The sequence below is a fragment of the Siphateles boraxobius genome, unplaced genomic scaffold, assembly GCF_051911475.1.
Source record: "Siphateles boraxobius isolate OS27281-9 unplaced genomic scaffold, OSU_SipBor_1 11, whole genome shotgun sequence".
In the NCBI taxonomy this organism is placed as follows: Eukaryota; Metazoa; Chordata; class Actinopteri; order Cypriniformes; family Leuciscidae; genus Siphateles; species Siphateles boraxobius.
Window position 1 is genome coordinate 8,943,417 of NW_027508711.1, and position 121,896 is coordinate 9,065,312.

At 41.3% G+C, this 121,896-nt stretch overlaps 1 protein-coding gene and 3 long non-coding RNA genes across 4 annotated transcripts; 1 reads left to right on the plus strand and 3 right to left on the minus strand.

The window, feature by feature from the left end:
* Positions 1–4,233: 4,233 nt before the first annotated feature.
* LOC143701915 (uncharacterized) lies at positions 4,234–4,851 on the plus strand. The gene is made up of 4 exons (XR_013190200.1): positions 4,234–4,389; positions 4,473–4,526; positions 4,611–4,679; positions 4,808–4,851. It is a non-coding gene; the product is annotated as an uncharacterized LOC143701915 (long non-coding RNA).
* Positions 4,852–41,517: 36,666 nt separating this feature from the next.
* LOC143701946 (uncharacterized) lies at positions 41,518–42,086 on the minus strand. Its single transcript, XR_013190214.1, has 2 exons — positions 42,003–42,086; positions 41,518–41,597 (listed from the first exon to the last, which is right to left on the minus strand). It is a non-coding gene; the product is annotated as an uncharacterized LOC143701946 (long non-coding RNA).
* Positions 42,087–42,286: 200 nt separating this feature from the next.
* Positions 42,287–92,631, minus strand: slc47a1 (solute carrier family 47 member 1). The gene is made up of 17 exons (XM_077195309.1): positions 92,271–92,631; positions 90,037–90,138; positions 89,447–89,515; positions 89,004–89,152; positions 84,446–84,488; positions 84,128–84,172; positions 83,931–84,028; positions 83,719–83,816; positions 77,796–77,909; positions 54,167–54,234; positions 53,898–54,006; positions 45,460–45,535; positions 45,177–45,246; positions 44,773–44,905; positions 43,566–43,660; positions 43,291–43,467; positions 42,287–43,188 (listed from the first exon to the last, which is right to left on the minus strand). Exons 1-17 carry the CDS (start codon positions 92,439–92,441, stop codon positions 42,877–42,879), a joined length of 1,929 nt encoding a protein of 642 aa, XP_077051424.1. The 5' UTR covers positions 92,442–92,631; the 3' UTR covers positions 42,287–42,876.
* Positions 92,632–95,129: 2,498 nt separating this feature from the next.
* Positions 95,130–98,959, minus strand: LOC143757346 (uncharacterized). The gene is made up of 3 exons (XR_013210482.1): positions 98,870–98,959; positions 97,359–97,422; positions 95,130–97,255 (listed from the first exon to the last, which is right to left on the minus strand). It is a non-coding gene; the product is annotated as an uncharacterized LOC143757346 (long non-coding RNA).
* Positions 98,960–121,896: the final 22,937 nt, after the last annotated feature.

Genomic DNA, 121,896 nt, shown 5'->3' on the forward strand with positions numbered 1-121,896 from the left:
GAGTACCTCTCCAAAACTAAGAAAGAGATACTCAGCCCGTGGGCGAGACTACTCTCTTCCAGTTGACCTGACGACCCAACGGGCTCTGGAGCACTCGAGGGGAAGGACACTGTACTGATACTCCACCCTTAGACGCAACACACAGGATGGCCTGCGGTGCGGGAGGTAGAGATCTGAAGCACCTGTCTTTCAGGTCAAAGCTGCAGACCAATCTTGGGCCAAGATGGTCACGACCCACCCCCTAGTAGCACGAAGAACGAGTTTACAACTGGCCTTCGTACCGGCTGGAGGAGCGGCTATATCAAATCCTTCGCCAGCAGGATAAGATAAGCACGCACAAGTCAGGAGCACTGCTCAACACTCGGTGTGATGAATATCACTGAATTTTCAGGAGCACGTCTGCTCAACACCTAATGTGATGACTATCACTGACTTGAGCGGGGTAGCCGAGCCTGAGGTGGGGCAGCAAAGTAGAGAGAGTGGTGTTAGTGTGCTGTGCAACACTTACCTGTCTCCACAAGCGGAAGGGGGCGCGTGAGAAGGCGGATGACCGGGTCCTCGAACGCACCAAGCTGCCTGCTGGCGACCAAGGGGGAGCTGAGGGGTGTAAGGCTATACAGGGTCACACCCGCCAGACTGGCCCACTTGGGACCCAGGAACAGATGAAATTGCTCTCTCTTTGAAGTGTGGGTACCGCTTGCTCCGCTTTTTTTTTTTTTTTTTTTAGGGAGCCAGCGGCGGAACAGACACACACACAAACAAAGGCTCCACCCGGCCCTCACCCGGGGGGAGGGAGTGATCGTGCCACTCCAAGAGCATCTCATCCATTCCTGGGCGGCCCGCTCCGGAATGCTTTCGCTGTCGCTTGCCACCTGGCTTGGCAGCGCCTGGAGCGGGCTGGGCGTCTCTACTGCGGCCGGCTCCATGCTGAGGCCTGGGTGGAGGCTGCTGCGGAGGGCCAGCAGGAGCGGCGGCCGGAGAACGCCCACGGCGACGAGCAGGCGGAGGAGCTGCCACCGGCGGCGGGTGGAGGCAGCAGCTGGCCACCGGGGCAGGATGTGCCGGATGACCTCCGTCTGCGCTTGAGCGGCAGAGAACTGTTTGATGCAGTTCTCCACCGCGTCGCCGACCAGCCCAACCTGGGAAATTGGGGAGACCAGGAACCGAACCTTGTCCGCATCCGCCCTACCAACCAGGCTGAGCCAACGAAGGCGCTACTGGACCACCAAGGTGGACATCGCCAGACCGATCACGCACGCTACGACACCCGTACCCCGGAGGGTGAGGTCGGATGCAGTGCGGTGCTCACCTATGAGCGCACGGTCTGGATTACCCTCGTGCATGCCATGGGTGCCCTAGCCTGCAGCAACGCCATGGCACGCAAGAGGAAGGGGCTTGCCCACAGGCTTTGTAAGCTCTGCCCGTCGGAACAGACGAAACTCACAGGCCTTAGGGGGGAGACGAGGATCCCCCCAAAAGGCAGCGGCCGCCGGACACAGGTGCACCTGTGTCGACAGACCGCTCCAATGGAGGGACACCTCGCAACCCTTCACCGTTCCTCCATCAAGGGTAATGAGGGGGAAAAGCTAGTCAGGCAGTTTCTGGCAGAGAAAGATGCTGTTCACCACCTGATAAGCTCTCCATGCATTTCGGGAAAGAAAGGCACTGGGGCGGCGAGCTGAGAACCAGCGCGGCCCGCTCCAAGATACCAAACTCCAGATTCCAACCGAGACTGAACGGGACACGGTGGAGGTTCCACTCGAGCCCGGCAGCCTCGGCGGCCCGTTTCAGCATAGCTGATAATTCTGGATCCGGCTCGGGCAACATTGAACTCCCGGAGGGAGACAATGCAGCCGAGTCATCATCTCTAGAAGTCAGCTCACCCTCCGATGCTGCGATCGGCGTCCTGTCCTCCAGGGGAGCCCCGAGTGAAACCGCTGGCCCACCCATTACAGATGGACCAGCAGACAACACAGGAGGCTCCAGTGGTTGCAGTGGAAGGGAGGAGTGAGGAGCCCACAGGGAATGGTTACCGGGCGGGACATCCAACACTATCCTCCGGTCACCCATCCCACACAGCACCCGAGGGTGGGGCATGGTAATGGGGACTCGCTCTCCGCGAACGAAGGCGAGTCTCGCCCTCAACACTGCGACAGTCATGTTCCCACAGAGAAAACATGAGCTGTCCACAAAAGCTGTCTCAGCGTGCTGGAAGCCAAACACGTGACACAACAGTTGTGACCATCAGAGAGAGACAGGGAACGACCGCACCCAGAAACGCACGGGCGGAATGACATCTTGAAAAAGACGCAAACGCACCCGTGTTGCTCTTTCAGAAAATAGGACCGTCACCAGTGCCGGAGCACACAGGGGAATGACCGCGGCAACACTGAACAGAGAACTGAAACAGTGAAGCACTCACTTTTCCGCCCTCTAACCAGCCATCAACACACACAAACATTTAGAAATTTGTTGCTGTTAAAACAGCAGTTGAGAGCTCAAAGCTCGCGATCACCGCTGCACTCGCGCTGTAGAACACCAGCACTGGGAGAGTCTTCCTGAAGAACACCGACACACTCGCTCGTTGTAGACAACAGCACTCTCAGAGACATCAAACGATCGGCTCCGAAGCGAAAGGCAACTAGTGCGTGCATCCACTTCCGTATTTATACCCGCGCCGCGGGGGCGGAGTGTGTGATGCGAATCACGCACGCCAATTACATTGGCTCGTTCAATAGTACTCGAAGAAGACAGGCTCTCTAGCGAGATCCCATTTCAGTCGGCGTCGACTACGTCCGACGTTATCGACTGAAAGGGAACTACTCTTGTGCTTTGAATAACTAATAAACTTTTAAACCACAACCCGGTATACTTACTTGTGTGTAACTGACTTAAACCCTATTCACATAAAATATCATTTACATATTCGATCTATTATCCAATGATATCGCACACTAAATAAATACTCGGGACTCAGTTATTGAAATGTTAAATAAAAATAGAGTTTACTAAATAAATAAAATATTAAATTCACCGAAATAATTAATTCTCAATATAAACAAAACAACAACAAAAATGAGATACAAAATGTATCAATGAAGAAAATATTCAGTATATTCAACAGATACTTAATTTGCTTATTGAATAAAATTAAATCACCTCAAACCTCAAGTTTGAATTAGCCACAAAATGTAAAAGAAATCAAAAAGTTACAAATGCTCAAAATGTAGTAAGCTTAGAAACGTGTAGGCTAAAATACAGCACATAACACATCATGAAACACACACGCGGGCCCACGCGTGCACACACACACACACACACTACACGTGATTCACCCCAGTCCTAGCCGGCAAATGAGCTAAAACCTAACAGGTAACCGTTGCAGGCCTGGGGCCTGTACCATGAAGGTAGCTGAACAAACTCGGGGTTACAGGATTAGTTTTGAGTTGACAAAACCGAACCGATGCAATCAGGCTTTATTGGTACCATGACGCAGCTCATCAACTTTCTCTGTCAACTCAGGCTTTGATCTTAACTTATGATTAATCCACGAGCGCGTGCACATAAAAGAGTGACGTCGGCACTGAACAACCAATCGCGTTCGAAATGGATAGAGCGAGAGCTATATATTTTTCCGCGCCGGAGCAAGAGATAATTATTCAAAAATATGAAGAATATAAAAGTGTTTTTCAAGCACGCAGTAACACTGTATCTGCTGCCAAAGCAAGAGAAGATTCTTGGAGGAAGATTGCTGATTGCGTTAGTCCGTAAGTTAAACAATTAATGTCAAATGATGTAATCATATTAAAAATGTATTAAATGCTAAAATAAACATGTGTGTATTCGTGTTGATATACATGCATGCATGCATATTGTACATACGTGTGTGTAGATGCATGTAAAATGTGAATGTATAGGCTATTCCTAAGAAAGATTGATATTCATATATTTTTAGATGCAACCCCAACTCCAAACGTTCTTGGCAGCAGATCAAGACAAAATATAAAAATATAATTCAAAGTGGTGAGTATTTACCACAACCTTTTATTATTTTTGTGAACATTTATTCATAAAAACTTGTTTGCAGCAAACAGAAAAAAATGTGAAATCAGGAAAACTGGGGGAGGGCTACCACCTCAAAATTACACTGTGGCCGAGGAGTTGGCGCTGAGTAATAATAAGGGACGGCCGATTATGGATGGCATTGCAAGTGCTGTACAGTCTGAACCTGGTGCTGGCTCCTCGAAGCAAGTGACACTGGGTATGTGTGTGCAATGCATTACTAATGTTTTAAAAAGGGTTAAATTTGGCTGACTCTGTTCTGCAGTAGAGGGAAATACAGTGTCCCTGTTGAAGCCAGCACACATGCACACAGTCTCCCACACAGAGGTCAGTATATGCAGCAGACAGAACACCATGAACATAGCCTGCTTTATAACAGTTATGCTTTATATTTGCCTTTTATTTATTAGGGTGAACCAAATGATGAAGACACTCTGTCTGTGTGTTCTGAGACAGTTGCTGAGGTGAATGCACTGGGCTTTTTATTACGGCACACATTTGAATGTCATAATTAAGTGACTGGCCCTTACACATCTCTTTTATTGTAGGATTTTTCACAACCTGCCCCAGAAACTGAAGCCTCTACCTCAATGGGCTACAGAAGGAATGTGAACAAGGTAATGCTTTAAACCCTTGACATAAATTACAGTCAGTCCTATGTTTGTAGATAGTCATGCCACTTTTTGTGATTTGATCAACCTCCAGAAAACTTGTAATGATCATGTTTGTGGTGGAATTGTTTCAGGTGGAAACAGACTCAGTCAGGGCCCTTTATAAAAGGAGCCTAGATAGACTGTGAGCTAAAGGAGCTAGACTGTGAGCTGAGGAGGCTCCAAATTAAAAAAAATAAATTGGAGATCAAACAGCTGGAAAAAACAGATCTCCGTTTGTGAACTTTTTTTTAAACAAGTAACGCTTTAGTATGAACACTATGAATGTCTATTAATGTAATTTTCTTGCTCTCTTTCTTCCTCCCTAGCCACATGACCAATAAAACAGTTTGAGTCCTATCTGCAGTGTCAGTGTGCTTTTATTAAGTAAAATATTGTGTTGTGTAAGCATCTCTGACAGCTGCCCCAGCTGGGTGGTCAAGTGTGATGGGGTCAATTTCATCAGGGAGAAGCTGGTTTTGTGGTGGTTCTCGCTCCTTTCTGATAGTGGCTATATTATGCAGAATGGCACATGCAGCCACTATCTGTGATGCCCGCTCTGGTGACACTCTTAAACGCCTAAGACAGTTGAAACGTGCCTTTAGGATGCCAAAGGTCATCTCGAAATTGACCCTGGTTTTACTGAGGGCCACATCGAAGCGGTTTTGTGGCCCTGTCTGGGGGTCAGGATAGGGCGTTAGCAAAAACCTCTGGCATGCATAACCTCTATCTCCTACCAACAGGCCATCAAAAAGCCCTGTCATAGAACAGAAAAGGGGAAAAATTTGTAAGTTTTTCCATTAAAATAAAAAATGTAAAGTGTACTGTACCAAATTTAACTTGCCTTCCTCAAAGCGCTGACACAAAATAGACTCACGGAAAATGCGTGAGTCATGCACTGAGCCAGGCCATTTGGAATCCAAGCTTGTGATCATGCATTCATGATCACAAGTCATCTGCAGATGAAATGTACAGTAAATCATTGTCCTATCTGTTAGTTACTATTTATTTAAAGATTGATCTCAATGCAAATAAAAATAATTTCACATAGGGTATAGTAGCCCTACCTGAACATTAAGGCTGTGAAAGGACTTTCTGTTCACATAATCTGCCTCATGTTCTCCTAGAGCTGTGGAGATTGCAACATGTGTGCGGTCTATTGCTCCTATGACTCTAGGGAATCCTATCAACATTTGGAATATTTAAAACATTTCTTAACAGGTAGCTACTGCAGACTATTGTATAATAGATAGAAGTGTGAATTTTTTTTTTTTGAAGAAAAAAAAAATTTGTGTGAAAGGCTACATTTGTTCATGTGTGGTCACCCTATCAATATATCTTACCGGCAATTTTATAAAAGCCCTCTTTTATGGACATGGTGGATAAATGTCCAGGGAACACAATGAAGCTATTTATGTACCCCTGCAGAGCGAGGACCACCTTGCGAATTGTTCGACAGACCGTGTTTTTCCCTAGATTCTCTGCATCACCGACCGCATACAAGTATGTAGGCTACCACTTGCAAAAAACCGCAACGCAATACATACCATTTGCGGTACAGTAAGTGCATGGCTTCGACGAGTCACATTTGTTATGTGCGGCTCAAGAAGTTCGCAAAGATAAGACATTCCTTCCGCGGAAAATCTGTATCTTTCATACAAGTAAATTTCAGGAAAGTCAAAGGGATTTTGTCTGTCCCTAAAAACTCTTTCTCTACGAAGTGCTCGTCTAACAATTTGCGCGGAGATGTCCACGGGATTTGGGAGAAAAGGTGAAGCCATTGCAACAGAGAACAGACGCTGGGAATCAGTTACGTCACCTATATGTTTCTTTGCTCACAGCTGATTGGTCAAACTTCAGTCTGAGCTCTCGAATCCAGAACTTAACCTGCCCCGGAGCAGGCTAGCCGTGCAGCGTAAGATACCATGGCAACGAACACCGATTAAAGCCGAGCTGCTTTCATAGTACCTAAAACCCAGAGTTGGCGGAAACTAAGCTGAAACATAGCTGGCTAGCCACCTAAACCGGCTTCATGGTACAGGCCCCTGGAGCGTCGCTTGTGTTCGGTGTGGCCAAACAAAATGACTCCTTCACTCCCTTTGGAGCAAAGGAAACAATTTAAAGATACCTTAATCCCAAGTGGTGGTTCTTCCATTGAATTACCACACCGTCACAGGCAGTCTCTCACACACGATCATGACCAGGGGCTGGCAATCACTCACGCGACATGCATCCTCTCAATGGCGAGATGTTAACTTCAGCAAACCGTCAACAACTACAAAGTCTTCGGCTTCCAAGTTCACAATTCAATCCAATTTGTGTGCACAAAACCTAAACAAGGTCCAACTGGCAGATATATAACGTTTGTCACGTTCTATTTTACAATTTAACCACTAAAACATGGAGCAAGTCCTCGACGCAACTTCTCCTCAGCTATTCCGTTTTCCCCCCTCTTCCAGGTTGCGATCTTTAACCTCACATGTCACTCCATGCATACAAAAATAAATAGTAAAATATTTTTTAACACCAAGCATCAAAATTTTACATGTTACATTATATATTTCACTTCACCAATGAAATCCTTTAAAGGTGCAGTGTGTGACTTTTAGCGACATCTAGCGGTTCGGTTGCGAGTTTACACTAAGGGCTCAGCCCACTGCTCACCCCTCCCTTTCGAAGAAGCTACCGTGTCTCAAACGGGACAAACATCCTCGTCTGAGACGGCAGAGAATAGCCAGAGTAAACCAAGTTTCTGTACCACAGTCCATTATAAACCACATCATGGATAAAGTTTACAAAGCCATAGTCAGGTGAGGATCAAGGGTCTTAATACGTAATATAATAATAGTAATTAGTTGATTGTCTCACGAACGTAACCAGCACATTTCTCCCCACATAGCAAACCCATAATACAGCGAGGGAGAAGAACCACATGAAACTATGCAACTATATATCTTTTCTAACAGGGTAATAAAAGTTTAGATGGCTAATATGAGCTGTTACTGTGGCTGAGCTGGTTAAAGCGTTAAGCCTTGTTTAAACTCGACGCGTCCGCATGAGCCCAAAGGTGCGTGCGGCAAAAATGACGTGATTGTAACAGCGCGCGCGCCTCGAATCCCCTAGACACCATTTACTACACACAATAGGCTTTTTTTCTCTGATTTTGAAAACTCGATCGACTTAAAATGCTTCCAAGATCGACGGGTTGGTGATTCCTGTAACTGTTTTACGGTCAATGACAAGAGTACTAATCAGCTGTCTCACGAACGTAACCAGCACATTTATCCCCACATAGCAAAGCCATAACACAGCGAGGGAGAAGAATTAAGTTACATGAAACAATCCAACTACATATTTTACACCACTGACAAGGGAAAAGTCACTACTCACGGTGTTTATGGCTAGCTTCTAGCTTTCTGCTGCTTCTCTTTCAAGGTAGTGACGAAACACGCTCTGTAGCGCTGTTTGTTCGCTGTCGGCTACGATAGAAACATGACGTCACAATATGTCGACCTTCATAGAAGGGGATTCCCCCACCTATGTAGATATAAATGCCTCATTCTAAGGTAATAAAAACATTACGGTTTATTAGGTAAGTTCTTTATACACCACTGAACACATAGTTATGGATGTCATATTGCATTTCTGTTAATAGATACTCAAAATTTTTACACATTGCACCTTTAAACAAAAACTCTTAGAATAAATTAAACCCATACTTGAAACAAACACAATTGTATATCAAACAACAACTCCCATAACCCCTTTTATTTACCTAAAATGAATAGAATGGATATGAACTACAATAAATTTGTTTCTTGAGCCTACTTCTAAATTCTAATATTGTATAACTTTAAAATAATTCCTTTAGTTCTAATGTGCAATTATGAACTTCAATCTAAGTTATTTAGCACTTAGTTAACTTAGTTAACTTGCTTTTTTAGCACTGTGTTACAATGGTATAGGTAGTTAACTTTTATTTCTTTTGTTCAGGCATAGAGAAAATCATAAAGTAGCTTAAGTGCCATCTGACTTTTAACGCATGGCTCTTTTACAAACAAAATATTTGGTTTTCACAAAACCAAAAGATTAAATAAAAACAGACATTCTTTTAAATTTTAACACCTCACACATTTAACAGTGAAAAAAATGTAAGGATGCTCAGGGATAAACAATGAATAAATGTTATAACTTGCCAGCAGGTTAATGTTATTTCAGCAGGTAGGCGTGAGCAGGAAGCAGGTGCTGTTTTAACATAAACAATAATAAATAAATAAAATACTTTTCACAAACAGCTCTTTCATAACTGTATGAAAAAAATACTGTATGAAATGTAATATATATATATATATATATATATATATATATATATATGAAAAACATTTACATTTATTAATTCAGACATCCCAAGTCTCCCGGAAGTTCCGCATATTGATAGCGGCTCCCTGATGCTCGCAAATTAGTGAAAATCTCCGGAATCTAGAGCGAGCGAGCAAGAGCGCGCATGTGAGACACATACTGTGCTCCAAACCGTGTAGCGCGCGCACGGCAGAGAGGGAGAGAGCGAGAGACCCTGCGCGTGTGCCTCATGGAGCGCATGTAAGCCAGAGAGCATCCTGATTGGCCTGTTTCGGCAAGTCAACCAATCAACCAACAATTTATAATTATTTGGTGGAAGATAGAGCTCTGCCATGTTGATCTGTTCTAGGTAGGTGACTCTCAGGCAGTGTTGCCAGATTGGAAATATCCAAGTATCGTACCAGAAGCTCAAAAGGATCGTATTTGGAAGAAAATTATCGTACAAGAGTCAAACCCCACAACGGGGGGTTGGAGAGTTGACTGAATTGTTGACGGGGGAGGGGGGGTTGATGGTGGGGGGGGTTACTGAATTGTTGATGGGGGACGGGAGGTTGACTGAATTGTTGAGGTTTGGGGGGAGTGAGAGACTAGCTTTCATGAGGCACACATGCAAGGTCTCTCGCTCTCTCCCTCTCTGCCATGCTCTCCCACCTTCACTTTCTCCTCACAATCATGACGTAGATCCACAGCTAAATCAATGAGTACAGAAGCACTATGATTACAATTACCTCCGATTGAAGTGTCACAAAATTATCGTACATTATGGGATTTTTTTCATTATTGATCGTACAGAGGTCAAAATTATCGTACAAATACGATAATTATTGTACGTCTGGCAACACTGCTCTCAGGACACGCCTCGGTCTCCGCAGTGTTGTGAAACGTCATATTCACGTAGCAGCAGCAGCAGTGGTGTTGAGAGAACACACTTGAGCAACAGTTCAGAAAGGAAAAAATCAATCTAACAGTTACATAATAAAATATTGGTCACTTTCTAAATAGTAAAAGTAGCCTATAGCGCATCTACTAATAATTATATATGAATAAATCTTTTTTTACCGATGCAGATATGTTAAAACCGATGCATCGCGATAAAAATGCCAACTTGTATCCAATGCACACGTATTTAAATCGATGCATAGCATCGTTAGCTTTTATGCCGATGCACCGATGCGAATCGGTGAATCTTACCATCCCTACTCTATATCAATTACAGTTCCATACAAGCACTTTAGGTCTCCATCTGTGACATCTCTCTTTGTCTCACATTAGGCTGGTCTTGTGACTGTCTGCAGGAAAGGGGTCCATTCATTCGTTTGGCTCTTCCCAGCATGTTCATGCTTTGTGTACAGAGGTGGGCATATGAGATTGGTGGATTCCTGGCAGGTTTGCAATTTGAGTTTTTATTTAATTCAATTTTGTTTGTATCATGACTACATTATATTTGTTGTGGTGTTTTTTGTCATTGTAGGCCTCATCAGTGAGGCTGAGCTGGGAGCCCAGTCTATTGTGTATGAGCTGGCCACTATTGCGTTTATGCTATGTTTTTCAAAGGTTCCTTGGTTAAATGAATATATACACCTGTACTGGTTTGAGGATCTTCCATCAACAGCTGTTTGCTGGTCAATGGGTCAAGATATTAGCATTACATTTATATGAAAGATAAACTGAAATTGGAACCTGTTGACAGAGCTGTGTAACTAATATGTGTTACATTTCTGTTATCCCATATTCAGCCAAGACTTCAAAGAGTCCTTTTAGATGTTTTTCTTTCTTTCTTTCTTTCTTTCTTTCTTTTGTTTTAATTTTTTTTTGTACCATTAATAAATATATATCTTCTACCTGGGTGTTAAAATGTCTCAGGTTATGACTGTAACTCTTGTTCCCTGAAATAAGGGAATGAGACACAGTGTCCCAAGATACTTATGGGGAACGCCTCAGCGTTGACTGGTGTCTGAAGCAACTGTCCAATCACGGCAATCGTATTGGCCAGCGAGAGTCTATGATACATACTAGTGTGACCAGGAAGTATATAATGGGCGCCTAGAGAACATGACATCAAATTCTCGTCTGAAGGGACTGTGCAGGCAGCCCGAAGGCATAGCAACGAGACACAGTGTCTCATTCCCTGTTCTCAGAGGGTTGCAGTTCCTTTACGCCTGCCTGTTTTCCCCTGCTGGCTCTGCTACACAGTGCAGACGTTAGTTGGGTAACAGGTGCATTCAATCCCTAATTAACTTATAATACGGTGTCAGTATAAAGACCTGGGTTACTTCAAGTGAGGGCTCTCACTTCTCTCCCATTCTTCTTATTTGTACATATGTTGCTCTTAAATCTTTTCTTTCCCATATTTATTTTTAGTGCCAGAGATTGTTTATTTAGTAACCATACGCGCATGTTTTTTTCCCTAGAAGTCGGTTTTTGATTGTTTAATAATTGTTTGCTTGGTTGGTAAATAAATTGGCTTATTGTTAAAGCATTTGTTGTTTGCCTCTTTTATATTGCGGTATATGTGCCAGCCATAACATTCGTAACCCGAGCTGTTGAGGGAACTCGCACTGCGTCCTGAGACGCTTATGGGGAACGAAATACCCGCGAAATAGGGGAGTGCATGCCAAAACAATGGCTGAGATTAAAGTTTCACAATAATGTCAGCTTCCAGTAGAAGTGCCAAAACCACTCACCCCTTCGGGTCACACATTAGACTGTCAGTGGCAATACTCCCTTTGTCCACTGCCCGAGCTATCATGCCACAAAGAGCTCAGTAGAATGGTGGCTTCAACTTAGAGAGACTCTCTAGAGAGAGGAAGCCAACCTCACCCAACACACTGATTATCAAGGCGGCCACCAGAGGGCCGAACTAATGACATATCAAAATCTGGCTCAGATAAGCGGAGGTCTTATCAAGCTTCAAAGGCCCGCTCAAGGACTTGGAATCCAACATCTTCACTGGGAAGGGATTCCTTTAAGGAGTACGGCCAGGGGCCTACAGGAACCCTGGTAAGGCACTTTTAGGGGGACAATGTCAACCCCCATAGCCACCAGGCAGGCTGACCCGGTCTGCCCTGAGACCTAGTCTAGCATGTCTGTTTTCTAAAGAGAGCCTCTTATCATTACTTGCCTCATGAGAGATAGCCAATAGAAAGGAACTGAAAAAGGCAGTAACCAGCTCACACTGGATAAAGAGACGGGAATCCTGGGGAACAGGACTCAACATAGCGCCTTCCATCCTTTACAAGGGGAAATTACTCTAGGGGAATTACTCTGCTCAACCCTGGACCTACAGAGTGCTCTCTACCTAGGGCCCCTACTACACTAAGGGATGACCTTCTTAGAACGAGGGAGTACCTAACAGCCTAATCAAATTGATCTACCAGGGAGGTCTCATGAGAGTCCTTCTCCTTCTGACCAGACTTTGGGTGCGGAGTACTCTACAGAAAGACCCTCTCAAATGAGGGGAAAACATATCTCAAAGCATCGACCAAGCTCTATGCAATAACAGAGAGGCTCCGTAAGAGCCTGCAACATGATCTAGCTTTAGGGAGCTAGGACACAGATTTACCTGAAAGTGCTAAACAACCTAGCTCGACCCGGAGAATCGCCTTCAAGGTGGCCTGCTTGAGTGCCAACTACTTGGTAACGAGTCTAGAACTCCAGGGCTAATCTCAGGGAGGCTCATATGAGGCCTACAACCCAACCTCAATCTGCGCCATAACAGGGAATCAGGCTACTCATTAGTTAGCACGCTAAGAGCCTTGGGAAACTCGCTCACACTGCCAACACAAGCAATATACTCAGCTTAGCACCTTTTACCCTTAAAGCAAGGGGAGCAAATGCAGGGCCTACTACTCCAGAATCACACGGGCATGCACTCGGGGCAAGTGTTTGAGCTCTAAGGGAGCGTACTCAACACCATCCTAAATAGGAGGGAGTACCAAATCGGCTCAACCTGAGCATCATTGGTGCAGGGCACAAGGGGACATCAGAGCTCTGGGTGTGAAGTGTTCTCAAAAAACCCTCACCCTTATTCAAGGGGGGTTTAATATTAGCCTAACCCAAGACAAGCACTCAAGGGTAGAGACCTGAACAATTACCTGACTCTAGCTCCAAGAAAGGTTTCTGTCTGAGCTAAGCTCTGGAGGAGCAGAGGCCTCAGCAGGAAGAAATTCCACATAAGAGGCCTAACTACTCAACCCCAATGGTTAAAAATAAGGAGCTTTCACAGGAGAGTCTGCTCTAAGGACCACAGGCTAGATAATGCTACTGTCAAAGCTCTAGAGAGCGGCGGCTTCGAAATAGCGCTTGTCACTCTCTAGCGAGAGGATGCCTGGCAATGCTCAGGTGACAACCACAGGGGGAGGCCTACAAAGGAACTGGCCTGCAACACCTGGCTATTTGTCTGTGCCGAACACCGCATGTACTCTAGGATCAAGAGGAGTCAGCTCAACGTTGGGAGTTTGGGGAGGGCATAGGGCCTACGACTCACATTATTAGCCTAATGCAGAAGGCGGACCCCGACCGGGCTACTCTTACAATGAGAGGATGCTTATCAGGATCATTAGCTGCCGGTCTTGAGCTGGAGAGGCTCTACTTCAGGAGCAGCCTACTCTGAGCTACTGCAAACTAGGAGGCGTAGATGCTGCAGCAAACAACCGCCCTTTAAGAGACGCAATCCTAAGTACTAAGCCTAGGCCGGGTATTGGGACTGATGCTATGAGAAGATGTAGGAGGAGGAAGGGCACAGGGGGCATAACAACAGGACCCTTTTACTGGCGCTGGGAGTGCCTGTGCTGAAATACTTCCCTCAAATCCTGCTTCCTTTTCCCCATTCAAATCACAGCCCCCATTCAAATCACAGCATCTTCCGTACTCTTGAGTCTAAAAGAAAATTTTGGTTTCGTCTATACTACTAGACTATATTGACTGGGTTAAATAGAATGGCATTACTAAAAAGAGACTAAAATACAATTTTCATTGAATAAAATTAGACTAAATCACATCAGTTTTCGTTGACTAAAACTAGACGAAAATAGTCATGGATAATTCTGACTAAAATAAGACTAAAATGGTCAGACTTTTAGTCGACTAAACCTTGACTAGACTAAAAAGCGTATGAACGAGACTAAAACTAATAAAAACTAAAATGACAGCTTTACACAAAGACTAAACTAAAACCTAAACAGGGTGCCAAAAACAACACTAGCTGGCACATCCGAATTCTGCAGCACAGCCTAATCTCAGGAAGACTCCAGCCCACCTTGTGATGCGGCGATTGACATCATCTCATCATCTGGAGCGCCGAATAAGATGCGGGGCGGGTCCGAAGACCGGCTGGCAATCTCAACTTGCATGCTCGCGGGTTGCAGTGCACAAGAGGGGGGCATGGCCCAAGGAGGAATCATCAGGGCTTTGTTCCACACCGTAACACTCAGGTCACCCTGGCCACCAGCCAAAGTATCCCCTCTCATGGAGGGGATAGAATAGGGTGTGGCAGAGACCTCCACGGAGGTCATTGAGTCTAGACCGAATCATCGCGATGGTCATGTTCCCGCAATGAGAAAATGAGTCATCCACAAACGCTGCCTTAGCGTGATCTAAGCCCAAACACGCTAAGCAGCGATTGTGCCCAACAGATGAGAAAACAAATCGACCGCCCCCAGAAGTGCACAGGCGAGACATCTTGAAAAAGGCGTGCCACGTGCAAGCTCTTTTGCTAGAGGAAGAAAGCTCAGCAGAGTTATGAAGTGCCCAGGGAGAAGCACACACACTGTTGGCAGATCCCTGCAGAGACCAGCAGCAGGCAATGTGATCTCGCTGGAACGCGCAGTTGCACCAACACATTGGAGAGCCGCTTGTCTAGTAGTATGGAAGATCTCAGACACAGGCTTGCAGAGGAATGAAGAGAAACTCTTGGCTCCGAAGCAAAAACATAATGCGAGATTGCCAGCGTCCCTCCTTTTATACCCATGCAGTGGGGCGGAGTTACGCTATGTAAATTCCGCAGACCCATGGCCTTTCCTTGCCATTGGCTCGTTTTGTAGAACTCGAAGGTGATATGCTTCTAAGCGAAACCCCCATTTAGTCAGTCACTGACGTAACTCTGACTGACTGAACGAAAGGGAACGTATTTACCTTGATAAACACAGAATAAAACTTGCATGAATAGCGTCTTCAATTCAGATTGAATTAGAGAGCCATTACGCATTCCTCAGGGTGCTTGCGTTTCTCAAAATTAGGATTTGTGATTTGCAAAACAAATTATTTACACCTTTTCGCGAAACCAGTTTGACAAATTCAAATGAACTGAACTGATCAAAAGATGAATTTGTGAACTGGATATCACTATGACCTTAGGCCCTGTGTGTGTGTCTGCCCAGGTGTACTGCTGCTTCTTTATCCTCTGCAGGTCCTGTGTGCACACCTGTCTCCAGTTGGCAATTAGCTAGTGTGCACACCTGTCTCCAGTTGGTAATCAGCAGGAGCTGGTATAAAGAGCTGAGAACGGGCAGACTGTTGGTGAAGAGTGTGGAGAGCAGACGGCTTACCAGAGCTGGGTGACGCTGTAGTGGCGTTCGTGGAGTCCCTACAGTAGAACGTATCAAGTCTGAACCTCGTGGTGGGGTTTACTCTCTCAGTGGAGGGAGGGTGATAAATTATCTGGTATTTGTATCTGGACTTTCCCTTTTTGTTATTTACTTTTTGTTCTCTTGTGAGCTACCTTTTAAGTTGTTGGTGTATGATCGCATCTGTTACCTTAACTGGGCGCTTCCTCTTTGTTTTGGGAAGTTATTTTCTGTTGTACCTTTTTGAGACTACCTTGGTTAATTAATATTGTAAATAAACGCCAGACTTGCTGATAACCCTGTCTCATTTGTTCCGTCAACCTGAAATGTTATTATTATTGTCACAACCTCCTCCTTCCCTAGACTTTCCACTGGAGGTTCGTAACAATTTGGGGGCTCGTCCAGGATATGTTTTTCCCAAACATTTCGGGTTGAATGGAAGAAAGCGGTAAGCACTTATCGTCTTTATTAGTGTTGAACGAAAAAGGTTTTCATTGACCGTTGTGTGTGGGTGTTTCATTGACTGTTGTGAGTAGGTTTTCACTGTCCACTCTTTCCAGAGAAGACCTTTTCCCCAGCTAGTTAGAAGTGTCCAGCCAGGCTGTTCTGCAGTCTTTCCATCGGGCACTTGGTTGTTATTTTTCCTTTATTATTTTCGGGGCGAATCCTGGGTGGGGACGATATCCCTATCGGGGGTAGGCTTTCGGGCCCTGGCCGCCGAAGTTCGCCTTTAAAGTCGCCTCGAGCCCGGCAAGCCCCAGAAGACAGCTTAGGACAAGCTTTGGGTAGGCAGGCCCTAGGGAAGTGGTTATTCTTTTGAGGAAGCTGGTGTGTGGCTATTCTATTGTGTAACCTAGGCGATCGTTGGTGTTAGCCAGTTAGCTATTGTGGTGAGGATGGCTGGGTTTTATTTAGAAGAGTTTGTTGCAAACCCTACTCTAGAGCAGCTGGATAGTTGTAAGAAAGCTGACCTGTTTGCTATCGCTAAACATTATGGTTTTCCTGCGTCTAGTTCTCTGGTTAAAGCAGAGTTGCGCGCAGCTGTGACTTACGGGTTAGTGAAAAGAAAAGATTGCTTTCCATTATTTTTTGCACTTTGTAGCTGCAAATGTAATGAAAGTGTCTGGCCGAATGTATCAGAGTAAAAGTATCGATTTTCTCTTTAATGTGTAGTAAAGTTAAAAGGGCTTTAGAAAATTAGAAAATTACGTCCTCACATCACTAGAGGTGTTTCACAAACATGGTTGAGCACCGAGCCGACTGCCGAGAATTCTGAGGTTGGAATGGTTTGTAATTGTGCTGAGCAAAACTCTTCTTTACTGTGCTTGGAATGGTTCTCTCGGGAGTGGTTTGTAAACACAATGAACCATGCTGAAGTGGAGATGTAAATGAAATGTAACTGAACCATTTGGCCTGATGATGGAAAAGCGCTTTTAACTAATGCTTAAATTCCTAATTGTGTCCTGAGAATATTTGAAATCTAAAATATTAATTAAAAAAAAAAAATGTTACAACTAAGAATTTAATACCTATTTGTTTAGGTTTCTCTATTGTTTTTTCTAGTACTTGCATCCTGTGTAGTCGCAACCTTTATTGGAACTACCAGTGATAATTGTTGGATACAGCTTTACTCGCCTTATTTTCTGCCTGCACTCTGAGAGAACGATCTGACCAGAATGGATTCAGCGAGAGCAGCGGAGCTTCAGGATTTTCTTTCCAGCAATGCCGTTCGGATGTATCGTCAGGAGAAACAGATTGCTGCCTCTGGTCGAGCCATACAGGCACTGGTAACGCAGGTGTCTGAGCTCACCACTCAAATACAAAAACTGAGATTGCCCACTGCGCCACCCCCGCCGCCTGTTCCCCGGGATACATCTAACAACATCAATCAACATGAGCCGCGCATTCCTACCCCCGAGAGATACTCTGGTGAGCCAAATCTTTGTAGAGCATTTTTGACTAAATGTTCCATCTTTTTCTCTCTTCAGCCCTTGACTTTCGCCACTGAACAACCCAGGGTGGCCTTGGTATTGACCATATTGTCAGGGCGCATGGCTCTGTGGGGAACGGCAGTGTGGGAGAATCAACATACCTGCTGTTCCTCGTTCCAGGCACTCGGTGAAGAATTGCGACGGGTTTTCGATCGCGCGGTTGCTGGCCGTGAGGCGGCTCGCAAACTCGCCGACCTCCGCCAGAACAACAACACAGTCTCAGACTATTCCATCGAGTTCCAGACCCTGGCCGCCGAGTGCAAATGGAACGAGGAGGCGCAGTGGGACATGTTCCTGCATGGGTTGGCTGACCGTGTTCAAAGAGAGATATATACGCTTGAGTTACCTAGAAGTCTCGATGAGCTTATCGGATTGGCGTTGCGCGTGGATGTGCGTCTTCAGCAACGAGAGAGTCGTTAACGCCATACCCTGGTTCCGGAATTCCAGGAGCTCTCCAGTTCCAGAGTGGGGAACATGGTCAGCCCCTCGTTCGATCAGGAACCCATGCAGGTTGATCGAGCTCGGCTTTCCCGGCAGGAGAAGGAACGTCGGAGAGCTAGAGGACTTTGCCTTTACTGTGGCTCAGCTGGGCACTTTCTCGTCAACTGCCAAGTAAAAGACCCAGCCCGACAGTAGAAGGGAGGTTACTGTCGGGTGGACTCTCGGTAGCGAAATCCTCATCAGCCACTCTCCTCCCGGTAAGACTGCAATGGGCAGATCAGGCCCACATCTGTCAGGCCTTGGTGGACTCAGGGGCAGAGGGCAACCTTTTGGACTATTCCCTGGATAAGCATCTTCAGATACCCATCACAGCACTCGATAATCACATTTACCGTCAACGCCCTTAATGGGCAGACACTCCCGAGCATCACTCAGTCCACCTGTACTCTCACCCTGGTCATGTCCGGTAACCATACCGAGATGACTTCCTTCCTCCTCACCAACTCACCATTTGCACCTGTGGTGTTGGGACACCCTTGGCTGATTCAGCATCAACCCAAGGTCTCCCGCTGGGACAGGGGTTTTTTTTTCGTGGGGAAGAAGGATAGTTCTCTGCGACCGTGTTTTGACTATCGAGGGCTGAACAACATCACGGTAAAGAATACTTATTCTTTACCGTTGATGTCTTCAACATTCGAGCGGCTGCAGGGAGCGTCTCTTTTCATGAAATTGGGCTTGCGTAACGCTTACCATTTGGTCCGCATAAGAAGGGGGGATGAGTGGAATAATGGCGTTTAATACCCCCAGGGGGCACTTCGAATATTTAGTTATGCCATTCGGCCTGTCTAACTCCCCCGCCGTTTTCCAAGCACTTGACAATGATTTGTTGAGAGACATGGTCGATCAGTTCATTTATGTTTACCTGGATGACACATTGATATTCTCTTTGTCTCTCCAGGAACATGTTCAACACGTCAGACGAGTGCTCCAGAGGCTGTTAGAGAATGGGCTTTTTGTCAAGGTGGAGAAATGCGCATTTCATGCACAGTCAGTTTCGTTTTTGGGGTACATCGTCTCGTCCGAGGGAGTGCGCATGGATCCTGACAAGGTTAAGGCTGTGGTAGATTGGCCAATTCCAGATTCCCGTAAGGCCCTGCAGAGGTTCCTGGGATTTGCCAATTTTTACCGACGTTTTACTCGTAATTTTAGCCAACTAGCCACTCCTCTGACCGCCTTGACCTCCACCAGAACGACGTTCAGGTGGTCTAATGCTGCGGAAGTGGCATTTACCAACCTCAAGAGCCACTTCGTTTCAGCTCCCATTCTTGTTGCCCCTGATCCTTCACGTCAGTTCGTTGTGGAGGTTGACGCATCAGAGGTGGGGGTAGGTGCAGTTCTCTCTCAGTGGGCTTCTGCGGACGACAAGATGCACCCATGCACGTTTTTTTCTCATCGTTTGTCGACTGCCGAAAGTAACTATGATATTGGTAACAGAGAGTTGTTGGCAGTCAAGTTAGCATTGGCGTAATGGCGCCACTGGTTAGAGGGAGTGGGGCAACCCTTTATCGTCTGGACCGATCACAAGAACCTCGAATACATCAGGTCCGCTAAACGACTGAACTCCAGGCAGGCTCGTTCGTTTTGATTTTTTGCTTTCGTACCGCCCGGGTTCCAAGAACATCAAACCCGATGCGTTGTCTCGCATTTTTTACTTCTCCGAGCGCCCGTCTACTCCCGAGTGCATTTTACCTGAGAAACTCGCTGTCTCCACACTCACATTTTTTGTTTCTCAGGTAAAATGCACTCGGGAGTAGACGGGCGCTCGGAGAAGTAAAAAATGCGAGACAACGCATCGGGTTTGATGTTCTTGGAACCCGGGCGGTACGAAAGCAAAAAATCAAAACGAACGAGCCTGCCTGGAGTTCAGTCGTTTAGTGGACCTGATGTATTCGAGGTTCTTGTGATCGGTCCAGACGATAAAGGGTTGCCCCACTCCCTCTAACCAGTGGCGCCATTACGCCAATGCTAACTTGACTGCCAACAACTCTCTGTTACCAATATCATAGTTACTTTCGGCAGTCGACAAACGATGAGAAAAAAACGTGCATGGGTGCATCTTGTCGTCCGCAGAAGCCCACTGAGAGAGAACTGCACCTACCCCCACCTCTGATGCGTCAACCTCCACAACGAACTGACGTGAAGGATCAGGGGCAACAAGAATGGGAGCTGAAACGAAGTGGCTCTTGAGGTTGGTAAATGCCACTTCCGCAGCATTAGACCACCTGAACGTCGTTCTGGTGGAGGTCAAGGCGGTCAGAGGAGTGGCTAGTTGGCTAAAATTACGAGTAAAACGTCGGTAAAAATTGGCAAATCCCAGGAACCTCTGCAGGGCCTTACGGGAATCTGGGCCTTACGGGTCGAGTCGAAGGTACGCATGGCCTTAGAAGGGGTAACACCTCCGCCCGATTGCCCACCGGGTCGGTTATTCATGCTGGAGGGAGTCCGGTCCGACGTGATTCGGTGGGGTCATGGTTCCAATAAGGCTTGCGATCCAGGAGTTAGTCGTACCAGTTTTTTGGTTAAGCAACGATTCTGGTGGCCCGTTATGGCTCATGATATTCTGGAGTTTGTTTTGGCTTGTTCCATTTGCGCTCGTGGCAAGACTTCCAATCGGCCCCCGGATGGGTTGCTCCAACCACTGCCTGTCCCTTCGAGACCCTGGTCCCACATCGCACTAGATTTCGTTACGGGTCTTCCTCCTTCCCAGGGTAATACTGTCATTTAGACGGTAGTGGACCGGTTCTTGAAGGAGGCACATTTTATTCCCTTACCCAAATTACCTTGAGCTAAGGAGACAGCGGTTACTGTGGCAAATCACGTCTTTCGCATTCATGGCCTCCTGACAGACATGGTTTCCGACCCCCAATTTATATCCAAATTTTGGAGAGAGTTTTGTCGTTTGCTGGGGGCGAGTGTTAGTTTGTCGTCCGGCTTTCATCCCCAGACCAACGGTCAAGCGGAGCGAGCAAACCAAGATCTTGAAAGAGTATGTTTGGTGTCTCAGAATCCTTCCTCCTGGAGCCAACAGATCTCTTGGGTTGAGTACGCTCATAACTCGTTACCAGTTACATCCACGGACCTCTCTCCTTTTAAGTGTAGTCTAGGTTACCAGCCACCCATTTTTCCTAGTCTGGAATATGAAGTCGCGGTTCCCTCTGCTCACGCCTTCGTCCAGAGGTGTCGCCGCACATAGAGAAGAGCCCATGAGACTCTTCTCCAGGTGGGAACACGCACTAAGGCTCAGGCCGATCTAAACCGGCTGAAGCCTCCCGTATACGTCGTTGGTCAAAAAGTGTGGCTTTCTTCGAAGAACATTCCTCTCCGCTCCATTAGTAATAAACTGGCTCCCAAATTTATCGTCCCGTTCCCTGTCACAAAGATTCTTAGTCCTGTGGCAGTTCGCCTCAAACTCTCTCCTGCGTACAGGAGGGTTCATTCCATTTTCCACATTTCCAAATTGAAACCCGTATTTCATTCCCATATTAACCCACCTGCCCCGATCAAACCCGCCGCAGTGTCCTACCTGCTTCAGTCCTTCGCTTCTGACCATTGATACTTCTCTCATTGTCAAATAAACTGCTATTCTTTGCAATTGTATTCTACTCGCCTTATTTTCTGCACGCACTGTGACAGGAGGCCAGCTAGTGAGAACTATGCGAGTAAACTTCACTTCTCTGCATGGCCTCAAGAGGTGCGTTAGCAGATGATGCTAGGGGCTGTGGTCTTTAGCATCATTGTTAGTGTGCCCGCTCATGCTGGAATAGCCTGTTTGAATCCTGCTCGCAGCGGGGCGAGTAGAACCGGAGAGGTTAAAATCTATTGTTTTATTAGAAGGTCAGATAAAGTTTTTTTTTATTGTGTGTTTCTGACCAACATTGTAACTTTTAATTGTGACATTGAGATCAAATCTTTGTACTGACTGTGGCCTCTCTCTCTCTCTCTCTCTCTCTCTCTCTCTCTCTCTCTCTCTCTCTCTCTCTCTCTCTCTCTCTCTCTCTCAAAGGGAAATAGTGCTCAGTGTATCAGAGGTCATGATCATGTACAGCTTCTTTCATATATTTGATGTCATTGTGGTAGGCTTGTGATTTTATTCTTTGTTTTGATTCTGAGCTGTCTGAATGTTTGTGAAAGTTTTAGAGAGAATTACATTTTTAAAAACCAAATCACATCCTATTTACAATGGTCTTTCTCCCTTTCTTAAAATTACTTTTATTTCATTCTGGTTACCAGTATTTATATCTAAACATCTGTAATACAGTATACACTTACTTTCAGAAGGAAAAATATGATTTTCCAGTTTCAGTTTCTTTCTATTTCTTTTTATTTCTCAAATATTCACTTTACATATTGTGAATGTCTGACAATGTCCTCTAGATAATAGTCAAACTAATGTTTGTATTTCTGTCTGAAGGGCATTACAGGTGGCATTATCAGAGGTGCAGGAAAGCAGCTGCTTGGTGCTCTTTCTAACATTGTGGGATATTATATTGTGGGATTCCCAATTGGAGAGTGTCATTGATTTTTGCTGTCAGCATGGGCATAGTTGGTAAATTATTTAAAAGAGTTGAAACATTTCAAATATTAAACTCAAGTGCCACGCTTAACACCGCATTAATAAACCTATTTAATCTAATAAATAATCTTGTTCTCTCCTGCTAGGTTTGTGGACTGGATTTTTTGTATCTGCTTTCACACAATCTTTGTTCTTCATCATCCTTATTTGCAAACTGGACTAGAAAAAGGCAACTCAAGAGGTTGGCCATTTTTCCTCATCCATAGTTTCCACTATTTGCACAGATGATTATTTTAGTCTTTATCTTCTTTTTTGCAGGCCTTGATCAGAGCAGGTGTTCAAACCCCTGAGACCAAAGATGAATCTTATGCTATGGAAACTAAGGGCTACACAGAAGGTACTTTCTGTCTGTGGTATATACTGACCTTAATGATGAACAAAAAACATGTTTCTTTCATCATGAATTTTCCCTTATATGACCAATTATTTAACAGATGTGCCAGAAGAGTCCCAGCACACTGAAGAAGGCCAGACAGATGCAAGCACAGACCTGGAAGGACTCAGTCAAGGAGAAGGAGGAATAACAGACACTGCCACAAAAGTCACAGTTGGGGTGGTTTTGACCATCAAACAGCTGGTTGTTCGTCGAGGACTAGCGGTTTTCTTCATGCTGCTTATACTAGCCAGAGGGATTGTGTTAAATGAAGTGCTCAGTACATTTCTCAGATGAGCACAATAAATATTTCTTCATTCCAAAATATTCACATTAGTTTATTATTGTGTGTTGCTACATTAGGTACTTGAGTTACGAAAGAAAGAAAATAATTGTTGGCTTCCTAAACTTTAGCAATCGTACATTTGCATTATACTTCTTAAAACAAGTCAGGCAAACAATTAGTTTTATTTACTGTAGTTTAGTTTTATTTTTTCATATTTTGCACTTATTAAGAGTTAATTTGTGGGTTTATTTAAGATGCTTGTTAGTTGTATTTATAGAATAGTTTGTGATGTTTGATAAATGTTTCTTAGAATTGTTTGCAAATGTCAGCTATTTCCAGAAAAGAAGAAAGGTAAAGGCTGTCTCAAGTTTTAAATATTTTTTTTTTTAAATGTGTCATGTCTATTTGTTTATTTATTTATTTGTAATGCAAATAAACATGATCCTGTAGCGATTACTCTTTTCTCACACTTTTCTGCAGTAAAATGACACCTGAAAGTCATCACAATCTTTCAAAAGGACTTGTTTAAGGGATTTTTTACACAGCACCGTTTTCAACTAAAAACAGAAAACTTAAGCATTTACACGAAGGCTTTTGGGGGACTGAAAAACTTTTGAAAACGAGTTTTAATGTGCAAGTTTTTGAAAAAGATATAGTTATTGTCTCGTTGTAAACTACAAAAATGTGAATTTGTGGAAACGGTAGTGCACACGTGTATGACATGTTCAGTCTATAGGTGCATAGTGTTTCTTTACAAAGTGACATCGCCAAATACTGGCCTGGCAGGAGAATACAGTGTGTTTAGCCGTTTTCGTGGATCCGTGTGAACAGGGATCATTTTGAGAATGTTGACGCCTTCATCTTAAATCTGATGACGCATCTGTAATATGGTTTGTTGAAAAGAGACAGACAGAGTTCGGCTAATGTATGTTTCTGTCGATGGATACACATTCTGGCTTCCAATATGTTACAACACCAATGATCAAAAAAACTTGGACAAAATAATCACTTTTTGTAAACTTTGTTGAATAGGAGTGCCGTATGCTCTGTAGCAAATTAACTCAAAATAAGTATTAATAATCAATTATAACTTGTTATTATTTGGATCAGTTAATAGAATTAACTTAATGTAGTAAAATTAATATTACAATCAATCAAACTGTTCGTGTCACGTTCTTGAATTCACTGGCTCCTTCTCGTCTCGTGTGATTGTTATTGTGTGTGTGCGTTATCTGATCACCACCGCTGATCAGCGGCACCAGCTGAATCTGCTCAGCGGCGCCAGGTGCATCTGATCAGCGGTGGTGATCAGACCATGCCCACACACACAATAACAATCACACAAGGCGAGAAGGAGTGAATTCAAGAACCGTGGAAGTTCATCCCGTGAAGTGTTAATTGTTTATTAATTCTAAGAAATGTTCATTTCCGGGGAAGGGAAATGTCTTTCTTACTGTACAGTACTACAAAGAGCCTGTAGTCAAAATCTTAATCGTAAAATAAACTTTGTTGCAACCAGAGAATCAGAACTAAATACATATTGTGCACAAGTTTTATTAAATAAATCACGAAAGCATAACCAACATACAAACAATTACACATACATTGGTAGATGGTAAATGACAGAATGAAACCGGAAATGACTTGAATCTACAGAAAAGATTAATTAAACATGAAAAGAACCATCAGCTTATTATTTTCATAGCACCTCATTAAATGTATACGTGCATGGCCTTTGCAGTGAAAGCATTCCTTGAAGTTCCAGAAAAAGAGTCTTGATGGTTCCGTGAGTGTCAAACGTTGAAGTTGCAATAGTTTTCTTTTCCGTTGGATGAAGAAGATATGATGAACTTGCATGATTAGTTCGACTCTGTTCTGGTTGAAAGTTCTCTCACTCCATGAGCACATGGCTGGTTGTGAGTAAAGGCCTGCTGCCCTGGGGCATGCTGAGGCCACGCAGGACAGCACAGCACCCCGAATGTACAGAGAAGGCCAAGAGGGAGAAGGGCTTGTGTGGATGCAATTTAAAGCCTGAGAAATGTCCCACCTCTCAGGGTTGGCTCAACCAATAATAAAGGGGGAATTTCTAAGTGGGAGATTCCTCTGTTGAGAGGATTTATGATGCTATCTCAAGTGTGGTTAGTAGTGGTGGGCCATTATCGGCGTTAACGAGCTGCATTAACGTGAGACTCTTATCGGGCGATAAAAAAATTATTGCCGTTAATCTATTCTCAAAGTTGGGTTGGGAGCTGGGTCTATACTACGCAAGCTATGATGACTTTCACCTTGATAGTTTAGCGCGGATGTATACCTAGCCGAATTGCACTGTAGGGGGTAGGGATGGGAATTGAAAACCGGTTCCACTCGAGAACCGTTTACAAGTTTTACGAACCATCGATATTGTATGCCCTCGACATTAACGATTCCTCTTATCGATGCTCCTACTCCGAGACCCAGCCATAATATACAGACCGCGAACTCACAACTCTCCTTTTGTCCTTTATCGGGCACCATAGCGCGACGTCCTATACGCATCTGTGCGTCATTCATGATGTCAAAGCGATTTGAGCAGAGGAGGTAAACATGGAGGAGTGGAAAAGACGATCTAAAGCTTGGCTTTATTTTACTAAACGAGACAAATTATGCTGTTTCCTGTTTGCAAAAACAGGGGTTTTCCTGCATTGAATTGTTTTTAGCGCCCGCCAAAGCTAATTTTTGTCCCGCCAAAGTCTTATTTGATCGGTGAGTAATGTAGATGAACTGCTGCTCTTGTAACACTTGTAACTGAAATAACGAGCAGAGAGAGAGAGAGAGAGAGAGACCCGGTCGAGTGCGCGCACTCTCTCACTTCGGAGCCAGGCGACAGTATAAACAAGACTTCACCATCTCCACACTAAGCGCTGTCTTGCTCTCTCTCCCTCACACATATTAACCAAAATAAATCGACACGATGTTACAAGGTCGGAAGACCAAAGTTTCATGTGGAGCATTCGGAGATTTTGTTTTCCTGAATTACCGCTGGGTGTGAATTGTGAACTGAAAAAATCAGTTACCTTATCTTCTCTGAAAAGCTTTCCACACATTCACGCAAAGCATACCTTAGCTAGTAAACCCAAGTACATCTGATTGAACATGATTTATTTTCATCACCAATTATCATAGTAGAACAGCTTTCTCAAGCAGTTTGTGATGCATTTTGGAAACAGGTGATGAGCCCCTGGTCTAATGCGCCACCTGGCTTGAGAAACCCGTTCTCAAAGACTTACTTTTAGTCATTATTTGGGTAGCGCACATATTCTGAATGCCAAGATTACAGTGAGATTAATCTAGATTAAAAAAATTTTATCTATACCCACCACTAGTGGTTAGACATATGCCTTACCTTTAAGTCAGATAGATATAACAAACACACACTGCATTCTACGAGAAGGTCATGTACACTAAAGTTTGAGTCATTAAATGAGGATTAATTAGATAGGAGACACAATACAGGTTACATTGACCGTTGGTTGTATAATAAAATACATACTGTAGTATCAAAGACATAACAGTACACAAGACAGTAAATCATTCACGCAGTGTCCTGGGGTGCATGTTTATTGCTTTTTCCATGGGACCACATTTCTAACAGCAATAAAACCAACTTATCTGATCGTAGTCATGGTAACCAAGACCCTTCTTGCCCTTGTTGGGGAGATGGGACAATAGATCCCAGAGTTTTAAAGATTTGTTAAATATAACAAATAATTGTGTCTGATTTGTCTGTCACTACAGCTCTAATATGACCAGTAATTTATGCCGTCATTACCCGGGTGTTGATAGCGCGCGAGCGCAGGTGAGACCTGAACAGCACACGTTGCTACCTGTGTTTAAACTAAAATAATTTAAGCATTACCAGTTTAAACATTGAAGCGCAAGAAGATGCGAAATAGAACTTGAGGAAAGCTGTGTCTCAGACGGCGTGCAATCATTGAGTTCTCTTTTAAGTCTTGTGCTTGAATGGACAAATTCACACAAAAATTATGTCAACATGCCCGTCTTGGCAAGTATCCTAGCGAACATAGAAGTTTATTTCTTAAATGAACGTAAACAGTCGAGAAAGACAACACATGTGTAACCGGTGTATCACTACATCCGGATCCCTGCATTATATCTGTGTTTTTAATTTTAATCAAACAACCAAAGACAAAGAAATCCCTCTTGCTCATCAATGCTCTTGACTGAATAGCTTTTGTAACTTTAATAATGATTAATCTTTATTTAATTTAAACAGCAATGATTATATGCAATGTTATTTTACATTAGATTACTTTAATCCATTTCTGTATCTGAAAACGTCTCGGTTACGTATGTAACCCTCGTTCCCTGAGTAAGGAACGGAGACGTTACGTCGGATGACGACGAATGGGGTTTCGCTTAGAACACCTATCGACTTCGAGTACTACAAAACGAGCCAATGGCAAAGAAATGCCATGGGTCTGCGGAATTTGCATAGCGTAACTCCGCCCCACCTCGTGGGTATAAAAGGAGGAAGCCGGCAACATGCAGATATGTTTCTTCGCTGAGGAGCCAAGACTGAGCTCAGGCGATCCCCGCGGTACAGCGGGAAGTGGCAGGCAGACGTAACGTCTCCGTTCCCTACTCAGGGAACGAGGGTTACATACGTAACCGAGACGTTCCCTTTCGTTGTCACTCCGAGTTACGTCGGATGACGACGAATGGGGTTACCAGTCTAATCACGCCACCTTCTCGGCTGTCTTCCAGTGCCCTGCGTAAATCTCAGATCCTTGTCGTGAGACTGGCACAGACGAAGGACTCCTATTTAGCACAGGAATACCAAGGTACACTGAGGAGCATATCCCATAGCATAGTGGAAATATGCAATTGAGCTTTCGGAGAAGCTCACCTGAGGAGAATATCGCACGTATCCAGTCCGTGGAGTGGAATGGCGAGCAAGCGAAGACACCTGAGCGGATCCAGTACTAGCTGGTTGAAGCGAGTACATGAGAGGACACTGGCTCCACTTGGAGATTGTAGAATCTGGCGAATGTGTTAGGTGTCGCCCAGCCTGCAGCTCTGCAGATGTCTGTTAGCGAGGCGCCATGCGCTAGAGCCCAAGAGGACGCCACACTCCGGGGAGTGGGCAGTCAAACCAAGGGGGCACGGTTGACCTTGCTGCTGGTATGCCAAAGCAATGGCGTCCACTATCCAGTGAGACAACCTTTGCTTGGAGAGAGCCTTTCCCTTCAGCTTCCCACCATAACAGACAAAGAGCTGGTCTGAGGTCCTGAAACACTGCGTTCTGTCACATAGGTGCGGAGAGCGCGTACTGGACAGAGAAATGCCAAGGCTGGGTCTGCCTCCTCCAGGGGAGGAGTCTTCATAGACAGGAATTTAATCTCGACTGATTGCAGGTGCTCAAATGGAGCACTCTTCAGGGCAGTTAGAACCACTGAGATGTCCCAAGAGGTAACGAGAGGAGGGCGAGGCGGATTTAGTCTCCTCGCTCCTCTCAGGAACCCGATGACCAGGTCGTGCTTCCCCACGGACTTACCTTCGATGAGGTCATGGTGTGCGGCAATGGCGGCAACATAGACCTTCAGGGTGGAGGGAGACAGCCTTCGCTCCAACCCCTGTTGAAGGAAGGAAAGCACAACGCTGATCGAGTATCTCCGGGGGTCTTCTCAGTGAGAAGAGCACCAGCTGACGAAGAGGTTCCACTTCAACGCATAGACGTGTCTCGTGGACGACGCCCTAGTGGAAGTGATGGTAGCCACCACCGCTGGTGGTAGGGTACTCAAACCTGCCTCGTCCCATCCAGGAACCACACTTGGAGGTTCCCGAGATCGGGACGAGGGTGCCATAGGGTGCCCCGCCCCGAGGAAGAAGGTTCTTCCTCAGAGGGATCGGCCAGGGAGGTGCTGTCGTGAGGAGTACTAGTTCGAAGAACCAGGTCCAGGCGGGCCAGTACGGCGCGACCAGAATGACCTGCTCCTCGTCCTCCCTGACCTTGCGCAAGGTCTGCGCAAGAAGGCTCACTGGGGAAAACGCATACTTGCGGCCCTGCGGCCAGCTGTGCACCAGAGCATCCGTGCCGAGCGTGCCCTCTGTCAGGGAATAAAACTGGGCGCAATGGGTCGAGTCGTGAGAGGCAAACAGATCTATCTGTACGTCCACGAACTGGTCCCAAATCAGCTGAACCGACTGGGGATGGAGTCGCCATTCTCCAGGGAGGGGCTGAAGCCGAGAGAGCTCGTCGGCTGCACAGTTCAGGACTCCGGGAAGAAAATGGCTCGAAGTGACCTCAGATGCTTCTGACTCCATAAGAGGAGGTGGCGGGCGAGTTGCGACATACGGCGCGAGCGTAGACCACCTTGACGGTTGATGTACACTACTGTGGCGGTATTGTCTGATCGGACTAGTACGTCTTGACCCCTGAGCAACGCCCGGAAGCAGTGCAGGGCAAGGCGTACTGCCAGCAACTCGAGGCAATATACATGCCATTCTGCTCAACACTACATGCGAGAATCAATGAGCTTCAGGAGCAACCTTGCTCAACACCTAAGTGTGAAGAAATTCACTGAACTTCAGGAGCATTTCTGCTCAACACCTGGTGTGATAAATCTCACTGAATTTTTCAGGAGCATTTCTGCTCAACATGAGAGTGTGACAGCATGTCCATTGCGCATGGCGCCCCAGCCCGTGGAGGCATCTTTTGAGACAACAACATGCCGGGAAGCTCGCTCCAGGGGCACTCGGACCCGTAGAAAACTGAGGTTCGACCACGGGGTGAGTACTGACGGCAGGTCGGAGTAACTGGTACTCGGAGGGTGCCGTGTTGCCATGCCCACCTCGGGACTCGGTCGCGAAGCCAAAGCTGAAGCGGTCTCATATGAAGCAATCTGAGCGGCGTACCGCGGCTGCAGATGCCATATGCCCCAGGAGCCTCTGAAAAAACTTCAGTGGAACCGCACTCTTGCGCTTGATAGTCTCAGGCAAGTCAGCAATGGCTGAGTGGAGAAGCCAACCAAGTCCATACCAAGAAAAGAGCTCCTCTGCACGGGGCAAAGTTACTCCTTTCCCAGTTGACCCGAAGGCCCAGACGAGCTAGGTGCCGGAGCACTGGGTCGCTGTATTCGCAAACCTGGTCTCAGGAGTGAGCTTAAGACAGCCAGTCACCGAGATAGTTCAGGATGCGAACCCCGTGTTCCCATGGAGGAACAAGGGCACCCTCAACAACCTTGGCGCGAGGAGACATGGCTAGCCCGAATGGGAGAACAGTGTACTGATATGTGCGCGCCCTGACAGCAAACTGTAGGTATGGTATGGAGTCGAAGGAGAATGGAGACATAAAAGTAGGCGTCCTACAGGTCGATCGCTGCAAACCAATCCTGTGGCCGCACACATCCAAAAATGCTTTTGGCCAGGAGCATCTTGAACGGCAGCCTGTGAAGGGAGCAGTTCAGATGCGTAGGTCCAGAATTGGTCGTAACCCACCAGACTTCTCCGGGACAATGAGGTAGGGGCTGTAAACCCGGACCTCATTTCGGCTGGAGGGACAGTCTCAATCGCACCCTTCGCAAGTAAGGTAGCAACCTCCGCTCTCATGATAGGGGCATAGCCATCGACCAAAGTGGAGCGGACTCCCCTGAAGCGGGGAGGAGACCGTGCAAACTGAATCGCATAGCCGAGCCAACAGATAGGGAAGCTCTAGGCAGGCTCCGAACTGTGCCAGCGGCGTCAAGAACCACAGGCGTCCCCCCGGTGGTGCAGCGAAGCAGAATGACCGGCCCAGACGTGGACGGCATAGCGGCCCGGTGTGGGGGCAAGGTCAAAACCGCACCCTGACAGAGGAGGCCAGGGAAGGACCAGCGTTCAACGGGGGCCTGCTCTGTCAGGGGTCTGTCGACAGAGGGGGACAGGGGCGAAGCGGTCCGTGGACGGCACACCGTGTCAACCGCCTCTGGGACAGAGGGGGACGAGGAGAGCATGGTTTGTGGGCGGCACTCTGTGTCGTCCGAGAACTCTGTATGCTCAGAGACGAGAGAGTCAGCTCTTTCTGAATAAGGATTCTTCCCCAGCCCTCCACCGGGGAAAGGAGTGGCCCTGCTACCAACTCCTGGAGAGAACTGAGTCTCATCTCTGAGCAGCCCATCTCAAAAGTGCCGCTTAACCCGGCATTTAGCGGGGGGCGGGGCTGGAGAGGGCTGTGGCAGCCCCCCTACGGTCTTCTGGAGCCAGGCCCCGGGTGAACGGGCGGGGTTGGAACCGTGGGAGGGTGCCTTCGGCGGTGGGCAGACTGAGGGATCTGAGCGGACGGCGGGGCCGTCGGGCAAAATAACCTCAATCTGCTCACGGGCGGTTGAGAACTGTTGGGCAGAAGCCGAAGAGGCCGACCTGGGAGATGGGGGAGATTTCCGGCCCCTGAGGGGAGGAAAGGCGGATGAGACCAACGAGCGGACCCGTGATCTCATCATGCACGTCCGGGAGGAAAGATATTGGGGTTTGCCGTAGACGCGGGTCGGCGGCCTCACCCAAAAAACAATCGTCCCGGGAAAGCATGGCCGTCATCTCCGGATCAGACTCAGGCACAGCCGTATGCACACCAGAGGCTGGCAGCTGTGACGAGTCGTCATTTCCAGAAGAATCAAGCCTACCTAGTGATGCTGCTACAGACACAGCATCATCCTCTGTAGCTTCAAATGAAAACACACGGGCCACCCGAGGGTAGACTCGTGGAATCATCAGTTCGCTAGCGGGCACCGTCATTAAAGAGGGGGGCTGGGGTCACAGACACAGAGTCGGCGCCTTGTTCCAGACCAACACCCTAAGGTCACCCTGGCCACCAGCCGAAGATCGGGGGGTGGATGAGGGGACTCTCACTCTTGCGAGTTCACTGAGTTTCGACCTATATGTGACGCGATGATCATGTTCCCAGCGAGAACATGAGTCACCCACGAGCGCTGTTCAAGCATGATCAAAGCCCAAACACACTAGACAGCGCTTGTGCCCATCAGAGTCCGATACCAGTCCGCTGCAACTAGAAATGCACGGGCGAGTCGTCTTGAAAAAGACGTGCTGCGTGCGAGCTCTTTTATGAGAGGAGAAAAAAAACTCTGCAATTTTGAAGCGCACAGGGAGACACATACACACTGGCAGATCACTGCACAGATCAGCAGGCACTGTGAGCTCGCTGCAGTTCGCCGTCACACCAACACCGGAGAGAGAAGCTCGTCTCGTAGAGCGAAGTCAGAGATGACTGTGGAGTGAAGATATACTCTTGGCTCCGAGGCGAAAACAAATCTGCATGTTGCCGGCTTCCTCCTTACCCACGAGGTGGGGCGGAGTTACGCTATGCAAATTCCGCAGACCCATGGCATTTCTTTGCCATTGGCTCGTTTTGTAATACTCGAAGTCGATAGGTGTTCTAAGCGAAACCCCATTCGTCGTCATCCGACGTAACTCGGAGTGACAACGAAAGGGAACTGCTGTTATAACTTACCTGAAAAGCACTGGTAATTTTATGTGTATCTTCGCTCTATTGCATTTATTTGTGCTGTTGCTTGTTGTTTGATTATTTTTGATTATTTTTATTTGACAGTGGTCCCTTGGACAGTGATCCTAAAACCGTTATTTAAAAACAAACCGTGAGAAATTTTAACTGTTACACCCCTAATAAGTGCATGCATAAATGCATGTATGCACGTATCTATTTACACTACGGGGCTGCTGAATGCTTGAATTTGACTGGTTGACGAACATTCTAAGGTTCTAAGGTGTGCAGTTATTATTATTATTAAATAATAATAAAATAAATAATAAATAAAATAAGTTTTAAGAGAAGATTTAAAAACACTAAAAGATTCAGAAGGTCTAATCTCAGTGGGAAGAGAATTCCTATGTTTTGGAGCCAAAAAGGAAAAGGCATGATCACCCATAGAGCATAAACAAGGTGAAGGAACCGTTAAAAAGACAGAATCGGAGAAGCACAGATCACTTCTTGGGGTGTAGACCGTTAAACGTTCAGACAGATATTGTGGCGCTAAACCATGCAAGGCAAGCATTAGGATTTTTAAATCTATGCGAAACCTGACAGGGAGCCAGTGCAAGGACTAAGATTGGAACGATGTGCTTACTTGTCCTGTTCCTTGTCAGGATTCTTTTGAGGAGTTTTGTACGTATTGCAATTTGTTTAGGGAAGATTTAGAGACCGCAGTTCCATCCACATTTAGGGTTCAAGAACCAGTTTTCTGCATTTGGTGGGGTGAACCAATCAGCATAACCTAAGTCTTATCAGTGTTGAGACGGAGAACATTTTAAGACATCCAAAACATTTTTTATCTCAGAAGTGTTCAAGAATGGCAACAGCGGTGTTATCACCAGGTTTTAAATGAATATAAATTCAACTGAAGAACCTTATCCTAGAGAAAGATTACAAAACACTCAGACAGAAACCAAAATTACACACAGTCAAAATACAGGTAGTAAGCAAAGAGGTGCAGCCAATTTTGTGCTTTAAAACATGTGTGCAATTGAATCTATAGTCAAGAAGGTTGTTGTGGTTAATGTGCATAAGGATGCAAACAATGATACACTCCTCAATGAATTCAGAGACATTTTTGAGGGCATGGGATGCCTCCCAGGTGAACATAAAATCCACATTGTCCACCAGGTGGCTCAAGTCATACATGCATGTTGGAAGATTCCCTTTGCTTTAAGAGGTAAGCTTAAAGGAGAACTGAAAAAACTTGGAGTAATATGCATGGGGCTTTAAGGGGTGTGTCCTGGGTGGAGGGCAGAGGTTAAAATAAAGATGGTGACACAGCTAAAGAATGACTGTGTTCCGGTCTGTCTGCAAAAAAAATGTAAAAAAAAATAAAAGCCTAGTAAAACAAGTGATAAATTATTTCCATGTTTTTGCCACAAAATTAAGTTTTATTAGGTACGAAAAGCACATACTCTTTCTCCCGCTCTCTCTCCAACTCAAACGCACACACATACAGTACGGATACACACTCACACAGAATTGACGATGTCATTGTTATCAAAGTTGTTAAACGTCTCAGGTTACGTATGTAACCCTGGTTCCCTGATAGGGAACGAGACGCTGCGTTTGAGACGCGGCGGGAACGCTCTGCGTGATTACGTCGTGAAGCACGTGTAAAATCAGTCCAATGGAAGCCCGCTACGACATAGGTGACGTCATAGACCAGGAAACTATAAAGCAACCCTGAAATCAGACCGCGATAGCTTCTGCACCTTCAGCAAGCGCTCTCTGTATATCTGTCCTTGTCTATTTATTGTTGTCTGTCAAGCCCCTTATATATATATATATATATATATATATATATATATATATATATATCACTATGGCGAGCAAGCAAAGTTATAAACCTTGTGTTGTGCCCTGGCCTCGTTATATCACGGGTGGGGACACACATCCTATGTGTATTGCTTGTTTGGGAGTGGAGCATGCCCAGTCAGTCCTCGAGGGGGCTGACTGTGAGCATTGCTTGAGTTTGTCTATGAAAACTCTCCGCTCTCGCCGGGCGTTCTTTGAGAAGGATGGTTCGGTTCGCGCTCCCCGAGGTGCGGGTCCCGCTGCTGCCAAGGCACAGCGTCGACTTTCATCTTGGGGTTCACAGATGGATCTAGACGGGCCCCGCCCTTTCTCAGCCCTTACCTGCTGGATTCGGTGTCTTTGCCCAGGCTGAGGCACCAATATTACGGCTATCCAGTTCTGAGGATCTGGATGTCGGTAGTATGGGGGATATTGAGTGTTCGCCAGCTCATACCCCTGCTGATGAGGAGCTTATGGAGGTTTTATCTCGTGCTGTTACTAAATTAAATATTGAGTGGCCAGCCGATGATTTCGATGTTGAATCTAGAAAGAGTCTTTTAGATGAACGTTATTTACCATCTAGATCACGACCTCATCGTCGGGAACTCCCTTTTTTTCCCGATCTCCACACCGAGGTTTCGAGATCGTGGATTAAACCGGCGTCTTTCAGAGTGCATAACCCACAAACTAAGAATTATAGTAAAGTTCAAGGGATTTATCATTATGGTTATTTGACTTTGCCTCGTGCTGAAGACACACTAGCGAGCTATCTCTCCCCTGAGTCTTCTTCTTCTCTGAAAGCCCCGACGTTACCCACCAAACCATTAAAAAGTACATCTTTGTTGGTGGATAAAGCGTATTCGGCAGCAGGTCAGGCCGCAGCATGTTTGCACACTATGTCGATTCTCCAAGCGTACCAGGCTGACCTGCTGAAGGACATAGACGATAGTGAGGAAGTTAGTGCTGACGCAATTCGAGAATTGCGTCGCACGACAGATTTATCTCTCCGAGCCACCAAGGAGACGGCCAAGTATGTGGGCCGCTCTATGGCAGCCTTGGTGGCCACGGAACGCCATTTATGGTTAAATTTATCAGATATAAAGGATAAAGATAGATCTGTTCTTCTGGACGCACCGCTGTCACCTACAAGTCTGTTCGGCGACGCTATAAATTGTGTCGTCGATAGGTTTCAAGAAAATAAGAAACAAGCGGCTGCGTTTCAGAGGTTTCTTCCTCGCCGGTCTATTGTCCCCGAGGCTGCTCGTAGTATAAAGTCTGAGCAGCCTAGTCCGTCTACGAGCTCCGCTCACAGAGTTCAACAAAAACAGAGCGTCGCCGCTCGGGCACCTCCTCAATCTACGGTTCCTGAGTGGCGCTCGCAGCCAAGACCTGTTAGGGGTAGACAAGATCTGAGGACTGTTATCTCTAGGAGAGCTTGGGCTAAGAAGAAGTCCTGACGCCAAGGCTATCAGGCTTCTGAGGGTGGTCCCCTCCAGGGAGGAACGGTTCCGAGGAACCGTCCCTCCTTGGCACCCTCCGGGGGGCGACTCTCCGAGGAGAGCCGCAGCGCTGCCACTTCGGTTGTTCCCTGCCGGTTTCAGCGTCCCCGTGCAATCCTCTGAGGAGGGTTGTAGAATGGTCAGTTCGGTTGTTCCCTGCCGGTTCGCCGCTTCAGGGCGCCGAAATGATTGTTCAATCAAATCCAGAGGCCAGTCTCGAGAGACTGGTTCCCTTATCGGAATTTCTGGCAGCGTGGAAACTTCTGCCAAATATTTCTCTATGGGTCCTGCACATAATAGAAAAGGGTTACAGAATTCAGTTCGGTTCTCGTCCGCCCAGATTTCAAGGAGTCCTCCCCACGGTGGTGGACTCACAGCAGGCTCTGGTAATGGAGCAAGAAGTACTGACACTTCTTCGAAAGGGAGCTATAGAAAGGGTTTCTCCTCCCAGCAGAGAGTCAGGGTTTTACAGCTGTTACTTCATTGTTCCAAAGATGGATGGAGGGCTGCGTCCTATTCTAGACCTGCGCCAGTTAAACAGCAGGGTTCAGAAACTCAAGTTCAGAATGCTTACACTCAAACAGATTGTATCACAGATTCAGTCCGAGGACTGGTTTGTCACAATAGACTTGAAGGACGCGTACTTCCATGTATCTATCCATCCTCATCACAGGAGGTTCCTGAGGTTCGCTTTCGGGGGCGAAGCATACCAATATCGGGTTCTTCCATTTGGCCTAGGTTTATCTCCCCGCACTTTTACAAAATGCGTGGATGCAGCTCTGGCTCCGTTGAGACTCCAGGGCATCCGCGTATTAAATTACATCGACGATTGGTTGATTTTAGCTCAGTCAGAGCAGGTGGCAGTTCAGCATCGAGATGCTGTTCTGTCCCACATAAAGAGTTTGGGGTTGCGGCTAAACACCAAAAAGAGTGTGCTCCTCCCTGCTCAGAGGACCACTTTTCTAGGTGTAATTTGGGATTCGACCACAATGCAGGCACGCCTGTCTCCTGCTCGTATTTCTGCGATTCTCACAGCCGCAAAGAATGTGAAACTAGGCCAGTCACTCAATGTGAAACAGTTTCAGGGACTGTTGGGTGTCATGGCAGCTGCGTCCAACGTTATTACTTTTGGCCTTCTGTACATGAGACCCCTGCAGGGTGGCTCAGGACCAAGGGGTTTTCTCCGAGGGGAAATCCGTTCCGCAAGATCAAGGTCACGCGGCTATGCCTTCGTGCCTTGGCCTTGTGGAAGAAACCTTGGTTCCTCGCCCAGGGCCCAGTGTTGGGGGCTCCTTGTCGACGCGTCACGCTTTCGACGGATGCTTCCATCACTGGATGGGGGGCGGTCATGAGTGGCCGCTCGGCGCAAGGTCTGTGGCAGGACCATCAATGTTCCTGGCACATAAATCGTTTAGAGTTGATGGCGGTATTTCGAGCACTCAAATATTTCCTGCCAGACCTGAGAGGCCATCACGTGTTGGTCCGCACAGACAACACTTCGGTGGTCTCCTATATCAACCATCAGGGGGGTCTGAGGTCACGTCACCTTTGCAAATTGGCCCATCAGATCCTCCTATGGGCCCAGGGGAAGTTACTGTCGCTCAAGGCGGTATATATTCCAGGGCGTCAGAATGTGGGAGCAGATATTCTGTCGAGACAGGGGCTGAGGCCCGGGGAGTGGAGACTTCACCCAGAAGTGGTGGAGTTCCTGTGGGAAAAGTTCGGTCGTGCTCAGGTAGACCTTTTCGCATCATCAGATTCAACCCATTGTCCCATGTGGTTCTCTCTAACGCACCCAGCTCCTCTCGGTCTGGATGCTATGGTGCAGGTGTGGCCGAGGCTGCACCTGTACGCCTTTCCCCTGATATCTTTGCTTCCGGGGGTTCTGGAGAGGGTTCGCCGAGAAGGGGCTCGTCTGCTACTAGTAGCCCCTTATTGGCCGACCCGAGTTTGGTTCTCGGACTTGGTGTCTCTTCTGGACGGCTCCCCCTTGGAGATCCCAATCAGGGTGGACCTCCTGTCTCAGGCCGGGGGCACGATATTTCACCCTCGGCCGGAGTTGTGGAAACTGTGGGCCTGGCCTCTGAGGGGGCCAGGCTCAGGGAGACCGGTCTTTCGACCGATGTTGTAGAAACCATTCTTCAATCCAGAGCTCCTTCCACGAGAAGGCTGTATGCGCTAAAATGGAAACTTTTCACAACGTGGTGTGTTGAACGTCAGTTAGATCCTGTTAACTGCCCTGTTGGTTCAGTTCTTGATTTTCTGCAAGACCATTTCTCGGCCAGGTTATCTCCTTCCACCCTAAAGGTTTACGTGGCGGCTATATCTGCCTACCACACCCCTCTGGGGGGTACTTCTATTGGGAGAAACCCTTTAATTACTCGCTTTCTCCGTGGTACATTGAGGTTGAGACCTGCACTGCACTCTAGAGCACCGGCTTGGGACTTGGCCATTGTACTCGAGGGTCTGGCTTTAGCTCCCTTCGAGCCCATCGAGGAGGTTTCTGAAAAGTTCCTCACTCTAAAGACTTTATTTCTCCTTGCTATCTCATCTATCAAGAGGATTGGTGATTTACATGCTTTGTCGGTTGCTCCTTCATGTCTGGAATTTGCACCTGGTATGGTGAAGGCATTTCTCTACCCCAGGCCGGGTTATATTCCTAAGGTCCCACTGAATGTTGGGGGCCCAGTAGTGCTGCAGGCCTTTTATCCTCCACCCTTTAATACCCCTGACCAGGAACAGCTTAACCTGTTATGTCCAGTCCGGGCTTTAGATGCCTACGTTCACAGAGCTGCCCTGTGGCGTAAATCTGAGCAACTATTTGTTTGTTTTGGGTCACTCAAGAGAGGATGCCCTGCATCTAAGCAGGTTATGAGTAAATGGATAGTCGAGGCTATTTCATTGGCTTATGAAGCGGCCGGACAGCCTTCACCTATGGCTGTGCGGGCCCATTCTCCTCGGAGTATGGCGGCCTCTATGGCCTTAATTTCGGGAGTTTCCCTTCTTGACGTGTGTAATGCGGCAGGATGGTCCTCTCCGCATACATTTGTCATGTTTTATGACCTTGACCTCTCCACTCCTGGGGCGAGGTTGCTTGCTTCTTAGTGTGCGCAGGACCTCACACAGAACGGGCATTTGTCACTATGGCGTAGTGGGTATAGGGTTCCCACCGCGTCTCAAACGCAGCTCGAGTTCCCTTGAAAGGGACATCTCAGGTTACGTATGTAACCCTGGTTCCCTGATAGGGAACGAGACGCTGCGTTTGCCTGCAATACTTCCTGCATGCCCTGATCGACTTGCTTCAGGTTTTTCAGAAGCTATCGCGGTCTGATTTCAGGGTTGCTTTATAGTTTCCTGGTCTATGACGTCACCTATGTCGTAGCGGGCTTCCATTGGACTGATTTTACACGTGCTTCACGACGTAATCACGCAGAGCGTTCCCACCGCGTCTCAAACGCAGCGTCTCGTTCCCTATCAGGGAACCAGGGTTACATACGTAACCTGAGACGTTTAACAACTTTGATAACAATGACATTTTTACTAGCGAGGTAATAACGCCTCTGTTCTTGGAGCAGATAAACTTACAGTTTCACTATTAGTTGTGACGAACTTCTAAGAGACACACAGACTGAGGTAATTCACACATGCTTTAACTCTCTCTCTCTCTCTCTCTCTCTCTCTTTCTCATAACTGCATTAATAACTGCATTTATCTACTATCAGTGGCTCAAGTCTGCGTAACTACTTCTGAAATGACGTTTTGGAATTAGCAAATGTAGGGTCTGGACCAATCAGACACACACTAATTATTCATATTCACTATATTTAATGAATATAAAGGTCTATGAAACTCTCCCCCAAAACTAACCTCACAAATGAAGTTACTTTGTCAGCCGGGTGTCCGGTTACAGAACACTTTAAGACTGATAACAGACTTTACGACCTCAAAGGAATGTGGCCACATGCGCCACATGCTTAAGAGAGAGAGACCATCTTTAATTAAATAAACTTTGCGGTGTTACTCTGATCTATGAAGGAACATGCCTCACAGAAACTGTGATGATTTACTGTCTCGTGTACTATTAGGTATAACAACATGGTATGTTTGATTGGGGTGTATGTGGTTGAACAACCACCCAACGGTCAATATAACCTCACCTGTATCATGCTTCCTAGCAAATTAATCCTCATTTAATGACACACACTTTGATGTACATCACCTTCTCTTAGAATGCAATGTGAATTTGTTATGTCTATTTGAGCTTGAATGAACAGTCTAAGCATGCTGGGGACGAAGACCATAAATCAACTAAGAGCCGCTTCCCCTCTCGGACATGTCACCTTACTCATAGGTCCATTCAAACCTTAGGGGTTGGTTCTTTTCTCAGGGTATATCAGAGGCAGGCAACAGTGACCGCCCTCTCTTAGTTTTTTCATCCAGCCGCAACACTGTTCTGGTGAGACTGGGGAGCCCCCTCCCCCTCCACGGGGGCCCCAGGGCCCAGCAGGCCTCGATTCCAACCAGATCCGGCCTCATGGAAAAGAGAGAAGACTCTCTCACAAAGAACCAAGGACAATCTCAGGAGTTTTGGAACAAAGACTCCAACCAAATAAGACTCCAACCAACAACGACTCCAATCACCCATCCTTCCGACTTCCTCACTTCTCCTGGGTGCTCGGCGGGGCCTCAACAGAGTCCCAGGCCTTCACCAAACCAGTCATGCGTTCCTGGAGAAAGAGAACGCTCAACCAACTTCCACTTGACACTGCCGGAACCATCAACGACTCCAATTTTCAACAACTTCAAGAATTGTTCCCATTACAAATGCAAGTATTCAATTCAATGAAATGTGAAAATGAAATTCTGATGGTTCTTCTCATAGACCCTCTTCCGGTTTCCAATTTTATCCTATCACTAACATATTTATGTATTCATGTGTGTATGTTGTTTAGTTTATTTATATTCATATAAATATCTATATTTAGTTAATAAAACTTGTACATAATATGTATTTGGTTCTGTTTTGTTTGCAATACAAGTCACTTTACGATCACGGTTTTTGCTACTGGCTCAAAGTACTGTACAGGCGAAGAAATAATTATTCTTCGGTGGCCATGGAAGATACCCTTTATTAGAATAAATTAATAATCAAAATAGTTCGTTGGAAGAACTGATTAATTTATTGTAATATTAATTCAGCCACATCAAGTTAATCCAATTAACTGACCCAAATATTTATGTAAAATCTATCTAGCTTTGGTTCACAGGAGTTTGAGCATCACCATGGTACATCGATAAGAATGAAGAAGGGACAAAGGATTCCGTTTAAGCCATTTATTGCCACTGTTCACACATGAGGAGCAACGTGAGATGATGAGGCTTGACGGTTATGGTTTTTTCTACAAAAATGATAAACAAGGAAACACAAGAATTACAATACAATAAAACAATATATAACATGACACTAAACATTTGTACACGAACCAAAGAGGGTGAAGGGTAGGCCTACCACTACAGAAATAAAGAAATACTACATACCAAAGACATTCATTTAACAATTACATATAGTAATTCCATCATGGTCTCAGTTAGGTTATACTGTTTTGTGCCTTTCCTATAGAACTACAATTAACAAACTATGTGCACTGCGCACTTACACACAATGTGATATCCGTAGTCTAAAGCAAACAATCAGTATGAGAGGAATATAGGATCTACTAGTATGTATACTAGTCAAGCATTCAATCCCATCAAATTTACAGATAACCATTAAGATACAGCAAATATGGAAAGCAATAACTCACTTTATCACGCACAACCATGGATAGTATCTGAATCACAGAGACTGAGGGTCCTCACATGTGGTTTGTGTTGCTGCCAGGCAGAACAAAGGAATGGGTGGGGCTTATAAAGTGAACCATTGATTAGGAGGAAGTGAGATCAGGTGAGATTGGGTGGGTCCTTGCCATGGAAACAAGCAGAGGGCTACTGAATAGTATGACTCTATTCTACATTTATAATTAATAATAACAAGATATTATTGATTATTAATATTTCCAAAAAGCTGAGTTCCTTACACAAAGGAGGATAGGAATTAAATGTTCAAGAAATTATTTCAACACACAAGAACGTTTTAAGGACAAAAACCTGACAAATGTCTTGAAGTACATCATCTAAACAATGTTTTGAGGTGTGGTAACCGTAGCATAAGCAGAATAATTGATTTTGGGCCGTTGAATTATTGAAAATTTATTCACACTCGATGTGTAACAATCTATCCGCTTTGCGTTGTGGCTGCATTACCCGCTCGGGTATGCATTATTTTTCTAATAATTCAACGGCCCGTTGTCAATTATTTATTTACCTCCTCTGCATGAATGAATGTAGTTCAAGGACATCCACTCAGAGCGATTGGACAAATTAATATATACACACCAACTGTATTTTGGCCCAGAAAATTTGTCCATATTGTACGTTCAGAGAAATCCCCTTCTGTAAGCCTACGGGCTGGCAGAGATGTAATATTTTTTTCTCTTAAATAATACTGACAAATGCAATTTTGCCTGTATTGGCTGATTCGCTGATGTCCTCCTTTTATAGATTGGATGGATTGACCCAACCATGGTCGCGTTTTTTTCTTTTTCTTTTTTAATTGGGGCCATGGTAAGATGGATCAAGTTAGAGTGAGCTTGCTGTGGTGTTGAGGAAGGTGTTATGGGTGGAAAAAATGTTTGAATCCATTGTCAGGTTGCTCTGATGTCGAATAAAACTTTCGGGAAGAGGACAAGCTACACGCACAGCAATTCCAGCTATCAGGATCAGGATGGTGGTCAATAGTGTGAGTCCTCGTCTAAGCACAAGCTGGTTCGTAGAGAGCAAGACTTTAGGTGGAGCTTCTCCGGATTCACTCTCCATCACTAGTTTACCCTGCTCCTGGGTACTAACTTGTTCATAGCCGGCCGCTTCAGAGCTATTACTTGTTAGCTGGGCCTAAAGTAGCAAAAAAAATATATAAATAAAGTTATCACCACAGGGATTTGTGTTTAGTATAGTTTTATATTTCAGGACAGACGTCATCAATGTAGCAATTACTTTGTTTCCATTTATGTCATCCCAAGGTTCAGGTATACTTGCTGAAGCTCCAAAATCAGGTGTTTGCTCTGCGCTGTCCTGCCCTTCAGAAACTAGCGTATCAATGACTGACTGTCCTATTGCCGGCGCCTTTTGGACACACACTACTTTTGCATGTTTGCCTGCACGTTTCACGGCCTAAGGAAGATATTAGTCAACATTATCAAACATATTTCAACAGCCTTCCAGGATGGCAGCTTGGCTTGACCATGTGAGTTTGATTTGTCATGTCCCACCTGCTCTGTCGCTTTCTTCCAGTCGAGCTTGAAGGTGAGAGTGGTGAAGAAACATGTTTGAATAATGACACAAATCAAGAGACCAAGCCACAGACCTGAATGAGTGGGAAATGAAAATGAGATGTGTTTCAGGCTTAGAACAGGTAACAGATAAACAAATGCAACCTGCATTTTATTACATCGCTGGATTTAAGAGAAAATATACTATGTGACCAGAGATCTGAATCTACATTAAATAGTTAATTCACCCAAAAATAAAAAAACAAATCTGTCAGCAATTACTTACCTAATAATTAAAAATATCTTCATTTCTTTTTAGAAGATGAACAAAAGTCTTATGGATTTGTAACAACATGAGGGTGAGCAATTTATATCAAAATGTTTATTTAAAAATCTTTAAAAATCACAAGTTTAGATGCACTTAATGTATTGAAATTAGTTTTAGAAAAACATAAATTGATGACTTTATTATAATTATTACAAAATGTGTTTTAATGGGTTTGTTAGATTAATATCTCAAGTGCATATACAGTATAGTGTTTAGAAGTCTGGGGTCAGTAAGATCTTTTTAATGTTTTTGAAAGAAGTCTCTTATGTTTACCAAAGCTGCATTTATTTGACCTAAAATACATTAAAACAATATTATTACAATTTAAAATAACTGCTTTCTATTTAAATATATTTTAAAATTGTAATTTATGCCTGTGATGGCAAAAGCTGAATTTAGTCTTCAGTACCACATGATCCTTTAGAAATCATTCTAATTTGCTGATTTGGTGCTAAAAAAAATTTTTTTTGAACAGTGACACAAATCACAAGAATGCTGAAATTGATCATAATAATGTTGTATTACTATCAAAATTGGGGTTATCACATATATCAATTAAATTAAAGATCTTTATTGGCCTGACATTAGTTTTTTCATTAATTTTTTCAACATCTTTGTTGATCCTGGAACAACATTCCAATCAGCCAATCAGATTTGAGGGATTAGTTTACGGTTTATGTCAAGTTTAGACGATGAGGGTTATATGCTTCAAAATCTTTGTTATTCACCTATAATTTCCCTCTGATTTTTGGGATAGTTTATGGGTAGGTTTAGGGGTAGGGATATGGTTAGGACTAAATGTTGTTCCTGGATCAACAAAATATGTTGATCAAGGAACGCGTCTAACTATGCAAAATCAGGACATGCGAAAAGGTGTACCAAGTATCCTGAGCTCGGCCAGAAACATCAGTGATATTCCCACTGGTAACCCAATGCAGTAGTAACAGATCAAGTTGGAAAGTGCTGCTATCTTCTGCTTCCCAGCACCCAGAAGAATCCCTGAACACACACACTAAAACACAACACAATCAGTCTGTCTTACAAATATGAACCAGACACTTCACAGTAATCAGTGAATTATGTCATTTCACAGAACCAGGTTTCATTCCCTAGTAAACTTATAGTCTAATTGTGACATTATCACTACAGTATAATCCCACCTAGAGTCATATAATGATGAAAATCATCATTAGGCATTACAAGAGATCGCATAATGCCACCAATGATTCATTAATGTTGCCTTCCTTTAAACGAATACACATGTTAAAACATTTCAAACCTACCACAAGAGCATCAAAAAACTGCAGGAAGACGTAAAGGGTGAGATTTTCCGAGACAATCTTCACTATGCTCCTGTTAGATTAAATCAAGAAGTGAGAACTGCAAAACAATAGAAGAAAAGCTTCACTCTTATTGCTCTTATTCAGTGTTTTTATTTGTTATTTCTTATGCAGAAAATTAGGTCATAATACTATATAATATCACATGATAAATCCATAATAATCTCTGTTTTATCAAAATCCAATACATGTGTATACAGTATGCTATAATGGGAAAAAAACCTACTCGTCAGAGGTAAAGATGTAGCCCACTACTGACTTTGAGCAACCCATCACAATTCCCTGTAAAACAGCCAAAACTCCTGCAATGAAAAGGTTTAAATTATATTTTCTTCTAGATACCTATATGTTCACCATGAAATCAAACATAACAATTCTTTTTTTATGGAATATTGCAGTATTTATTTTGATTTATCCTTGCACGCTTTATTTTTGTAAAAGTTCATGTGTCCTCGTAATCTCCCTCCCTTTTCATCGACATCTGTATGACACCCAGTTTTGGGAAAGTTACTTTGGAAATGTAATAGGTTACAGATTACAAGTTACCCTATTTATAATGCAATAAGTAATGTAATTACTTAACCCCTTACTTTTGATAATTGACATTAAAATGCACTATACAAACTTAAATGGTTGTAATTCAAGAATGCTTTGGAATACAGACCTAAGTTTGGTCTTGTTTTAAAGAAAACAATCAGCAGATTATTACTGAAGTGAAAGCACTTCAATAAATTAAAGTATGAAAAAGTTATGGAAGTTATAATTTACATAAAATCAAATATACTTTATTAATATATTTTTTAATATAAAATAAATATTTTACAAATTATTTACGCCTCGGGCGTGACAGGTGTCTGAAATCACTATCATATCACGACAATCACATTGACCGGTGACAGCCGTGAATCATTAGCGTGAAGGATTAACGTGCGACCTGGAAGTATATAAGGGCCTAACAGGAAGGCCTGGCCCGGCCTACAAGCTGATACCAAGTCACATTCTGCTATAACATACACTGTTGGGAACCATACTACACAAGCATATTTTACTAATGGGCTTCCAGTAGCGCTATAAGGTATGTCCTACAATGTTGGGACTCACCCCCGAGGAGGCCTGTTTAAGGCCTACTACCCATCAGTGAGTCAACTGCCCGAACCACCAAGGCCAACCACGTAAAGTGAGCTGGCCTACAGCGCCCTCTTGGGGGCTGTCCAATCAAGGAGGCCTGCTGAGGCCTACTACCTAATGGCGCAGCCTTCGTTGGCAGATAAGCTATTTACACAGCGGGTACAGCATCCTGGTGCTTAATCACATTGCCCATGGCAGTGTACACCGAAAGAATGCTAGCACCCTTAAAACAAGGGGAGTACAAAATACGCCACTCTGCCTCAACGTAGGCCCCAGTTAGTAAGGGGCCTACCATCTATGCATGGGCGTCCGCTCAGGACAATGCTCTGGCTTCAGGGGAGCGTACTTCGACCAAAGAAGAAGTGAAGGCTTGCTTCATACTCAACCCGAGCCATAGTGGTGCGAGGTAGGATAAAAACAGAACTGGGAGTGAAGTGCTCAGACCTACCCTGTATCACAGGGAAATACTCACACCTCACCCTGAGGTTACCAGGGTGCGGGCCTGCCAGCGGTTCTAGGGGTGACAGAAATGTATCTGTGCCCAACCTAGGGGAGTGGGGCTTGAATGAAAGCCAACCACCTACAACCCAGCGCTCGAGCAGTAGCTCAGCGAGGTGAGTGAAGCCTATACTAGCAGCCTAAATCCGTAGGCCAGTTCTGCACGGCAGGGTCGGGCAGGAGACCTAGTCTTCTTCGTGAAGCAAAAGAAACCCTGCTCAATAAAGACATATATACCACGGAGGCCTGTTTGCGGCCTACCATGTCCTTATAAACCATCCTCTGCACCACGCTGCATTACTCTAGTCACCCCAGAATGCAGAGAAGGGGGCGGGCCTTGGCCTAACGACTCCCATGGGAGGAGGCTTTTTATACAGGGATGCTAGAAACCTACATTCACAAAGTGAAGGTTCAGAGGAGCCTTTATACCCGCACGCCTTTATACCCACACAGCCTAGGCCAGCTACAGAGACGGCCCTGGTGAGGGTCAGCCTGCAAGCATAGATCTATCTGAGGGCTCAGAGCCACAGCCTACTAAGGAATATAGTCTGTATTATTCCATACAAAGGGCTGCAGAATCACTCAGCCTAATGAAAACCCAAACAGAGCTCAAGGGGCGAAATACCCAGGAAGAAGTCAAACGGTCCCATGGGCTGGACATAAGATCTATCTGAAGCTCTAGCGGCAGTCAACACTCTAAGTAAAAAATTCTAAGAGAGAGAGACCAACTACTCTACCCTGAGGTGGCTAACAGCCCGAAGGCTAACATAGTTATCGTTCTGGCCACCTAAAGGGGAACTTCAGGGCCCTAATAATCCAGGAAACTTCTCTTACCTTATTAACTTGACATGACCCCATAGCTCTATACAGGGAACGAGGTCTGTAGAGAGATAAATTTCGGAATTTTAATTCACAAAAAATTACTCTTAAAAAGACCAGTCAGCTCACCTGCGCGTGCGGAATGAAGACTTGCCAGATAGTTCTTTATGAACCTGGGGTCCACCACTTTACATTACTGAAAGAGGCGTTTCTACTAACCAAGCCTAGGCGGGCCATTGGAACATCTTTCTTATCATAGGCCCAGCCCCAGGCCTGATGTAATGAATGTCTGGGGAGTCAGAAGAGAAGAGAGGGCTGTGATGTAATGAAGCCCTCCTGGGATATTATCCATCAGCGGCGCTGTGTGCGCTTGCGCTGGATAACCTCCCTCGGATCCCTCTTCTTGCGGGAGTCACGCCTCTTCTGCGCCCTGTTCCTCCACAGAGGGGGCGCACGAGAGGCGACACTGGCCTTCTGGCCATGTCTACGGTCATCGGACCGTGAAGGGCCAGGCCCTCCTGCCTCCCTGGGCGTGGAACTGTATCTCAGCGGTATGCAGGTCCTAAAAGCAGCTGAGCGCGCCTTCGCCTCCCTTAACTTCCCAAGCACCGCCTCCATGGAGGTGCCAAAGAGTTCAGAGGGCGAAACCGGCGAATCGAGGAGAAAGGCCTTCTCTTTCTCCCCGACGTCGGCCAGGTTTTAACTACAGATGTCTCTCCGTGGCCACCATCGCCACCAATCGACCGACCGATTGCGGCAGCAGTTTGTTTGGTGGCTTGGAGCCCAAGATCCGTGGTTCGGCGCGGCTCAGTAACCGCCTCAGGGGACATCCCTGCCCCCTGGTCGAGATCCTGCAGCAGGTTGGCCTGGTATGCCTGCAGCACCGCCATGTTGTGCAGGGAAGCACCAGCCTGAACCGCTGCTGTGTATGCTCTGCCATTCAAATGCGCTGTTGTCTTTAGCGGTTTGGATTGCATGGTTGGAGCTCTCAGTGTCGACGCCTGCTCAGACACGAGATAGTTCGCAAACGACTCGTCAAATGGGCGGCATCGACACATACCCATGCTCTGCGATCCCCTCAACATCAGTGAAACTAACCCGCTGATGTTGGTGAATACGGGCAGAGTATGGGCTCTTCCATGCCCTCTCGATCTCTGTGTGAAGATCAGGAAGCACTGGAAGGCTCACCTGAGCTGGTGGTGTATGGCCGGGGAGAAACCGATCGTCGATTTTACTGCAAGCGGTCTCTCCTCTAGCGTGTTGCCATGGAAGCTACAGCCTGCCGGCAGCGCGCTCCACAACATCCGCCAGCTCTGCATACACGGGGCAGGGTGGCTGAGAGGGTTCAGGATCTACCTGATTATAAACCTCCTCAGCCATCTCGTGCTCGTCCTGAAGAGCAGCAACTGCAAGAAACCGTCGGTGAAAAATCCTCATCATCGACCTGTAGTTCGCCCTCGTCAGCCGTCAAATCATCTGAGAGGTTTACAGCCCTCTCAAGGTGATCGACGAGCTCTATCTGGGAGCCCATGATGCAAGTCGCCGCTCTGCCTCGGCACGAGCGGGACCTGGACCAAGAGGACCAGACTTAGAACCCCCTTCATTCGAGAAGAGGGCAAAACGAGAGCGGAGCGTTTTTTAAATAAAAACCCTCACTGTTTGCACAGAGGGTTCCCTCGAGAATCTTCCGTGCGCGCTCTTCTCCCAGGCAGGAAACGCGCAGCTCGCTGTACATTTCATGTTCTTTCTCTTACCGTTTCTTTGAGTAGCATTTTCATACAGACAGTCCCTCAAGCCGATGAGATGGTTTGTCATGTTTGCAAGGCGCCCTTATATACTTCCAGCTCGCACATTAATCATTCACGCTAATGATTCACGGGCTGTCACCGGTCCATGTGATTGACGTGATTTGATAGTGATTTCAGACACCTGTCACGCCTGAGGCATTCCCCATAGCGTCGATGAGGTATTGTTAAGTTCGAAAGGGAACTTGAATAAACGTCTTTAGCTAGCAAACAGACTAGCTAATTTGTAATGAATGGAGATTAACATGTTTAAACTACTGGATATGCACCAAGCAATACAGAGCTAAAATCAGCCTTGAATACACATTAGTAGCATGGTGTGGCAGGCGGGAGTGGGCAATGCCTTTCCTACTTTATTTAATGACTGCTAACAGTTAACTATAGGCTAAGTTTCATACCTGCAGATGCTTCCTCAGGTTTGAGATTGAAACCCTTGATGTCAATAGCATTTTAATTGTTGACAAATATATTTTGTAATATTTTCTGATTTCTGGATGAAATCATTTTTAAATTTCAAGCACCGGAATGCATTTTTATCAGAATAGCATTGCTTTACTAAACAGCCTTTAAATTGCAGGAGGTATCATGCACATCAAAAACAGACAAAACAACAAATACATTTTTTTCGACATGTCCTAGCTTTTTACAGAAAATATTCAGATGTAATCCCCTAGTTAACATTTTCATAAGTAACTGTAATTTAATTACAGATTTTTTCTCAGTATTTGTAATGGATTACAGTTAGGATACTATTTTTCTAATTAAATTATGTAACGCTGTTACATGTATCTAGTTACTCCCCAACACTGATGACGAATAAAAAACAAAAACATTTTAATCTAAGCCTTTTGTTGTTGGCTACATTCTAACACTTGAATGTGATGTGGGCAAGCTACATTAAAAAAGCAACATGTTGAGCAAAAATATTGCGTTTTTGCCAAAGACTATGTCTGTCACGAATCACACACAGAAGAGAGAGAGATCCAATAGCAGGTAATTTATTAAAGGGTAATCCGTACTCACAATCCAGTCCAGGCAAAGGTCAAAATCCAAAAAGGTAATCCAAAACATAAAAGACAAACACAAGAAATAGGCTCAAAGACGACAGAAGTGTGGTGACAATATACAACGACTCCGTACACATACTAACACAGACAGGGAATATATACACACATCTAACAAGACTAACACAGAAGAGCTGGGAACAATCATTACAGGGAACAGCAAAGTGCAATGAACTGATGAGTGACAGTGACAGACAGAATGCTGGGAATTGAAGTCAAATGTGAAGGACACCGTGAGAACGAGGACCTCTAGTGATAGACAAGGGAACACAACCAGACACTGTGACACAAACCCCCCCCTCTACGGAGCGGCTACCAGACGCTCCACGACAACACTAAAACACAACAGTTCAGGAGGGATGTGGAACGGTGGAGGATCAGGGGGAGGGATGGTGGAGGGTCCGTGAAGGGAGACAGGAACAAAGGGTGAGGGCTTAACCAGGAACCAGGGCAAAAAAGAAAGTCCACCGGGCGGCCAGGGCGAAGCAGACGACCCACCGGGCGGCCAGGGCGAAGCAGACGACCCACCGGGCGGCCAGGGCGAAGCAGACGACCCACCGGGCGGCCAGGGCGAAGCAGACGACCCACCGGGCGGCCAGGGCGAAGCAGACGACCCACCGGGCGGCCAGGGCGAAGCAGACGACCCACCGGGCGGCCAGGGCGAAGCAGACGACCCACCGGGCGGCCTGGGCGAAGCAGACGACCCACCGGGCGGCCTGGGCGAAGCAGACGACCCACCGGGCGGCCTGGGCGAAGCAGACGACCCACCGGGCGGCCTGGGCGAAGCAGACGACCCACCGGGCGGCCTGGGCGAAGCAGACGACCCACCGGGCGGCCTGGGCGAAGCAGACGACCCACCGGGCGGCCTGGGCGAAGCAGACGACCCACCGGGCGGCCTGGGCGAAGCAGACGACCCACCGGGCGGCCTGGGCGAAGCAGACGACCCACCGGGCGGCCAGGGCGAAGGTGAAGACCCACCGGGCGGCCAGGGCGAAGGTGAAGACCCATCGGGTGGCCAGGGCGAAGGTGAAGACCCATCGGGTGGCCATGGCGGCGACGACCAGGGCGAAGACGACCACTCAGGCGACCACGGCTCAGGAAAAGGAACAGACACCGGCTCAGGAACAGACACCGGCTCAGGAACAGACACCAAAACTGAAACAGCCACAAGAACAGAGACAAACACAGAAACAAACACTGGTTCAGGAACAGATGATGGCTCCGGCTCAGATACAGCAGACACTGGCTCCGGCTCTGGAACAGGCACTGGCTCTGGTTCCGGCTCTGGAACAGGCACTGGCTCTGGTTCCGGCTCTGGAACAGGCACTGGCTCTGGTTCCGGCTCTGGAACAGGCACTGGCTCTGGTTCCGGCTCTGGAACAGGCACTGGCTCTGGTTCCGGCTCTGGAACAGGCACTGGCTCTGGTTCCGGCTCTGGAACAGGCACTGGCTCTGGTTCCGGCTCTGGAACAGGCACTGGCTCTGGTTCCGGCTCTGGAACAGCAGACACGGGCTCCGCCTCAGGAACAGCAGACACGGGCTCCGCCTCAGGAACAGCAGACACGGGCTCCGCCTCAGGAACAGCAGACACGGGCTCCGCCTCAGGAACAGCAGACACGGGCTCCGCCTCAGGAACAGCAGACACGGGCTCTGGCAAAGGAACAGCAGACACGGGCATGTCCAGGATCCGAGCCAGACGCTCCAGATAGTCCAGATCCAAGAAGGCAGACGGCACGGGCTCTGCCTCCGGCTCTGGAACGGGTACTGGCTCTGCCTCCAACTCTGGAACAGGCATTGGCTCTGCCTCCGGCTCTGGAACAGGCAATGGCTCTGCCTCTGGCTCTGGAACAGGCACTGGCTCTGGCTCTGGAACAGCAGACACTGGCTCCGGCTCTGGAACAGCAGACACTGGCTCCGGCTCTGGAACAGCAGACACGGGCTCCGGCTCAGGAACAGCAGACACGGGCTCCGGCTCAGGAACAGCAGACACGGGCTCCGGCTCAGGAACAGCAGACACGGGCTCCGGCTCAGGAACAGCAGACACGGGCTCCGGCTCAGGAACAGCAGACACGGGCTCCGGCTCAGGAACAGCAGACACGGGCTCTGGCTCAGGAACAGCAGACAAGAGCATGTCCAGGATCCGAGCCAGATGCTCGAGATAGTCCAGGTCTAGGAAGGCAGACGGAACGTGAACAGTCTCTGACTGGACAGACGGAACGTGAACGGGCTCTGGCTCAGGAACTGCAGACACGAGCATGTCCAGGATCCGAGCCAGACGCTCGAGATAGTCCAGGTCCAGGAAGGCAGACGGAACGTGAACAGTATCTGACTGGACAGATGGAACGTGAACAGTCTCTGACTGGGCAGACGGGCTGTGTCTCCTTCTCCGGACCACCTGACTCAGGACCACCGGAACCGGGACCACCGTAACAGAGATCATCCTCCGACTACCTCCTCCACTGTGACCTCCACGGGACCTGCAAAACTTGACCAACCGGGTCCCCTTAAAAAACTCCCTTCTCTCCCACTCGGTGGCCGGGGGAAGAGATATAAGGAAACATACCACTGGATCTGGGACAGACGGAGTCGTTCTGTCACGAATATCACAGAAGAGGGAGAGATCCAATAGCAGGTAATTTATTAAAGGGTAATCTGTACTCACAATCCAGTCCAGGCAAAGGTCAAAATCCAAAAAGGTAATCCAAAACATAAAAGACAAACACAAGAAATAGGCTCAAAGACGCCAGAAGTGTGGTGACAATATACAACAACTCCGTACACATACTAACACAGACAGGGCATATATACACACATCTAACAAGACTAACACAGAACAGCTGGGAACAATCATTACAGGGAACAGCTGAGTGCAATGAAATGATGAGTGACAGTGACAGACAGAATGCTGGGAATTGAAGTCAAATGTGACAATGTCTGGTTCGGATTCAGAACGATGATCAAATCATAGATGGATTGGATCACATCCATCAACAAGCTTCGCAGTCCTGTAGCTCGTCCTGGGTCGACATTTCATTCAGTAACATTAGGCAGTTTTGATTTATATGCTGTTTAATGTTGATGATCGCATTACTTTATACATGCATATGCTTACATATGATATCACTTTTTTCTGCTTTTTCACCCGTGTTTTTTATCAGGAGATGCAGTACTCTTTCAGAAGATGTGTAATAGCGACCCCTACCATATAACAGTGAAAACACGGCAATCTGGAAATTTTCGTCAATGGCAGGGAAGCTTTGTTTCATAAATGATGGAAATTTCCTTCAATTATGGGGAAAGAGTTAGGCTTAATTTTAAGCACTATGTTGGTATTTTCATAGTCTACTAACCAGAGATCACGAGAGTCACTTTACTGGTGATCAGAGCCCTGTTAGTGTCTCCAGCTCCCAGCGCATTTCCCACACGCACACAAGCGGCTGCATGCACACCTAATGGAAACTATTAAAACATGCAAATATTCACTATAATTCAATTTAACAATAAATAAATAAATGATTTGTAATGCATGTGTTGCTTTTTTTCAAAACATTTGCCTTTTGGCAGTAATGTCTAAAAGTCTCTAAGTATTGGAGCTCAACACTACATAAAGCTGTCTTACCATGTAAGTAATGGCCCCCACCTCCAGCAACACATGTTGAGCTCCAAGATCCACCTCCCCGAGCATTCCTGGTTATGAGGATGGATGAGAAGAGGGATGGATGTTATTTAATTATGTGTGAAATTAGAGTGTTTTTCTCTGATTGGGGCATTGCACTGAAACACACAGTAATAAGGCAATTTATGAGATGATTTGTAAGCCATCAAACATTTGTGCACTGCACTTCCACCTGGGATCTTATATCAGTGCAATAACAAAATAGTAACTAGAAAAAAAGTTTGATGAGACAAACTTTAAGTTGGCTTGAGAAAGCCGGACCAGAGAGTTTGAAGAAGTTTAAAATAGTTTGAAGTTTGATAGATGGATTAGTTAGAAAGAAAGAATAGTTAGAAAGAAAATGATACGTTAGAAAGAAAAGAAAGATTAGTTAGTTAGATAGAAAGATTGGTTTCAATAAAAGAAAGATTAGTTAGAAAGAAAGAAGGATAGATTAGTAAGAAAGAAAGAAAGAAAGATTAGTTAGAAAGAAAGATGGATTGGTCAGAAAGAAAGAAAGAAAGATGGATTAGTCAGAAAGAAAGAATGATGGATTAGAAAGAAAGATAGATCAGTAAGAAAGACAGAAAGAAAGAGATTAGTTGGAAAAAAGAAAGAAAGAAAGAAAAAAGAAAGATTAGTCAGAAAGAAAGAAAGATGGATTAGTTAGAAAGAAAGAAAGATTAGTTAGAAAAAAAGACAGAAAGAAAATTAGTTAGAAAGAAAGATGGATCAGTTAGAAAGAAAGATTAGTTAGTTAGAAAGAAAGATAGATTAGTAAGAAAGATAGATAAGTAAGAAAGAAAGAAATAAATAAATAAAGAAAGATGGATAAGTTCGAAAGAAAGAAAGATTAGTCAGAAAAAAGAAAGATTAGAAAGAAAGAAAGAAATATTAGGTAGAAAGAAAGAAAGATTAGTAAGAAAGAAAGATGGATCAGTTAGAAAGAAAGATTAGTTAGAAAGAAAGAAAGAGAGATTAGTTAGAAATAAATAAAGATTAGTTAGAAAGAAAGAAAGATTAGTAAGAAAGAAAGAAAGAGAGAAAATTAGTAAGAAAGAAAGAAAGATGGATTAGTTAGAAAGAAAGAAAGAAAGATTATTTAGAAAGAAAGAAAGAAAGCAAGAAAGATTAGTTAGAAAGAAAGATAGATTAGTTAGAAAGAAAGATAGATTAGTTAGAAAGAAAGATAAATCAGTAAGAAAGAAAGAAAGAAAGATAGATTAGTTAGAAAGAAAGATAGATCAGTAAGGAAGAAAGAAAGAAAGAAAGAAAGAAAGAAAGAAAGATAGATTGGTTAAGAAAGAAAGAAAGAAAGAAAGAAAGAAAGAAAGAAACAAACAAACAAACAAACAAACAAACAAACAAACAAACAAACAAAGAAAGAAAGAAAGAAAGAAAGAAAGAAAGAAAGAAAGAAAGAAAGAAAGAAAGAGATTAGTTGGAAAGAAAGAAAGATAGATTAGTTAGAAAGAAAGATAGATTAGTTAGAAAGAAAGAAAGAAAAGTTAGAAAGAAAGATAGATCAGTAAGAAAGAAAGAAAGAAAGAAAGATAGATTAGTTAGAAAGAAAGATAGATTATTTAGAAAGAAAGAAAGAAAGATTAGTTAGAAAGAAAGATAGATCAGTAAGAAAGAAAGAAAGAAAGATTAGTTAGAAAGAAAGAAAGAAAAGTTAGAAAGAAAGATCAGTAAGAAAGAAAGAAAGAAAGATAGATTAGTTAGAAAGAAAGATAGATTATTTAGATAGAAAGAAAGAAAGAAAGATTAGTTAGAAAGAAAGATAGATCAGAAAAGAAAGAAAGAAAGAAAGAAAGAAAGATTAGTTAGAAAGAAAGAAAGAAAGATTAGTTAGAAAGAAAGATGGATTAGTCAGAAAGAAAGATAGATTAGTTAGAAAGAAAGAAAGATGGATTAGTTAGAAAGAAAGAAAGAAAGAAAAGTTAGAAAGAAAGAAAGAAAGAAAGAAAGATTAGTTAGAAAGAAAGATTAGTTAGAAAGAAAGAAAGAAAGAAAGAAAGATTAGTTAGACAGAAAGATGGATTAGTTAGAAAGAAAGATAGATTAGTTAGAAGAAAGATAAATCAGTAAGAAAGAAAGATAAATCAGTAAGAAAGAAAGATAAATCAGTAAGAAAGAAAGAAGGAAAGATAGATTAGTTAGAAAGAAAGATATATTAGTTAGAAAGAAAGATATATTAATTAGAAAGAAAGATAGATCAGTAAGAAAGAAAGAAAGAAAGATAGATAAGTTAGAAAGAAAGATCAGTAAGAAAGACAGAACGAAAGATAGATTAGTTAGAAAGAAAGAAAGAAAGAAAGAAAGAAAGATGGATTAGTTAGAAAGAAAGATAGATCAGTAAGAAAGAAAAAAAGACAGATAGATTAGTTCGAAAGAAAGAAAGATAGATCAATAAGAAAGAAAGAAAGAGATTAGTTGGAAAGAAAGAAAGATAGATTAGTTAGAAAGAAAGAAAGATGGATTAGTTCGAAAGAAAGAAAGAAAGATTAGTTAGAAAGAAAGATAGATTAGTTAGAAAGAAAGATAGATTAGTTTGAAAGAAAGATAGATTAGTTAGAAAGAAAGAAAGAAAAATAGATTAGTTAGAAAGAAAGAAAGAAAGATTAGTTAGAAAGAAAGAAAGAAAGAAAGAAAGAAAGAAAGAAAGAAAGAAAGAAAGAAAGATGAGTTAGAAAGAAAGAAAGATAGATTAGTTGGAAAGAAAGATAGATTAGTTAGAAAGAAAGAAAGAAAAATAGATTAGTTAGATCAAATAGATCAGTAAGAAAGAAGTCAAGTCAAGTCAAGTCACCTTTATTTATATAGCGCTTTTTACAATACAGATTGTATCAAAGCAGCTTCACAGTGATAACATGAAAATAATATAACAGAAAAAAGATAATTGAGTCAACGTCCACCTTAAGTAAGGCAGATCAATAATATTATTGAATATTAAATATTAAATGTCCCCAACTAAGCAAGCCAAAAGCCAAGGCAACAGTGGCAAGGAACCAAAACTCCGTCAGGTGACAGAATGGAGAAAAACCTTGGGAGAAACCAGACTCAGTCGGAGGGCCAGTTCTCCTCTGGCCAACGAAGGAACAGTGCATGATTTATGATTCGGGCAGCATTACAAGGCAGATTGGATCGGAACATTTAGAATATTTATCCATTTCCATCTTTTGGAAGTCCAAGTAATCACGCCGGTGTTGAGACGAGTTGTTGAGGATCAGTGCCGTCCACCATAGAGGGTCCATATCGCCGGTGTTGAGTCGTCTCTTCACAGGCTTTGTGATTGGGGTATCTGAAGTCTCTGTGAAAGGCTGGATACAAACTGGAGCTGACGAACGCCGTTTTTCTCGGGACTCGCGTCCCGAGATAACAGCAGAAGAGCAAAAAGGGAAAATAATTAGCGTAGCTGCTGTTCATAATGATTTCCATAACACGGGCGTAAATTATAAAAAACATAAAGACAGTGATTCTTGCGTCCCAGAGTCACCCCCCTCCGTCCCCCACTCAACTCAGCCCTGCTTACTGACTTCTACATCCCTCCTGCTGCTGAGACCCAACCACAATCTCTCCGCAACCCAACCATACGCGCCGACCCGTTTGACTAAGGCTGTCGAGCCCCACTGTCGTCGTTAAAGCAGGTTCAGTGGCAACGGTTCCGTATGGCATACCACCTACCGCAAAACACAATATCTACCCAACCACCCGTCATTCACGCAATGTACACAGGAACGTAATGACTGTAAATACTATGCAACCTATACAAATAACCTACAGACTCTTCAAGTTTTATATTATTAAATGCATTTGATCTGATTCAGCAGTGGTATAAAAGGTAAGCATTATGTAAATGCTTGGCTAAAGAGATGCGTATTTAATCTAGTTTTAAACTGGGACAGCGAGTCAGAGCCTCGAACAATATCAGGAAGGCTATTCCAGAGTTTTGGAGCTAAATGTGAGAACGCCCTTCCTCCTTTAGTGGACTTAGATATCCTAGGAATGACCAGAAGCCTCGAATTTAGTGATCTTAAAGAACGCGATGGATTGTAGGGCGATAGAAGGTCCATTAAATACACAGGAGCTAAACCATTTAGGGCTTTATAGGTCAGTAATAGTACTTTGTAATTGATACGGAATTTGATAGGTAACCAGTGTAGAGATGATAAAATTGGTGTTATATGATCATATTTTCTTGACCTAGTAAGAACTCTAGCAGCTGCATTTTGCACTAACTGTAGCTTGTTTATTGAGGATGCAGGACAGCCAGCTAATATAGCATTACAATAATCTAGTCTCGAGGTCATGAATGCATGAACTAACTTTTCTGCATCAGAAACAGATAGCATGTTACGTAGCTTTGTAATGTTTCTAAGGTGGAAAAAGGCTGTTCTTGTAACATATGAAATATGATTTTCGAAAGACAAGTTGCGGTCTAGTATAACACCCAGGTCTTTTACTGTAGTGGATAAAGTAACAGGACATCCTTCTATATTAAAGTTGTATTGTAAGTGAGTTTGTGGGTAGTTTTTTCGGACCAATAAGTAATACCTCCGTTTTATCTGAATGTAGTAGCAGGAAATTACGCGTCATCCAGCATTTTATATCTTTGAGACACTCTGTCAAATTTGATAAGTTAGTGTTTTTATCGGGCCGTGATGAAATATATAATTGAGTGTCATCAGCATAACAGTGGAAATTAATTCCATGTTTTCTTATAATATTACCAAGTGGGTGCATATATATTGAGAATAGCAGAGGGCCTAACACCGATCCTTGCGGCACTCCATAGTCTACTGACGTTATTTTTGATTTTTCCCCATTTAAACATACAAAATGAAACGGTCTGATAAGTACGATCTAAACCAGCTTAATGCCTGTCCCTGAACACCAGTGTAGTTTTGTAGTCGATCCAGGAGTATTTTATGATTGATAGTGTCGAACGCAGCGCTAAGATCGAGTAGAACTAGTATTGAGATACAGCCTTGGTCAGAAGCTAAAAGTAAATCAATTGTAATTTTAACTAGCGCAGTTTCTGTGCTATGATGCGGTCTGAATCCTAACTGGAATTTTTCATATATCTCATTTTCTTGCAAGAAAGAGCACAATTGAGCGGACACAATTTTTTCTAGTATTTTAGACATAAATGGAAGAAATGGGTCTGTAATTTGCTAAGTTATTTGGGTCTAATTGCGGTTTCTTAATGAGAGGTTGTATTACTGCCAGCTTGAATATTCTTGGAACATGACCTAAAAATAAAGACGAGTTATTAATATTGAGAAGAGGCTCTTCCACTACAGGTAACACTTCTTTCAGTAGTTTAGTGGGTATTGGATCTAATAAACATGTTGTTGGTTTCGATGCAATGATAAGTTTATTTAGCTCTTCCTGTCCTATAGTTGTAAAGCGGTGTAGTTGTTCCAGAGGGGCGATAATTGAGGCTGAATCATAAGACACCATAAAAGAGTGTACATTTACAATTGTGTTACGGATGCTTTCTATTTTCTCATTAAAGTAGTTCATAAAACCATTACTACTATACTGTAACGGAATATTTTGCTCTGGTGATGTCTGTATATTTGTTAGTCTAGCCACGGTGTTAAATAAAAACCTTGGATTATTTTGGTTATTTTCTATTACTTTGTGGAGATGCTCAGCCCTGGCTGCTTTTAGAGCCTTTTTATAACGTGACATACTGTCTTTCCACGCGATTCTAAAGACCTCTAAATTAGTTTGTTTCCATTTACGCTCTAAGTTACGAGTTTCTCTCTTGATAACATGCGTAGCACTGTTGTACCAAGGTGCCTTAGTTTTCTCTCTAACCTTTTTTGATCTAATTGGTGCAACAATATCTAATGTACTAGAGAAAATGGTGCTCAAACTGCTAGTCATTTCCTCTAGTTCATCTGTTTGTTTGGGTGCACTGAGCAGCTGAGATAGATCAGGTAAGCTATTTGAGAATCTATCTATAGTGGTTGGAACGATTGTTCTGCCTGGTCTATAACGTGGCGCAACATGACAAATTTCAGAAGTACGTATTATACAAGTTACCATGTGATGATCAGTGAGATCGTCACTTTGCGGTATAATATCTATATCAGTTGGATTGGTTCCATATGATATAATTAAGTCTAGTGTATGATTTAGACGATGAGTGGGACCACTGACGTTTTGCTTGACCCCAAAAGAGTTTAATAAATCTGTAAACGCAGTCCCTAACGCATCATTTGTGTTATCTACGTGTATGTTAAAATCTCCAACAATTATTGCTTTATCGGTATTGACCAATAGATCTGAGAGAAACTCTGCAAACTCTTTTAGGAAATCCGCATAGGGCCCTGGAGGTCTATATACAGTAGCCACGGCTAGAGATAATAGGGATTTCTTTCTTACATCTTAGAGCGTAATATTTAGTACAAGTACTTCAAACGAATTAAACCTGTGACCTGTTTCCTGAGTAAAATTACAGGTTTTTTCAATCGCTAACAAGCGCTTACCCATACTTCAGATACTTTTTCTAAACTCTTAACACAGACTCACACCTACAAAACACAATTGGCCAAATGGTTAATTTTCTTCTCAAAAACACATTTTGTTAAATATATACTAACTCTTCATTTCAAAATAGAACACATCTTTCTCTGCACACACTAACTTTACCAAAACACTGAAAATCTGTCTCAAAATGAAATTATTCTGTCAAAGAATAACACTTGTTTTCACTTCACATGGTACATGCAGTCAATCAAAGTACACCAGGTTTCAAAATACTGGCTATTGTTGACATTACAAAAACTACATAGACTTTGATGTTTCAGGTTTACAGGTATTTAATTGCATGCAAAACATGCAATCCAACCTTTTTACACTAAATTTCTTGGTTGGGAACTGTATGTCCACATGTACAGTAATGTTCACATTCAAAAGCATTCTAGTAAAAAGCAAATCAGTTTTTTCCCTTTACTGTTTAGTACAGGAGGTACAGTAGAAACACGGTATGAAAGAACAGAAAAAGTTTTACAGTATTGCTTACAAAAAAAGCACAAAATTACTGTATCTAAACTCTGCGATCTTCAGGGTTAGGCCACATGTTTTCATCAAATATTGCACTTCTGCACCTCTCACTGCACATCTCACTGCACATCTCACTGCACCTCTCACTGCACCTCTCACTGCACCTCTCACTGCACCTCTCACTGCACCTCTCACTGCACATCTCACTGCACCTCTCACTGCACATCTCACTGCACCTCTCACTGCACCTCTCACTGCATATCTCACTGCACCTCTCACTGCACCTCTCACTGCACCTCTCACTGCACCTCTCACTGCACATCTCACTGCACCTCTCACTGCACCTCTCACTGCTCCTCTCACTGCACCTCTCACTGCACCTCTCACTGCACCTCTCACTGCACATCTCACTGCACCTCTCACTGCACCTCTCACTGCACCTCTCACTGCACCTCTCACTGCATTTCTCACTGCTCCTGTTTTTCTCCCTGGGCCCCTTGCTCTTACTCTTCCTCGTCCAGACATTACAGTGTTTGTCTTTTTCTGTTTCTGTTTCCAAAAACATCACTCCTCAAAGTCCTAATTTTACTGTATAAGTGTCAATGTAATAGAAAAAAATTGGGTAATTTTGGGTTGGCCCAATTTACCCAACATAAATCAGCTGTGTGTCAATTTTTCAATTGTTTGTTTATTATTTTGCTGAGATATATTGTTTTTGGAACTGATATCATTGCAAAAGCAGAGGTTTTTATACTGTATCTAAGGTTTGGAATATTGTTTTTGCTATTGTGGGATGGTGTGTGTTAACATTCGCAAATACTACAAAAACAATCCATAATTTTGTTGGGAGGTATAACTTGTCTGTTAAGAAAATGTAAGCATTGTGGAAATGTGTTCACTGACTGCATATTGTGTGAAAACGACATGAAATGTGTGAATGGTATGGCCACAATAGACCGATGCTGTGCTAATTGTGTTTAGAGTTTTGAAAATGTGACTACTGGTTAGACAAACGCTTGTTAGCGACTGAAAAAAACTGTAATAGATATATAGAAAGATTAGTTTCAATGACAGATAGATTAGTTAGTTAGAAAGAAAGATTAGTTGGAAAGAAAGAAAGATTAGTTAGAAAAATAGATAGAAAGAAAGATTAGTTAGAAAGAAAGATTAGTTAGAAAGATAGATAGATAGAGTAGGTTAGCCGTTAAGAAAGAAAGATAGATTAGTTCGAAAAAATTAGTTAGAAAGAAAAAAGATAGATTATTTAGAAAGAAAGGAAGATAGATTAGTTAGATAGAAAGAAAAATAGATTAGTTAGAAACAAAGAAAGGATTAGTTAGAAATAAAGAAAGGATTAGTTAGAAAGAAAGGAAGACAGATTAGTTAGAAAGAAAGAGATTAGTTAGAAAGAAAAAAATAGATTAGTTAGAAAGAAAGATAGATAGATTAATTAGAAAGAAAGATAGATAGATTAATTAGAAAGAAAGATAGATAGATTAGTTAGAAAGAAAGATAGATAGATTAGTTAGAAAGAAAGAACGATAGATTAATTAGAAAGAAAGATAGATTAGTAAGAAAGAAAGAAAGATGGATTAGTTAGAAAGAAATAAAGATTAGTTAGAAAGAAAGAAAAATAGATTTGTTAGAATTAAAGAAAGATAGATTAGTGAGAAAGAAAGAAAGAAAGAAAGAAAGAAAGACAGATTAGTTAGAAAAAAGACATTAGTTAGAAAGAAAGAAAGGGATTAGTTAGAAAGAAAAAAGATAGATTAGTTAGAAAGATAGATAGATTAGTTAGAAATAAAGATAGATAGATTAGTTAGAAAGAAAGATTAGTTAGAAACAAAGAAAGATAGATAGATTAGTTAGAAAGAAAGAAAGAAAAATTAGTTAGAAAGAAAGATAGATAGATTAGATAGAAAGAAAGATAGATTAGTTATAAAGAAAGAAAGATAAATTAGTTATAAAGAAAGATAGATTATTTAGAAAGAAAGAAAGATAGATTAGTTAGAAAGAAAGAAAGATTAGTTAGAAAGAAAGATGGATTTGTTAGAAAAAAGAAAGATTAGTTAGAAAGAAAGATGGATTAGTTAGAAAGAAAGATGGATTATTTAGAAAGAAAGATGGATTAGTTAGAAAGAAAGATGGATTAGTTAGAAAGAAAGAAAGAAAGAAAGATTAGTTAGAAAGAAAGATAGATAGATTAGTTAGAAAGAAAGATAGATTAGTTAGAAAGAAAGAAAGATGGATCAGTTAGAAAGAAAGAAAGAAAGATTAGTTAGAAAGAAAGATAGATAGATTAGTTAGAAAGAAAGAGATTAGTTAGAAAGAAAAAAGATAGATTAGTTAGAAAGATAGATAGATTAGTTAGAAAGAAAGATAGATAGATTAGTTAGAAAGAAAGATTAGTTAGAAACAAAGAAAGATAGATAGATTAGTTAGAAAGAAAGAAAGAAAAATTAGTTAGAAAGAAAGATAGATTAGATAGAAAGAAAGATAGATTAGTTATAAAGAAAGAAAGATAAATTAGTTATAAAGAAAGATAGATTATTTAGAAATAAAGAAAGATAGATTAGTTAGAAAGAAAGAAAGATTAGTTAGAAAGAAAGATGGATTTGTTAGAAAAAAGAAAGATTAGTTAGAAAGAAAGATGGATTAGTTAGAAAGAAAGATGGATTAGTTAGAAAGAAAGATGGATTAGTTAGAAAGAAAGATGGATTAGTTAGAAAGAAAGAAAGAAAGATTAGTTAGAAAGAAAGATAGATAGATTAGTTAGAAAGAAAGATAGATTAGTTAGAAAGAAAGAAAGATAGATTAGTTAGAAATAAAGAAAGATATATTAGTTAGAAAGATAGATTAGTTAGAAAGAAAGAAAGAAAAATTAGTTAGAAAGAAAGATAGATAGATTAGTTAGAAAGAAAGATAGATTAGTTATAAAGAAAGAAAGATAGATTAGTTATAAAGAAAGAAAGATAGATTAGTTATAAAGAAAGAAAGATAGATTAGTTACAAAGAAAGAAAGTTAGATTATTTAGAAAGAAAGAAAGATAGATTAGTTAGAAAGAAAGAAAGATTAGTTAGAAAGAAAGATGGATTTGTTAGAAAAAAGAAAGATTAGTTAGAAAGAAAGATGGATTAGTTAGAAAGAAAGATGGATTATTTAGAAAGAAAGATGGATTAGTTAGAAAGAAAGATGGATTAGTTAGAAAGAAAGAAAGAAAGAAAGATTAGTTAGAAAGAAAGATAGATAGATTAGTTAGAAAGAAAGATAGATTAGTTAGAAAGAAAGAAAGATGGATCAGTTAGAAAGAAAGAAAGAAAGATTAGTTAGAAAGAAAGATAGATAGATTAGTTAGAAAGAAAGAGATTAGTTAGAAAGAAAAAAGATAGATTAGTTAGAAAGATAGATAGATTAGTTAGAAAGAAAGATAGATAGATTAGTTAGAAAGAAAGATTAGTTAGAAACAAAGAAAGATAGATAGATTAGTTAGAAAGAAAGAAAGAAAAATTAGTTAGAAAGAAAGATAGATTAGATAGAAAGAAAGATAGATTAGTTATAAAGAAAGAAAGATAAATTAGTTATAAAGAAAGATAGATTATTTAGAAATAAAGAAAGATAGATTAGTTAGAAAGAAAGAAAGATTAGTTAGAAAGAAAGATGGATTTGTTAGAAAAAAGAAAGATTAGTTAGAAAGAAAGATGGATTAGTTAGAAAGAAAGATGGATTAGTTAGAAAGAAAGATGGATTAGTTAGAAAGAAAGATGGATTAGTTAGAAAGAAAGAAAGAAAGATTAGTTAGAAAGAAAGATAGATAGATTAGTTAGAAAGAAAGATCGATTAGTTAGAAAGAAAGAAAGATAGATTAGTTAGAAATAAAGAAAGATATATTAGTTAGAAAGATAGATTAGTTAGAAAGAAAGAAAGAAAAATTTGTTAGAAAGAAAGATAGATAGATTAGTTAGAAAGAAAGATAGATTAGTTATAAAGAAAGAAAGATAGATTAGTTATAAAGAAAGAAAGATAGATTAGTTATAAAGAAAGAAAGATAGATTAGTTACAAAGAAAGAAAGTTAGATTATTTAGAAAGAAAGAAAGATAGATTAGTTATAAAGAAAGAAAGATTAGTTAGAAACAAAGAAACATAGATAGATTAGTTAGAAAGAAAGATTAGTTAGAAAGAAATAAAGATTACTTAGAAAGAAAGATGGATTTGTTAGAAAAAAGAAAGATTAGTTAGAAAGAAAGATGGATTAGTTAGAAAGAAAGATGGATTAGTTAGAAAGAAAGATGGATTAGTTAGAAAGAAAGATGGATTAGTTAGAAAGAAAGAAAGATAGATTAGTTACAAAGAAAGAAAGTTAGATTATTTAGAAAGAAAGAAAGATAGATTAGTTATAAAGAAAGAAAGATTAGTTAGAAACAAAGAAACATAGATAGATTAGTTAGAAAGAAAGAAAGATTAGTTAGAAAGAAATAAAGATTAGTTAGAAAGAAAGATGGATTTGTTAGAAAAAAGAAAGATTAGTTAGAAAGAAAGATGGATTAGTTAGAAAGAAAGATGGATTAGTTAGAAAGAAAGAAAGAAAGATTAGTTAGAAAGAAAGAAAGATAGATAGAATAGTTAGAAAGAAAGATAGATTAGTTAGAAAGAAAGAAAGATAGATTAGTTAGAAACAAAGAAAGATATATTAGTTAGAAAGAAAGATAGATTAGTAAGAAAGAAAGAAAGATTAGTTAGAAACAAAGAAAGATAGATAGATTAGTTAGAAAGAAACAAAGATTAGTTAGAAAGAAATGATTAATTAGAAAGAAAGATTGATTTGTTAGAAAAAAAATAAAGATTTGTTAGGAAGAAAGAAAGATAGATTAGTTAGAAAGAAAGATAGATTAGTTAGAAAGAAAGAAAGATAGATTATTCAGAAAGAAAGAAAGATAGATTAGTTAGAAAGAAAGATATATTAGTTAGAAAGAAAGAAAGAAAGATTAGTTAGAAACAAAGAAAGATAAATAGATTAGTTAAAAAGAAAGAAAGAAAAATTAGTTAGAAAGAAAGATAGATAAATTAGTTAGAAAGAAAGATAGATAGATTAGTTAGAAAGAAAGATAGATTAGTTAGAAAGAAAGAAAGATAGATTAGTTAGAAAGAAAGAAAGATAGATTTAGTTAGAAAGAAAGAAAGATAGATTAGTTAGAAAGAAAGAAAGACTAGTTAGAAACAAAGAAAGATAATTTAGATTAGTTAGAAAGAAAGATTAGTTAGAAAGAAAGATGGATTTGTTAGAAAGAAAGATGGATTAGTTAGAAAGAAAGAAAGATAGATTAGTTAGAAAGAAAGAAAGATTAGTCAGAATAAAAGATAGATAGATAGATTAGTTAGAAAGAAAGAAAGAAAAATTAGTTAGAAAGAAAGATAGATAGATTAGTTGGGAGAAAGATAGATTATTTATAAAGAAAGAAAGATAGATTAGTTATAAAGAAAGAAAGATAGATTAGTTAGAAAAAAGAAAGATTAGTTAGAAACAAATAAAGATAGATAGATTAGTTAGAAAGAAAGAAAGATTAGTTATAAAAAAAGATGGATTTGTTAGAAAGAAAGATGGATTAGTTAGAAAGAAAGAAAGATTAGTTAGAAACAAAGAAAGATAGATAGATTAGTTAGAAAGAAAGATAGATTAGTTAGAAAGAAAGATGGATTAGTTAGAAAGAAAGAAAGATAGATTAGTTAGAAAGAAAGAAAGATAGATTAGTTAGAAACAAAGAAAGATAGATAGATTAGTTAGAAAGAAAGAAAGATTAGTTAGAAACAAAGAAAGGATTAGTTAGAAATAAAGAAAGGATTAGTTAGAAAGAAAGGAAGACAGAAAGAAAGGAAGACAGATTAGTTAGAAAGAAAGATCAGTTAGAAAGAAAAAAGATAGATTAGTTAGAAAGAAAGATAGATAGATTAGTTAGACAGAAAAAAGATGGATTAGTTAGAAAGATGGATAGATTAGTTAAAAAGAAAAAATATAGATTAGTTAGAAAGAAAAAAGATAGATTAGTTAGAAAGAAAGAAAGATTAATTAGAAAGAAAGATAGATTAGTTAGAAAGAAAGATAGATAGATTTGTTAGAATGAAAGAAAGACAGATTAGTTAGAAAGAAAAAAGATGGATTAGTTAGAAAGAAATAAAGATTAGTTAGAAAGAAAGAAAAATAGATTTGTTAGAATGAAAGAAAGATAGATTAGTGAGAAAGAAAGAAAGAAAGAAAGACAGATTAGTTAGAAAAAAGAGATTAGTTAGAAAGAAAGAAAGAGATTAGTTAGAAAGAAAAAAGATAGATTAGTTAGAAAGAAAGATAGATAGATTAGTTAGAAAGAAAGAACGATAGATTAGTTAAAAAGAAAGAATGATAGATTAGTTTGAAAGAAAGAACGATAGATTAGTTAGAAAAAAGAAAGATAGATTAGTTAGAAAGAAAGAAAGATTAGTTAGAAACAAAGAAAGATAGATAGATTAGTCAGAAAGAAAGAAAGATTAGTTAGAAACAAAGAAAGGATTAGTTAGAAATAAAGAAAGGATTAGTTAGAAAGAAAGGAAGACAGAAAGAAAGGAAGACAGATTAGTTAGAAAGAAAGAGATCAGTTAGAAAGAAAAAAGATAGATTAGTTAGAAAGAAAGATAGATTAGTTAGAGGGAAAGATAGATAGATTAGTTAGAAAGAAAGAACGATAGATTAGTTAAAGAAAGATAGATAGATTAGTTAGAAAGAAAAAAGATAGATTAGTTAGAAAGAAAAAAGATGGATTAGTTAGAAAGATGGATAGATTAGTTAAAAAGAAAAAATATAGATTAGTTAGAAAGAAAAAAGATAGATTAGTTAGAAAGAAAGAAAGAAAGATTAATTAGAAAGAAAGATAGATTAGTTAGAAAGAAAGATAGATAGATTTGTTAGAATGAAAGAAAGACAGATTAGTTAGAAAGAAAAAAGATGGATTAGTTGGTGTCATGAAACTGCACATGGAACATGGACAGAGGTGATCCAAACGCGGGCTTTATTAAGAGGAGAATCCAGAGACAGGTACAAGGAAACAGGCAGGGGTCAAAACCAGGTAAGCAGTCCAAACAAACATCAAATCCGTGCAGGTATAAGGCAAACGGGAAACCGGGAACAGGCAGATAATCAAGGAACCGAAACACTAGAATACAAGGAAACTGGAACAAGGCTAGGTAATGCAGTCAGACACATACAAACACTTACAATACTGAGCCCTGAACAAAGGGAAAACTCAGGCTTAAATCAGGGACGCTCAATCTAAAACAGGTGCAACAAATAAACCATAATCAGTCCAGGGTGAAACATAATGGAAACAATAAACTAGGAAGGAGTGCCCTCCAGAGGCTCAAGCGGGCACTCCAGCCGCAGATCGTCACAGTTAGAAAGAAATAAAGATTAGTTAGAAAGAAAGAAAAATAGATTTGTTAGAATGAAAGATAGATAGATTAGTGAGAAAGAAAGAAAGAAAGAAAGAAAGAAAGAAAGAAAGAAAGAAAGAAAGACAGATTAGTTAGAAAAAAGAGATTAGTTAGAAAGAAAGAGATTAGTTAGAAAGAAAGAGATTAGTTAGAAAGAAAAAAGATAGATTAGTTAGAAAGAAAGATAGATTAGTTAGAAAGAAAGAACGATAGATTAGTTAGAAAGAAAGAATGATAGATTAGTTTGAAAGAAAGAACGATAGATTAGTTAGAAAGAAAGAAAGATTAGTTAGAAACAAAGAAAGATAGATAGATTAGTTAGAAAGAAAGAAAGATTAGTTAGAAACAAAGAAAGGATTAGTTAGAAAGAAAGGAACACAGAAAGAAAGGAAGACAGATTAGTTAGAAAGAAAGAGATCAGTTAGAAAGAAAAAAGATAGATTAGTTAGAAAGAAAGATGGATTAGTTAGAAAGAAAGAAAGATAGATTAGTTAGAAAGAAAGATAGATTAGTTAGAAAGTAAGATAGATTAGTTAGAAAGAAAGAAAGATTAGTTAGAAACAAAAAAGATAGATTAGTTAGAAAGAAAGAAAGATTAGTTAGAAACAAAGAAAGGATTAGTTAGAAATAAAGAAAGGATTAGTTAGAAAGAAAGGAAGACAGATTAGTTAGAAAGAAAGAGATTAGTTAGAAAGAAAAAAGATAGATTAGTTAGAAATAAAGATAGATAGATTAGTTAGAGAGAAAGATAGATAGATTAGTTAGAAAAAAAGAACGATAGATTAGTTAAAGAAAGATAGATTAGTTAGAAAGAAAAAGATAGATTAGTTAAAAAGAAAAAATATAGATTAGTTAGAAAGAAAAAAGATAGATTAGTTAGAAAGAAAGAAAGATTAATTAGAAAGAAAGATACATAGATTAGTTAGAAAGAAAGAACGATAGATTAGTTAAAGAAAGATAGATAGATTAGTTAGAAAGAAAAAAGATAGATTAGTTAGAAAGAAAAAAGATGGATTAGTTAGAAAGATGGATAGATTAGTTAAAAAGAAAAAATATAGATTAGTTAGAAAGAAAAAAGATAGATTAGTTAGAAAGAAAGAAAGAAAGATTAATTAGAAAGAAAGATAGATTAGTTAGAAAGAAAGATAGATAGATTTGTTAGAATGAAAGAAAGACAGATTAGTTAGAAAGAAAAAAGATGGATTAGTTGGTGTCATGAAACTGCACATGGAACATGGACAGAGGTGATCCAAACGCGGGCTTTATTAAGAGGAGAATCCAGAGACAGGTACAAGGAAACAGGCAGGGGTCAAAACCAGGTAAGCAGTCCAAACAAACATCAAATCCGTGCAGGTATAAGGCAAACGGGAAACCGGGAACAGGCAGATAATCAAGGAACCGAAACACTAGAATACAAGGAAACTGGAACAAGGCTAGGTAATGCAGTCAGACACATACAAACACTTACAATACTGAGCCCTGAACAAAGGGAAAACTCAGGCTTAAATCAGGGACGCTCAATCTAAAACAGGTGCAACAAATAAACCATAATCAGTCCAGGGTGAAACATAATGGAAACAATAAACTAGGAAGGAGTGCCCTCCAGAGGCTCAAGCGGGCACTCCAGCCGCAGATCGTCACAGTTAGAAAGAAATAAAGATTAGTTAGAAAGAAAGAAAAATAGATTTGTTAGAATGAAAGATAGATAGATTAGTGAGAAAGAAAGAAAGAAAGAAAGAAAGAAAGAAAGAAAGAAAGAAAGAAAGAAAGAAAGAAAGAAAGAAAGAAAGAAAGAAAGAAAGAAAGAAAGAAAGAAAGAAAGACAGATTAGTTAGAAAAAAGAGATTAGTTAGAAAGAAAGAGATTAGTTAGAAAGAAAGAGATTAGTTAGAAAGAAAAAAGATAGATTAGTTAGAAAGAAAGATAGATTAGTTAGAAAGAAAGAACGATAGATTAGTTAGAAAGAAAGAATGATAGATTAGTTTGAAAGAAAGAACGATAGATTAGTTAGAAAGAAAGAAAGATTAGTTAGAAACAAAGAAAGATAGATAGATTACTTAGAAAGAAAGAAAGATTAGTTAGAAACAAAGAAAGGATTAGTTAGAAAGAAAGGAACACAGAAAGAAAGGAAGACAGATTAGTTAGAAAGAAAGAGATCAGTTAGAAAGAAAAAAGATAGATTAGTTAGAAAGAAAGATGGATTAGTTAGAAAGAAAGAAAGATAGATTAGTTAGAAAGAAAGATAGATTAGTTAGAAAGAAAGTAAGATAGATTAGTTAGAAAGAAAGAAAGATTAGTTAGAAACAAAAAAGATAGATTAGTTAGAAAGAAAGAAAGATTAGTTAGAAACAAAGAAAGGATTAGTTAGAAATAAAGAAAGGATTAGTTAGAAAGAAAGGAAGACAGATTAGTTAGAAAGAAAGAGATTAGTTAGAAAGAAAAAAGATAGATTAGTTAGAAATAAAGATAGATAGATTAGTTAGAGAGAAAGATAGATAGATTAGTTAGAAAGAAAGAACGATAGATTAGTTAAAGAAAGATAGATTAGTTAGAAAGAAAAAGATAGATTAGTTAAAAAGAAAAAATATAGATTAGTTAGAAAGAAAAAAGATAGATTAGTTAGAAAGAAAGAAAGATTAATTAGAAAGAAAGATAGATAGATTAGTTAGAAAGAAAGAACGATAGATTAGTTAAAGAAAGATAGATAGATTAGTTAGAAAGAAAAAAGATAGATTAGTTAGAAAGAAAAAAGATGGATTAGTTAGAAAGATGGATAGATTAGTTAAAAAGAAAAAATATAGATTAGTTAGAAAGAAAAAAGATAGATTAGTTAGAAAGAAAGAAAGAAAGATTAATTAGAAAGAAAGATAGATTAGTTAGAAAGAAAGATAGATAGATTTGTTAGAATGAAAGAAAGACAGATTAGTTAGAAAGAAAAAAGATGGATTAGTTTGAAAGAAAGAAAGATAGATTAGTTACAAAGAAAGAAAGTTAGATTATTTAGAAAGAAAGAAAGATAGATTAGTTATAAAGAAAGAAAGATTAGTTAGAAACAAAGAAACATAGATAGATTAGTTAGAAAGAAAGAAAGATTAGTTAGAAAGAAATAAAGATTAGTTAGAAAGAAAGATGGATTTGTTAGAAAAAAGAAAGATTAGTTAGAAAGAAAGATGGATTAGTTAGAAAGAAAGATGGATTAGTTAGAAAGAAAGAAAGAAAGATTAGTTAGAAAGAAAGAAAGATAGATAGATTAGTTAGAAAGAAAGATAGATTAGTTAGAAAGAAAGAAAGATAGATTAGTTAGAAACAAAGAAAGATATATTAGTTAGAAAGAAAGATAGATTAGTAAGAAAGAAAGAAAGATTAGTTAGAAACAAAGAAAGATAGATAGATTAGTTAGAAAGAAACAAAGATTAGTTAGAAAGAAATGATTAGTTAGAAAGAAAGATTGATTTGTTAGAAAAAAAATAAAGATTTGTTAGGAAGAAAGAAAGATAGATTAGTTAGAAAGAAAGAAAGATAGATTAGTTAGAAAGAAAGAAAGATAGATTATTCAGAAAGAAAGAAAGATATATTAGTTAGAAAGAAAGATATATTAGTTAGAAAGAAAGAAAGATTAGTTAGAAACAAAGAAAGATAAATAGATTAGTTAAAAAGAAAGAAAGAAAAATTAGTTAGAAAGAAAGAAAGATAGATAAATTAGTTAGAAAGAAAGATAGATAGATTAGTTAGAAAGAAAGATAGATTAGTTAGAAAGAAAGAAAGATAGATTAGTTAGAAAGAAAGAAAGATAGATTTAGTTAGAAAGAAAGAAAGATAGATTAGTTAGAAAGAAAGAAAGATTAGTTAGAAACAAAGAAAGATAATTTAGATTAGTTAGAAAGAAAGATTAGTTAGAAAGAAAGATGGATTTGTTAGAAAGAAAGATGGATTAGTTAGAAAGAAAGAAAGATAGATTAGTTAGAAAGAACGATAGATTAGTTAGAAAGAAAGAAAGATTAGTTAGAATAAAAGATAGATAGATAGATTAGTTAGAAAGAAAGAAAGAAAAATTAGTTAGAAAGAAAGATAGATAGATTAGTTGGGAGAAAGATAGATTATTTATAAAGAAAGAAAGATAGATTAGTTATAAAGAAAGAAAGATAGATTAGTTAGAAAGAAAGAACGATAGATTAGTTAGAAAGAAAGATAGATAGATTAGTTAGAAAGAAAGATTAGTTAGAAAGAAAGAACGATAGATTAGTTAGAAAGACAGATAGATAGATTAGTTAGAAAGAAAGATAGATAGATTAGTTAGAAAGAAAGATTAGTTAGAAACAAAGAAAGATAGATAGATTAGTTAGAAAGAAAGAAAGAAAAATTAGTTAGAAAGAAAGATAGATAGATTAGTTAGAAAGAAAGATAGATTAGTTATAAAGAAAGAAAGATAGATAGATTAGTTAGAAAGAAAGATTAGTTAGAAACAAAGAAAGATAGATAGATTAGTTAGAAAGAAAGAAAGATTAGTTATAAAAAAAGATGTATTTGTTAGAAAGAAAGATGGATTAGTTAGAAAGAAAGAAAGATTAGTTAGAAACAAAGATAGATAGATAGATTAGTTAGAAAGAAAGATAGATTAGTTAGAAAGAAAGATGGATTAGTTAGAAAGAAAGAAAGATAGATTAGTTAGAAAGAAAGATAGATTAGTTAGAAACAAAGAAAGATAGATAGATTAGTTAGAAAGAAAGAAAGATTAGTTAGAAACAAAGAAAGGATTAGTTAGAAAGAAAGAAAGGATTAGTTAGAAAGAAAGGAAGACAGAAAGAAAGGAAGACAGATTAGTTAGAAAGAAAGAGATCAGTTAGAAAGAAAAAAGATAGATTAGTTAGAAAGAAAGATAGATAGATTAGTTAGAGAGAAAGATAGATAGATTAGTTAGAAAGAAAAAAGATGGATTAGTTAGAAAGATGGATAGATTAGTTAAAAAGAAAAAATATAGATTAGTTAGAAAGAAAAAAGATAGATTAGTTAGAAAGAAAGAAAGATTAATTAGAAAGAAAGATAGATTAGTTAGAAAGAAAGATAGATAGATTTGTTAGAATGAAAGAAATACAGATTAGTTAGAAAGAAAAAAGATGGATTAGTTAGAAAGAAATAAAGATTAGTTAGAAAGAAAGAAAAATAGATTTGTTAGAATGAAAGAAAGATAGATTAGTGAGAAAGAAAGAAAGAAAGACAGATTAGTTAGAAAAAAGAGATTAGTTAGAAAGAAAGAAAGAGATTAGTTAGAAAGAAAAAAGATAGATTAGTTAGAAAGAAAGATAGATAGATTAGTTAGAAAGAAAGAACGATAGATTAGTTAAAAATAAAGAATGATAGATTAGTTTGAAAGAAAGAACGATAGATTAGTTAGAAAGAAAGAAAGATAGATTAGTTAGAAAGAAAGAAAGATTAGTTAGAAACAAAGAAAGATAGATAGATTAGTCAGAAAGAAAGAAAGATTAGTTAGAAACAAAGAAAGGATTAGTTAGAAATAAAGAAAGGATTAGTTAGAAAGAAAGGAAGACAGAAAGAAAGGAAGACAGATTAGTTAGAAAGAAAGAGATCAGTTAGAAAGAAAAAAGATAGATTAGTTAGAAAGAAAGATAGATAGATTAGTTAGAGGGAAAGATAGATAGATTAGTTAGAAAGAAAGAACGATAGATTAGTTAAAGAAAGATAGATAGATTAGTTAGAAAGAAAAAAGATAGATTAGTTAGAAAGAAAAAAGATGGATTAGTTAGAAAGATGGATAGATTAGTTAAAAAGAAAAAATATAGATTAGTTAGAAAGAAAAAAGATAGATTAGTTAGAAAGAAAGATTAATTAGAAAGAAAGATAGATTAGTTAGAAAGAAAGATAGATAGATTTGTTAGAATGAAAGAAAGACAGATTAGTTAGAAAGAAAAAAGATGGATTAGTTAGAAAGAAATAAAGATTAGTTAGAAAGAAAGAAAAATAGATTTGTTAGAATGAAAGATAGATAGATTAGTGAGAAAGAAAGAAAGAAAGAAAGAAAGAAAGAAAGAAAGAAAGAAAGAAAGAAAGAAAGAAAGAAAGAAAGAAAGACAGATTAGTTAGAAAAAAGAGATTAGTTAGAAAGAAAGAAAGAGATTAGTTAGAAAGAAAGAAAGAGATTAGTTAGAAAGAAAAAAGATAGATTAGTTAGAAAGAAAGATAGATTAGTTAGAAAGAAAGAACGATAGATTAGTTAGAAAGAAAGAATGATAGATTAGTTTGAAAGAAAGAACGATAGATTAGTTAGAAAGAAAGAAAGATTAGTTAGAAACAAAAAAAGATAGATAGATTAGTTAGAAAGAAAGAAAGATTAGTTAGAAACAAAGAAAGGATTAGTTAGAAATAAAGAAAGGATTAGTTAGAAAGGAAAGAAGACAGAAAGAAAGGAAGACAGATTAGTTAGAAAGAAAGAGATCAGTTAGAAAGAAAAAAGATAGATTAGTTAGAAAGAAAGATGGATTAGTTAGAAAGAAAGAAAGATAGATTAGTTAGAAAGAAAGAAAGATAGATTAGTTAGAGAGAAAGATAGATTAGTTAGAAAGAAAGAAAGATAGATTAGTTAGAAAGAAAGAAAGATTAGTTAGAAACAAAGAAAGATAGATAGATTAGTTAGAAAGAAAGAAAGATTAGTTAGAAACAAAGAAAGGATTAGTTAGAAATAAAGAAAGGATTAGTTAGAAAGAAAGGAAGACAGATTAGTTAGAAAGAGATTAGTTAGAAAGAAAAAAAATAGATTAGTTAGAAAGAAAGATAGATAGATTAGTTAGAGAGAAAGATAGATAGATTAGTTAGAAAGAAAGAACGATAGATTAGTTAAAGAAAGATAGATTAGTTAGAAAGAAAAAGATAGATTAGTTAAAAAGAAAAAATATAGATTAGTTAGAAAGAAAAAAGATAGATTATTAGAAAGAAAGAAAGATTAATTAGAAAGAAAGATAGATTAGTTAGAAAGAAAGATAGATAGATTTGTTAGAATGAAAGAAAGACAGATTAGTTAGAAAGAAAAAAGATGGATTAGTTAGAAAGAAAAAAAGATTAGTTAGAATGAAAGAAAAATAGATTTGTTAGAATGAAAGAAAGATAGATTAGTGAGAAAGAAAGAAAGAAAGACAGATTAGTTAGAAAAAAGAGATTAGTTAGAAAGAAAGAAAGAGATTAGTTAGAAAGAAAAAAGATAGATTAGTTAGAAAGAAAGATAGATGGATTAGAAAGAAAGAAAGATAGATAGAGTAGTTAGAAAGAAAGATAGATTAGTTAGAAAGAAAGAAAGATGGATTAGTTAGAAAGAAAGATAGATAGAGTAGTTAGAAAGAAAGATAGATTAGTTAGAAAGAAAGAAAGATAGATTAGTTAGAAAGAAAGAAAGATTAGTTAGAAAGAAAGATGGATTTGTTAGAAAAAAGAAAGATTAGTTAGAAAGAAAGAAAGATGGATTAGTTAGAAAGAAAAAGAAAGAAAGAAAGAAAGATGGATTAGTTAGAAAGAAAGAAAGATTAGTTAGAAGGAAAGAATGAGATAGAAAGAAAGATTAGTTAGAAAGAAAGACTGTTAGAAAGAAAGATTAGTTAGAAAGAAAGAAAGAGAAAGAAAGATAGATTAGTTAGAAAGAAAGAAAAAGAAAGATAGATTAGTTAGAAAGAAAAAAAGAAAGATAGATTAGTTAGAAAGAAAGATAGATTAAGTAGAAAGAAAGAAAGATAGATTGGTTAGAAAAAAGAAAGATTAGTTAGAAAGAAAGATAGATAGATTAGTTAGAAAGAAAGATGGATTAGTTAGAAAGAAAGAATGATGGATTAGTTAGAAAGAAAGATTAGTTAGAAAGAAAGAAAGAAAGATAGCTTAGTTAGAAAGAAAGATTAGTTCGAAAGAAAGGAAGATAGATAAGTTAGATAGAAAGAAAGAGAAAGAAAGATAGATTAGTCAGAAAGAAAGATAGATTAGTCCGAAAGAAAGATAGATAGATTAAGTAGAAAGAAAGAAAGAAAGAAATTAGTAAAAAAGATAGATTAGTTAGAAAGAAAGATAGATAGATTAGTTAGAAAGAAAGATAGATAGATTAGTTAGAAAGAAAGAAAGATAGATTGGTTAGAAAGAAAGAAAGATAGATAGATTCGTTAGAGAGACAGATAGATTAGTTAGAAAGAAAGAAAGATAGATTAGTTAGAAAGAAAGAAAGATAGATTAGTTAGAAATAAAGAAAGATTAGTTAGAAAGAAAGAAAGATTAGTTAGAAAGAAAGAAAGAAAGATAGATAAATTAGTTAAAAAGAAATAAAGATTAGTTAGAAAGAAAGATGGATTTGTTAGAAAAAAGAAATATTAGTTAGTTTTGAATCTAGGGCTTCAGGGAGTTTAGATTTGAGTTTCTGTGTTGTACACTACTGGGCCACCGTAGCCTTGGCTCAATTTGAACTGTTGCAATTAAAGTCAATGGGATTTTTATGGTTTTTAATATTAACTTTTAAGAAAACTGAAAGTCAAATCAGTCTGAAAAGATATAGCAACTCGAGTCAGAACAGTCTGTAGGTCTGACCCGAGTTTGGAGTTTGTAGAGTTAAAACTCTAGGAGGAGTTAGAGTCAGAAAATTTTGGTGAAGAAGAAGAAGAAGAAGAAGAAGAAGAAGAAGAAGAAGAAGAAGAAGAAGAAGAAGAAGAAGAAGAAGAAGAAGAAGAAGAAGAAGAAGAAGAAGAAGAAGAAGAAGAAGAAGAAGAAGAAGAAGAAGAAGAAGAAGAAGAAGAAGAAGAAGAAGAAGAAGAAGAAGAAGAAGAAGAAGAAGAAGAAGAAGAAGAAGAAGAAGAAGAAGAAGAAGAAGAAGAAGAAGAAGAAGAAGAAGAAGAAGAAGAAGAAGAAGAAGAAGAAGAAGAAGAAGTTTAAATAGGATTTCAGTAAATTGGCTTTCTTAAGCCAACTTAATTAACAAAGTATTAATTGTTAGGGATTTAACATGTTTGCCGTGGCACCTCAGGATGAAGACCAATAGGAATATTTTCTGTTATGAACATCAAATTGGCAACTACTCATTTAATTTAATCAGAAACACAAGACAACACATACTCAAACTTCCTCACACATCTACACACCTGCAAGGAAACCTCCGATCTCATAGACCCACCACTCAAAACAGAGCATGAGAGTGCTGGGGATGGCCAGTCTCATGTAAGAGCCCCACTCCTGCAGTGATGCTCTAGACCAGCCTGTAGGGGGCGACAGAGACAAACACTTACAGAACACCATACATCTCTTGTAATTATTGATTGACTTGCTATGCAAAATTATTGTGTTTGTGTAATTATGTATGTGTAAGAACTTGTCACAATTAGACAAAACCTGTCTACTTCGCAGAAGCAAGCAATTTACTGTGAATTTGTCAAGTCAAGTCACCTTTATTTATATAGTGTTTGTATCAAAGCAGATTCACAGTGATAACATGAAAATAATACAACAAAGTTTGTTTCTAGAAGAATATTGAATCATCATCCACCTTAAGTAAGGCAGATCAATAATATTGTTGAATATTAAATATTCCCATCTAAGAAAGCCAAAAGCCAAGGCAACAGTGGCAAGGAACCGAAACTCCATCAGGTGACAGAATGGAGAAAAAAAAAACTTGGGAGAAACCAGGCTCAGTCAATTTGAGTGAGGCTTCCGATTTATTAGCCTATAGGTAAATGATGAATAACTATTTGCGCTACAAACCAGTGTGTTTATGATTGCGATAATACATTAAAATAATAAATACCAGTTTACAATATCAAGCATCGTAACAAACTGTTTTTGTATAGCTAAAATAACTGGAAGTGGCTGACACCGGAAGCCTGACACATTCAAGTTACAAATGGCCACAAACGCTCTTAAAGGGGACCTATTGTGCTTTTTTTACATTTTTAACTTTGTTTAGTGTTTAATGTTGCATGAACGGAGCTAGTCTTCAAAGTTACAAAGCACAAAGTCCACTCCTAAGGGAGTTATTCTCTATATCAGTGCACACTGTTTCTGAACTCCCTGAAATGCCTCGATTGGAGTTTTCCTGCGGGAACGTACACGTCGCAATATTCCTCATCTAAATATCTCCCTCCATATGCAAAACAAAGCTTCACAAAGGAACAAAATATTTTATTTCAGTGGGAAAATGCCAACTGGTGTCTATAAGGAGCAGGAATTCACATTGAAAGTGATTAAATTACTGACAGCAGAGTCTCTGCGCTGTCCGTTGCTATAGGACTTCCAGGGCTAGAAGTGAGAGAATTACAAGTGTATTTATTTGTTGCAAAAAGTAAAGATAAACGTGACTTAAACGTGACAAGTTAAAGGAACATTATTACACGGCTCTGTGGAATACTTGATTCTGATTGGTCAATCGTGCCAACAACGTAATATGCTTGCTAGGAACGTTTTTTTCTTCATGGAAGTTTTGCGTTTGGTGAGATAATAAAATATTAAAACCCAGTAAAATAAATGTTTTGTGTACAGTTATTTAATTATGTCATCCAGTATCCTGGACTCGCTCTCTCTTTTTTCGTACAAATGCAACTGCTGTCATTTTGCGACTACTGTTTTGTACAGGATTATAAGATAACAAACAGGTACGATTTTAAAACAGTTTTATCTCAAATCCTACGGTGGCCATCACCATAATTATTAAGGTGGTGAAATGCTGTGTAATAAATGGTATGACTGTACCACAATGCTAAAATGTCCATCTAGTTTGAACTTGCCACGCTAGCAACGGCTCTTTTCGTGGAAACTCTGCTTCGCGTCGGGGTCCTGATCGGGTTAGTGGTTTATTCTGAGACAACAACCGGCTGGATGTACATTATCCCTTACATAAAACGCAATAAAAAAATGACAACAAAGTTTATTCATGTCAAACTGGCTTGACTGTCAAAACTGTCAAAACTTCTACCTCAGAGGCTGTCAGAGGTTTAGACTTCTCAAAGTTTGCTTACAAACAACAGGCGAATCTATCTATCTTGGGATGAATATAGTATCAAAATGATTAACACGTGCAAGCACACTTATCAATGAACTTGATACATGTTGCAGAAATGTTTTATCCATGACTTTCAACTTGCCTGTGCAAAATCAAAATTGAATGAATGTGTAGCAATTTGTACAAATAGAAACATTTTTGTGAATACAAATGTTTTCTTTTGTATTAGTGTATCATAATTTGTGCATGCAACAAAGAAGATGTGCAACTGTGGATCAGGTGACGCGCGTGCATTCATTGAGTTCTTTTCGTCGATCTCATTTGATTCATTTGGATTTTGAGACTTTTTTTTTCGCTGTTTTTAAGCATTTCACAACCCACACACAAACAACTACAAATGAATAGGCCTGGTGCAAATTATTAATGTGTGCACAACTACCCATTTATTTGACAAATTCACAAATGTGCGTCGCTACATTTAAACTAATACAATACAACTTGTGTGTGCAAAATCCAGAATCACATGAATGTGCAGCATTTTGTACAAATAGATTCATAGTTGTTAATACAAAACCTCAATTTTGTGTTAATGTAGGCCAGAATTTGTGCATGCAACAATTAAGATGTGCATTTGTGGATGAGGTGACACGCGTTCATTCATTGACTCGTTTCTGAGTTGATCCTATTTGATTAATTTGGATTTTGAGACTTTCATTTCGCCGGTTTCGCCTTGCACAATCCACACACACACTGTCTGAGAAAACCTGCTACCACTAGACGGCAGTATTCTGCTTAAACAGACAACGGCAGCGTAATCAAGCGTGATCCCCATTTAAAACGCATAATGTGAGTGATATTAAATTGAAGCACCAAATTTAGTACACAATATAGGCCTATTACCTTATTAATAAAGCATACTTTATAGAGGCAATCAGATTATGAACAGCACACATTGAAAATCATTATAAAACGCTTCACGTGCAATAGCGCATTGCATGTTCAATAAGGTGTATCGGCTACTGAGTTTTAATATCACCGTCTTACTGCATTGAAGTTAAGCTTTTTCGTAATAATAGGCTCTATGGGAAGAAAATCTTCCTTTCCATGAAATTCTGCAGTTGCGTTTAGCTTGCATACAGGGGAGAGCAACCGGTCCGAGAGTGCAGTAAAGTAAGTTTTAGGTTTGATATTCGCCGCATTTTCTAAAGGGACCATCTGCAAATTCCACTCACAGTCAAAAAGAATATAAACGTCCAGTCATTCATTCAAATGAACGATACCAAGGTTATAGTAAATGCCTAGTGGACAGACTGACTTAGCCTATGTCCAGCCAATATCTCGATTGAACAGTAACAAAAAAATAATTACTTTGAATTGTTTTTCTATTCATGTTCCAAAGGTTGTAGTACGTTCCTAGTGATAGTCAGGTGAGATTTTGCATTATTGATCTGTAGTACCAAAAACCTTTTTGGTGAATTACAGTCTTTTTTTATAAAAAAGTAATTGTTTAGGCCTACTGTAAATAGGCTACATGAAGGGAGGTATTGGGACAATTTCACCTGTAGTAAGCCAGTCTAGTCACTAGGAACATACTACAACCATTTTGAACATGAAAAAAACCTTTTGGTGAAATACATTATTTTTCTGCAGAATACAGGCTACATAGGCTACATGAAGGGAAGTATTGTCCAAATTTGACTTGTAAGTCAGTCTTACAGGAACCTTCTACGAGCTTTGGAATTTGAAAATGTCTGTTTTTAAATATTAAAGGTGCTCTAAGCGATGTCGGGTGACATCACTTCTTGTTGACGTTTATTGTCAAACAAAACGAAGGCTAGGTAGACCCTCCCTCCTACTCATCCGCGCACTAACCCCCCAAACCGCACCCCCAAACCATTCTTATCGGTTATTGGCTGGAACACTTTGTTATGTTTCATGGTGCGGGTAAGCCCAGTTTGTTTTTGTTGCCGTTTGTGGAGCTTGGGGTGTCTGCAGAGACCACGTTTTTTTACAGTGTGTTCAGGGGACAGGCAGCTAGCGGATAGTGAAGAGATGTTTGTTGTATGTGACAAAAAATGTTTTGGCTTAAAAAACGCGTGACATCGCTTTGAGCACCTTTAAAATTTATTTTAATTTAAAAAAGTATACGTTTTAACGCAGATAGTGGAATTTGCAGACATTCCCTTGTGCATCATGAGCTGTGGTAGCCCAAGCATTCTCATGTAGGCTATGCAGCTATACACACGTAGTAGCCTACGTGATTTTCAATTAATATTCAATGTCGATATACAATGGTTGCATATTGTTAAAACTCATCGTGCTATAGTAAGACTATATAACAGTGACAGGCCAAGGATAAAGGGAAAACAAATGTGTTTTAAATGGGGATTTTTTATGTGTTTTAAATTGGGAACACGCTTGATTACGCTGCCGTTGTCTGTTTAAGCAGAATACTGCCATCTATTGGTAGCAGGTTTTCTCAGACAGTGTGTGTGGATCGTGCAAGGCGAAACCGGCGAAATGAAAGTCTCAAAATCCAAATGAATCAAATAGGATCGACTCAGAAATGAGTCAATGAATGCTCGCGTGTCATCTCATCCACAAATGCACATCTTACTTGTTGCATGCACAAATTCTGGCCTACATTAATACAAAATTGAGGTTTTGTATTAACAACTATGTCTCTATTTGTACAAAATGCTGCACATTCATGTGATTCCGGATTTTGCACACACAAGTTGTATTGTATTAGTTTAAATGTAGCGACGCACATTTGTGAATTTGTCAAATAAATGGGTAGTTGTGCATTGTGCATGAGATCGAAGAACTCAATGAATGCACGCGCGTCACCTGATCCAGAGTTGCACGTCTTCTTTGTTGCATGCACAAATTATGATACACTAATACAAAAGAAAACATTTGTATTCTCAAAAATGTTTCTTTTTGTACAAATTGCTACACATTCATTCAATTTTGAATTTTGCACACGCAAGTTGAAAGGCATGGATAAAACATTTCTGCAACATGTATCAAGTTAATTGATAAGTGTGCTTGCAGGTGTTAATCATTTTGATACTATATTTATCCCATATCTATCAATCTATCTATCTATCTATCTATCTATCTATCTATCTATCTATCTATCTATCTATCTATCTATCTATCTATCTATCTATCTATCTATCGTAGAATTAAGAATTAACAAAATAGAAAAAAAATCATCCTGTTCAAAAGTTTTCACCCCTGGTTCTTAATTCATTGTGTTTCCTTCGGGAGCATCGGTTAATGTATGAACCTTTTTTTTAAAGTTGTATTTGAGTCAATTTTCCTCAGTGTGAAAAGATGGATCTCGAAATCATACAGTCACTTCTGGAAAGGGTTCAAATATGCAAAAGATGCTGGAAAACTGAAGAATTTCCAGGACCTGAAGGACTTTTATGAAGAACATTGGACAGTTTAACTGCTCAGGACAAACAAGGGACTCAAGAACAACCATCACAAAACAAAACAAAAAACTGTTGTGGATCATCCAGGTTACGACACACAGTATTAAGAATTAAGGATACATGAACTTATTTACGGGGTCATTTTTATAAATTCAGCTATTTTTTGTCTTGTGAATAATAAATATATAAATAATAACTATATGTAATATAATAAAGTTGACTTGATATGTAAACATCTTTTATGTAAAATATTCTATTCAGGACAGAACTAAATAAAAAATAATATCCCTCTTATTTTGTTAAAATTATTCACATTTTCACAGATTCTGCAAGGGGTGTGTAAATTTTTGAGCAGCACTGTATATTCAGTGATGCATCGCTGTCGGCCCTTCCATTGGTAGTCGCCGCATACGTTGAGGTTAATTTGCATACATTGGAACTCTGCTAACTGCACTAGCCATCTCTCTCGCTCACGGTCAAGAATCAATTTGTCACTGAAAATCAATGTCGGATGTGAACGCCCCATTAGGGAGTGATAATTATAGATGACTTAATGTAATCATTTTAGAAGTCAATGACCCCATAATGGCATAAAAGTGTGTGTGAGGCTTTCAATATATTCCTCACCATCCCATGTCTTCACATACAGCTTTTTCCAGCGTATGTATGCAAACAGCAGGAGGCAGATGGAGATCTCTGAGAAACTGTTGGCTACAGCAGAGCCCCTGCAGAAACACACACACACCTGCTTATCCTAAAGATAATTTATTTCCTGGCTCTTCAGTGTTTTTATTATTGTTTATTATTATTAAAATTAGTGGCCTATTAATCATACATACTTCACTCCCAGCTTCATTGAGTGAAGAAGGATGTAGTTTGTCGCTACATTTAAAATGTTGGCAGCAACTGCAGTGTACATCTGGGGCAGGATGATGCCCTGAAACATGAAAATACATTATCTCTTCAGTTTTCATCTCTTTGGCTCATATGTACAAGCTGTCCAATGCAACATCTTGAGCTTACTGAGATGTTGTACCTGGTTTTGGAGATAAGACACCTGCAGGTGGTGCAGAAACATGGCCTAGGAAATTAAAGGAAGTTATCAGTGCTGTCAGCCGAAGGAAAGCTTGTGACAACTGACTGTATGAATGTGGTTACACCCTTTAAATATTACATCTGTTGAACTGAAAATAATAGACAATTTAACAGGAAACACACTGGTCATAGACCAAAAAAGTGTCATGAAGAGTGAGCAGCACGATTTGGAGAAAGCGCCAGGAAACATGTGAATTTATACTCTAGAAAAACAAGGCCAGTACAGAAATTAAAGCACAACCACTGTTGTTATACTTACAGGGACAGCAGGGAGGAAAGCCATAACATACAGCTGTGCAATCCTGAAATATGGATGAATAATGGAACCTTGAGCATAGTCTTTGAACAGTATGATACCCAAAAACAGGATAATTGACACTCCATAAATAGTTACAATTTGGTGTCATATTTATTTATTTATTTATTGATTTATTTATTTATGTATGTATGTATGTATTTATTTATTTATTTATCGTGAGAACAATCAGATTTCTTTTAGCATACATTTAAAAAACAGTATTATGGAAATAATATAATTTAAAAGAATATACTTAGGTGTGCGACCTGAATGTAAAGTTTTTGGACTCTTAATTGCATTTTAAATTGAGCGTCAGGGTCAGTTCTGGCAGGCCAAGTAGACAAGATGCTGCTAACGCTATTGGCCAACACGGTCTCATCAGCGATCTGCTCAGTTGAGCTGCATCAGCGCATCAGCTGTTCATCTCCCCTCGCTGCTAATGACTACGCTCAAATCAGGGCGCCCTATTTAAACAGATTCAGTTCGCTCCTAACTGCTTGCTGCTCGCTCTCTGCAAATTGAAACAGGACTCGATGTATTCAATCTCCATTCATCTATGAAAGTCTTCAGGAAGCCAAGCTAAGTTCCTTTTTAATGCTCATTGTTAAAAGCTATTAGGATATGGCACCATGCTGTTGCTAATGCTATCCGTTTGTTTGGGCTTATCTAGTCGTTTTCATTTAAATGCTCTTGCTAGGCTTATGCGATCATATTGGCAATGTGCGTTACTTATCTGTTGTCATTGGCAACTGCTCGCGTTCCACATGCAGTGTTTTAGCACTATGTAGCACAGATCAAACAGGTTGCAGTGATAGATAGTTAGTAATAACAATTCATGGTGCAACTGAATTATTTCTGCTGTGGCACATCTCTAAAAAAAAAAACTAGTAACAGTCACTATTCAGTGAGTCAATTAAAAGAAGTCTCATCTGCTAAATCTACCTTGTCTTTCTTCTGATAGTTACATTGCCCCTGGATGCGCTTACTGGCTGCTTAATTCATCCTTCATATCACAGGAGGTTTCTTTATGGTCTGTTTGGGGGAAATAGTTCAGCTCTCCTAGTCTAATTCATGTAAGCGTCCCCTAATGCTGCTGCTGTCCCCGGACTCTGCTAAATTCATGGTGCTCATGAATGGTCAGGAGACTCATCCGTCCCCTAATGCTGCTGCTGTCCCCTGACTCTGCTAAATTCATGGTGCTCATGAATGGTCAGGAGACTCATCCGTCCCCTAATGCTGCTGCTGTCCCCTGACTCTCTGCTAAATTCATGGTGCTCATGAATGGTCAGGACACTTATCTGAACTGAAACATATTGCCCACTAATCGTATTTATTCATAAAGTTTTCTAAGCATTTTAATTGTCTAATTCCATCTCTTGTCTTATCCACAAGAGGTTGCCAGGTATGGTTTGTTTGGGGGATATAGTTCTGCTCTCCCAGTACTAAACTGTGAGCGTTCCCTAATGCTGCTGCTGTCCTCTGACTCTCTGCTATTTCATGGTGCTCATGAAAGGTCAGAGGACTCCCTGAACAGAGCCATACTGCCAAATTAATTATCAACTGAATTGCAATTTATTCGATACAAATTTCCTAATCATTTCTATTCTCTTGTGTGTTCTTGACTTAAATAGACCTGACAGAAATTGAGCGTCAGCTCTGGCAGGCCAAGTAGGCAAGATGCTGCTAACGCTATTAGCCAACACGGTCGCATCAGCGATCTGCTCAGCTGAGCTGCATCAGCTGTTCATCTCCCCTCGCTGCTAATGACTACGCTCAAATCAGGGCGCCCTATTTAAACAGATTCAGTTCGCTCCTAACTGCTTGCTGCTCGCTCTCTGCAACCCACCACCTCCCCAGCTCCTCCTTGTCGTGTATAACGTGGCATTTGCTATTCTGTCATCGTTGCTGCTCTGTTCATATGGGGGAATAGTTCTGCTCTCCCAGTACTAAACTGTGAGTGTTCCCTAATGCTGCTGCTGTCCTCTGACTCTCTGCTATTTCATGGTGCTCATGAAAGGTCAGAGGACTCCCTGAACAGAGCCATACCGCCAAATTTGAATTATCAACTGAATTGCAATTTATTCAATACAAATTTCCTAATCATTTCTATTGTCTTGTGTGTTCTTGACTTAAATAGACCTGACAGAATTGCAATTAAATGAAAATGTATTATAGTTTAAATTTACTTTAACTATAAACTATAGTATAAATTTTAACTAAAGTTATTTTAGATTTTATAGTTAAACTCTTATAGAGTTCAGCTTTTTTGACCCACTTTGGTATGATTTAAGTAGCCTAGACAGCAAAAGTATCGGCCCAGATTCATGTGGAATCCCGTGTACTAGATGTTGTCCGGATCTGGGCCGAACTATTTTGCTGTCTGGGAGGCCTACATCTTTATATGTAATTTCATAATCCTGTTATCTCTGATATATGGTTAAGGTGTTATGCTTATTGTGCTGTCAAGCATTTCTGGTAAACTAAAATATACCTTAATGTAATATTTTTTAAACTTGAAACTTGTATGCATGTATTCAAATATATTTGAAATTACTCTTGGGAAATGAAAAAGTAGCAGTTTAGAACATTTAAAAAAAATATTCAAACTTCAAACGTAATAAACTATTGAATAACACACTACAGTTAAAATTATAATCAAGTACTTTACATGTGTTTTAGTGTGTTAGTCAACACATCAAAATAGATTATTTAAAGATTATTAAAACAATGTGTTAAAAGGGAGTTAACTGAGGTTCAGAAGCGGGGCCATGCCCCAACCAATCACCTGACTTCTCAAAAAGTATTATATTCTTCTTTCCCCTATTTTATATTATAGTATTATTTTAAAATGCAAACTTTTGAAAACTGGTTTCAAGGTGCGCGTTTTTGAAAACGATATCGTTATTGTCTCTGTGTAAACTACAAAAATGTGAATTTGTGAAAACGGTGACATCATGTGCATGCGTATTACATGTTCATTCTATAGGCGCGTAGTGTTTCTTTACAAAGTGATATCGCCAACTACTGGCTTGGCAGCAAAATACATCGTTTTTAATCGTTTTTGTGGATACGTGTGAACGGGGGTTTTGACTATGTTGTTGTCTGTATGCAAAAAAAATGCAAAGGATAAACTTTTCTGGTTTTAGTACATCGTTGTCGTGTAAAGGTTCCCTTAGCTTGTTGGTTATTTTTCTATGCTAGTATGCTTAGTTGTTTCATTATGGTGGGTTTTCTCTATGTTCCCGAGTTCCAATTCCTTTTGTTTTCAATTCTCAACTCTTCCCAGGCTGCAAGTAACAAGAAGTCCACGTTCAATACAATTAAGTTTACTTTTTTTGGCACATTGGATAAACTATTATCTAATTTAAAATTAATTTAGAGGTCAAAATTGACAGTAAAAATTGACCATTCTTATTTTTTTATGTAATATTGCAGCATTTATTATGTATAATTTAGCTATGTGTAACCGGTTCTTTCGGACGCTAAACACTGCAGTCTCTAGCATGCTTCTTGAGGCCAGGGGAGACCACTCCCATCCAGGTCACAGCACCAAATGTAACCAGTCTTACTAAACCTATTCTGGCATGGCATGGGAGACGGGCGCACTAAAAAGGACGCTAAAGACCGCAGCCTCTTGTTAAATGTATGTATTAAGCAGAATTCACACAAAATTGTTCACCTCATTTAGCTGCTTGATTGAAATTAGTACTTTTCCCTTTAGTTGTTGTGATGTCATGAGCCAACTTAATTTCCTGTTCTGTCTCCTCCTCTTTGCAATGTAACTGAATGGGAGAGGTAGGTTTCATTTGGTTTCTGATAATCGTATTTAATCTTTATTGTAATCATTGCTTTTATGCCTATATTTTCACCCCAATGTATGTGTATACTATTATTTTATAATGATTTTTATAACTGATGCTAGAGTCTGCGGTCTTTAGCCTCATTATACACACTTGAGATCACAGCAATAGCAAACCACAACCATCCAATCAATTCCCGATGGAAAAAAATCAAGTTCCGCCCTACAATTTTTCTTGTTTCATGAAGTCGTTTCATGCAAATTTTATTTCATGCTGATTTTAAGATTTAAAATTTATATGATTAAAAAAATATTCAAGAAGTAAATCTTTTATCTCATTTCATGAAAGCATTTGAAAAAAAAAATTGTTATCAGTGTTTGGTGAAAAAAACATGAAAAGAAAGCAGTAAAGAAAAAAGTCCCAGTTAATACTGTAAGATGGAGGCACAGATTAATTTGATTTAAATTATCTGGACTTTTATCCCCAGATGTATATTTAAATAAATAAATTCTTTATTCATCTCAGAAGTTTTAGTTCCCTCGATGTTTCAACTGCTGATTTTTAAAGCGTGGGAACTGTTTATTCTTTTCTTTTGGCACAAAAGTTAGCTTTCCCTACAGATCATATAGTTTCCTATCTTCATGAAAAAAAGTTTTTACATTGGTAACAATTAACTTACTAAAAGTTCTGATCTAGTAATCTGACTGGATTAGTCTGACCTGGCCACCTCCGACTCTTGCTTCAGGGTGAGGAGTATTGACTCAGCGTTGATGAGTATGGCCCAGCATGGCAGGCAGAAGAGTAAGAGGATGAGTATGCTTCTCTGGAGAATTTCCCCCACACGCTTAAGGTTCCTACTGCCAAATGTCTGGACATGGACAACAGATTATTAGTACATAATATAGAGGATGGACTCATTACTTCATGTAAGAATTAAGTTACTTGATGTTGATGTTGGCTGAGTTGTTTTTCAGATATGTTTTTTTTTTGTAACAGACGGAGATATTGATAAATCTCTCACTTTGTGAAATACTGTGAGTCCAGCTAAAACTGGGTTGGGGGGGGGGGGGGGGGGCTAGGTTATTATACAAACACAATAAACAATGGTTTATTGTGATAGTTGGCATGTTAACATGTTAAGGTCATCATGAGTTAAGACTACCTGAGAGACGAGTGTGTCACATGCAAGGGCCAGACCGCATCCAGTGGCTGTTGTGGTCACATTAACAGTCTGAGGGAGACAAATGATGCTTTAGTAGTGCAATCACTGAACACAGTCCCCTTATCTCTCACTGCTTCCTTCTTGGAGATACAGGCAATGGATTTCCAATCAGATCTTCCAGCGCACTTCTTGAAATAGGAAATAGTCTTAGTTTACAAAACACAGACATGACAAGATACAAAGGCTTTAGTTTTTTCAGTGAAATGTCTGAGGTCATTGATGTCAGAAGGATTTCATTAATTTTAATATAGTTATATATTTTAATATCAGAGATGTAATAACTGGACGGAATGTCTTAAAGTAGACCTTACCTTTAACTTGATGTGGCATATATCTTTGTACCTAATTTACCTCTAAAGGGTGGATTTAGTACCTTTAGGTACAATAAGGTACTAATATATATGCAACCCTTAGAAAAAGTACAAAAGTGTACCTTTGAAGTTACTGTCCCAGTGAAGCTGTTGTAACCCTAAAGGTAATTCTTTTTGCAGATTTTTTTCTCTCACAGCAATAGACAGTGGATGCATTACCGCAGAAGCCAGGGCATATCCTGCCAATTCAGCATTTCCAAGGTGACCACAGAATATTGTGATGACGAATGGCAGTAGAAAGTTTAAGATCCTGGAGACGAGCTGATGAAAATGAGAATTTAGACATCAACAGAGAACACAAGCATACAGATAAACCACACAGAATTCAATTCAGTCTGCAGCCCAAAGATTGTTGGACTATTTGAATCCAAATTACGTCCGGTAAAACAACTATAGAAAATCATGATGTTTATGTTTATATCTTCATGCCTGATAGTCGCATTTACAGTTTAGAGATCCCTTATGGAACAAAAATATATGGGAATATACTGCAAAATATATTATGATATATTACACAAAACATTTCCATATGTGAAATTAGTGCTGATATTTTTCAATATACTGCAATATATTAATTGACCGCATGTATTGCTATATATTAATACATATTAAATATTTATAAATAAAGACAAAAAATTTAAAATGTAAAATTAAAATTCATAAAGTAAGTAAAGTTGGTAAGTATATTGTCACATATTTATTCAATATAGCCTATGAAAAGCTGCAATTTCTTATGTATTTTTCAATATATTGTAATATATTAACACAATATAATATTCTGTATATTTTCAAATATACTGTTAAACCATTTCATATATTGATCATATATATATATATATATATATATATATATATATATATATATATATATATATATATATATATAGGTAAATATATTTTACTAGGTAAAATATTAGGTAAACCTAATTATTATTAGGTACACCTTGCTAGGTTTGACCCCATTTTGTCTTCAGAATTGCCTTAATTCTTTGTGGCATACTGTAGATTCAACAAGGTACAGGAAACATTCCTCAGAGATTTTGGCCCATATTGACAGGATAGAATCACACAGTTGCTGCAGATTTGTTGGCTACACATCCACGATTGTGAATCTCCTGTTCCACCACATCCCAAAGATGTTCTATTGGATTGAGTTATCCTGGTGGAAGTAGCCATCAGAAGATGTGTACACTGTGGTCATAAAGGGATGGACATGATCAGCCACAATACAGAGGCAGGCTGTGGCGTTTAAAAGATGCTCACTTGTTACAAAGAGATCCAAAGTGTGTGAAGAAAATCTCCCACAATCCACTACACCATAAGCACCAGCCTGAACCGTTGATACAAGGCAGGATTGATCCATGCTTTTATGTTGTTTATGCCAAATTCTGACCCTTCCATCTGAATGTCGCAGCAGAAATCATGACTCATCAGACCAGGCAACGGTTTTCCAATCTTTTTTTGTCCAATTTCGGTGATCATGTGTGAATTGTAGCCTCAGTTTCCTGTTCTTATCAGACAGGAGTAACACCGGTGTGTGTTCTGCTGCTGTAGCATGTCTGCTTCAAGGTTCGACATGTTGTGGTTCAGAGATGCTCTTCTGCAGACCCCGGTTGTAACAAGTGGTTATTTGGGTTACTGTTGTTTCTATCACCTCGAACCAGTCTGGCCATTCTCCTATGACCTCTGGCATCAATAAGGCATTTTCACTCACAGAACTGTCACTCCCTGGGTATTTTCTCTTTTTCAGACCATTCTCTGTAAATCCTAGAGATGGTTGTGAGTGAAAATCCCAGTAAATCATCAGTCCATGTCATGTTCAAAGTCACTTAAATCATCTTTCTTTCTTTTATATTCTGATGCTCAATTTGAACTTCAGCAGGTCATCTTGACCATGCCTAGGTGGATTGAGTTGCAACCATGTGATTGGCTGATTAGATATTTGTGTTAATGCACAGTTGAACAGGTGTACCTTACAAAGTGGGTGGTGAGTGTATCAAATTTGAAATATATTTTTGTATTTGCTTTAATAGTGGTACCATTGCTCCCTCATCATGATAATTTTTTCAATCCATCATGATAATAATTTTTCAATCCACAGATGCCTAACCAAGATAAATTCCCAATATAAACAGAATTCATACCATTCACATGGAATTAAGGAATTCCATGTGACAGTCAGACAAACACTGTTCACGACTATAAAACAGGAGCCATCATTCACATCGCCATCAATCATACAATTACTCCCAAGTCAAGACTAACTTAAGCTACAGGCATGGGTCAAAACCTAAACATGCATCCCAGAACCAATGTCTGCTGACAAAGCTCCTCTTTAAAGTTTAAAGTGAGCTGAAGTACTGAGAGAGTATTGGAGACGAGAGAGGACTCACCAGGGGCCCGGTCAGGAGCAGGACTTGGTAGAGCTCCTCTCTGTAGGCCAGAGAAACCCATCGACGCACACAGCTGCAGCGGAACAGTTTAGAACTGGGTGCTGTTGCCTCTGTGATTTGTTCATTGCTTGCCAGGGGGCCACAAGCCTCAGGCATCCCAGTTTTATCCATTCAGCCGCTGAGTGCAAGAAAATAAGAGAAGAGGGTGAGGAAAGAGCGAGACGGAGAGAATAATAGGAGCGATATTGGAATGAGACCGCTTCTTTCCAGCAGCGATTTGTCATAAAATGTTGTTTTCAGTCCATGGAGGCAGAAACAATCAAATCAAATTGTGCTGGGACACTGATTAAGTAACCTGCTCCCTTCAGTCGCAGAGAGGCAGGTCACAAGCAAGCTCTTTATAATTCCCTGTATGGAGTACAGCAGCTCTGAGGGGGGCTGTAAGGGGCGGGTTAGCCCTTCGTACTTCTTAAACTCAGCGGTAATCTTATCAGGAATGCCTCTGTAAATAACAGATAGCTTGCCGTTGAGAAACACATGCTAGAGCGCTTGCTTTCTAAGTTGTTCGTTATAGTACAGTTTTTTCAAATTGCTTACAATGTCTGAAACTATGGCTCCATTTCTTGAAACTCTACACACAAAATCACATAACACACACAACATGCAAAACATAAGACATCTCTTGCAAAAGCAAACATTTCATTCAAAACTATTTTAACACTTCCAAAAATTTTGTTTTTTCGTAGTAACTCTACACACAAACATCAAATGATTAGCCACATACACGCCAAACTGCACACAGATGTGAAAAATGTAAAACCTTACTATCTTGTGTCTTTTGCCTGTTCAGTGTGCAGTGGAGTTACAGGGGTAACAAGCCAAGTCAGAAAGTCACATTTATTTCTAAATATACATACATACATATATGTATATATATATGTATATTATTACATATATATTTACACTATAAACAGAAATTTAAGGGGGTAAAAATTATTTGTTTATTTCTCAAAACCCTGAGTTTTGATTTCTAAGTGATTCGTTTATTTAAGTGTTTTCACACATGATCATTGGGTGTAGGTCATCAGAAAATTAATGTGGCATTTACAGTTCCCTATTAGTCACTCACGTTTGACATTACGTAGACGACGACGCAATGCCTTGTCACCCTCAAGCTCCTCTTTCATCGCCAGCGGGCAGCAGTGGCTGTGTCCCGGACGCATTGACGCCTCCGCACACTCACTCTGCCCTTCGACGGAAGCAGGTACGTGTTGCACCACCCATTCAGACCCCACTTCGTGTCCCTGCATTCCGCCGCGCTGCCCCACGTAGTCTGTGGTACCATTGGGCCCGCTTGCACAGTGTCTGGGAGCCTGGCTTCAGTTTTTTTCAGAATTGCTAAAACAAATTTCTTGAAACCATCACTCACTTTCTCAAAACCTTAAACACAAAAGGTCTCGGTTACGTATGTAACCCTCGTTCCCTGAGTAGGGAACGGAGACGTTGTTTCGCTTAGAAAGCCTATCGACTTCGAGTATTACAAAACGAGCCAATGGCAAAGAAATGCCATGGGTCTGCGGAATTTGCATAGCGTATCTCCGCCTTACCTCGTGGGTATGAAAGGAGGACGCCGGCAACATGCAGATATGTTTCTTCGCTGAGGAGCCGAGACTGAACTCAGGCGATCCCCGCGGTACAGCGGAAAGTGGCAGGCAGACATAACGTCTCCGTTCCCTACTCAGGGAACGAGCGTTACATACGTGACCGAGACGTTCCCTTTCGTTGTCACTCCGAGTTACGTTGGATGACGACGAATGGGGTTACCAATCTAATCACGCCACCTTCTCGGCTGTCTTCCAGTGCCCTGCGTAAATCTGAGATCCCTGTTGTGAGACTGGCACGGACGAAGAACTCCTATTTAGCACAGGAGTACCAAGGTACACTGGGGAGCATATCCCATAGCTTAGAGGAAATATGCAATTATTGCCAAACCCGTGGGGGGGCGCCGCAGGTGGAATATTTCAACCCCAGGGGTGGCAAAGTGGCTTGCCAAGGGAAATACACATTCTCAGAGAGGCTTACAGTGGAAATACACATGTGGGGGTTACTCAGGGGAGGGACCATGCACATGGGAGGCACCTAGCCAATGCGCAGTCAAGAGACACTGGCGCCGACGTCAGGAGTGCTGGAGGAACTCAGGGCTTTCGGAGAAGCTCACCTGAGGAGAATATCGCACGTATCCAGTCCGTGGAGTGGAATGGCGAGCAAGCGAAGACACCTGAGCTGGCCCAGTACTAGCTGGTTGAAGCGAGTACTTGAGAGGACACTGGCTCCACTCGGAGATTGTAGAATCTGGCGAATGTGTTCGGTGTTGCCCAGCCTGCAGCTCTGCAGATGCCGGTTAGCGAGGGGCCAATGCGCTATAGCCCAAGAGGACGCCACACTCCGGGTGGAGTGGGCAGTCACACCAAGGGGCACGGTCGACCTTGCTGCTGGTATGCCAAAGCAATGGCGTCCACTATCCAGTGAGACAACCTTTGCTTGGAGAGAGCCTTTCCCTTCAGCTTCCCACCATAACAGACAAAGAGCTGGTCTGAGGTCCTGAAACACTGCGTTCTGTCTACATAGGTGCGTAGAGCACATTTTGGACAGAGCAGTGCCAAGGCTGGGTCTGCCTCCTTCAGGGGCAGCGCTTGCAGGATCACGAGAGTGGTAGGAACTAGAGTGCGGATCGGGCCGAATTTTTTTGTCCGAGCCCGGCCCGCGTCCGACAGAGCAGTAACCGGACCCGACCCGAGCCCGACAGGCATAAAGATATTTATGTCTGAGCCCGACCCGAGACCGATAGTAAAAATCCCATTTTTTTCTCATACTAATGACACATGTGCGTTTGTTTGTGTGGAAAGCCTGCTTTTATTAAGCAACTGTAGGAAGACATTCGGAAATGTCAGCAGGATGAGTGCATCAGCGCGCACGGAGAAACAAGCGCACTTAACGCAGGCACGCATATGCACGTGTTTCGTTGTCACGGCTACATAAACAAATTTCCGCACACAGGAAGACAGATGTTATGGTAATATTTTACATGTATTTTAATCACAAAAACGAACGTTTGCATCACGTGAAAGTATCAGGCACATTGGCTACCAACATAATAAGCTGTTTTAAATGTAAAATGTTCAATGCCATATTGCGCTGATGTGACCGAGCCCGACCCGAACCCGAACATAATTTCTAAATATCTGTCCGAACCTGGCCCGGCCCGTCGGCGACCGATGGGTCCCGTCGGGCTCGGGTCGGGTATCCATCCTCTAGTAGCAACCTTGAGCACATATCCAGGCCGGGGTCTCAGGATCACGTGAGAGTAAGCCGGCCGGAATTCCAGGCACGCTTCGTCAAACGGAGAATGCGTGCAGGTCCCCTACCCTCTTGATGGAGGCCAGTGCAACCAAGAGCGCTGTCTTCATTTACAGGAACTTAAGCTCCACTGATTGCAGAGGCTCAAAGGGAGCACTCTGCAGGGCAGTTAACACCACTGAGAGGTCCCAAGAGGGAACAAGTCAAGTCAAGTCATACTCATTTATATAGCGCTTTTAACAATGTAGATTGTTTCAAAGCAGCTTTACAGAGATAAACGTATAATTTAAGGGAACAGATATTGGTTTAATGTTATATTGGTGTTTAAAAAAAATGTTTTTTCCAACTAAAGTTAGTTTTGATTGATTAACTTCCGTCCGAATGATAGTTTGTTATTAAATTAGGGGCCGCTAAGATGACACCGTTCTCTCTAAACAGACTTTAAACGCGAACCTGTGATAGACGCTGATGACGTTCACATGCGCATTAAGAATTGATTCTATAGTTATGTGCGTTTGAATATATGTGCGCTGGTTTGAAATTCCTTACAAACCATGCCTAAACAAACTACTTGTCTTGTCTATAAATTTTGATGCAGAATTTTTATTTTATCTTATCACTTCGGGTAGGTACGCGAACCAAAAAAAAAAAATCCACAACGCTTTATCTGTAGAGTTGTATAGGGATCCTCCATAAGGAGAGGCTAGTTGGCACTTCAGCACTGCATTGTCATCGGGTCCAGACGAAAGTCCTTTGTCAGATCTGGAAACGGCCTGGATCTGGCAGGCTGCGGGCAAACCTCGGGATAAACAAAGACACTAAAATTAGCGTAGATGCCATTCTTATGTTGTAACGAGTACATCAGGATTTAAGGGAAGTGTTCCAAGTTCCGGCTGACCTAATCTAAGTGTGGCGAGGGGGGGGGGGGGGGCTAAGGAGCAAGGTGAGAGATGCCAACTAAGATAAGCAACCTGGAAGTTCACATTAATAAAACGCTGATACGGATTACATGGTAGCCAACTACGCCACCTCAGGAATTTCAAGGATATGTAAGACAACACAGGTTCGTTCTTACCAAGGATGACTGAGACAGTTCTGACAATTTAAAAGAAATTTATTACAAAAATCTTTTTCACATTGAGAAACAACACATTCACTAATAAATACCTTTCCGACATTTACCTCTTAATTACCCACAGATGTTAATACAGAAAAAGGTATTTTTAAATAAATAAAACAAAATAAATAAATACTGGGTTAATCAAAGACACTAACAGGAAAAGGGATCCCTGACCCACCTTGTAAGTAATCACTCATTAGACTGCACCCACACGCAGTGACCCTCACTACAAAGGCAATGAAACAAATCCACACTCCAGTGTGTTGAACACTACACCCCAAAAGCGGGTGGGCCAGATAGCCTTTCACAAATGTCTTAGAGAGCAAACCACAGCACTTAAATTGCAGGTTCCCTGGAAAAATACTCACAACACACAACATATTAATACAGAAGACAAAAGCAGCAATAGATTTACAATAAAGACAAAACAGCAGCGTAGTCTGGGTCCGTGTGTCCTGCTGATTACAGAGCTCCGAGCTGGAAGCACGCTGTTAGACACGACCCCAACCTACACACACACACACACACACACACACACACACACACAGACAGCAGTGAAGTTTAAGCACATTTAAAGCAGAAGAGAATCCCCAAAAAGAGATCATACTCACTGCGTCAGAACAACGCATCTAAAACCACTGAATGCTGCAACATGCTCTCACTGCACTGCAACAACTGCAGAACAGGCTTTAGGTTACACACAAATATTACACCAAAATAAATCACATGCCACTTTACACTCATCCACATACCAGTAGTGATGTGACATTTGAACCGAGGCGTCGGAGCTTGTGTCGAGAAAAAATGGGCGTGCCAGATGAAGCCGCTATTCGAGGCTTGTGTTGTTAACGTGGAAATCACGTGACTAATGACAAACGAGGCCTCGGTATGTGTGGAAACGTCATCGGTTCGGTTTGAGTGTCGAAACTCGCGCCACCTTGTGGGTGTTGTCAGGAGTAGCAGACGCAGCTGTAGTAGTCAGTCAGAGTCAGAGAGTTAGAGAATTCTCATTGTTATTGTCGTTATTGTGTCTTATGTGTTGTTAGGGCTGTATATTATTACATTATATCAAGCTAGAATACTTATAGTATATTGTTATTATTAATTATAGTAGCTATATTATAATCTTGTTATTTTAATTAGATAAGATTATTTGGATTGCTTTGGATTTTCCGATCTGGACTGGACTGCTTATTGTTTTGGATCGCCCTTTTGGATTTGTTTGCTTTTTGCGACTCTTCCTTTTTCCTGGTAATGGAGCTGCAAGAAAGAGGAGATCCTCCCCTGTCTGGCCTCAACACAAGCATCAGTATCTTCATTTATACCAGCTGGCACTGGCATTTTTATGTTCCCCCGCATCCTCTGTTCCTTGTGAAAGGATATTTTCCAAGACTGGAGAGGTTTTGTCCAAGAAGAGGAATCGTCTAAACCCCAACACACTTGAAAATTGTTTTGTTTCTCAATAAAAATCTATTGTAATCCTTCCTTCACCCACCCCAAACTGCAGTGTTGCAGTTTACTCCTCTATATCCCAGTCCCATAAGCACAACACTGCACTTAAACTAGAAACAGTTCACTGCACAACACACCCCAAAAACAATCTTAACTTTTTCCACCCCAGACTATTCTGTTGCAGTTTACCTTATTACACTCACTCCACCATAAGCACTGCACGCAAAAACAGTGTCACTTTTGTTGTTCATACTGTCACTATCCAAACAATTTCTGAATAATTAATTAACTATGTATGTGACAGTTGTCTCTGCACAAGTAAATTCAGACAGAGAAAGATACATATTTTATTTTATACCCAGGCAATGGACAAATGTCTGCTCAGGTCTTTTTATAATTGCAAATGAAAGGTTACAGACTTTAATAGTGAGAAGAAAATAAATAAGTAAATAAAACAACGTGTGTGTGTGTTTGGGTGGGTGGGGGGGTATAAGTCTGCTCAGGTCATTGGTTCAGAATTAATTAATTTGTCTGCTACTTCTTTGCACAGTAGCTAGGTGTCACTAGTGAGCAATGCTGAATGAAGCTTCGAGTAATGAACCTTTGGGTGAAGCAATGGGCTGCGAGGTCTCAGTGGTTCAGGAAGCCTCATTTTGCCATCACTACATACCAGAGATTGGAGAAACAAGTAACCCAAACTACATGACTCCATCCGGGAAGGGCATAAAATGGACAATTAGGAATGGCTGAACACAAGCTCGCCTACCTGTGCACCTTGCTTTTATTAAAAGTGCAATCATGATAATGATTAACCAGCCGGTATTGAACACAGCTGAATCCATGGGGAAATTATTCCCGTTCTCCACCAGGGGGAGTAATGGAGGGAAATCCCCAATCTGCTACATAAGCAGCCTAAGATTGAATTATAGAAGTCTATAGAGTGTTATGTGAATGCTAGGTCAAAGAGATGTGTTTTTAGTCTGCTTCCCAGACAATATTAGGAAGATTGTTCCAAAGTTTTGGTGCTAAATAGGAAAAGGATCTACCGCCAGCAGTCGATTTAGATATTCTAAGTATTATCAACTGGCCAGAACTTTGAGATCGCAATAGACGTGAAGGACTATAATGCGTTAAGAGCTCACTCAAGTATTTGGGAGCTAAACCATTTAGTGCTTTGTAAGTAATCAGCAATATTTTAAAATTTATATGATGTTTAATAGGGAGCCAATGCAGTGTTGACAGAACCGGGCTAATATTGTCACGGTGTATGAATTCATTGTCTCTCTCTCGTCTTGCGTGCTGTTGTGTGTGTGTGCGTGTAATTGTGAGCGCGGTCACTGATCAGCGATGATCAGCAGCGCCAGCTGGCTTCAATCTGTTTTACCGTTTATATGTTCAGTAACTGGTGTCTCATGTTGTCAAATCGTTGTTCTCCCGGTGTGTTCCTGTTCCTGAGTATTGTTGGCCTCCTGTGAATTTCCCTGTTCGTCTTCGTTCTTCTTCGAGTTCCTCGCACATCCACGGATTCACCTCACTCACGGATCATCTTCACAGGACTGGGAGCACTGCACTGGTTGTTCACCGAGGTCCCTGCGTCACTCTTCATCAGCGTCTGATTCTGCCCGATCCACCGTTCCTCTCCAGCTAGGGAGGCGGCCAGACTACTCGCCGATCTCCGGCAGGGTAATGGCTCGGTGTCGGAATATTCCATCCAGTTCCGCACCCTGGCCGCAGAGTGCCTTTGGAACGAGGAGGCGCAGTGGGACCGTTTCCTGCATGGGTTGGCTGACCGTGTCCAGAGGGAAATTTATATGTTGGATCTGCCTCAGTATTTGAATGGACTCATTGAGTTAGCACTAAGATGCTCGGCTGAGCAGGATGGGTCGGTTTCAGCAAAGTCATCAGTATCTCCGCACGGAGGATTCCCGGGTCGGCAGCAGGGACACGGTCAGCCCCATCCCCGATCCCTTTCCCGGGAGGAGCGAAAGAGGGGGAGATCCCAGGGACTATGCCTATACTGTGGGAAGGCGGGCCATTTTATTCATGCCTGCCCAGTAAAAGATCAAGCCCGGTAGTAACTTTGAGGCTACTATCAGGTGGGATCTCCGCCGACAAGACCTCATCACCATCATCATCTACCCTCCTCCCGGTAAGACTAAGGTAGGCAACCTGCACACACGACACCAAGGCATTACTGGATTCTGGGGCTGAAGGTAATTTTATGGATGCCCTCAACGGCCAACTCCTCCCCGACATCTCTCACACTACTGAATCCATCACTCTCATCACATCCGGCAATCACATTGAGACTATAAAATTCCTCCTCATGGACTCACCACTCGCACCAGTTGTACTTGGTCATCCGTGGCTCACTTTGCACAATCCCAGAGTTGATTGGGGCCACAATTCAGTGTCTAATGGAGTAATAAGTGTCATGAGTCTTGTCTCGTATCTGCGTGTTCGTCTGTACCTGTTTCTGTGTTCCAGGAGGAGGCAGTGAATTTGTCTAACGTGCCCGAAGAGTACCAGGACCTGAGAGAAGTGTTCAGTAAGTCTCGAGCTGCTTCTCTTCCTCCTCATCGTCCCTATGACTGTGCTATAGACTTAGAGCCTGGTAAGTCTCCGCTTAAGGGCAAATTATATTCACTTTCTGTTCCAGAGAGGGAGGCTATGGAGAAATATATTTCTGATTCTCTAGCATCCAGATTCATTCGCCCTTCTTCATCTCCAGCGGGGGCGGGGTTCTTTTTTGTGGGGAAGAAGGATGGGTCTCTGCGACGTGTATTGATTACCGAGGGCTAAACAACATCACGGTAAAGAATACTTATCCTTTGTCGTTGATGTCTTCAGCCTTCGAGCGATTGCAGGGAGCATCCATCTTCACAAAATTGGATTTACGTAACGCTTATCATTTGGTCCGCATAAGGAAGGGTGATGAGTGGAAGACCGCGTTTAATACCCCTAGGGGGCACTTTGAATATTTGGTTATGCCGTTCGGGCTGTCCAACTCCCCAGCGGTCTTCCAAGCACTCGTCAATGACGTGCTGAGAGATATGGTCGACAAATTCATATATGTTTACCTGGATGACATATTGATTTTTTCATCTTCTCTCCAGGAACACGTTCAGCACGTCAGACGAGTGCTTCAGAGGTTACTAGAGAATGGGCTTTTTGTCAAGGCGGAGAAATGCATTTTTCATGCACAGTCTGTTCCTTTCCTAGGGTTCATCGTCTCGTCTGAGGGAACGCGTATGGATCCTGACAAGGTTAAGGCTGTGATTGATTGGCCGAGTCCAGATTCCCGCAAGGCCCTGCAGAGGTTTCTGGGATTTGCCAATTTCTATCGCCGTTTTATTCGCAACTTCAGCCAACTAGCCGCGCCTCTGACTGCCTTGACCTCCCCCAGAACGACGTTCCGGTGGTCCGATACGGCCGAGGCTGTGTTCGCCAAACTTAAGAGCCGCTTTGTTTCGGCCCCCATCCTCGTTACCCCTGATCCTTCACATCAGTTCGTGGTGGAGGTCGACGCGTCAGAGGTGGGGGTAGGAGCAGTTCTTTCCCAACGTTCTTCCACAGACGACAGGATGCACCCCTGCGCGTTTTTATCCCATCGTTTATCACCTGCCGAGCGTAATTATGACATTGGTAACAGAGAGTTGTTTTCAGTCAAGTTAGCGCTGGAAGAATGGCGTCACTGGTTAGAAGGCTCAGGGGTACCTTTTATCGTATGGACTGATCATAAGAATCTGGAATATATCAGAACCGCAAAAAAAAATCAACTCTAGGCAGGCTCGGTGGGCACTTTTTTTCGGACGTTTTGACTTTTCTCTCTCGTACTGCCCGGGTTCCAAAAACATCAAACCCGATTCTTTATCTCGTATTTTTGACCAATCCGAACGCCCGTCTACTCCCGAGTGTATTTTACCTGAGACATTAGTGGTCTCCACGCTCATATGGGAGGTCGAGTCGAAGGTCATGAAGGCCCTAGAAGGGGTAACGCCTCCGCCTGATTGCCCACCGAATCGGTTGTTTGTGCCAGAGGAGTGTCGGTCCAACGTTATTCAGTGGGGGCATTGTTCCAGTGTGGCTTGTCATCCAGGAGTTAATCGCACCAGTTATTTGGTCAGGCAACGATTCTGATGGCCACTCATGGCTCGTGACATCCGCAGTTTTGTTTGTCTCTTTCAAATCAAAGAGAACACCCAGGTTCCTAACTGACGACGAAGACTTAACAGAACAGCCATCAAGTGTTAAACAGTATTCTAGGTTATTACGTGTGGAAGTTTTTTGTCCAATAATTAGAATTTCTGTTTTTTCAGAATTTAGTAGTAGGAAATTACTAGTCATCCAATTTTTTATATCAACTATGCATTCTGATCATTTTGTGAATTGGTGAGTTCCGTTAGGTTTGGAAGAAATATAGAGCTGAGTATCATCAGCATAACAGTGAAAGCTAATTCCATGTTTCCTAATGATATCTCCTAAAGGTAGCATGTACAGAGTGAAAAGCAGCGGTCCGAGAACTGAGCCTTGTGGTACGCCATACTGAACTTGTGATCGATAAGACATCTCTTCATTTACTGCTACAAACTGATAGCGGTCAGATAAATATGATTTAAACCATGCTAATGCAATTCCACTAATGCCAACATAGTTTTTTAGTCTATTTAAGAGAATGTTGTGGTCAATGGTGTCAAATGCAGCACTAAGATCTAGTCACACTAATAGAGAGATACAACCACGATCGGATGATAAGAGCAAATCATTTGTGACTCTAATGAGAGCTGTCTCAGTGCTATGGTGCGGTCTAAATCCTGACTGGAAATCCTCGCAGATATCATTTCCTTCAAGAAAGGAACACAGTTGTGAGGATACTGCTTTTTATAATATCTTTGATAGGAAAGGTAGATTTGAGATCGGCCTGTAATTGACTAATTCTGTAGGATCAAGTTGCGTTTTTTTAACAAGTGGTTTAATCATAGCCAGCTTAAAGGTTTTTGGTACGTATCCTAGAGACAAAGACGAATTAATGATGTTAAGAAGAGGATCTATGACTTCTGGAAGCATCTCTTTCAATAGTTTAGTCGGTATAGGATCTAACATGTTGTCGATTTAGATGAATTAACGAGTTTGCAAAATTCTTCCTCTCCTATGGCAATGAATGAATCAAATTTTACCTCAGGGAGACTATAATGCACTCCCTGATGCGATGCTGTAGTAGACGGTTGCATGGTTATAATTTTGTCCCTAATATTATCAATCTTATAAGTGAAGAAGTTCATAAAGTCATTACTGCTGTGTTTCTTGGAAACTTCTGGGTTTGAAGCTTTCTTTTTCGTTAGTGTAGCCACTTTTTCAAATAAATACCTAGGATTATGTGTATTTTCTTCTAATAGGGTTGTAAAATAAGCAGATCTAGCAGCTTTTAAAGCCTCTCTGTAAGCAATCGAGCTCTCCTTCCATGAAATCCGAAATACCTTTAGTTTTGTTTTCTTCCAGTTGCGCTCCATTTTTCTGGCTGCTCTCTTAAGGGCCCGGGTGTGCTCGTTGTACCACGGCGTTGGACTATTTTCTTTAATCTTCTTTAAGCGCAAAAGAGCAACTGTGTCTAAAGTTCTGGAAAGGAGAGAGTTAAAAGTTTCTGTTGCAATATCAAGTTCTTCTAAGCTATCTGGGATGCTGAGATGATGAAACTGATTACGAAGATTATTGATAAAGCAATCTTTAGTGGCAGAAGTGATAGGTCTAACAAACTTGTAACACGGAGTTGGCTTTGCAGCCTTGGCTAAATGTAATTTACATGAGACAGAATTTCAACAGCATCAACATTGATTCCATGTGATAATATTAGATCTAGAGTATGATTACGACAATGAGTAGGTCCTGACACGTGTTGTCTAACTCCAATAGAGTTAAGAATGTCTTTAAATGCCAATCCCATTGCATCTTTTTCATTATCTACATGTATATTAAAATCACCAACAATTAGGACTTTATCTGCAGTCAATACTAAATCTGATAGAAAGTCAGCAAATTCTTTGATAAAATCTTTATGGTGCCCTGGTGGCCTTTATACAGTTGCCAGCAGAATTCTCAAACTTGATTTATCGTTTACATTATATATTTTTACATTAAGCACCAACACTTCAAAATAAGTATATTTAAAACTAGATTTTTTTAGTGGTTTTGAAAATATTAATATAAATTACAGCAACACCTCCCCCTTTGCCTTTCAGACGAGGTTCATGTTTATAACAGTAATCATGGGGGGTGGACTCATTTAAAGTAATGTAATCGTTTGGTTTTAGCCAGGTTTCTGTCATACACAGCACATCTAGGTTATAATCTAAAATCATATCATTAACTATGAGCGCTTTTGAAGTAAGTGATCGGATATTCAGCAACCCAAGCTTTATCGTTTGTTCATCTGTATTATATCTATTTTTTATTTTTTGAATATCAATTACATTTTTAACCTTAGATCGGTTTGGACGTTTTTTGGATTTCCAAATTCGGGGAACAGACACAGTCTCTATATGATGATATCTAGGTGAAAGAGGCTCTATGTGATGGGATTAATCTGACCTTGGTGACGCGAGGCCGCTAGCAGACGGTCGGTTTAGCCAGTGTGTCTGCTTCCTGACCTGAGCCCCAGATTGTCATGTTTTGTCTCTAAGACTATGAGCCAAATTACTAGAGAGAAGAGCAGCACCATCCCAGGAGGGATGAATACCAACTCTTTTCAACAGGTCAGGTTTTCCCCAAAAACTTTTCAAATTGTCTATGAATTCTATATTATTTTGCGGACACCACTTAGACAGCCAGCCATTGAGTGATGACAATCTGCTAACGATCTCATCACTCCTTCGAACAGGAAGGTGGCCAGAGCAAATAACAGTGCCTGACATCGTACTTGCGAGTTCAAACACCTCTTTAATATTAATTTTTGTGATCTCCGACTGGCGGAGTCGAACATCATTAGTGCCGACGTGAATAACAATCTTAGAGAATTTACGATTAGCATTAGCCAGCACTTTTAAATTTGCTTTGATGTCAGGCGCTCTGGCTCCCGGCAAACATGTGACTATGTTGGCTGGTGTCCCTATTTTCACGTTCCGTGTGATCGAATCACCAATTACCAGGGCACAATCAACAGAATTCTCAGTGGGTGTTTCACTGAGCGGGGCAAATCGATTTGTTATGGTAATCGGAACTGAAGAGTGGTTTTTTGATCCGCGACTAAAGCGATCCCTCACCGTCACCCATTTGCCTTGCTGCACAGGCAATAATTCAGCCGGAACCGAATCATGTAAAGAGTTCACTATGCTAGGCGCATCCAAAATAGTACCTAAAGCTCTAGCACACTTACTATCCTCAATTAAAGTTTGGATGCGTGTTTCTAATTCTGAAGTCTTCTCCGTCAGCCTGACTGTCTCCTTGCATTTATCACATATAAACCCTATATTGCCGACGGGGAAGTGCAGGTGACAATAACAGGACAAGACATTACTCACCGTTTTTGTTGACTGATTCTTACTCACCTGGGCTTTTTATGAAGCGAGAGAAAAGTGAATAAACAACTGAGCGCACGGGTGGCGCGTTAACAGGCTAGCGAGTTACTAGCGTGTTGTGCTAACAATAACGGAAGCTAGCGATGTCAGGTTAATCTGAGATGTTGTCTAAGATGTATTTAGTAGTATAAACAACTAGAAATGGTAGTAAATGATGGTTCAAAACAGAAAGAATTACAAAGCTAATACGAGGCTTAGATGGAGCTTACAGCCTCGAAGCAAACAAAACACAGCAGGCAGCTAGGCAGACAGGAGCAATCGATCAGGATCAGCAATCGATCAAAAGTCCAGCAACCCAATAACCAACAAGGGCGAGGAGGATTTAGTCTCCTCGCTCCTCTCAGGTACCTGACGATCAAGTCGTGCTTTCCCAAGGACTTACCTTCAACAAAGTCGTGCTGTGCGGCAATGGCGACGACATAGACTTTTAGGGGGGAGGGAGACAGCCTTCGCTCCAACCCATTTTGTATGAAGGAAAGCACGACATTGATCGAACATCTCCAGGGGTCTTCTCGGTGAGAAGAGCACCAGTTGACGAAGAGGTTCCACTTCAACGCATAGGCATGTCTCGTGGACAATGCTCTAATGGAAGTGATGTTAGCCACCACCGGTGGTGGTAGGGTACTCAAACCTGCCTCGACCCGTCCAGGAGCCACACGTCGAAGTTCCAAAGATCGTGACGAGTGTGCCATAGGGTGCCCCGTCCCTGAGAAAGGAGGTCCTTCCTCAGAGGGATCGGCCAGGGAGGTACTGTCGCGAGGAGTACTAGTTCGGAGAACCAGGTCCAGGTGGGCCAGTGTGGCGCAACCAGAATGACCTGCTCCTCGTCCTCCCTGACCTTGGGCAAGGTCTGCGCAAGAAGGCTCACTGGGGGAAACGAATATTTACGGCCCCGCGGCCAGCTGTGCACCAGAGCATCCATGCCGAGCGTGCCCTCGGTCAGGGAATAATACTCGGTGCAATGGGTCGAGTCGTGAGAGGCAAACAGATCCATCTGTGCGTCCACGAACTGGTCCCAAATCAGCTCAACCGATTCGGGATTGAGTCGCCAATCTCCCGAGAGGGGCTGAAGCCGTGAGAGCTCGTCGGCTGCACAGTTCAGGGCTCTGGAGATATAGATGGCACGAAGCGACCTCAGATGCTTCTGACTCGATAAGAGGAGGTGGCGGGCGAGTTGTGACATACGGCGGGAGCGCAGACCACCTTGACGGTTTATGTACGCTACAGTGGCGGTATTGTCTGATCGGACTAGTACGTGTTGACCCTTGAGCACGGCCCGGAAGCGGAGCAGAGCAAGATGTACAGCCAGCAACTCGAGGCAATTGACATGCCAAAGACGCTGGGGGCTTGTCCAGGAGCCAGCGGCAGCACGTCCATTGCACATGGCGCCCCAGCCCGTGGTGGAGGACTCTGTCATTACAACAACATGCCGGGAAGCTCGTTCCAGGGGCACTCCGGCCCGTAGAAAACTGAGGTTCGACCACTGGGTGAAGGTCTGACGGCAGGTCGGAGTAACTGGTACTCGGAAGGTGCCGTGTTGCATTGCCCACCTCGGGACTCGGTCGCAAAGCCAAAGCTGAAGCGGTGTCATATGAGCAATCCGAGCGGCGATGTTGCGGCTACGGAGGCCATATGCCCCAGGAGCCTCTGAAAAAACTTCAGTGGAGCCGCACTCCGGCAGTGGCTGAGTGGAGAAGGCGACCAAGTCAATACCAAGAAAAGAGATCCTCTGCACGGGGCAAAGTTTACAAGGGCTGCCTCAACAACCTTTGTGAAGGCGAGAGGAGAAAGGGCCAGCCCGAATGGGAGAACAGCGTACTGATATGCGTGCCCTCTGACAGTAAACCGTAGGTACAGTCTGAGTCGAATGAGAACGGAGACAGAAAAGTAGGCATCCTTAAGGTCGATCGCTGCAAACCAATCCTGTGGCCGCACACATTCGGAAACGCGTTCGGCCAGGAGCATCATGAATGGCAGCCTGTGAAGGGGTGATTCAGATGCGCAGGTCCAGGATTGGCCGCAACCCACCGGATTTCTCCGGGACAATGAGGTAGGGGCTGTAAAACCCGGACCCCATTTCGGCTGGAGGGACAGTCTCGATCGTACCCTTCGCCAGTAGGGTAGCAACCTCCGCTCTCATAATAGGGGCATAGCCACCGACCATATTGGAGCGGACACCCCAGAGGTGGGGAGGAGACCGTGCGAACTGAATCGCATAGCCGAGTCGATGGTCCGCGCGACCCAGTGGAACAGATTGGGAAGCTCTAGCCAGACTCCCAACTACTCTGCCAGCGGAGTCACGCGAACCACAGACGTCCCCCACAGTGGGGTCATCCTGTCATCCGGCTCTGAGACAGAGGGGGACGAGAGGTGCATGGCTCGGGGGCGGCGCACGGGTTTCGTCCGAGAACTCTCTGTGCTCAAAGGCGGGAGAGTCAGTTCTTTCTGAGAATAAGGATTCTTCCCCGGCCCTCCACCAGGGAAAGGAGTGGTCCTGCTACCAGCTCCTGGAAAGAACTGAGTCCGATCTCTGAGCAGCCCGTCTCAAGAGCGCCACTTAACCTGGCGTACAGCGGGGGGTGGGGCTGGAGAGGGCAGTGGCGTCCCCCTGCGGCTTCCAGAACCAGCCCGGGTGAACGGACGGGCTGGGAGCCGCAGGAGGGATCTGAGGGATCTGAGCGGACGGCAGGGCCGTTGGGACAGAATATGCCTCAGTCTGCTCATGGGCGGTTGAGAACTGTTGTACAGGCCTCAACCGCACCGCCAAAGCGCCGACCTGGGATATGAGGGTGTTGAGCAGACGGGTCCGCCGGACGTCCGGCACATCGGACAGGTTAAGACACAGGCTTGAATGGTGGACATCACCTGACCCAGGGAGCGTCCGGCCACTTTCGTCGCTCGGTGAGCAAGGTCAGTGGCGGCACGCAGCTCGATGAAGAGCCCTGGGTCAGTCCTACCCTCCTGCATTTCATGAGTACCTGGGCCAGGTAGACCTGCAGAATGGCCATTGCACGCAGTGAGGCGGCTGCCTGTCCTGGGCGCTATAGGATTTCGCCACAAGTGTAGACGAAAAACTACAGGCTTCGGACGGGTGCTTAGGATCGCGCCGAGAAGAAGCACTCTGAGGACACAGTTATTTTTGTATCACAACAGAGCGTTCAACCGGGGGACCCCAGTGTACCCATGGGCAGCGCCCTGTGGAGGGGAGGAAGGGCGGAGATCAACGAGGGATCGCTGAAAGACAGGGTCTTCGCGGATTCCGAGATCTCCTGATGCACATCCGGGAAGAAAGGTATTGGAGTGGATGCCGACAGGTGTCAGCGGCCACACCCAAAAACCAATCGTGCAGCAGCGAGCGCACAGGACAGGGTGGAAGGTTCCACACTAGTCCGACGCTTGTGGCGACCCGGGAAAGCATGGCCGTCATCTCAGGATCTGACTTGACAAATGCCATATTCACACCCGAAAGTGGCAGAACTGTCAAATCTTTCAAAACAGATCCGATTCTGGAACGTCTCGTAGAGTGAAGTCAGGAATGGTTGTGGAGTGAAGAGATACTCTTGGCTCCGAAGCGAAAACATATCTGTATGTTGCAGGCGTCCTCCTTTTATACCCACGAGGTAAGGTGGAGATATGCTATGCAAATTCCGCAGACCCATGGCATTTCTTTGCCATTGTCTCGTTTTGTAATACTCGAAGTCGATAGGCTTTCTAAGCCAAACCCCATTCGTGGAGTGACAACGAAAGGGAACTAATTTTTCAAACCACATTCAGAGAATATCTGACTCTTCTGGCAAAATCCAACAATTGTCTCAAAACCATTTTATCTGTGCTCAAAGTCAAACAATGCTTTCAGATCAATCACACAGCGAGTGATTATTATAAACACTACAAATCATTCATTAGACACTACATAAAAAAATGCAGAACACTGAATCCAAAGCAGGCAAAAAAGTGTTGTAACATAGTGAGCTAATTTTGTAATTACTTACAACAACTTACAGTAGTAAGGTGAATAAATTGTATACTGTATGTGCTGCAAGAAATAGTATTGTACGGGATATGGTATAGTAGGCCTATCGAATTTCTGTAGCCTATATTCAACACTTGCATACTGTGAAAATACAGTGACCCAAATGCAAAAGACAAAAAGGTTACAGTCAAAAACTCTAAATGAAAAGCATGTTACAGCACTCAGAAGAGTTTTGCAACATGCAAAATCAAGGTTAGTGAGAGAGATTTATTCTGCTTCAGCATCACGTCTTCATGTTGGTCCAGCTGGAGGACTTTGTTCACATCACAGACAATGCTATCACTGCAGGCAAAGGGAAAAACCCTAAGCCAGATCCAGCCTTGACAACATTCTCCACACCTTGCTCTTCCTCTTACTCATCCTCGTCCTCCTCTCCCTCTTATATTGTTTCCATCCATTGTTAGTATAAACATTTAGTGCAACATTTTGAGTCAATTATGGCACTCTGAACTGACTTGTATTATGTACTGTTGGTTTGGTCACATCATTAGAAATAAGTGTGAACAATTTTGAGTCATTGTGTGTAAACAATGACATATGTGTTGTAGTTGTGTTCAATTTTTGCCTGCCTATGTTAAGTGTTTTGAAACATAAGTGCATCACAGTGAATAATTTGTTTTAGTGAGTGAGAATGTGTTGAGAGTTTTGCAAAAAGAGTTTTTGCAAACAGTGGTTTAACTACCTGAACTTTGTTTAATATTTTACAGAAAGAGTGATATATTCGAAAAATTGGTTTAGGCTATTGATAATTTGGTTCAGAGAATGGTGTTTAGTGTTTTAGCAATTCAGAAAAACTGTAAATGGCAGTGTTCCCAAATGAAACAAAATAGCTCTTAGTTTTGAATGATGTGTGTAATGTAGAGAGCTGTGTTTAGAGTTTTTCAAAAAGTTTGTTTTACAATAGCAAACTGAGTATAAAGCACAGAATGTGCTTGTTGTTTTGCAAACTCGGTCTGAAGATTCAGTACATAAGTGAAAGTTTTCACTGAGTGAGCCTCAAGTTCCACTTTTAATGTCCAAGCAATTTGAAAAAAACTGTAATGCAGCATAATAAGCAGGGAAAGCTTTGCTTTGGGACAAATGATCTTGGGACACAGACCTTTAACCTGTAAACTGACTTCCTTTACCACATCTTCACTATATAGGCAGGGTTAGGTAAGGATGATATGTTCAAACGAGTTTTCTAGCCCCTATGCAAATTTTGCTGTTTTAGGTGTTGATGATAAGAAAAAGTGTTTTAATATTCGTCATACGGAATCTAAATCATTTAACGTTAGATAAATATCTCTATTTGGCACATTACCCTTTGTTAGCTTGCCATGGATCTTCAGCGGCAGATCAAACACAACCTTTGGTCATTAATGTGTCTGCTCGGTTAAACATTAACGTTTTACCTGTCAACATCACAGGTCTTACACAATTCTTTTCTTTGTGTGTGTGTGTGTGTGTGTGTGTGTGTGTGTGTGTGTGTGTGTGTGTGTGTGTGTGTGTGTGTGTGTGTGTGTGTGTGTGTGTGTGTGTGTGTGTGTGTGTGTGTGTGTGTATTTTTGCAACTACATTTAGGGTTCAGCAAATATAAAAAAAATCTAATAAGAAATAAAACTGTCTTCGAAATGAGGGAGGATGATAAAAGAAATCTTTTTTCTACTTTCTTTTTTAATAAGCACAAAAATTAGTTAAAATGTTGTTGGAACTACATTTTACAGAGCCCCTAAAGGAACATGGTGGAGGGGAAAAAACATGAGAAGGGAGGAAGAATACAAAAGTTTTGCGAGCGAACGCAACATTTTTGAAATATACTTTTTCCACCCATCTCATTTTTTCCCCACCACCATGTCCCTTTAGGGGCTCCGGAATGTTTACGGTTGTACATGTAAAAATGTTCAGAAAATATATGTCAGCATAATTCATGCAATGTACAGTGTGTGTGCACTTATCGATGGGTAGAAAACTGGAAGAACCTTTAGCCTTTATTTTGCAAGATATCCATGTCTTATCTGTTGCAGTAAGAAATGCTGAAGACTGAAAGGAGGAATGGGAGGGGAAAAGAAAGAATGAAGTTATGCACTATCATGCAATAAAACGTTTTTATTGAAAAGATGTATTAGTCTTCTCTCACACATGCATGCAATTAACAAATGTACGCATACATCTACGTATTGCCTCTGTCCAACCATAAGTACAATTTTATGACGAAGAGACAAAGGTTCATGATGGCAATGACTATGGAAGAATGATTATTGTAAGTTATGATTTTTCTGTTGAATGGAGCAGGCGAGCAGCATCCACATCTCCAGGACACTTCACTGGTGACAGACAGGTAACAATAGTGTTTGCACTAAACTTTGGCACTGGTTGTCACTGCTGTGAAACATCTCAATACAGCCAGTCTAACTTTGGCAAAAGCTCTCCATGAAGTTTAACAACAAGCAAGCTAGTCTGGTGTTGAAGTAATATAGCATTGTGCAAGATCGGAAATGCCACCAAAATTAATAAAAATTCCCCCAAAATTCAATATATAAATTGCCCTTGTAAGAGTTCATGTATTTTGTGTTTATAACATAATACAGTTAAGCAATATCACATGAGCAAGAGTGCCATTTTCTCGAATATCAGCACAATTGCAAAATGTGACATTAATTTTATACAACAGTTCAATAAACGATAAGTTGATTAAATTAATTGACAAGTTTTAGACACAACATTGCCAATTTTCACTGTTTTAGCTCTATTTGGCCAATGAAAATAGTTCCAAACAAAGCAGAAAAGTTGAATCTCACGGCAACACACAGCAGTGTTTCGTTATTGAATTATTCACCGTTTTCAAACAAATCGGTAAAGTCAATGATTCAATGACCCACTCATAGGAATAGGAAAAGGGTATTACAGTAGCACCCTAACTACACAAAAAATCCTAAAAACTGTCTTAGCTTTAGGACAACCCCAATGATGTCCTAACTTCAAAACATTTTGTGAAATTAATTATTTCTGTACACATTTATTAATGATACAAGATCAAGAACAGCGATGTTTGATGGTGGAAAGACTTTGTGAACACCCAAATGATGTGCTGCACTTTGATGACAAAACTCGACAATTACAGACTCCTATGAGATAAAATAATTAGGCTTTGCCATTTCTACCAAGCTTATCCAAAACTTCACTTAGTGAAAAGCTCCACCTAATTTGTTCCTACATTTTATTCTGTAGTTTTTCCGTTTTACTTCACAGCAGTTGTTTGCGCGTCGTCGGTTGCTTGGGGTTGTAAACCTAAGAGTTGATTACCGAAGGGGTTTAAGTTCCCTTTCGTTGTCACTCCAAGTTACGTCGGATGACGACTAATGGGGTTTTGCTTAGAAAGCCTATCGACTTCGAGTATACAAAACGAGCCAATGGCAAAGAAATGCCATGGGTCTGCGGAATATGCGTAGCGTATCTCCGCCTTACCTCGTGGGTATAAAAGGAGGGCGCCGGCAGCATGCAGATATGTTTTCGCTTCGGAGCCAAGAGTATCTCTTCACTCCACAGCCATTTCTGACTTCGCTCTACGAGACGAGCCACTCTCTGGTGTTGGTGTGACGACGATCTGCAGCGAGTTCACATTGCCTTCTGACCTGTGCAGTGATCTGCCAGTGAGTGTGTTTCTCCCTGCTCGCTTCGACATCGCAGAGTTTTTTCTCCTCTCACAAAAGAGCCCGCACGCGGCACGACTTTTTATAGATGGCTCGCACGTCTTTTTAAAGACGGCTCGCCCGTGCATTTCTGGTTGCGGTCGACTCATTTCCGATTTTGATGGGCATATTGTCTGCTCTGCGTACTTAGGCTTGATCACGCTAGAGCAGCGTTTGTGGATGACTCACGTTCTCCCTGCAGGAAAGTGACCATCGCGTCATTACGGTCGAGACTCGATGATCTCGTTGAGAGAGAGTCCCCTCATCCACACCCCGATCTAACACTCTCCACGTGAGGTGCTACTTCGGCTGGTGGCCAGGGTGACCTGAGGGTATGGTGTGGAACAATGGCGCCGACTATGCGTCCGTGCCCCACGCCCCCCTCTTCATTGACGCAACCCGTGAGCGATCACGTGACGCCCGCGGGCCCGTCTTCGAGCCCCTCGCTGGTTTCCTTTGACGTTCCAGAATCGGATCTGACCTCCTCTATCAGGGTGCGGTTATGACCGTGTCCCCACACAGGGCCGCTATGCCGTCCACGTCCGGGCTGGTCATTCCGCTTCGCTGCACCACCGAGGGGACATCTGTGGTTCGCGTGACTCTGCTGGCACAGTTCTTGGGAGCCTGGCTAGAGCTTCCCTATCTGTTCAGCTGGGTCGCGTGAACCATCGGCTCGGCTATGCGATTCAGTTCGCACGGTCTCCTCCCCGCTTCAGGGGAGTCCGCTTCACTATGGTCGGTGGCTATGCCCCTATTATGAGAGCGGAGGTTGCTACCCTACTGGCGAAGGGTACGATCGAGACTCTCCCTCCAACTGAAATGGGGTCCGGGTTTTACAGCCCCTACCTCATTGTCCCGGAGAAATCTGGTGGGTTACGGCCATTCCTGGACCTGCGCATCTGAACCACCCCCTTCACTGGCTGCCGTTCAAGATGCTCCTGGCCAATGCTCCGCATGGCGCCTCACTAACAGACATCTGCAGAGCTGCAGGCTGGGCGACACCTAACACATTCGCCAGATTCTATAATCGCCGAGTGGAGCCAGTGTCCTCTCATGTACTCGCTTCAACCAGCTAGTACTGGACCCGCTCAGGTGTCTTTGCCTGCTCGCCATTCCACTCCACGGACTGGATAGGTGAGATACTCTCCTCAGAGTTCCTCCAGCACTCCTGACATCGGCGCCAGTGTCTATAGCCTGCGCGTCGGCTAGGTGCCTCCCGTGTGCATGTTCCCTCCCCTGAGCGATCCCCACATGTGTATTTCCACTGTAAGCCTCTCTGAGCATGTGTCTTTCCCTTGGCAAGCCACCTTGCCACCCCTGGGGTTGAAATTTTCCACCTGCAGCTGGACACCCCAGTGTTCTCCATATGCATCCCGCCGGGTCATACAGTCGACCGTACCAGATCAGTGGTTACCTGTGTTGAGTCCTGAAGAGGTGTGAGGGATCTGCGCTTCTCCAGCTCTACTCTGCTCACCCTTCACCAGTCCACGAGACCTGCTGCGTGCGCTCCTCTGTTCCTTCAAGAATATTTTGAGACTATTTCTGTTGAACGGCCATTGCGGCTCTGCCTTGTTTCCATTAAAGACTGTTAACCTGCTTTTCGTCTCCTGAAGTTTCCTCACGCAGCAGTCTTAGTGACACAGTGTAAGTTATCAGAACTTAAATATACACTATATACATAAATGTGCCAAAAAATCCGATCAGATATATAAAAATTTAACAAGAGCAGAGAGCACCAATAATATAAAACATTAAGAATAATATACAAATAAAATATAGAATAAATATTCTATAGCACAAATACTTTATCACACAAATGTGAAAACACTAAAGAGAATCATTACACTATTGCACTAAGAACAGAACATTGGCTGTCATCATTAGGCCATTATAACTGTGTCATGAATATTTTTCTTGAACTCAACTACAGAGGTACAAATTTAATTTGTCATTAAAATGTGATTGTAGCTACCACTGTACTTGAGGTCAAGAAAAGTATACATGACTTGAAACTACCTAGAGATTTGAAAATTCCACTGGCTAATTACAGGGCCTAACGTTAACCCAACTGATGGAAATAAATAATAAATGAACTTGTAACAGTTTTTTTGCAAAGCACAATATTATGGTGAAATTAGATCTCGTGTTTGTTGACTTAAAACCTAATTATTGTTGTATAAGCATAACACGCATCATAGCAAAAATGCTAAGAAACGTAAGAGACAAGGTACCCACAGTTAACATTAGCCTTTCATTCATGACAACATGGATACCGTAATCATACCACAGAGAGAACAGTTGCATACCTTTATCTTTTGCTCGTTTCTCCTCTTCTTCTTTTCTTTTTTTTCTAAATTGTGCACCTGATGGCTTTGAACTTTTCCTGTCCATCTCTGTTTATTTGGCACTCGACAATCAACAGATTCCCCATCGCCCACACCCCAACACTGTCACTCACGTCACAAATCACGGCCAGAAGTCAAGACTAAACCAATTCACCTTGGTGAGGTGACCCACATAATCGTTTTGTATTACTTATTTTTATTAGCCATTTCACACAATTCAGAAAAACAACAATTTTCAGGAACTATAGGCCTGTATTTATAATATTATGAATGAAATGTGCGTTATTTTGGAAGAAAGTCGAGGTGGTGTGACTGACTTTAGCCCACTAATTCCATTAGAGTATTGCTGATACAGTGCTCCTGCTACACGCTGCCGCGCCGCCTCTGCGTGCGGTGTGTTAATGCTCTCATCTGTTAACATGGGCGCCGAAAAAAAATACGCACTGCTAACGCGTGCAGTGTGAAACCGGCGTCACACACGGCACCTTCAAGCAGGGGCACCAATTTGCCAATTCCCCACACAGTGAAATGATAGATAATAGAAAACCACTTCGCGGCTCAGAGGATTATTATTTTTTTAAACTGCTCGTGGCGCCCCCCGTGTCACATGAAAAAATGCCGGGCCGGTTCGCCCGTGCCTAAAACCGCCACTGGAAGCATGGGAAGCACGTCCTGATCGTCAGGTTCCTGAGGGAGCAAGGTAATATAAACCCTTGCGCCCCTCTTTATCCTCTTGGGCCTTATCTCTGGTGCAACTGCACTGCAGAGACCGCCCCAGAGCCACTGCAGGCAGAGATTTAAAAATTCTGTTAAGCCAGTTCTCCTGCTCGCATGGTCTCTACTAGAGGGTAGGGACTTGCTCGCTTTCGGTCAAGGTATTGTGCCTGGAGTTCGGGCCAGCTAACTCTCATTAATCGAGACCCCGGCCTGGATTGTGCCCAAGGTTCTTACCTCTCCTGTAAGTAGGATCAAGTGGTGAGCCTGCAAGCGCTGCCTGGAGGAGGCAGACCCAGCCCTGGCTTCTCTGTCTGTCCGCTTCATAGCGGTTAGACGTGTACAGAACGCAGCCTTAGACCTCAGACCAGCTCTTATCTGTTAGGAATCAGCAGAGAGGGAAGGCTGTTTCCAGGCAAAGTGGCCCACGGTGTGGTTGCCTTATTTTTCGGTGAAAGATTCCGAGATGCTTGTGTCCACTTAGGTGTTGAGCTCCTCTATGATGAGTGTTTTAAAAGCTCCGCCTGGGCGTTGACAGAGTGCTTTGCTGACAGATTTAGAGTTGGGGGCTGGGCAACACCTATTGAACCATTGCTTCCCGTGGGCTCCCTTCTCATGAAACGAGTTTCACCGTGAGCCCGGTTCAAGTGTCGGCTTGCTGCGTCATTCCCCTCCTATGGACTGGATACGTGCGCTTCTACTCCAGTTGAGTTCCCTTAACCCTCTGGGGACTAAGCTCTTTTTGGTCCGTTTTCTATATTTTTACATTTGGGCTTATAAACTATATGTAATGGAGATTTAACACTATGTGTTTGGTATCTATGGATTAAGAAGACCCTAAGCTAACATAAGCACACATGTAATATGTTTATAAAGGAAGTATGAGTGAAAATGTACCATAAACTAGAGAATTTCAACAGAAATTTGATTTTTGGCATTTATTTTTCTGTAAATCACACATCACACAACAATATTGAACAGTTTTTGAACAATAAATATATTTGTCAAAGCCTTTGCTTGACAGACATGTGTAATTGTTAAATAAAATGTGTAAAGAACAATGAAAAATTTAACTTTATTTACAAATAGTCCCAGGCGTTTTTCTTAGGAATGCTTAGAATTTTCTAAGTAATGCTTTCTCCTCGTCACTCTCCAGTAATTGTTCCAGAGCTTGTTCCACCGTAAATTGTTTACTGCTTGCCATCATAAAAGTGCTAAAACAATAAATAATGCTATAATTGTATGTGTGTATATATATATATATATATATATATATATATATATTATAATTGTTCTGTCTCTCTCTCATATCTCTGTGCGCTCTCGCTCCGTAAAGCCTTGTTTATACTTGAGGCGTCCGTTTGCTTTCTGTCGTCTCTGCCACTCAACGCTGTTTGCGTAATAGTATATAGTACCACCCCTTGCAAGGCTACAGAGTCATGGTAACCTTCCTCTGATTGGGTAAGAAAAATATTCCTCCATCGGCAATTTTTCCATTGGTTGTTGCTCGTGAATCTGCCAAACAACATCGATTTCATTGGCCTTTGACGGAGTAGTATTGCGCAACAAGGAAGTGTGTATACAAGCCGGGTAACTTTGTTTTCACTGTTTTCAGCGGAATCTGAGGAAGACGGCAAAAAAGACCGCACCTCTCTATCATTAATAGTTTTTAAGATAATTACACATTTGAAAAAGTATGTCATTTTGGGCGGTACCGCCCAATCCGTCCCCAGAGGGTTAAGGCGAACCCTGTTGAGTTCCTCCATACCCCTCCGACGCCGGACGTGCGGAACGTCTGGTGTCAGGCCTACCACTCGTAAGCAGTGTGAAACCTGTGTTAGGCTGGGTCCATATGTTACGGTGATCCCATATGTGTATTCTTCCACGATACGGCTCCCCTGGGCGAGCCCGTGTCTTCCCTCGGCAGAGTCCCTCTGCCGTCACTGTCCGATGAGTCTCCCCCCGTTTTAGGCTGGAGCCACCCCAGTGACATTCCGTATGTTATACTGCCTGGTCATCCGCCCAGTTCATATGTGTATTCTCCACATTACCTCCCTCTGGATAGGGTGTGGCTTCCGCAGCGTCCCTTCCTTCCATTGTACGGGGAACGCTTTCCCAGTGGTCCTGTAGGAACAGCAGTGACTTCCCTGGCCTAAGCCCTGTCCTTCCCCACCTTAAAATTGCGGGGGCATCAGGAGGCTTTTGTCTAGGCACTGGAAGGTGGCAGCTTTAGTGGCGTTTTCAAAGGTTCTCCCCATTCAGTCAACCGTCGACTACGTCTGACGTTATCGACTGAAAGGGAACGTCCTGGTTGCGTATGCAACCCACCGTTCCCTGAAGGAGTCCCCTTGCCACTACCGCTAGACCACGGCTGACCCGGGTTACGCTCGGCTCCTCAGCGAAAAGCAACTAGTGCGTGCATCCACTTCCGTATTTATACCCGTGTATATCATGCACGCCAATTCCATTGGCTCGTTCAATAGTACTTGAAGATGACAGGCTCCCTGGCGTGATCCCCATTCAGTCGGCCGTCGACTACGTCCTCCGTTCCCTCCTTCAGGGAACGGTGGGTTGCATACGCAACCAGGACATTTCTGTAATATGCCCCCTGCCTGCCAAAATGTCTGCACAGCCCTGAAAAAAATTGCTGCCTTTAATACAATCAACTTGGCTGTGAGTTATTTCAAACTAAATTAAACTGACTTAAAAAATGAGTTGAATCTTGTATAACTAATTTTTTTTTAAATTGCTTAACTTATTTTGATGAGTTGTTGTCAAAACATATGGTGGCATGAGTTTTTATTTTTACAGTGGTGCCACACTGAAAATCTGAAATTCTGAATCTAAGTTAAGAATTATTCAATTATTTATTATTATTGCTTATCTAATCAAATAAGCAAATTATTGACACTGTTTATGCGATTCTTTGTATACAGATGGTCAGATGTTCTTGCTTCTATTGAAGCTCAAGATGCCCTTGGCCTTTAAATCATTCTCAAATCATGATGAATAATTTGGTTTAACAAACTAGTAGAGCTTAAGTGCTCCTGTCATTTTTTTAATAAAATTTTATCAATTCATTTGTATTATACATTACATATTTCATATATAATTGTATTGTATACCGTATATATCATTGTACTATAACAATATAGTCTTGTACTGTGTATAATCAAGTGCACTTGAGTATCTTTTTTTTTTTATGTGATACATCCATTAAAAAGACATATTTTGGTGCCTACAGAGCTAATCAAAAACACTGAAGACAAAAGGCTTGATTTCCATGGTTAAAATTCACACTGAACCTGTGATATCTGTTAGTTTTAGTTACAGTTTGATTATGATAATCAACATCATTATCTCACTAGGGTCAAACTGGGCCCCTGGTGGATAATAATTGAGACCCCATCCTTATGTAATGTAAACAGCATAATACATCTTTCGTTTCAAAACTGGGGCGAAGACAAAGCTAAATGCACAATATGCACTAGAAAATAAAAATGTTACATAATTTCATTATAACTTAGTTCATATTCAACCATCTGGTATAACCGGTATGCCTTTATATATAAATATTTACATTTATTCGTTTAGCTGACGCTTTCATCCAAATCGACTTACAATTGCTATATTTCAGAGGTCGCACGCCTCTGGAGCAACTAGGGGTTAAGTGTCTTGCTCAGGGACACAATGGTGTCTCACAGTGGATTCGAACCCAGGTCTCTCACACCAAAGCCATGTGTCTTATCCACTGCGCCATCACCACCCCTGTATATTTACATATGATTGATAAGGGTCAATGAGGGAATGGGACCGGGCACCGAGGTTACACCCTACTTTCCAAAACATCTGCTTTTCAAGATGACCGTGAAAATTTGGCTGATCCATGACGCAATTTTTTTAAACTGTTGAAGATTTAAGTAGAAAATGAGAATTGCTAAAATTATTGAATTTATTTTTGAATTAATAATATCATATAATAAAATATAATTTATTGTAACTACAGTAAATCTATATTAAAGTGCCCCTATTATGCTATTTTGAAGTTTCACAATTTTGTTTTGGAGTTTCCTCCAACAGGTTGACATGCATCAAATATCAAAAAACTGTTTAATTTTCTCATAATATACTGTACATTTGCACGTCACCACGTTTTCAGTGATTCTCAAACGACTCATCACCTGTATCAGTCTCTCTAAATCCCTCCTTTCTGCAAGCTACTCTGCTCTGATTGGCCAGAAAGTTCAGTCTGTTGTGATTGGTCTACAGCGAACCGCGCATGAAATCGCCCATCGTCATTACAATGTTCTTGTTGTTGTTGTTGTTGTTTTTTTATTGAACAAAGATCACAGGGGATACATATCACACAAAAATATATAAGAAACTCAAGGTAAAGCAAGGCAGTACATACAGTAAGATATAACATAATAATAATTCAGAAAACATTTAAAGCAATACATATTCAACATACAATAAATGAATACAAATATATAGAAATAAACAAAAAAAGGAAAAAATAATTAAAAATGGTCATCTTCAAGAAATCAGGAAACATAATGAAACCATAATTTCTTTGAGCAACAGAGCAGTTTTAGCAGCTTTATTGTTAGCTGATAAACAAAGAGAGTCATAGAATAACTTTGAATCAACACAAAAAGCCTAATTTTGGGCTTAGAATTAGTGACTTTACATTTATGGAGATGAAACTCGCCATATAAAGTTAGCAGTTTTAATCTGTCGTCCATCTCGGAGTCCCAAATCAAAAACAGCACATTCATAATCTCAAAAGTAAAAAGTTTGTAATAAGCAGAGAACATAAGCCAGGCTACTTCTTTACAGAACTACTTTGCATAATCACATTAAAAAAAAATGTGGTATTGTTTCAAGATTAGAGTTACAGAATGCACACTGTGAAGAGATGTCTAACTTTAACTTAGAAGGAAGAGAGTTACAGCAGGGATAGTAATAATGTAGAATTTTAAAGGGAAGCTCTTTCCACTTGTTAGGTAGAAACTTATTAATGCCAGTCCAAATATTAATAGTAGAAAGAGAAGGATAATTTAGTTTCCATTTGAAAAAAGCTTTTGGGTGACATGCCATAACTATCACGGTTCATGAATTCGCTGTTTTCTTCATGTCTCGTGTAATTGTTGTTATGTGTGTGTGAGCGCGTGTGAGTGGGCGTTACCGCTCGTTCCGCTGATCAGCGTACCAGCTGATCTCATTCTCTGCACCAGCTGCTGCAAATCATCTCTCCTATTTATACTCATCACACTCTCCTCTCTTTGTCAGATCGTTGTTTGGTGTTCACAGTGTTTGTTCCTCGCGTGTCCTGTCTGCAGTCCTGGTCCGGTTCGAGTTCC

Coding starts and splice junctions, on each gene's coding strand:
- slc47a1 (XM_077195309.1), bottom strand. CDS start 92,441: ATGGATAAAACTGGGATGCCTGAGGCTTGTGGCCCCCTGGCAAGCAAT. Junction 77,910..83,718: donor GTATGTGAAGACATGGGATG/GTGAGGAATATA, acceptor CGCCCCCTACAG/GCTGGTCTAGAGCATCACTG. Junction 45,536..53,897: donor AGTGACTCTCGTGATCTCTG/GTTAGTAGACTA, acceptor TTTTCATTGCAG/GAGTTTTGGCTGTTTTACAG.